This window comes from Lampetra fluviatilis, chromosome 31 (assembly GCF_964198595.1).
Source record: "Lampetra fluviatilis chromosome 31, kcLamFluv1.1, whole genome shotgun sequence".
NCBI classification, from domain to species: Eukaryota; Metazoa; Chordata; class Hyperoartia; order Petromyzontiformes; family Petromyzontidae; genus Lampetra; species Lampetra fluviatilis.
In genome coordinates, this window is record NC_136305.1 from 11,689,748 (window position 1) to 11,801,823 (window position 112,076).

Sequence of the window (112,076 nt, forward strand, 5' to 3'; positions counted from 1 at the left end):
ACACACACGACTAGAACACACGCTATGGTCACACACAGACACTCAGATTACACACACACACGACTAGGACACACACAAACACGACTAGAACACACACACAGTAGTATTACACACACACACACAGTAGTATTACACACACACACAGTACTATTACACACAGTACTATTACACACACACACAGTACTATTCCACACACACAGTACTAGAACACACACACACAGTACTATTATACACACAGTACTATTACACACACAGTACTATTACACACACAGTACTATTACACACACACAGTACTATTACACTCACACACGACTATTACACACACACACGACTATTACACACACAGTACTATTACACACACAGTACTATTACACACACACACAGTACTATTACACACACAGTACTATTACACACACACAGTACTATTACACACACACAGTATTATTACACACACACACGACTAGAACACACACACACAGTACTATTACACACACACAGTACTATTACACACACACAGTACTATTACACACACACAGTACTATTACACACACACAGTATTATTACAAACACACACACACACAGTACTATTACACACACACAGTACTATTACACACACACAGTACTATTACACACACACAGTACTATTACACACACAGTACTATTACACACACACACGACTAGAACACGCACACACAGTACTATTACACACACACAGTACTATTACACACACAGTACTATTACACACACAGTACTATTACACACACACAGTACTATTACACACAGTACTATTACACACACACAGTACTATTACACACACACACACGACTAGAACACACACACACAGTACTATTACACACACACAGTACTATTACACACACAGTACTATTACACACACAGTATCATTACAAACACACACACACAGTACTATTACACACACACAGTACTATTACACACACAGTACTATTACACACACACACAGTACTATTACACACACAGTACTATTACACACACAGTACTATTACACACACACAGTACTATTACACACACACACGACTAGAACACACACACACAGTACTATTACACACACACAGTACTATTACACACACACAGTACTATTACACACACACAGAACTATTACACACACAGCCGTGCCCCCACTGCCAGGCACTATGCGGCGCTGAGCAAAGTTCATCTGCACTAAACCGTGTTTATCTTTTGCAATTCCTCCACCCGCTCCACCCGCTGCACTCGTGTTTGCGACCCTCCCCACCCTCTCTGCCTGCCGCCACTGCGTGCGCCGTTACCGCTTCGCATCTCATTCAGCGCCCGTTACCTCCAGGGGGTTTATTTCGGGGGAGGTCCATTGATCTAAGCGGCGACCCCGCCAGCACGGCTGATAAGGTGGCAGGCAAGCCACACGGGAAGGGAGAGTTGACAGGTGCTGCGTAGCACGGCTGATGCGACGGTAGCCAGCACGGTACACGGGAAGGGAGGTTTGACAGGGGCTGCATAGCACAGCTGATGCCGTGCTACGCAGCGGTGAGAGGAACTCACACGTGGCACTGACTATCTCTATACAGTGGCAGCGAGGCCACGGGGCGACTGGGAACAGCTGGCGTGCAGGGCAGTGAGGAACCGCTCACTCTTGGCGCGGGAAAACCACAACCACATGCACCATGGAATCCAGGGGCGGGGTGGAGTACGTCCCATCTACGTGCACGGCAAATCCCAGAATCGCGACGAGCCAGGCAACAATCACTGGGGGTGAATTCACTGTTACGATGGAGAAACAACAACAACAACAACCACCGTTCACCACTAAGTTGTGGTGACGTCATCACGGCACATTGTGCCACGTAACGTGTCGAAGGCCCGCTGGCAGGAGGTTACGGAACAAACCCACAACACCTCTATTACGTATAAACCCACCGTAGCCTGGTCTCAGCTAGCAAGCGAGAATTTAATGATCGCTTGCAGCTGGGGTTGGCATCATCCCCCCCACCCATCTCCTGATGCCTTGGGGAAATAGATGAGTTGTAGGACTGCGGCTAATGCAGCTTGCAATGGCTGCTTTCGGTATGCTGCTCAAACCTCCCCAGATTCCCTGGCTGACGGAGGAGGTTCAGAAAAAGTGACAGGCCGAGTCCCACCATCTAGAGCGTCCCACGTTGGAAAATGAGGCTTACTGCAGCGTTTGCTGGGAAGTTCAGAGAGCCGTGCAGTACTGAAAGGCGGTCGAAGGTTGCTGCCTCGGTAGTCCGCGATCACAAAGTATTCTTAAATTTAATTTAAAAAAAAGTAACTTGCAGCATCACACCTATCACCATCCTGAGGTAAAATAATGGTGATCCGATCTCCGACCCCCAGCAACAGGTTTGCAGGATTGCTGAGCATTTCTGTGAGGTCTTGAAGGAGGGGGAAATCCCTCAGCCTGGAAAACATCATTAGGCAAGGTGGGGATAACCCTGCTGGGGCTGCAGTACCTCAAATATTGGAAGTAATAATAGGGTTTTTACCCTTTTTTCTGGCAACAAAACTGAAACCTTTTTACAAGGATTCATGTCTGCATTAACCACAATACTTGCAGTCAAAATGCAAACAAAAACACACTATGATAATATATACATTGTCCTTCAAACGGATTGGTCCACACCAAGGGACGGCTTTCTTTTGAGCCTCGACCCAATTGGTGCTCGACCAGAAGACGCCAAAAGGCGTGCAGCTCAAAGATAATGCACTATCAAAGTAATGAGGGCTCGGGGTGAGCATCTACATCATTAGACCTCCTTTGCCAGTTCCAAAATATAATAGGGGTTTTCCCCTTTTTTCTGGCCTTTTGGCATCCTCTGGTCGAGCACCAATTGGGTCAAGGCTCAAAAGAAAGCCGTCCCTTGGTGTGGACCAATCCGTTTCAAGGACAATGCATATATTATCATAGTGTGTTTTTTGTTTGCATTTTGACTGCAAGTATTTTGGTTAATGCAGACATGAATTCTTGTAAAAAGGTTTCAATTTTCGCTTCGAACGTCGCCTTGAGAGAACGTCCTGGCCGCGTGGCCCAGCAGGTGGAGGGAGTGCCTCCTGGTCGAAAGGTTATGAGTTCATATCCTGGTTCGTGGCTGACTCAGCCCATCGTCCCTTTGTGGTTTATAAAATGAGCACCGATTTGGGAGGATGTCAACAATGGTTGGCCTATGGGATGACTCGCCCTCGCCATGGCAATGTGAGGGCTTTATTTGAACTACAACCCCAGATCGCCACCTCGTCCAGATGCCTGCCCGGTAAGTGAAGATTTGTCCTATGGGCTTGTTCGCCCCAGATCGCCACCTCGTCCAGATGCCTGCCCGGTAAGTGAAGATTTGTCCTATGGGCTTGTTCGCCAGGTTGATAGGGGGTGTAGGAAGTGGGGGAGGCGGTGAGGGTTGCGGCGGGGAGAGAGCAGCCGGGCTCACGGAGCTTTGGGTGTAGTGCACGGGGACATCTCATCAAACACAAACATTCGTCGATCACAGTGGAGGGGGGTGGGGAACTACAAATATTTATTCAAGAATCCAATTGCCACAATATCAGGTGGTCGGATCGTTACAGGTCCGTTTGGCCGTTTTATTCAGTTCGCATCCCATACACAACTTTGATCGGCTCATTAAACACGTGCGTCTGTGATGACATAAAAACAGTGGTTTTGGTTTTAAACCAAGTGCAATAAAACCTGGCTTCCGTGTACGACAGGGGTGTCCAAACTTTTTGCAAAGAGGGCCAATTTGATAAAGTGAAGATGCCCGGGGGCTAATAGTTCCGTCTGACATTTTTTTAACCACAAAAGTTACATTAAAATACACACTGTTATAAAACTATTTTCATTGTCACAATTACAGTATCTATATTTTTCAAATGACAATGTAACCAAATATAAGCCACTCAGGCAGACGTGAAAAACTCTAAAAACACAATTCTGCCTTTCATTCAGTCAGATAACATTGAACAAACTGTATAGAATACCTTAAATTTCCATGAGTTAAATATCTTTGCCTTATGAACATTTTGAACAGGAGTTATAAGTAATGCAAAGTGGTCTGTTATCATTAAACTTTAAAACAAGTGAATTTTGCCCTTGACTTTTACAAGATCTTTCAGAAAGCAATAGTTTGTGTCACATCTACAGGTACATAACATCAACAATTATAACCTAATCTTATTAAAGAGTTTAATAAAAACAAGTGCCATAAGTCCAAGTGCATTAGTGTGCTTTGGGCTTTTCGCTGTTAATAGTGACAGATTTTACTGTTCAAAACACTACATTTCAGATTGATCAACTTGCTGACACTAATGAGAAGGGTGATACTGAGATCTAGATTTCAGTAAAGAGACCAGGTCTGGCTTGAGGGCAGTGGTTGAGATGCGTAAAATGTCACGCAAGTGGGAGTCACTCATCCTTGACCTCAATTGGTTTTTGTTTAAGTTCTTGACTGTGAATGTTTGCTCACACAAATATGTGGAGCCGAATAAGCTCAGCATTTTCTTAGCGAATGACCGCATTTCTGGAAAGCGGCTTTTGTCCAGCTGCCGGTAAAAGTCAACAAGAGAACACTGCTGGTGTTTTCCGCGGCACTCATCGTCACACTGCAGCTCAATGAGCTCCAGCTGCAGCTGTGGAGGAGCATCATCAGGGTCCACGGGAGAAGGGACAAGAGAAAAGCAACATGTCCTTTTCAATAGCTGCAAAGTCCCGAAAGCGTTTGTTAAATTCCACAGAAAGAGCTGTTGCATAACTCTTCATTTTCGCACCGATGTTGTCCTGTGGGAAACTGTCAATGACCTCTTTCAAAGCTGGGAAGTGCGCGGTGCAGGGCTCTGTTTGGGACAAGTGTCTTTGGAAAAGTTGCAGTTTGGTTCCAAAGGCCTTGATGTGAGCGTATAGCTGGCTCACCACTGCATCTTTTCCTTGAAGATTAACATTCAGCGCATTCAGATGCTTCGTTATGTCAACCAAAAAGCCAGATTTGCCAGCCATACAGGATCGGACAGTTCTTCCATTGGTTGTCCCTTCTCACTCAAAAAATTTCCAATTTCCTCTTTGAGAGAGAAAAATCGCTGCAGTGCGGACCCCTGTCTTAGCCACCTCACATCGTTGTGATATATTACGTCACCGTATTCAGCCTGGATGGCACACAAGAACTGCTGAAACTGTCGGTGGTATAGAGCTTTAGAGCGAATATAATTGATTGCCTTTGCCACTGGTTTCATAACATCGTCAAATTTGAGATGTTTGGCGCAGAGAGCCTGCTGGTGAATGATACAGTGAAGTTTAATAGCGTTACCTGCTTCTTCGCTGACTTTATTGCAGATCAGTGTGGACAATCCACTTCGCTCACCAGCCATGGCAGGCGCACCATCGGTAATGATCCCAGAAACTTTACTCCATGGTAGTTTCATATCATCAACAGCTTCACAAACAGAAACGAATAAATCTCTTCCTCTGGTTTGCCCTTTAAGCCTTTTGAGGTCAAGCAGCTCCTCTGTCACGTTCATGTTGTCATCAACTCCTCTTTAAAAAATAAGTAGTTGTGCAGTATCAGATGCATCGGTGCTTTCATCGCAGGCTAATGAGAAATAATCAAAAGCCACTCCCCTGTCCCCCAGTTGTCTCTGAATATCTGACGATATGTCCTCCACTCTCCGTGCCACAGTGTTGCGTGCCAGGCAAACATTCATAAATTCTTGCTTCTTCTCGGGGCAAATGTTCTCCACCATTTTCATGACACAGTCTTTGATAAACGCACCTTCAGTAAAATGTTTGCCATGTTTAGCTATTAACATGGCCACTTCATAGCTGGCTTTGGTGATGTTTTCCTTTGACTCACAGGCCTGCGTGAAGAATCGCTGTTGCGATGTCAGAGCAGCTTGGAGTTGCTTCACTTTTTCAGCGCGGTCACTCCCTGTTAGCTTGTCGTATGTTATAGCATGTTTAGTCTCGTAGTGTCTCTATATGTTGAAGTCCTTAAACAAGGCAACCGTCTCTTTACAAATTAGACAAACACAATTGTCTCGATTTTCAGTGAAGAAGTATTGTAATTCCCACCGCTCCTGAAAGTGGCGGCCTTCACTGTCAACTTTTCTCTTTTTTTTTGCAGTCGCCATGGCGGAAATGACTCGAAGGGTTCGCGGCCCGGATGCAGAGCCATATAGCATTAGACAGAGCTAGCGAGCCATAAATAACACATTATAAGACGGAAGCTGCGGGCCGTAGGAAATCTGACCGCGGGCCGTGATTGGCCCGCGGGCCGGACTTTCGACATGCCTGGTGTACGAGGAGCCCCGAGGTTGTGGCTGTGACCCACATCCACGGCCGTGCTGTGGACGATCCCTAATAGAGGTGAAATGTGGGGGCCGACGCCCACCTCGCAGCTCCCTGCGAGCGGGCGGGGCGCGACGTCCACCCCCTTGACTCCCCCTCCTCCTCGTTGGCCGCCTCTCGTCGGGCCCCCGCCGATCGGGTGATCGCCCCCCCCCCCCGCGCCAGCACCCTCTCTGAGGGACATCGCTAATTGGCTGGCTCACCACCGCCCGGGGTTATCTCCCACACGCCCACGTTCACCACCACAAAAAACGAACGCGGTGGAGTGCACGCGCGCTCCCCTGCAGGCGTGTGTTTTACACAAAGGCGCTAATCAAAAGAAATGGCGGCAGTATGAATTTGCGCGCACGCCTCGCCGTTAATGCTATTACCGCAGTGTAAACACGCTGTGCAAACGCCGACGAGCAGGTTTATCGCACCCTGCCCCCGCCCACTGCGGCACACTGCAGGCGCACGTTTTGCACACACGCGCGCTTAAACACGCGCTAGCGTCGGCGGCCGTGTATGTTTTAATACACGCGCGCCTCACACACGCGCTCAAATTACCAACACCGCGCCGACGCTGCAGCCCCGCGCTCGCTCTCTCCCGCACACCGTCTCCCCGCGCAGTCGCGCCACACTGAAGTCGCAGACACCACGCCGAGGTTCTACCCATACACACAGAAACACATTGCACCGATACTCTGAAATAAAGTTTATTAACGGTGCAAATACACACTACCTGGAGGTGGAATATTTCGCGAGGAGAGCCTAGCCTAACTCTGCCTATGAACCCAGTCACACAAACATCCTACCACGTACCTCGAAGCTGGACTTGCGGCGTCCCACGGACGCTGAGAGAGTCGTAGGGAGGAGGACGAGGGAAGACTTGACCTATCACTGTCTCGCAACAGCACTCGCTGGCATCACACGGGTGCTGGTGAGCCACTCGAAGAGGCAGGACCAGAGGCGCAGCTAGGGGGAGGCAGGGGGGTACATATGTCCCCGGGCGCCTAGGTAAAGGGGCGCCAAAATGAGGCTTACAACGTTACATTATAACTTATTGCGGCAGGCGCGGCAGCCTGAAACTACTGCACAATCTACACCTCAACCTAAAAGTTTATATATCCCGCCACACACAGCCTACATGTCATGTAATTACATTTTTGTACGCGCGCCTATTCAGAACTTACATGGAAGAACGTCCCAAACAACAGACAGGCGCAGTCTTTTAGCCTTAGTCACTGGCCTGTTTTTTGGTGGCAGAAACTACGACGGCCTATTTTTAGTTCTTATTACTGACACCACGCTCCAGGCGGCTGCAGCAGCAGGAGCAGCCCACGCACGGTCAATTACATCAGCATGCTTTAAACGCCGACTAGGGAACGGAGAGGAAGTGAATCGTTCGTGGCTATTATATTCACCAATCAATAAAGCTGCTTACTGTTTTTGTTGTCTATTATTTACATCATCGAGTTCAAATTCACGAGCTTCGTTTGAGTTAACAAACGGTTTCAACAAGTGGAGAAAGCCAGAAAAACTAAATTCTCATGAAAACAATCCTAGCCATCGCACAGCTTTTACTGCATGGAAGGAAGCTGAACAAAGGATAATTGATGGTACTGGAATTGACGCAGTGGTTCAAGCTCAGATTCATTTGGAAAAACAACGTTGGCGAGATATATTGCAAAGAATACTCACCTGTATTAAGTTTCTGGTTTCACAAAATTTGGCACTACGTGGCCATGAGGAAAATTTGAATGCGGATGAGGATAAAAATGTTGGAAAAATTATCGCGCTGATCAAACTCGTTGTGCAGTATGACCCATTGTTAGCAAAACACGTACAGCACGCAGGAGAAAATCCGGGATCAGTTTCTTATTTGTCACCGGAAATCCAGAATGAATTTATCCACATACTTGCGTCGACTATAAAGAACCAATTGTTGAGTGATATCAGGAAAAACAAGTACTACAGTATCTTACTTGACTCAACTCCTGATCTAGGACATCGGGAACAGCTTTCTCAGGTCATAAGATTTGTGGATGTGGATTTTCAAACTAAAAAAGTAACTATAAAATATTTTTTTTAGGTTATATCGATATACATGCAAAAGATGCAGCAAGCCTAGAAAGAGTCATCGTCGAAAGACTGAAATCTGACAACATACCTCTAGCCGACTGTCGGGCACAATGTTATGACATATTCTTAGGTTTTTTCGGTAAAGTCACGTAGGTAAAACATCAAAATTAATGAAAATAAAATAAAATAAAAACAAAAATCACGACGTTTCGGAGGCAACACAAGTCTCCGTCATCAGGTGGGACCGTCACAGCCGAATTAGCTGCATCAAGTGAGGCAATGATTCAAGAAGTAATCCTTTATAAGCAAGTTGAAGGGGGGAGGAGAGGGGGGGGGAGCTCATCAGAATGTGGTAGCCAATGAATGGAACGTATCGGGAGGGAGGGGGGCGGGGCTCAAAGACAGCACGGAGTGCTAAGTACAACGCATCGGGAGGGGGAGGGGGGGGGAACGGGGCCAAAACAATGGACGACGGCTTGGACGCGGTTGCTGCTGCACACGCCAACACAATGGACAGAGAGGGGGGAGGGGAGGTCTGATACACATGATAGACAAAATAACGAAAATGCCCATGTTTATACCAATGCTGGCTGAACAATGAAGAGAGCACTGCCAAAAAATAACTGGGGATGTTAACACTCGGTAAAGTAAAGTAAAATAGTGCCTGTCAGATAAGATGGTCCAAAAAAGTGTAATTAAGTCTTTTTTTTTGCGTGGTTGATAACATCTTTCCAATGATTACTAAGTTTGTACCCATCATCACGGTTGAAATTATGTCTGTGTTTGTATATTTGTATGGCTTCGTGTACAAACCTTTGATGGTAGCCGGGAGGTTTGCAGAGAACCTTGGTCTCGGAAAAGACAATTTCATGAGAGCCCACCGAGTGGTAGCAATGATCGGCAACGGCAGAAGAATCAGTTCTGCCGTGTTTCAGATCTGACTTGTGCTCGCGGACACGATCAGAAACATGACGTTTCGTTTCTCCATTGTAGCAATCACCACAAATGCAACTCAATTTGTAGACTCCAGGATACTGTAAGTCAGGAACGACATCCTTCACAGATGGAATCAGATCACGGATTTTATGCACTGTACTGAATCGGACTTGGATCTTATGTTTGTTTATAATTTTGGAGATCTTTTTGGTCACGCCTGCTATGTATGGTAACGTGATGGTTTTGGTCGGAGTTTCAAGTGGCTGTTTCTGTGTGGTGGGAGAGACAGCTTGGCGGATAGTACGGTCAGAGTATCCGTTCATCCTGAGGGCCCGATGTACATGTCTTAATTCACCGGTCAGGTGGTGTTTGTCAGAAATGCCATGGGCTCTGTGGTATAGCGTTTTGATGAGAGAATTCTTTTGAGATGGGTGGTGGTGGGAATCCGGTTTCAAGTAGGAGTCTGTGTGGGTGGCTTTCCTGTAGACAGAATGTCCCAAGGATCCGTCAGGCCTCCTCTCAAACAGAATATCCAAGAATGGTAGTTTACCGTCTTTCTCCACTTCCATGGTGAATCTGATGGATGGGTGTCTAGAATTGATGTGGTCCAAGAAGTGGTTCAATGCTGGGAGGCCATGTGGCCAGATGACGAAAGAGTCATCCACATACCTCTTCCACAGGGAAGGACGCAGGGTAGATGTCTGGATGGCGTCTGATTCAAACTTTTCCATGAACATGTTGGCTATAACTGGTGACAAAGGGGAGCCCATAGGGGTACCCTCATGTTGTTTGTAGAAGGTGCCATTCCAGGTAAAATAGGTGTTGGTGAGGCAATGCCTAACCAGCGCAGGTGCATCAGAATTCAATCCATGTTGGACTAAGTCCTCAATTATTGTTAGGGTGTCCGGTACTGGGACTTTGGTAAACAAAGATACTACATCAAAGCTGACGAGGATGTCATCAGGAGATAGTACTATGTCCTTAACCATATAGACTAATTGGGTTGAGTTGAGTACTGCCGAAGAGGTCTTGCCTGTGAAAGGGAGCAGAGTATCTGATAGAAAACGGGCTAGTTTGTACGTAGGAGAGTTTATCGTCGACACAATGGGTCGTAGCGGAGTGCCTTCCTTATGGATTTTGGGAAGACCATAGAGTCTGGGAGGTCTTGCCGCCGATGGTTTTAGAGAGGGACGTTTGCTTGGTTCGATTAGGGAAGTCGAACTCGTGATGATACTGTTGGTTTTCGTCGTTAGGCTTTTAGTGGGATCGTTTTTAATTTTGGAGTAACTCCCATCATTAAGAAGGTCCAGGATTTTGTTGTTGTATGAATCTTTATCCATGATGACCGTGGCATTGCCCTTGTCTGCCGAGAGGATGACTATATCATCTCTCTTTTTTAGGTCCGCGAGTTCAGAGCGTTCGTTTTTGCTGATGTTACTAGTGGGTTTCTTAGCATTCTTAAGAATAGTAGCTATTTCAGCTCTTGCTACATCCGCATGGATGTGTCCTATGCCTCTGAGGGCTACATCAATCTGATAAATCATATCCTCTACTGGTATATATTTAGGGGTGACGGCGAAATTTAGTCCTTTGGCCAGTACCGTTTTTAGAGTGTCAGAAATTGGGATGTTACTCTGATTAATCACGGTCTTGTTAACATCCAGCTTTGCGATGTGTGGCTCTGGTTTCTTCTTAGATAGGAGGTTGAATTTAGAAATCAGGTTAGCTTTGCATTTGGCTGACATTGAGTCAGCAGAAGCAGAAGTCATGTTATCAACGTGGTTCCAATCAGAAGGTGACATTTTTTGTGTTAACATTAAATGTGTTTGTAAGAGAGTCTTGTCTAAATTATCGAGTTCAGATCGGAGTAACCTTATTCTCTCCGAGATTAGTGATAGGCTAGCTTTAAATAAGATCTGTTTAGAGTTCGGTGAGGACACAGCAGCGGATGTGAGTGTGAAAGCGATGGGTATTACCTTGTTATCTCGGCATCTCTTGAGGAAGGCCAGCGTCTCGAGAAGCTGTGACTTCTTGTCTCGTTGTCTGTTAAAAACTCTAACAGATAGGTGGAATTTCTCCCCGTAGAGGGCATTAATTATGATTCCTTGCAGTCACGAAAGCTTCAAATCTAGAATTAATGCCCTCTACGGGGAGGAATTCCACCTATCTGTTAGAGTTTTTAACAGACAACGAGACAAGAAGTCACAGCTTCTCGAGACGCTGGCCTTCCTCAAGAGATGCCGAGATAACAAGGTAATACCCATCGCTTTCACACTCACATCCGCTGCTGTGTCCTCACCGAACTCTAAACAGATCTTATTTAAAGCTAGCCTATCACTAATCTCGGAGAGAATAAGGTTACTCCGATCTGAACTCGATAATTTAGACAAGACTCTCTTACAAACACATTTAATGTTAACACAAAAATGTCACTTTCTGATTGGAACCACGTTGATAACATGACTTCTGCTTCTGCTGACTCAATGTCAGCCAAATGCAAAGCTAACCTGATTTCTAAATTCAACCTCCTATCTAAGAAGAAACCAGAGCCACACATCGCAAAGCTGGATGTTAACAAGACCGTGATTAATCAGAGTAACATCCCAATTTCTGACACTCTAAAAACGGTACTGGCCAAAGGACTAAATTTCGCCGTCACCCCTAAATATATACCAGTAGAGGATATGATTTATCAGATTGATGTAGCCCTCAGAGGCATAGGACACATCCATGCGGATGTAGCAAGAGCTGAAATAGCTACTATTCTTAAGAATGCTAAGAAACCCACTAGTAACATCAGCAAAAACGAACGCTCTGAACTCGCGGACCTAAAAAAGAGAGATGATATAGTCATCCTCTCGGCAGACAAGGGCAATGCCACGGTCATCATGGATAAAGATTCATACAACAACAAAATCCTGGACCTTCTTAATGATGGGAGTTACTCCAAAATTAAAAACGATCCCACTAAAAGCCTAACGACGAAAACCAACAGTATCATCACGAGTTCGACTTCCCTAATCGAACCAAGCAAACGTCCCTCTCTAAAACCATCGGCGGCAAGACCTCCCAGACTCTATGGTCTTCCCAAAATCCATAAGGAAGGCACCCCGCTACGACCCATTGTGTCGACGATAAACTCTCCTACGTACAAACTAGCCCGTTTTCTATCAGATACTCTGCTCCCTTTCACAGGCAAGACCTCTTCGGCAGTACTCAACTCAACCCAATTAGTCTATATGGTTAAGGACATGGTACTATCTCCTGATGACATCCTCGTCAGCTTTGATGTAGTATCTTTGTTTACCAAAGTCCCAGTACCGGACACCCTAACAATAATTGAGGACTTAGTCCAACATGGATTGAATTCTGATGCACCTGCGCTGGTTAGGCATTGCCTCACCAACACCTATTTTACCTGGAATGGCACCTTCTACAAACAACATGAGGGTACCCCTATGGGCTCCCCTTTGTCACCAGTTATAGCCAACATGTTCATGGAAAAGTTTGAATCAGACGCCATCCAGACATCTACCCTGCGTCCTTCCCTGTGGAAGAGGTATGTGGATGACTCTTTTGTCATCTGGCCACATGGCCTCCCAGCATTGAACCACTTCTTGGACCACATCAATTCTAGACACCCATCCATCAGATTCACCATGGAAGTGGAGAAAGACGGTAAACTACCATTCTTGGATATTCTGTTTGAGAGGAGGCCTGACGGATCCTTGGGACATTCTGTCTACAGGAAAGCCACCCACACAGACTCCTACTTGAAACCGGATTCCCACCACCACCCATCTCAAAAGAATTCTCTCATCAAAACGCTATACCACAGAGCCCATGGCATTTCTGACAAACACCACCTGACCGGTGAATTAAGACATGTACATCGGGCCCTCAGGATGAACGGATACTCTGACCGTACTATCCGCCAAGCTGTCTCTCCCACCACACAGAAACAGCCACTTGAAACTCCGACCAAAACCATCACGTTACCATACATAGCAGGCGTGACCAAAAAGATCTCCAAAATTATAAACAAACATAAGATCCAAGTCCGATTCAGTACAGTGCATAAAATCCGTGATCTGATTCCATCTGTGAAGGATGTCGTTCCTGACTTACAGTATCCTGGAGTCTACAAATTGAGTTGCATTTGTGGTGATTGCTACATTGGAGAAACGAAACGTCATGTTTCTGATCGTGTCCGCGAGCACAAGTCAGATCTGAAACACGGCAGAACTGATTCTTCTGCCGTTGCCGATCATTGCTACAACTCGGTGGGCTCTCATGAAATTGTCTTTTCCGAGACCAAGGTTCTCTGCAAACCTCCCGGCTACCATCAAAGGTTTGTACACGAAGCCATACAAATATACAAACACAGACATAATTTCAACCGTGATGATGGGTACAAACTTAGTAATCATTGGAAAGATGTTATCAACCACGCAAAAAAAAAGACTTAATTACACTTTTTTGGACCATCTTATCTGACAGGCACTATTTTACTTTACTTTACCGAGTGTTAACATCCCCAGTTATTTTTTGGCAGTGCTCTCTTCATTGTTCAGCCAGCATTGGTATAAACATGGGCATTTTCGTTCTTTTGTCTATCATGTGTATCAGACCTCCCCTCCCCCTCTCTGTCCATTGTGTTGGCGTGTGCAGCAGCAACCGCGTCCAAGCCGTCGTCCATTGTTTTGGCCCCCCCCCCTCCCCCTCCCGATGCGTTGTACTTAGCACTCCGTGCTGTCTTTGAGCCCCGCCCCCCTCCCTCCCGATACGTTCCATTCATTGGCTACCACATTCTGATGAGCTCCCCCCCCCTCTCCTCCCCCCTTCAACTTGCTTATAAGGGATTACTTCTTGAGTCATTGCCTCACTGGATGCAGCTAATTCGGCTGTGACAGTCCCACCTGATGACGGAGACTTGTGTTGCCTCCGAAACGTCGTGATTTTTGTTTTTATTTTATTTTCATTAATTTTGCTGTTTTACCTACGTGACTTTACCGAAAAAAACCTAAGAATATGATTCCTTGCAGTCACGAAAGCTTCAAATCTAGAATGTTATGACAATGCTGCTGTGATGACTGGGCATATATCCGGCCTTCAACAACGAATATGTGACAAAAATCATAGAACATTGTTTGTCAACTGTGACAACCACAGCTTAAACTTAGCAGGAGTACACTCAGCTAGACAGGATCCACATTTCGTCACATTTTTTGGAACAGTTGAAAGTATATATTTGTTTTTCTCTCGTTCAACAATTCGTTGGGAAGAGTTAAAAAAAGCTGTGCCCATCACAGTAAAGCGGGAGTTTGAAACATGCTGGAGTGCACGATCAGAAGCTGTTGAAGCTATCTATGAAGGACTGGATGAACTAGTAGGGCTGCTAGACAAATTATCGGAGGACGTAACTATGACGCCTGAAACCAGAAGCGATGCAGAACAGTTACAGGCATGCGTATTAAATTTTAACTTCATAGTTTTATTACATTTCTAGAATGTCATTCTTGGAAAAATGTATCGTGTTCAGAAGCGCTTACAGGAATTTTTGGAAAACGGGGCATAGATACAACAGGATCCTACTATGAGCTTCAAGGAAGCAGCAACTGATCTTGAATCTTTGGAGCATGAATTTGTCAAGCTTCGTGATGATTTGAGCCAAGTTGCTGTAGAAAACGCCAAAACAAGATGCACAGCCTGGGGGATAGATGTGGACAGAAGAAGATGCCAGGAGAACTGGCAAGAGATGCAGGACTTTCAGCAGAAGAAGAAATTGTGTGCGTTATGAAGAGCGTACTTTATCGACTTCAACAGGAGATGTCAACACGGTTTTTACGACTAAAAGACCTGAACACAAAATATGGATTTCTGCTGGACGTCAAAATTCTTCTATCCGACACAGATGTCGATGCAATTCGCCGAAATTGCAGATTTTGGAAATTTCTATGACACCGACATCAATGGCCACGAACTTTTCACAGAAATTGGAGATTGCAAAATGCTGAAGGTCTACCAGAAACTCCTTTGGATCTTCTTAGTTTTATTGTGTTTTATGGAGACGACATATTTACGAATTTGCGAATTTCACTGCAAATTTGATTAACAATAGCAGTTTCAATTGCAAGCTGTGAGCGGTCGTTCAGCAAATTGTAACTTATTTTGTCGTATTTGCGTGCTTCAATGGGACAAGATCGTCTCAGCGATCTTGCACTTCTTAGCGTTGAAAGAGAAACATTGGAAAAAACAGATTTTGATTACGTGATTGCCCAGTTTGCGACAGTGAAATCAAGAAAAATTAATCTTTTGTAGACTATGTCAACCAGCCTACGACAGTGACTGAGTGAGCCATGTAATATAATTTCTATAAATTTGCTTCTTTAAATACAATGTTTCATTAAAATTTTAATTGTTATTCCTTATTCGATGTAGTAGGAAAATGTGATTAAACGGGGGGGGCGGGGGGGGGGGCGCCAATTTTATAGTTCGTCCCCGGGCGCAAAATATCCATCCTAGCTACGCCTCTGGGCAGGACGGCAAGGAGAGGGTCTTGACTGCCCGGAGGTTGAAGCCAAGAAAGCGAAATCGTCCCCTGGCTCTTTTTATGCTCTAAACTTCAAAGGCCCAGGGTGACGTTGTACTGCGCAGCCAATCGGGCGCTTACCTGTGCTGCCGCTCCTTTTTATTTCTTCTCCCATGGGGGAGTGCTGCGGCTCCGCCCACCCATCGTTCTCCCGTGACCAGTAGTTCTAGTCTACGGGTCTGCACTTTTTGCCTAATATTCCACTCTCAGCCTCTCCCAATGTCGTGAATAACTTATTGCGGTTGGCCCAGTGAACCTTTCCTTCTGCGCCCATACAATTTTAAGCTAATTTAGGGGCACCGCAAATGTAACCTGTCCTGTGAGGGTCGGCCAATCTCCTGGCACCGGGAAACCGTGGGACTCTCCCTGTAGGGGCCCTTTGGATTAAAGCCGATGTGCCAGGCAATCCCCTGCTGGGACCCGACGTGGGCGTGCTGCGTGTGAGTGTATGTTTAGTCCGGGGGCCGGGAGGGAATCGTTGCTCCGCGGTCGTGGCACCACAGAAACCCTCCGGTACAGCACCGCGTGACCACTGTCTCTGACCCAGGCTTCACGGAGACTTGGCGGATTCCGTGGTTCACAGGGCGCCACAGTGGCAAGATGTTAGCTACCTTGCTTAGCATACAGGAGGCCATGGGTTCGTATGTACATATGTTGAACTTCTTTCGCTCCGTACGTAGCCAACCGTTCTAATCGGAGGTTCGATTTTGACCTTGACGCCTGTATATTTGGAGTTTGCATGTTCTCCCCGTGGTCGCGTGGATTTTTTCTCCGTGTCCTCCAGTTTTTTCCTCCACATTTAGAATAAACATTCGTATTTGGTTGCTATAAATCTCCACATGATAAGCCACTTTGTTGAGCAATCATTTATGGCCAGGTCGCTTCTGAAAAAGAGCAATATAGCTTCGTGGGCCTTACCTGGAAAAAACATATTTTTTTTATAAATATAGTTTAAAGGGTCTCGCGCTGCTTGGCGGGCCACCTGGTTTTGTCAGTGTTATCTAAGCCCACGCTCACTCGCGTGCGAGTGATCCTCGCTGGAGACTCTCTGCCAGGCCCCATTACCTTTTAGGCATAGTGCAATACTCGGGACAAACATCCCAATGTGCAGGGCCATCTTGTGTAAAAGTCTTGAGACTCAGCGATGCCTCCTTGAAAAAAAAAATGTGATGTCAATTCAGAGTGTCTCTCCACTCAAGCAAGAATTATGGCAGAGCTGATGTATGTTGGAGAATCTGAGTCAACGGTGGACATTCCACATTCCAATGACGAGGGCCAGTTTATCTTTATGCTAACCACTATTTCTCCAAACAAAGTGGTACTCATGTTACCGACTCCATCGGGATGATGGGCTAAGAGTTCCCTTCAACCGAGATCAGAACGAGCAGGCTTGTGGTTGTGTTTTAGGGCTGCTGACCACAGGAACCTCGCCTGGCTAACCGCGTGCTCACAGGGGGTCCCCGCTGTCAGCAACTGTTCTCATTTACAGAGCTTTAATCCATCCACTGTTGGTTGTCGTTCATGGGGGTTGTTTGACAATAATTCTCCCACGCTGGTACATGCGGGAGGGTGTGAACGGGATTGGCCCAAGCCCAGTTCAGACATCACTTTTTCCAATTGTGTTTGCCGTGGCCAGTCACTGAGTTCGTAGCACAGTGCGCTAACCTTTGTCCCACCACTTTGACTAGAGGCTGCCCCGTGATGGCAAAATAATTCAGCACTGTAGTCCATCAGACTATCGCCCCCTGAGTCTATGCTAACCGGCAGCGTTGCTTAATCAGGGAAACTCTGGCCATCCGGTATCAACTCTCCCGGTCTCATCAGCACTTGTCTACCACGCTCATGATGCGCACATCTCCTTCATGAGTGGAACATTAAAGACAAAAGCCACAGTGGTATGAGTGTGGCCATGCAACCAAAACTATGGGCCATAAAGTAAACCACTGTAGCCTGTGCTTGTTCAGGACAGGAGGAATAGCGAAACTATGCGAACTCTCTCTGCGGAAGTCGTCTCATTGTGGCTTGCAGACCTCGACATTGGTATCTAGCTCCTGAACGAATTGCTGCCATCATGCGCAAGAATAGAATAGGTTACGAAAGTAACCGGGCACGGTAGCTGAGTGATACCGGTCCAGCGCCCAGCCCTGTCCTCACTGAGCCGTGGCCTATACTGGGGCTTTGCACAGCTGTTGAACAATGGTCGTGAAACCATCTCGCCCTAGACTCTCTCACAAGCCTCCACTGGCTTCTCCATCACCAGCAGGGTCAGCTGCGAGTTCGCCTGCTGCCCGTGCCACCACTGCACCTCTACTTGCGGTCGTCCACCATGTCACTCTTCGCTCCTGTCGTCCTGCACTACAGCTCACGATGTAACTCTCCTGCACAGCGGCAGAGCCACTCACAATCTTCCTCCCTCCTCCCCTCTACACCAAGGAACAGGACTAGAGTAACTACCGGGGGTTATTTATCTGCTGCAGCCCGTGCCTCCGTCTTGAACGCGAGCATCATCCAGGCTGCACATTCACAGCAGCAGCATTCAATCTACACCGACTTTGAAGAGACTCTTAAAGGTCCCAGCTTCTTCTCAAAGACCCCATCTCTTGCCTGGCTTTCGAGTGATACTCAGCCTTGCTCCACGCCTCAGACTCACGCATTACAAATCCCATCGCTGTTATTATTTTTTATTCTGGTTCATCCACATTCGCCCTCTATCAACCCCCTACCGTGAGGCTGCGGGCCCGACGCCAGCCCCCTCAGACACTGCCCACTGCAGGCCTCTGAGAGGCCTCTTCGCCACTGACCTGTCTGGCCAGGATGGTCCTTCCAAGCGCTTCAACACTCGCGTCACTCTCTTGCTCTCTCTGGATCACCGAGGCACTCCAAACCAGGGTTGCCAGATGATTACCAAGAACCGGTCACTGGTTCTTGTGGAATGTCAGTAACGAATTCACCGATGGGCGCTCGAGGACGTAACAAACGGCCCGGTGGCCCAAGTCAACGCCATGTGGTTCACGTGCCCTCGTCTCTCAGCTACAAGGCAAAGGCGCAGCCCGGCGCTCCACTAGAGGGAGACCTAGAGGGTACTTGGTCTCCTCTTCCACGACGACCAGACGTCTTTGAAGAGATGGGAGTACCCACACTTTACCCCACCACACGCGACGTCTGTGAATGACGTGGGATTCCTATCACCGCAACAGAATCACAGTGCAGGCTGGAGAGCCACGACCTTCAAACAACACACACAAAAAACCGCGCTCAAAGCACCCCACATTTGTACATTATGGAACAACCATCAGCAGTTTCTGAAGAACTGCATTGTGGTCACACTTATGTATAGTTTCCATTGGCAGACTTTGCAGCAGTGAACATGGGTGACTCCTCTGATGATGAGTCTTAATGCGGGTGAAACCGCTCCACAGTTGTTTATCACAGCATCACTGCATCTGCTGGTCAGTCGGTGGTCACATTTACTCAAATAGATTTTGCTGATGATTAAAGAGGGCACCATAGTGCCGTTTCTCAGGAAGTTCTGATGGCTTTTGCATTGTGCGCAAAGGCTTGAGTGCTTTTTTTAAACGTTTTGTTGTGTTGTCTGAAATGTGTCCGTATGTTCTCCTCCTGTTCTGCATGGATTTCCTCCCAGAGCTAAACCCACACCCAATGTTAACCGGTATTGGCTAAAACATCCCAATCTGAAAATTAATGACCTGCAAATTACTCATTTGCAATCACAGCAGCAGAAACAACTCTGCAGCACTCTCCTGAAAACGAGTCTGGAAATTCAGTGAAGATTTCCTGGGTAAACGGGCTTCACAACAACACCAACAACATTAATGAGCAGACCATTGGCAGGTATGGATCAATATTGTCCGCCAAACCAACATAGGCCAGGTATGCACCGTGAAACTGACGATGGTTGTTCAGCAGAACGTGGCCCATGGAACAAACGCCGTTGGGGTCGTCCAAAGTTCCCGGCAACTCGCTCAATTCACCGCGGGGGGCCCGCTCAGGGCATCGACGCCACTCAGTGAGCGTGGCTACACGGAGCTCTCGTCCAACGTGGCAACGCTCCCCACCAGCTGCACCGTGTGCTCCGCGGGCCCGGCCCCCGGTCGGTCGGGGCCCCCCACGGGAAGGGCCCCGGCCGGCGCCGCCCGCCCCTTCCCGCGGCCCCAGCGCGTCTTGGTGAAGATGCTGAGCCCGCGGCCAAACACTCCCCCTCCGGTGGCGTCCGTGGAGGAGTCGCTCTCCGTGATGCCGTGGCTGCTGTCTCCTCTCCTCTCCCTTCTCCCCGCCACCGCCACTGCCGCAGCTCCTGTCCCCGCCATTCTGCCACCAGCCCCGTTCTCCTCAGCGTTTTTTCTAAAGCGGCAGCACAGGCACTGCCAGAATGCGTGGCGGAACCGGGGGGAGCTTAGGCAGTAAAGCGCCGGGTTGACGGTGGAGCTGAGGAAGAAGAAGCAGTCGGTGATGCGGTGCGTGACCTGGAAGGCGCGGTAGTAGGCCACGGTCCACTCGCCGTGCGAGCGCACCACGCTCATGATGCGCGTCGCCTGGAAGGGCAGCCAGCACACGGCCAGCGCCAGCACCACGAGCTCTGCGGGCACACATGCACACACATGCACAGATGAAGCACGTCACTCGTCGGCATGTCACCCATCAGAGTGTTAGTCATCGGCAGGGTTCCAAAAGTCCAACCCCCCTGTTACTTGTGTTGGAACCTGGACAGGTTGAAGTACGGTGGGGTCTTTGACTCTACGGTAGCCGTAAAGGCCTGGCAGGAACCCTGATAACACCCAGCTGATGGGGCGCTGGCACAGGTCCCACAACGGCAGAACAGGCGCAAGTGGATACTTGTACCCTCAACGGCTGTGATGGCAGATTAGGGCTACAGCAGAGCACGGTTCCCAATCGTCTTGGTGTAGCTTGCCATTGGGCTACGGCCCTGCTCTGTCAAGATCGTGCGGTTGCTGGCGTGCAACGGCAACTCCACATTAAGAGAAAGCATGCACAGGCCCCTTCCATTGGCCGTTTTTCACCCAAGAACACAATAAGCCCTTTGGCGATCAACTAATGGCGACAGGAGCAGGGTTGTGATGTCTGGAGGCTCCCAGGCATGACTTGGCAATTATAAGACGGTCGTCTGACACTTGAATGAGGCAGGAGTGAAATCTGGCAGCTGTAACTGCGACTGAGCAGTCCTCTGGAGGGTCCATTCTGCTCACCCAATTCGGGGAGGGGACCAGAAAAAGCCATCCCCAAACATAGTCCGCCTCGCAAACCCTCCTTACAGATATCTGATGCCCGAAGTCCAACGAAAACTCCATGACTTAAAGAACAGATGGTGTGTTGAGAGAACACAGGAGATTCAGCATCTGGCAAATAACCAAGACAAGCGTGGATTCTTCAGTGCCATCAAAACCATCTATGGCCCCAAAGGACCAAAACTTCTGAGAGCCAGGGATAGAGGGGACCTCATTAAAGATAGAGAGGCCGTGAATGCCCACTGGAGGACACTCTGCAAAGTCATTCTCACCCAATATACTGACATCGATGAGAACGTCTTTGTATCCATCCCGCAGCCAACGATCGGACATAATCGTGGCTATATCCCCGCCCAGCAAGAGCTTTAAAAAGGCCATTCAACAACTTAAAAACAACTAGGCTCCTGGGGCAAATTAAATTCCTGCCTGAAATACTCAAATATGGCAGAGAAGAACTTTTGTCACGAATTCATGGCTGATAAACCTCGTTTGGGAAGAAGAGAGCCTGCCACGAGATCTCAGAGACGCATTGATAGTGACAATATTTAAGAAAGGTAACAAGTCTGATTGTGATGATTATAGAGGAATCTCGCTGCTATCTGCCACAGGAAAAGCAATCACAAGAACCCTCCTGAACTGCCTCCGCCCAGAACAAAAGTGCTCCTTCCAGAGTCACATTGTGGATTGAAGAGGCACAGGTGACATGATCTTCGCCGCACGACAAATAAAGGAAAAAGGCAGGGAACAATGCCAACCTCTGCTTATGGCATTCTTTGACCTCAACAAAGCCTTCGAGTCGGTCAAATCGAGAGGGGCTGTGGAACATTCTCCTTAAATTCGGCTGCCCACAAAAAGTGTAGACATCCATCGTCTACTCCACGATAACATTTGAGCTGTGGTCCTCTCCAACGGACCTACCCCAGACCCTTTCCCAGTTTGGACCGAGCTCAAGCAAGGCTGCGTCACTGCACCAACACTTTTTTCATTTTATATCACCGCGATGTTCCACCTCACTCCCAACAAGCTCCCTGTAGGTGTGGAGCTAATCTACAAAACAGACGGGAAACTGTGCAATCTACCGCCAACTCCAATATAGACCAAATACCATGTAAATCTCGGTCATTGAATTGCAGTATGCATATGACGCATGTGTCTGCGCACACTCAGGGCTTCAAACCATTGTAGATGTTTTAATGGAAGCATACAGGATAATGGAGCTCCGGACTAACATCCAGAAGACCAAAGTCCTTCAGCAACCAGTTTCTTCTGAACATCACCACCCCCTATCAATCAAGATCCATAATGAGGTCCTTGAAAATGTGGATCACTTTCCATGACTTGGAAGCCACCTGTCTGCGAGGGCAGACATTGATGATGAAATATACCATCATCTCCAAAGTGCTAGCGCAGCCTTTGGCTGCCTGAAGAAGCGAGTTTCCCAAGACCAAGACCTCAAGACCTATACCAACGCCATGTTATACAGGGCAACAGTGATCTGAAGTATGCTTCGGAGGCATGGACAACCTACAGCAAGCACCTCAAAGCACTGGAGAGGTACCACCATCGCTGCCTCTAAAAAAAGAATCCAAAATCGATGGCAGGACAAGACCGGGGAAACAATGTCAGCATCTTCCCCCAGGCCAACTTCCCTCGCATTGAGGTACTGATTACTCACAACCACCTCCGCTGGGTGGATCATGTCTTCCGCATGCCAAAGCAAGTCCTTTACTCTGAACTCCACCATGGTAAGAGATCCCCAGGAGGACAGAATAAAATGTGCAAGGACGTTCTTGAAGCATCATTTAAGAAATGTGACATTAACATCAACTCATGGGAGTCCCTAACTCAAGCTCGCACAAACTGGAGAAGCATTCGGGTTGGCATCATGCATCAAATGGGTGCAGTGAAAGGAGTGCGCTGTAGCTCAATACACCCATCCCATCCAGAACCTCCTGCCCCACCTGTGGCAGAGTTTGTGGATCTCACATTGGGTTTTATAATCATATACGAACACACAGAACCACTGTGAAAGGAAGTCATCCTTGATCCGAGGGACTGCCAAATAATAAAAGTTATCAGCACGTTACTCATCAGCACGTCCATCATCGGCACGTCCCTCATTGACAAGTCCATCATCGGTATATCACTCATGGGCACGTCACTTATTGTCACATTACTTGTCATTACGTCACTCATCATCATGTCACTCGGCAACATACTTGGGTGTTTACGTGGCCCAGTGGTATCGCGTTCGCCACTCGTTTTGCGGATCGAAACCGGCAGGCTGCCCTGGTTATTGCTGCGGGCATATTCACCTAAAGTACATGACACGCCAACTGCCTCGCAGTGGACGTTAAACAACCCCGTGACGTCACTCGAAACGGGTCGGCCATTACCGACGTCACAGTCCAAATTATTGAAATAAAAAAAATGACAAAAGACTCGACGGGGATTAAACATAGCAACAACTATCGCCGGCTGATGTTGCAGGCTGCTGGTGCAGGCTGCTAGTGGTGGTAGTGGTGGCGTTGTGTGTGGTGATCACTCTTCCCGTGTGTGACCTCTTCGCCCCCAACGGGGTCACTGCCTTGCCATTCACCCAGCGAGGGAGCGCGCGCCTGTTTGTGGCGGGACGGCACGCCCTGAGCACACACGCAACTGCGCTAGGCAGAGACTCATAAACACGCGGCCTGCTGAGTCATCCCGGTCCGTGCCGCCAGATCCCAAAAGCGTGCGGATCTCCCGTGTCCGGAGTCCCTCGTTTATACACAACTGCCGGTACTCTGGTTCGCGCCCGGACATTTGAGGGGAGAGCGCTTACACGGTGAACAGGTCGGCAAGCTACTTTTGCTGTCCCCTACAGAGGGTAGCCACCTGTCCCGGTTTGACAGCCCTGGATTCGACACACGTGTAGTAAACGTGTGCGGAGAAGCTGGCGCCCCTACCACTGACCCACCCACTCACCCACTTACCTGCTCACCCACTCACTCACCCACTCATTCATTCGCCAAACGACTAAGTAACTCACCCAAAACAAAGGCAAAGATCTCCTGGGTAGCATTCCACAGGCCGTTGGGGCAAGTGTTGTTAACGAGCACTGTTCTGCCTCACGGCAGGGGTTTTGCCTCACGGCAGATGGGGGGGGGCGTATGTACACAGGAATTTCCTGTTTTTGATGCTAATTTTGGTCACGTGACCAGGAAGTTGCGATTTAAGATTCCCGCTGAACCATGCGGGCGTCAGCCATTACACACATAATTCAAGATGGCGGCACACATCGCGTCCCAGTGAAGCCAGCCGCAATTGTCCATTGTGGGACTTTAAGAAGCATTGTCTGTAAGTTCGTTTATGTTCTTATAATATTGGCAATGCTGTTATAATGTTAGAATGACCGTTATAATGATGTAAATGCCTTTATAATGCTGTTAAATTGTTATGATAAATACGAGGTCTAGTTAACAACGAAGCCTGCTACTTTCCTGATTGTGAATGTTACTTGTAATTTAATAAGTCGAGTCAAACTTGTTCCCAAGTAACTATATTGCGATCCTGAGAGCAAGGATGACGAAATATCTCATCCACAATTTAGTGTTATGTGTTATACTGTACATTTGTGGTGCAGTGTGATGAATACACGATGTACCTTTACGTAACACAGCAGCTTATGCTCTTGTATAGTTATTCAGTGGTAATGTAGGGGCCTGGTCTATCAAGGATCTATTGTTCAGAAACATGTTATCTAAGACAATGTTATGATGCTGTGATGTTCATTCATTGTTTTGGTGTTTCCGGGTATTAACAGATGCTGTATCGGTGCTGTTTTCTTACCAGTTTTACCTCGTTAAACTCAATAAATGACTTCGATTTAAAGCTTTCGTGACTGCAGGGATTCATCTTCTTGGTTCTTTCGGTAAAGTCACGTAGAAGGGAAGTAATAAAATAATAAAAATATGTTTTATTTGTATTATTTTATTACTTCCCTTCTACGTGACTTTACCGAAAGAACCAAGAAGATCAATAAATGACGTTTGGAGTCGGACATTCATCCTGGCTCTGAGGGTTTATTGGACGCGAGGTTAACTACTCAGCTAGCGGTGCAACGCAACGCACAGCGAGGCCGAGACAAGCACCTATGGAAGCCGGAACGGTACTCGAGCGGGTGGGTGGCCAGCACCACGGCCATTCGCTTTTGTCTCCGCAATGGAGAGATGTCTGCACATCAGAACCAGTTCAAATATCCGCTACTGCCATTGGTCGCGAGTGGGAATTGAACTCGTGTCACCGGGTTTGTAACGCAGCGCGCTAACCACTACGCTGCCGCTCCCCACTACTACTCACCGACTACCCACTGACTCATCAGCACGTGACTCACACACTTGGGTTGCCACCTGCCCCGGTTTGGCCAGGACAATTCAGGGGAATTCGCATCACCAGTGCTGGTGGGCAGCCAAAATGTATTTGTCCTGAGACTGCTGTTCCTGTGTGGAACGAGTCCCGGTTGGTTCTACAGTGCACAAGGTAGCGTCCCTTCTACAGACACCACCCCAACGGCTCAGCTCAGATCAACTCAGCTACTCGCTGTCTGCCTCCCAACAGGCTTCCAAAACCGGAATGCTGTACTGCCTCCGACAAACGGCGCAGGCAGAGGTGGATCCAGAACCACGCACCCATCCGCCGCTGCCTGCACGCGGCGTGCGCGTCACGCTCCCATCCCTTCGCGATCCACCAACCCCTGGCATGAGCCGTGGATCTCTGCCGCCTCACCCAGCATGAGGACACTCTGTCGCTTGGCTGCGTCCAGCTTGCTCCTCGGCGCCTTCTTGGTGCCCGTCATCACCCTCCGGCTCTTTCTCTCATCCTTCCGATGCTCCTTCTCATCCTCCTCCTGCTCTCGCCCCAGCTGCTGGCGCTGCTCCTCATCCCCCTCATCCTCCTTCTCCTCCTTCTTTTTGCTGCTGCTGCTGCTGTCGCCCCCACCGCCCCCCTTCTCCCACTTGGCCGACACCTCCCCGGCGCCGAGCCCCTCGATGCGCACGACCATCTTGCGGCACATGTAGGCGACGGCGGCCAGCACGACGAGGAAGACGGCGAGGCAAGTGTACACGGTGGCGCGCATCATCGTCTCGCGCGCGCGCAAGCCCGTACACACCAGCGCCGTGCCGTTGTGCCGCGCCAAGACGGCGGAGCAGCCAGAGGCTCGGGCGCGGCTCCGCGCGGTCGCCCGCAGCGCCTCGTAGGCGTCCTCCAGTCCCATGGCGAAGAGCATCGGCAGCGCCGAGACGACGGCGAGCAGCCATACGGCGAGCAGCATCGCTTTGGTGCGCGAGCGCGTCATGGCGCGCGCGCGGAACGGGTGGCACACCGCCAGGTAGCGCTCGGCGCTGAACGCGGCGATGTTGAGCAGCGTGGCGTAGGTGCAGGCGTCCCACAGGAAGAAGTGCAGCTTACAGGCGGCCTCGCCCGCGCCCGCGGGGCGCCACACTACCGTGGCGAGCTCCACGGGCACCCCCACCGCCAGCACGAGGAGGTCCGACACGGCCAGGCTCACCATGTGGTAGCTCACGCGGCTCTGCAGCCCCGCGCGCCGCCGACGCCGCACCGTCACGAGCACCGTGACGGCATTGCCCACCACGCCCGTGACGAGCAGTGCGGAGTAGAGCAGCGTGAGGAGCACGCGCGCCCACGTGGGCACCTCGTGGAACCTGTGCAGGTCCACGCAGCCCTCCCGCTCCTCCTCCTCCTCCATCAAGGTGCCGACCATCGCCGGCGTGCGGGGAAGCCCGAGGGGACGCGGATCTCCCGCGGCACGGGGGAGTCACAACGCCTGGGTGAGACTCGCGGCGTCTCGCAAGTGGCTGCCCCGGGAGTTCGTCCGGCCACGTCGCGGACACCTCGCCTTATTCCGCTCTTTAAAAAAACACACAGTTACATTGAATATGGTCAATGGAATATCGGGTCTACATTAATCGCGTTATAATCTAGTAGTAGTGCCTCAAGCCATTAATCCCGACTCTAAGCCGGCCTGGTAGTGGCTTCGCGGAAAATAAAGTGATAAATGAATCCCACACCAGAAACATCATCACCACCAGCACCCCACTATCATCATCATCACTACCACCCACTACCATCATCATCACCACTACCATCATCACCACTACCACACCACTATCATCACCAGTACCACCCACTACCATCATCATCATCACCACTACCATCATCACTATCATCACAACAAACACCCCACTACCATCATCATCATGACCACTACCATCATCACCACTACCATCATCACTATCATCACCACTACCACCCACTACCATCATCATCATCACCACTACCATCATCATCATGACCACTACCATCATCACTATCATCATCATCACCACTACCACCATCATCATCATGACCATCATCACCATCACTACCACACCACCATCATCATGAGCACCTCCATCATCACCACCATCATCACTACCATCACCACCACTATTATCATGAGCACCACCATCATCGCCACCCCCATGATCATTACCACACCACCACCATCATTATCATCACCACATCACGACCATCATCAGACCCACCATCATCACCACCACCATCATCATGAACATCACTATCATCAGCACCACCATCATAACCATCATCACCACCATTAACACGACACCAAACTACCACCACATCACCACCACACCACCATCATCACCACCACCACCACCACCACCACCACACCACTATCATCATCACCACCACCACCATCATCACCACCACACCACTGTAATCATCATCATCACCACTATCATCATCACCACCAAACCACTACCATCATCATCACCACTATCATCATCACCACCAAACCACTACCATCATCATCACCATCATCACCACCACAGCACCACCACAGCACCACTACAGCACCACCACACCACTACTATCATCATAATCATCACTATCGTAATCACCACTATCATCATCGCCACTATTATCACCACCACCACACCAGCATCAGCATGACCATCACTACCACACCACCATCATCATGAGCACCTCCATCATCGCCACCCCCATGATCATCACCACCACCACACCACTATCATCATCATCATCACCACACCAACACATCACCACCACCACCACCACACCACGACCATCATTAGAACCACCATCACCACCACCACCATCATCATGAACATCACTATCATCAGCACAACCATCATAACCATCATCACCACCATCACCACACCACCAAACCACCACCACATCACCACACCACCAACATGATCATCACCATATCACCACCATCATTATCTCACGACCACGCCACCATTATCACCACCCCACCACCACCAGCGGGGAGCACAGGAGGTGCATCAGCCAGTCATATCAGTCGACCCATAGCACTCGGGTCCGTCTCGTGACTTTCTGCATCTAACCTGGCACATCAGTCAACCCAGAGTACCCGGGTCTGTCCCGTGACCTCCTGCACCTAGCCTGGTACATCAGTCAACCCATAGCACCTGGGTCTGTCCCGTGACCTCCTGCTAGCAGGGAAAGCGTTTGACACTTCACCTGATGGCCTCCAGTTGCACCTAGCCTGGCACAAGTGCAGTGTTGACGTCACTGATATTGTGGCGAATTGCGGCTTTTGCTGCAGTGTCCAGCTGCGTGCTATGAGCAGGTTCGTGTGTGCAGGTGTGAGCGTGTGTAGGCGTGTTTCGGTATGCAGGTCTGTCTGTATATGTGCGTAGGTGTTAAACGCGCATGTGTGGGGAGCGGTCGTGTCGTGGTTAGTGCGCTGTGTCTACGAACCCGGCCACGCGAGTTCGTTTCTCGTTTACGGTCACCAACCCCAGTGACAACTTTCTGAACCATGTCTGGGTCTCTCCTAGGTCTGCTCAGCCTCAAACAAGGACCTGGTGCGACGTGTAAAGATCACCAATTGGGAAACAAAGGCGGCCGGGCAGGCGGGGTGCCGGCCACCCCACCCCCTTGAGTGCCGTCTCGGCCTTCGTAGGTGCTACTCGCGAACAGCACTTGCCCCAACACTCTGTGCGAACTAGACGCGTGTACAGGTGTGCACAGCTGTGCACAGTTGTATACAGCTGTGTACAGCTGTGTACAGCTGTGTGCAAGTGTGTGCAAGTGTGTGCAGCTGCGTACAGCTGCGTACAGGTGTGTACAGGTGTACGCAGCTGTGTACAGGTGTGTACAGCTGTGTACAGCTGTGTACAGGTGTGTACAGGTGTGTACAGGTGTGTGCAGCTGCGTACAGCTGCGTACAGATGTGTACAGGTGTACGCAGCTGTGTACAGGTGTACAGGTGTGTACAGCTGTGTACAGGTGTGTACAGCTGTGTACAGGTGTACGCAGGTGTGCACAGGTGTGCACAGGTGTGTACAGGTGTACGCAGGTGTGTGCAGCTGTGTACAGGTGTGTACAGGTGTGCACTCTCACCTGGGGGAACTCGTTCGCGCCGCTCGTCCCGCGTCAACTTCACCTGAGAGCCGCGATCCCCGCTCCCTACAGGGGGTCCCTCTGGGGGTCCCGTGGAGTCTTGCGAAGCAGAGTGCAGAGCCCTACCCTCTCCCACCCGTCCTGGGCCCCTGGGTCTCCGTGGAGGAGTGGAGGATTCACAATTCCTCGGCTCCCTCACCCCCCCTATACACACCCCTTCCTGAGCCTCTCCTCGTCTCTCCACTCTCCCCCACACACCTGTTGCCTCTCTCTTCCTCCGTCTCCCTTCTCGGCTTTATTTTCTACACCTTTCCGCCTCCCACCACTGCGGTCCTGCATTACTCTCCCTTCACAACTCCTCCCCTCACTCTCCATTGACCCCACCTCTATCCATCTCCGCTATCTCTCTCCCCCTACATTCTAGACCTCCTTCTTCCTGTCCCCTGTCTACCTACCGGCTCTCTCCCGCCCCCTTCCCCTCACCTCCTCCCTCCCTCCCTTCCACTCTCCTTCTTGTCCCCTCCCTGGCCTCGCTCCCGCCCCTCTCCCTCCCCCTCCCTCTGCACCGTTCCCGGCACGTGAGGTCACCAGTCACACTGTGCCCTCTGCAGGCCGTGACCACGTTCTGTATCCCCATGTGAAAAAGCGGACTGTGGAAGATGACATTACAGAACTACTGCCAAGTTCCATTCAATTGTCCCTTCTCCACACAAGGGGTGGGTGGAGCACGCTCTCGCAGGCTCTACCTGCCACAAAGACTGTCGCCTGGCAATGAAGCCCGCCGAATGCTGATCCTCGGAGCTGGCATTTTGCCAAATAACGCGAAGACCAAACTGAAGTCCACGATTTTGCCAGCTGGTTTTGAATTCCTAGCAATGCTAGGTCCGTGCATCAGACACGGCCATTATGAACCTTAGATGTGTTTATGTAATAGAGAGGGAGAGCATGCCCATGCATAGGCGCAGGGGGGCGACAGCACGAGTGTCTGCTGCCCCAGACCATTGGGACCGCAGGGGATTGAGGAGGGCGGAATAATATTTTACTTTCAGGCGATGATGCGAGTGATGGGGATATCGATGGTGAATCTACCGCAGGCTGCTGTCCGGGAAACACAGCAGTGCCTTCCCTCTCGATGATAGCCTTGTGCCACACAGAGACAGCTACCACTGAGGGTGCCCCGAGGCTATACCACAGAGCAAGATTCATCGCCTACGACTGTGAATCTACTGGAGGTTGCTGTGTCTGGGCAACACAGCTACACGTCGTATCGGCGATAGCGCCAATACGACGTGTACTCAGGACAGTGTGAGTGGGTGAGCCAGTGGGTGAATTAATGAATCAAGAGTGGTGAGGGTGAGTGTATTGGTAATTTAGTGGGTGAGTGAATGCATGATTGATGAGGATAAGCAATGGATGGTTATGTGAGTTGTTGAGCGAATGATCAGGTGGTGGGTTGGTGAGTGTTTGAGCGACACGATACCCGTCTGTGAAACACTGCAGCGCCTTCCTTCGTGATGATGGGAACGATAGTGCCCATACCAAACGTACTTAACTTTCCCCATGAATTACCGATTGGGCAGTGGATAGGTTCAGGATTTGTCACTTGCGACATCAGGCCAGAGCAGACGTGTGATTGGGACCTCGCCAGAGCTGACTGATATCGGATGTGACAAGCGCCTTCACATGAATTACACGTGGCCTATTCATTTGAATTCATCGTCGGCAGAGCCGATGGGAATATTTGATTATTTACGGGGCTACTCTGGCGCGACTCCACTCCGTGCTAAGCTGCATCAGCAGCAGCTCGCGGGTAACAGAACCGAGACACGAGACGCGAACGCGTCATCTACAAACACATCCACACTTTAATAACGGCGACAACGACGACAAACAACAGCCACGACACCCGTGTTTATATAGTCGTGGCGACACGATCAGACACGCACACACTGCGACCACACAGACACGCGCACACACACCGCATGTGAACGGGGTTCCCTCTGCACCAGCACCACCGGGGCTCCTCGCGCGCATTCGGGGGAAATGTCGCACAGCAGCTACCGGACGGGGTGGGGGTCACGGCACGGGTTGCTACCTGTTCTACTCACTCACTCTCGCTCGCTCACTCAATCACTCACTCTCGCTCGCTCGCTCACTCACGGACTCGCTCACTCACGGACTAACTCACTCACTCTCGCTCACTCACTCGCTCACGGACTCACTCACTCTCCCTCGCTCATTCACTCACTCACGGACTCACTCACGCTCGCTCGCTCATTCACGGACTCACTCACTCACTCTCGCTCGCTCGCTCACTCACGGACTCACTCACTCTCGCTCGCTCACTCACTCACTCACGGACTCACTCACTCACTCTCGCTCGCTCACTCACTCATGGACTCACGCCGCCGCTCGGTCATTGCGCGTACCGGGGATGATCATCCGTGGGAGCGGGCGGCGCTGGAGCCACGCCGCGCCGCTCGGAAGACTCTGAGGTGGGGGGCTCGCCGCGGCCCACGCGGCCCCGCTGTGGGGGGAGCGCGTCCGCCAGGCCGCTGCGTGTATTGCGTCTTGCCTGCCCGACGTTCACATTCATCCCCTGGGACAATATAATCAATCTACATATCTCACGAAGCCACGTTCATTTACTTTCATGGAACGCTAGCAACGAAACATGCAGTCACCTTCACAGATACCCATCTGTCAACGCAGCGTTCATTCATTATTACTGAGCCATGTCCAGCGGTGGACATATAAATACAGAGGTCCCAGCATGACACCTGTTCGCCCTGCACAACCACGTTCACTGCCGTCTCCCTCTGCGCAGACACCGCGGCATGGGAGCAGGAAGCGCGTCTGATGTCGAGCAGTGCTGTCCGGCATTTCTCCCCAACGCTGACCATGTCGATAAAGGTGACATTCACGCTCCAATCGAGCCCTATCGTGCAGGTCCAGAGACATCAATCTCCATAAGTGGCATGTGTTTTTATGAAGAGCTAATCGATTAATTTGTCACGTGGCATTCACTCTCATAGCGACGTCTCTCTATTGAAGCGACTTTTGTTGAGTTTAATCGAGCTGAATTACACATACACCGACTCTATCTCCCATCGAGCCACAATGAAGCGACGATTCAAGCCCTAACGGGCTCAACGACTCCGGGTACCGAAGCTCGTTCCTCACCAAAGTGCACAAGATCAGTGACACGCGGCGAGCGTCTGAAAGTCGTGGGCCTCCCCTAGGTCAACTCGGCTTGAAATGGGTACCAGTTGTGGTGTGCGAATATCGCTGATTTGGGAAGACAAAAAGGGCGGCTAAGATGTGGCGCTGGCCACGGCATTCCCTCGTGTGCCGTGCCGGACTTCACAGACGCTCGCTAACGACACTTGCCCCAGCACTCTGTCAGGCCAAATTGGGGATGGTGTCTGTCCATGCGTGAGTGTGAGCAGGGAGTGGAACCCATTGATTTCCGGGTACGGTTCTCATCAACCCAACCCGTTGAACCGGTTACAGTTCATCGTCTTGGTTCTTTCGGTAAAGTCACGTAGAAGGGAAGTAATAAAATAATAAAAATAAAACATAATGAAACAATTCTCACGACGTTTCGGCCACAACGCAAGCAGCCGTCCTCAGGTGAAAACCAGGTCTGTCGAGGCGACAGCGTCTGAATGAAACAGCACACGTGCTTGGAGCATATATATAAGCCGGGTTGGAAGGGGGGAAAAGAGCGCCTTGACAAAAGAATATGCATATCAAGAGGCATTTAGCATATTTATGGGAAATGCAGGTATGTGATTAGTACTACTCATGCCCGTGCATTATGCAGGATTAGCAGCATCAAAGGGAAGGGATATGGGAATGCAGGTATGTGATTAGTACTACTTATGCTCGTGCATTATGCAGGATTAGCAACATTAAAGGGAGGGGATATGCGAAATACAGGTATGTGAATAGTACTACTTATGCCCGTGCATTATGCAGGATTAGCAGCATCAAAGAGAGGGGATAGGGGTAGCATTAATAAAGGGAAGACGTGTTAATACTATGTAGCTGCAGTAACTAAAACCACCACGTAAACAACTAAAGTATAAACTACATAGTATCATCAGTATACTAATGTATTGCTTACTGTTAGTAACTCAGCTTATTGTAGAGTATATTTAGTATACTGATGATACTATGTAGTTTATACTTTAGTTGTTTACGTGGTGGTTTTAGTTACTGCAGCTACATAGTATTAACACTCCTTCCCTTTATTAATGCTACCCCTATCCCCTCTCTTTGATGCTGCTAATCCTGCATAATGCACGGGCATAAGTAGTACTATTCACATACCTGCATTTCCCATATCCCCTCCCTTTGATGTTGCTAAGCCTGCATAATGCACGGGCATAAGTAAAGTAGTACTAATCACATACCTGCATTTCCCATATCCCTTCCCTTTGATGCTGCTAATCCTGCATAATGCACCGGCATGAGTAGTACAAATCACATACCTACATTTCCCATAAATATGCTAAATGCCTCTTGATATGCATATTCTTTTGTCAAGGCGCTCTTTTCCCCCCTTCCAACCCAGCTTATATATATGCTCCAAGCACGTGTGCTGTTTCATTCAGACGCTGTCGCCTCGACAAACCTGGTTTTCACCTGAGGACGGCTGCTTGCGTTGTGGCCGAAACGTCGTGAGAATTGTTTTATTATGTTTTATTTTTATTATTTTATTACTTCCCTTCTACGTGACTTTACCGAAAGAACCAAGAAGATGAATCCCTGCAGTCACGAAAGCTTTAAATCGAAACGGTTACAGTTCAATTGGGTCAAAGCGGTCTCAGACGGTTCGGTTTCTAGTTAACCAATTGCTAAAAACCGGTTAATGTGAATTCAAATTGCATCGCTCCCACGGTTAAAACGGATAACCGAAATATTCACATTTTTCATTTTGAAAGAAACATTATTTTATTTGGGTTTGCGTTTCAGCCGTAGGACACAAACGGTGAAGACCGTTTAGACTCTCTGGGTGTGAGACTGTCACGCTGCTGGGTGTGTGGTTGGGGAGGACTGCCGCTGTTCACTCACGACCACCGCGGGGTATACGCGAGTGGATGTTAACCACGGCACCTCACATTTAACGATCAAAGTTAGCACAGAACGAAAGTCAAAGTAAGAATGTGTGGGTAATGATAATTGAAAGGCCATGGGTCAGGGCAGCTCAATAATAACGAAAGGTCGCTGCTATATTCCTGTGCAGCCCGTGAGCTTGTAATCAGCAACACGCTGTGCTCTTATCGGCTCATCAACACAAAATCTCGGGTGCATACCAGGTCCAAGCAAGAACATCTGTTGCACTGTATCGTAGTAGAACAACAAATGTAAACCCATGTTTTTATTGTTAATTTGTACATGTTTGTGTTGTGTGCTGGTGTCTACGAGCACGTCTGTGTGCTCGAATGGGTGAACGTTTACGTTCATAAGAAAATCATCGGCATGTTCACTGCGCAACATCCCAGGGACAAGCCTTGGGTAAAGTACCACTCTACTTGGTGCTGATTCTACCACCCTCAGTATCTCCACCCTCAGCCTCCCAGGGGCAAACCGAGGCCAGTTTCTCACTGCTCTCGCCACTCTCCTTTGTGCTGATTTTACCACCCTCAGTCTCTCCAGCCTCAGCCTCCCAGGGGCAAACCGAGGCCAGTTTCTCACTGCTCTTGTCGCTCTCCTTGGTGCTGATTCTACCACCCTCAATCTCTCCACCCTCAGCCTCCCAGGGGCAAACCGAGGCCAGTTTCTCACTGCTCTCTCCACTCTTCTTGGTGCTGATTCTACCACTCCCAGTATCTCCACCCTCAGCCTCCCAGGGGCAAACCGAGGCCAGTTTCTCACTGCTCTCTCCACTCTTCTTGGTGCTGATTCTACCACTCCCAGTATCTCCACCCTCAGCCTCCCAGGGGCAAACCGAGGCCAGTTTCTCACTGCTCTCTCCACTCTTCTTGGTGCTGATTCTACCACTCCCAGTATCTCCACCCTCAGCCTCCCAAGGGCAAACCGAGGCTAGTTTCTCACTGCTCTGGCCACTCTCCTTTGTGCTGATTTTACCACCCTCAGTATCTCCACCCTCAGCCTCCCAGGGGCAAACCGAGGCCAGTTTCTCACTGCTCTCGCCACTCTCCTTTGTGCTGATTTTACCACCCTCAGTCTCTCCAGCCTCAGCCTCCCAGGGGCAAACCGAGGCCAGTTTCTCACTGCTCTCGTCACTCTCCTTTGTGCTGATTTTACCACCCTCAGTATCTCCACCCTCAGCCTCCCAGGGGCAAACCGAGGCTAGTTTCTCACTGCTCTTGCCACTCTCCTTTGTGCTGATTTTACCCCCCTCAGTATCTCCACCCTCAGCCTCCCAGGGGCAAACCGAGGCCAGTTTCTCACTGCTCTCTCCACTCTTCTTGGTGCTGATTCTACCACTCCCAGTATCTCCACCCTCAGCCTCCCAGGGGCAAACCGAGGCCAGTTTCTCACTGCTCTCTCCACTCTTCTTGGTGCTGATTCTACCACTCTCAGTCTCTCCACCCTCAGCCTCCCAAGGGCAAACCGAGGCTAGTTTCTCACTGCTCTGGCCACTCTTCTTGGTGCTGATTCTACCACTCTCAGTCTCTCCACCCTCAGCCTCCCAGGGGCAAACCGAGGCCAGTTTCTCACTGTTCTCGCCACTCTTCTTGGTGCTGATTCTACCACTCTCAGTCTCTCCACCCTCAGCCTCCCAGGGGCAAACCGAGGCCAGTTTCTCACTGCTCTTGCCACTCTCCTTTGTGCTGATTTTACCACCCTCAGTATCTCCACCCTCAGCCTCCCAGGGGCAAACCGAGGCCAGTTTCTCACTGCTCTCGCCACTCTCCTTTGTGCTGATTTTACCACCCTCAGTATCTGCACCCTCAGCCTCCCAATGGCAAACCGAGGCCAGTTTCTCACTGCTCTTGTCGCTCTCCTTGGTGCTGATTTTACCACCCTCAGTATCTCCACCCTCAGCCTCCCAATGGCAAACCGAGGCTAGTTTCTCATTGCTCTCGTCGCTCTCCTTGGTGCTGATTTTAAAACCCTCAGTCTCTCCACCCTCAGCCTCCCAGGGGCAAACCGATGCCAGTTTCTCACTGCTCTTGTCGCTCTCCTTGGCGCTGATTCTACCACTCTCAGTCTCTCCACCCTCAGTCTCCCAGGGGCAAACCGAGGCCAGTTTCTCACTGCTCTTGCCACTGCGCTTGCTGCTGATTGTTTTGCTAGATACATTCCCACTCTCAGTCTCCCAGGGGCAAACTGCACCTCGGTTCTCACTGGTCTTGCCACTGTCCTTAAGGGTGATTCTACCACCCTTCATCTTTCCACCATCAGCCTCCCAACGGCAAACTGAGGCCAGTTTCTCACTGTTCTTTCCACTGCCCTTCATGCTAGCTGTCATGCAATCCTGATCTGTGGTAGCTTCCCAGGGGCAAACGTTTGGCGGATTTCTGCTCATGATGCTACCCTGCTTAGTGGCTACTTTATTTCTGGCAGACTTCCCACTCACACTTTCCCAGGGACAAACGTTGGACAGTTTTTCTAGGTCCTCGGTACCAATTTTCCCACTCAAAGTGTCTCCATCACCCGTCTCCCAAGGGCAAACATAGGAGATGTGACTGCGCAAAGAGACCCTCTCTTTGGTGACTTTTCGACTGATGGAAGACTCAGTGGCTACGGTTTCCAATGGAAAAACTTCGGCTACGTGGCTCGCTGGCTGCAGGCCACTCCCAGGCAAATCTCCACTCTTTTTGTTGCTGTCCTTGGGGCTGACTGTGCCACCACCCTGAACGCTGGTGGCCTCCCAAGGGCACACCTCGGCCGCCTTTCTACTGGCCTTATCATCGCCTCCGCTTCCGGTTGCACCCTCGGCCTCCCCGTGGCCTCTCACAGCGGCGCTCCCCGTGGCCACTGCCGTGCACGCTCCCTCATCTTGCCACTTGGCAGACCCCATTCTTCCCCCCGCTCCCAGCTCTGCTCCATCTTCGGCTTTCGAGCCCTCATCCATTGGTAGCAGAAGCGGGGCCACCGGTGGTGCCGAAAGTTTTACGATCTCCGCGTGTAGAGAAGAACTGCGAACGGGGATGGCAGGCGGCCGGGACAGCGGCTTTTTATGCGCCACAATGAGGCAGGGGAGGTTTGGTAAGGCCTGAAGGGGTTCCCCGGTGGCGACAACGTGCCCAGGCTCCCCCTCGTCGGTCGCAGGGGGTCCGATCTCAGTGCTGTCCGTCTGGAAGAAGCTGTGCTGCTTGACGAGCCGAGCTGGCCCACCCTGCCTGCAGAAACATGCACGTGCCTGAATAGTGTGATTGGCTCACAAGTGACGACATAAAATTTACCCCCTCTATTTAAGATCAAAACAGGAGAATTTCTCCACATCTCTCGCTGTCGCCTGATGAGGCTGGTTGTAATAACCAGCTAAACGTCATACTCGAAATCTAAATGTTGTAGATTTACTCTCCAACACACCGGTGTGCTGAACTAGTAATGATTTGGCATGTTTAATTTACGTGCCAAACCATACTAATTGTCGGGTGGTGGTGGGTTTAATGACACATTTATATTTACACGATCTAACCAAAAACAACTCTATTATAGATTTAGTTCACGTATCTGTTAAAGTTCTTAAAGCACTCCGTGATAAGTCATCATGAAGAGTGAATGCGCGTGAACCGTGCGTTAGGCTTCAGTAGCACAAGGAGCCACCGCAGGACTGCTTGGCTGAAATGTGCTTCATTAGCTACCAACTTATCCAGCCGATCGTGTTTAAATAAAACACAAGGCGAGGCCCAATTTGCTCCTTTACACATTTTGGGACATTGACCGAATACGGCCCATGACGAGGCAATTGCCCGGGTGGAATGGGGCTTAAAAGAAGGTGGCAGTGCGACACCATGGACCAAATAGTAGTGGGTGCATTTACGCACAAAGCCAGGCCGACAATCTAGCTTTCGTGGTGGGATGGCCTCGTCAGCTGTTACCGTAAAGAACACATAACTGGCGAGAGAGTTGTAAAAACATAGTCTGCTCTGTATAGGCCTTCAAAGTCGGAGCAATGTCTAATAGATGGAGATCCCGTTGTCCATGGACCAATGGGTCCCAACATAGGACAAAACGTGTGATAATACAATCTGCGGTTATAACCTTCGGTTTAAAGAAGGCATGGTGGCAAAGGACCACTTTATGGGTTGAAAACCTGGAAGGGTTCATGACACCATAAAGCATACAGCGCATAAATATGCACTGCAGATGTGAGAGCTACAAGCAGAATAAGTTGCAATGTAAGGAAGGCAATAGCGATGGTATTGAACAGCTCAAAGAGGGAATCACGCAAGGCATGCAGCACCAATAAAATATCCCAGGGACAGCACCACCGATGCGCCGGTAGATGTTGACAAAAAAAGAGGTCTCAACTGAACCTCCGAATCGATGACTGAGCAGTCAGAATTGCGGTGTCAAAACCACAATGGAAGACGGTGATGGTGGCGAGACAGACTCTTGTGAAGAATGCAGTATGTCCCACCTGGAAATCCACAGCGGGTAGTTTAGCACAGCAGCCGGCGATGCCTGTCATGGTGGAATCTGGCAACGCTGGCAAAACCTCACAAAAGCCCTCCATAGACATGCTACGTGGAGGAACGACTAGCTATGAAGAGCACAGCTTACGCTGGGAGCGTGAGACTAACTCTCCAGACTGTGGGCTTGATAAGACCCAGCTCGGATGGCAGCAAGACAACTCTGTCCAGCAAGTCGCTGCGCTGTGGAAACGGCAGCGGAATTGGAGCACAGACAGAGACGGTGACACAAGACTTCCTGCGGAATGCGCTGCAGAACAAGCCTCACTGCTCACAGCTTTCTCCAAGCGCTGGAGTTTTCTGCCTCAGACGTTGACCAAATGCCTGTACCGTATGGCTGCCACAGATCCGTGAGCGGAGGCGTCGGAATAAACAAAGAACTCCGGCTCGACTTAGCCCAGGGGACACCCCCATCATAAAATGTACCGTCGCTTCCCACCACAGTAGCTGGAGCTTTGTGTCGAGAGTGAGATAGGTTTGATGACCCAGCCGTAGTCAACCAACACTGCTCACGTGCGACGAGTGGCCACAGAGCAGCCATCGGACGTCTCTGCCACCAGCAGCAGATCGACCAGGTAGGCAAAAGAGCAACCGTGTTCACGAACATCTTGGTGAAGACCTGAGGCAAGGACATGAGTCAAAATTAAATAACATTTTGAACCGGAAGTAATCATCCTCAAAAGCGAAGACTAGGAAACACCAATGTCAACTGAAGACTGGAACATGTCGGCAGGCATATTTTAGGTCAATCGAAGACGACCAATCTCATGGTTGGATCGCCGTCACCACCGACTGAACAAATTCCATCTTAAAATGTTATGTGACGATCTACTTGTTCAACGCCTTCATATTGAGAATGGGCCGGAAACCCACCATCTTTCTCGGGTACCACGAAGAGACGGCCGTAGAATCTGCATTGTCGCTGAAGCAGGCGGTGCCATGATGATGGAATGGATGTCGAGGAGGCGTCAAAGCTCGTCGACAAAAATAGTTGTCGAGCCGCTGACTGTAGAAACAGTGACGACTCGACAGCGTTGTTTGCCGGTGGACGCCGATGAAAACGCATGGCGCAGCCGTGGCGAAGAACTTGAAGGTAACTATGCATCGGCCCTCGATTAGGTACCACATTTACCAAAAGGAGGTCAGCCAGGTGCCCACAGGGCGACCCAGCGTGGGCGGCTCAGGCTCGGCATCACTTCGACTACCCTGCAGAATTGGGTGGAAATGAAGCTGTGAGGGGAGGAGCCGTTGCGCCTGTCCCAGCAGACTGGGGTCGTTGTCCATCACCCTTGTTGTTCTGTACCTTGGATCACCCCTGATGGGAAGGACCCGCTTGGAGATGACATTTTCCACAACCACTTCAGGCAGCTGTTTGATGGACTTGCACGAGGCGCAGCCGGCGCCATGCCACTAGGTTTGAATTTTCCAGGTCTTGATCAATGGACTTGATCACGTAGCGTGCTTCTGAACCGAAGAGTTCCATTCTTCCATGGGTTGAATGCCAATTGTCGCACGTGTGGCTAAGGGGACCCATCGCTTGTTGCCATTGCCATAAGGAGTCGACGACCCCACAGCGCTCACCGTAATTCCTCGCACAGACTGCCGCTGAATGCAGACTAAACTGGGCATGGTCGAAGCAGCTGAACAGTTGGAATCCCCTCCCTGGCAAGACCTGCAGTGCATGGAGCTACGACCGATGGAGGGGTGTTGCTGAGGTAAAGACCAAGGCAGTCAACGCCCCAAAGTCCATCCCATGGAAATTCCTTTAAATGTGTAGTGCCATAGGACGTCACTACTGTGTCGGCCGGTACGAGGGCTAGGGGCCCCAAGGGGGTGCCTGGGGGGTCACGTGGTGGAGGACCGAGACCTTCCCAGAGGTGGTGGAAGAGAGGCGTGGCCTTGGCGGAACCGGCCATGCCAGAGCGGTTATAAGCGGGGTGTGAATGCCGAGCGGGGCTGTTCAACCCCGAAGTGAAGACGACATCATCGGTCCTCAAGTCCCGGGTTGTCGTCTGTGACCAGCAGCCCGTTGCCCTTCTGGGTCACACTGTATAGTGTTCCAGGGTGTTAGTGAGTTGAGGGAGGTGGTCACCACCTTATGTACAGTGTTATAGTACTTACTGTTCTAATAAATAGTGTTGCCTCCAAGCTGTGTGTGCACCTAATTCGAACCCACTACATTTGGTGTCAAGAAGTTGCAGAAAAATAAATAATCCGAGGTGTTATCCGAGGGTAGTAAAATGAGCACACGAAGAAAACAACTCACCTGGACGCCTTCGTACGACGAGGACAGCGTGACGACCATCCTTCAGACAGCCCCGGGGATGGCAGCCCCGGTGACAGAGAGAGAGATGGCGCTGCACGTGGAGCGGCAGGACTGGCATCGCACCGCTGCTTCGCCGCCATCGGGAACGGAGCGCCGGAGCCGTGGGGAGAGGACGCCGTCGTCGCTGCGGGGGCTGGCGGGGGAAGCCCGGGCATGCGGGCCACGCGGTAGGGCCGCCATTTCGGCGGCTGGCCAGGACGCTGTTCCCGCCGACATCAACGCCTGCGGAGGGGAAGTTCCACACATTCGGGTGGCGCCCCCGTCTTCTGCTCGAGTGCGAGTGGCACCTGCGGTTCGCAAGAGGAGGCCGTGTTCACCATGCAAGATTCTTCGGGGCGTCCCAGTGTTCCACCTTGCCGCCCTCTGCTCTTCACAGCTTGCCAGGCGAGGCGTGACACGACACACACCGGCTCCTGTTAAACTTCATCCATTTTGTGTGCGCTGGGTTGGGGGGTCGTGTTATATATATTTTTTCCGGTTGCGGGGCGTCAATTTGCTTTCTATAAGTTGTGTCTGGCCACGGCGTTCATGTCGGGTGTCCGCGTGTAACATTGTTCATCTTGAGGGGCCAGTTAATGATTAATTCGGTTATGTGGGTGTACCGAGCTCCGTTAATATCTCGTGGGTTGCCATGTTAATGATCGCGTTGTGACATTTGTTTTGGTTGTTGTTACGGAGTTAAGCTTGTTGACGATGCTCTTAAAATTCGAATGCCCTGAGTCCCATGGTTAATGTTGAAGGGGATTTTGAAATGACAGGTTCGGTGTGTTTCAAACGCACTGGTTGGTTCCTGTCCGTTGTTGCACAGATGATTTATTTTGTGTAGGAATGCCCCTTGTGTTCTACATGGATCGGCGGTACCTTTCTGTTAATTGCCGCCAAATTGCGTTGCTCTATCAATTCGGTTGGTACAGCTTCATGCTGCAATGCGAGTCTCGGAGATGGGTGTACAGATACGGGATGTGAGGTGTATTGTTGTGACCATTGGGTATTCGGGATCGTCACAAATTGTGCGTACCTGTTCAGCATTGGATCAATTCAGTGGGGGATCCTAATTTAAATTGTATGTATTGTGATGGTGTGAAATTGTGATTGTGTGGGGGATGACTGCCTTGGTTTGTGGCTCTGCCGTCATTGGTTACAGAGCATTTAAATTGAGATGGTGACATGCTGCCAGCGATTTGGAATTGTGGTGCGGGCTGTCGAATATCTTGGGGCGCAGATCCTGACCAGGATGGCCCAGTGAGTGTTGCGTGTCTAACACGAGAGTTGTGGTCCCGTCATGCTATGGCTGACGGCTTGACCTGACAGCCCAGAGATTGAGACACTCCGTGGCGTGTCTAGCCTAGTGGGTTGTGCGCTCACATGGCTCTGAGAGTGTGATCCCGTCATGCTATGCTGACGGCTTGACCTGACAGCCCGGAGATCAAGACACTCCGAGGCGCATTGAAACAGTGGGCTTGAGATTCCTAGTGTTCAGGTGGAGTTGTCCCGTTACGTTGGGACTGTATCCCTCAGTTGTTAGGGTGCATGTTGTGCAGTGAGTGAGCGATAGGTCTTCTCAGCTCGGTCGGTACAGCTATATATTGCGATGCGAGTCTTGGAGAGAGACTGGGTTAAAATTCCCCCGATATGGCCAACGCGTGCGCGTCGGAAAGGCGGGGGGTGATACCGAGTGGCATGAGATGTCCGGGTTGGCCTTCAAGGGAGGGCTGCTAAGTTGTGCAAGCGCGGGAAACCGCGCGTGCGGCCGCCATTTTTGTGCGAGCGCGGGAAACCACCAAGATGCGGTTCGCGCGTGCGGCCGCCATTTTGTGAGTGCGGGAAACCACGGGGATGCAGTTCGCGCCTGCGGCCGCCATTTTATACGAGCGCGTGAGGCTGTGGAGATGCAGATCACGCGTGCAGGCGCCATTTAGGCCCATTTTTACGCCGGACTATTTTATTTAACTAAAATGCAGATCCTGGGGGCATCCCTGAAGCGCGACTTCTTCGCCTCAGGACATGGGTTGGCTTTGACACATGATGTCTTGACCCTCGATGTCGGAAGATGTCCGCATTGGGGTGTGTGAGTGTGTGAGCGCTAGGTGGTTCTTCTATCCTCGCTCTATCACCACCTAGTGGATGGAACCGTAGCTGGGGGTTGGGGATCCTTGCCATTCATATTGTGTGGGTGAAGGTGTACATATTGGGTTTCATCGCCGTGTTGGATGCACAACAAATGCGTCTGAATCTGTTTATTATTATCATTATTATTTTCTCTTCTCTCGCGCCGGCTGGAATCCCCTCATCCCCACTACCCAGGGGCCGGGTGACTGTCCTGTCTGATGCGCCGAGGCGAGTGTTCGTGGAGTGATGCCTCAGGAGGGTTTGTGTTCTCGTCACTGGAGGCAGTTTCTACCTGGCACCTTGGAGTCGCCGGTTGTGCTCACCGGCTGTGGACTGGGGGGGGAGTGAGTGGAGCATACGTCAGCTACTCCTGCTGCTCCTGTTCCTGACTCCTGGGGAGGGGCCGTGCCCTTTGGGCCGCTTCTGGTTCCCCAGGGCCTCCAGCGGGGTGGGGGGGGGGCGTGCGCGCCTCCCCTGGGGGATCCAGCCACATTGACTCGTGGAAGACTGGCTGCTCTACATGGCTCTCACACGCCTTGCTCATTGCTTATGCCGTCGTTACAACGGCCACACTCACATGTCGGTGCATGCGTGATTCTCACATGGGGCGGCTGTGCTGGGGAGTAAACGGGTTAGCCAGTTTTCATGTATATTTGTTGTTCTTAATTCCCCGTTTTCCATGCGTTTACTCTCCTTTTACCCTCGTCGATTCTGTGTATATTAGGTGATGTATTTATTATTGGTCGCTGGTTATTTATTGATGTTGCTGGTTCGGAGGTACACCGTTTCGATGTTTCACAGTTGTGTTACAGCCGGAACGGCTGTGTGTTTATACGGGGGGGGGGGGGGGGGTGGTGATGTTGTGACATACGACGTCACTGTGTTGGCCCGTACGAGGGCTGGGGGCCCCAAGGGGGTGGCTGGGGGGTCATGTGGTGGAGGACCGAGACCTTCCCAGAGGTGGGGAAAGGGAGGTGTGGCCTGGGAAGAGCCAGCCATGCCGGAGCGGTTATAAGTGGGGTGTGAACGCAGAGCGGGGCTGTTCAACCCCGAAGTGAAGACGACATCATCAGTCCTCAAGTCCCGGATCGTCGTCCGTGACCAGGCAGCCCGTTGCCTGCCTGGGTCACGCTGTGTAGTCTTCCAGGGTGTTAGTGAGTTGAGGAAGGTGGTCACCCCCTTATGTACAGTGTTATAGTACTTACTGTTCTAATAAACAGTGTTGCCTCCAAGCTGTGTGTGTGTGCACCTAATTCGAACCCACTACAAATGCACTCCACAAGACAGCACAGTAATCAGGGAAAGCCCCCAGCTGTGGCACTGACTGCAGTGCAGCGATCTTTTGACAAAATAATTAATTACAAATATTATGGCGGCAAAGCCACCAACAGTGACAAAATCGCAAATTATTGCCAAACAAGCGGATTCTCACTGAATTTAAAGATGTGTACTGAAGATCCTGGCAAACCGCAGGTGAAATTATTTTTATCGGAAGAATGTGATGATGTCGTGGATGATTGACGCCCATCTCATCATTAAAATTCATCATTTATTGTATGGGGGAGGACTGTGAAATTCCATCGAGAGTAGAGATAATTTAGTTTTTAACCATCACTCAAAAAAATGTATTCCAACCTATCCAAGCCCAAATCCTAACCTTGACAACATTAGTAATAATCATACGAACCATCTAAGCCCGAACCATGATCTTGATCAGTCACGATCAATCAATAGTAACAAAGCATGTGGCCACGCATCGTCATTACAGAACCTGACCCACGACTCACCTGTGAACTCCAGGTCTGCGTGGCCCCGAGACCTCCAGGAGCCTGTTTCCTTGATCCCCTTGTGGCCCCTGGGGCCCAGTCTCCTCGTGCTTGGACAAATCCTGTAGTGGAGAGGCCACTTCCTGCCCCTCGCCACCGAGCGCCAGAGGCTGCTGATCTTTGACAATGAGGCTGCCCACAATGGCTCCCTCTTTCGATGCTGGACTGTCCTCTTTGCCATCCCCTGCAGCAGCTGAATTGCCCTCCATCGCCTCCTCTGTGGACACCAGGTTGTTATCAATCGTCTCTCCTTTCATCTCCAGACTGCCCTCCGTGGCCTCCTCTTTCACCTCCAAGCTGCCCTTCCCACCACCCTCCCCTGGCTGTCCTGCCACTCGCAAGCCGCCGCCCAGCACCTCGCCGCCGTGGGTGGTCGTGGCTTGCGCTAGCGGTGGCCTGCTCTGATGCTGCCCTCTCCGTGAGGAGAGCTCCTCGTGGAGGCGGCGCAGCTCCTGCTTGGCACGCTCCATGTCGTGCCGCGCCCGACTGCGGCCCATGGCCGCCATCCCGGCTTGTGAGCCCGGGCTCTTCTTACGAGTGTGCCCCTCCTCCCGACCCCGTGCCCTCTCGGTCTTGCCCTTGGCGTCCGCCCTCGCCTCAGACTTTCCGGCCGCCTTCCCGTCCGTCCGCTCCACTGGGTTCCTTGATCGCCTCTCTGCCCTCTTCTGCTTCGCCTCGCCTTCTGGGGGGTCCCGCAGGGGCCTGCCGGACCCAGTGGGCTGCTCCCGGCCTCGTGAGCGACCTTGAGGGGTGTTGCACGTTTCTGTTGCAGCGGCCCCAACACCGTCGGGAATGACCCCAGGAGACTGTTTGCTGGGTCCTGCTAGGATGACCTCAGCCTGGTATTTAGCCTCCTCTGGCACGGGGTCAGAAATCCCAGCCCGTTCATCTCCAAAAGCTGCCTGATCCTCCCTAAGACCGGACTGATCCTGAGTAATATCCTGATTAATTCCAACCTGATTCTCCTGAACAGCAGCATGATCTTCACTCTTCCCCACCTGCTCGTTTTGAACGCGAGTCTCATCCTCCTCGTCTTTTGCCAGCTCCTCTATAGTGCCTGGCCTTACCTCTTCAGCACGCGCCACATTCTTGCCAACATTTGCCTTCTCTTTAATATCACTCACAGCGTCTTTAACATCATCCAGGCTCCTGCTTATCTTTTCACTGCTGGAGTCCACTCCGATTCCCTTGACCTTCACCTCCTCGGGGCGCATCTTCTGCTTCGTATTTTCCTCAGTGTCTTCTTCCCTTGCAGGGCCAGTCTCCTCATCCACAATTGCCCTCACCTCATCCCCCATCTCCTTGTCACAGCTCACCATGACTCGAAAGTCGTGTGCCTCCTCCTCTCCACCCCTTCCCACTTCATCTTTACCTCTCGCCTCAGCTGCTCCAGACTGCAGTCTCCCCACTCCACCATCCATCTCCTCTTTCAGCTCCGCATCTTTCATTTCAACATCATTCACCTCCCCCTTCAGTTCCAACTCCTGCAGCTCCACCTCTTCCACATTTTTCTTTAGCTTCAGATCTCTCTCCCTTTCCTTCAGCTCCACCACTTTCAACTCCATCTCCCTGCTCAATTCCATCTCCTTCATCTCAAGTGTCCTCCTGATCTTCTCCTCCATCTCCTTTCGCGGCTGCAGCTCAATCTCTTTCTTCAACTGCATCTCCCTCTCGGTCACCCTCTCTTCCAGCTCCACTTTCCTAGTCAGCTCCCCTTGCATCTTCTTTCTCTTCAGCTCCACCTCGATCTTCAACTTTTCGTTCACCTCTATCTCCCACTCCCTCATCATCACCACCTCGTCCTTAATTTCCCTCTCCTGCATCTCTATCCCCATCGACCGGTCTGCCCCACCGGGTTTCCATTTCCCTACAGATCTCCCAGCGCCCGGCACCACCTCCGTCTCCGTCCCCCCTCCCGGGGGCCCCAGGCGCCCTTCCGCCGCCGCCTCTTGCGCCCGTACCATCGTCCCCGTGGCCACCCTGGCCAGTGCCCCTGCCTGGCGGGGGCCCACCAGGCTCAGCGACTTGAGGAGAGGCAGTGGGGGGGTGCGTGAGGTCAAGGGGGGCCTGGCGGGGGCCATGGGTCCCGCGGAGCCACGCAGCGCGTGCGCGCTGGCTGAGCGGCACAGCACGGGGGGGGAGTCCGGTGGCTCGGCCTCCCCACTGCTTCTGCTGCCCGGTTGTTGCTGCTGCTGTTTTTGAGGCAATGCCTCGGGGCCGGGGGGCAGCGCCTTGGGGCCCAGGGGCAGCGCCTCGGGGCCTGGGGGCAGCGCCTCGGGGCCCAGGAGCCCCCCCTCGAGGCCCCGCTCCCCGCCCAGTGAGCTCACGCTGTTCTCGGAGTTCTCCAGCAGCTGGTCGTAGGCGCTCGTGGAGCGCGCCAGGGACAGCACCTCAAAATTAAAATCAGAAAATGTATTTATACTGGAGGAGGAATATGATGAGCCATGAAGCGGGTCAGAACGTTACAACAAAAAAACACAATTGGCATGCAAAATATAGGAAATGGAAACAAATCACTTTGAAAAATTATAAAACTTTTATTATTTTAATCCTACCAGGTAAAGTCTTCTGAGCTATTAGCTTCTTTTTCAGAAGCAACCTGGCCACAAATGATAGCTCAACGAAGTGGCATATCATGTGGACATGACTAGCACCAAATAATCGAAATAATCTATGCTGTGAAAGAAGTTCAACATATGTACATATGCACGTTTCTAAATGTGGAGGACACGGAGAAAAAAATCCACGCGACCACGGGGAGAACATGCAAACTCCAAACATACAAGCATCAGGGTCGAGATCAAACCCCCCCAGACCTCCTGCATACCAGGCAAGGAAGTGAACATCAGACCATCTTTTCGCCCGTTAAGTAAATAAATAAAGCATACGAGTACCTTCTGGCGGAACGTGGCCTCCCGCACGCGGCTCCACGCAGCTCCCACCTCGGGCCCCCCCCCGGCCTGCCGCCCCCCACCCGGCGCCCCGGGCCCCTCTCGGGGGCCCTCGGGGCCGCAGTCGGCAAAGCGGCGCATGAAGGAGCGCGCAAGCCCCCGGCGCGAGGGGGGGCGCCGCCTCGGGAGGTGCGGGTTTCCCAGGCTCATCCGCTCGCAGCGGTAGAGCTCCAGCTGCGTGTAGAGGCGCTTGAGCTCACTCTGCGGGGAGGAGAGCAGGGGGAGCGGGGAGAGTGGGAAGGAAGAGAGAGAGAGATAGAAGAGAGAAGAGAGGGGAGAGATGGAGGAGGGGAGAGAGAAGTGAAAGTGGAGGAAGGCATAGGGTGAGATGTATATAACTTTAAACTCTGTGGCAATGGCCAGAGATGATATCAATAAAAGCTCACTGCTGGGATTCATTCCTTCTTCGACAACACGAACAACCCACAGCCTCAACACCGACTCATGGCCTCAGCCTCCTCGGCCACCCCTCGCACCCCCTGCCCCGCCCGCTTTCCTGAGGGCGCCGCTCACCGTGAGCTCCTCGGCGTCCAGGTGGTCCCACCAGCCGAGCGAGGCAACGCTGCCATTGAGGCAGGACGAGGTGGAGCGCCCCAGGCCGTCCAGCTGGTCCTCGTACACCTCCCCGTCGCCCGCTTCGTTGCGCCGCGGTCCCTCGGCCCTGCACAGCTGCACGAGGGCCGCGAGACGCATTGCAGATCAACTCTCAACCACCATCGCTGCTGCACCGCTGCCGTGCACACGAGTTGCAATGCTGAAATAGTATTCCGATTGTTTAGCCAGTACTTGCCCCGAAAGTCTGTTAATGCCATACGGGGCATTGTTGTCTGAGTGTGTGTGAGCACCTTGGGCAACAGCAGCAGGGCCAGCGTGACGGTGACTGTGAGCTGCGAGTGGACGAAGAACATGATGAACGTCCAGTCGGGGTGCAGCGAGGCCGACAGCCAGAACCTGGTCACACACATAACGCATCAACACAGAGACCTTAACAGACGTTTGAGATGAGCGCTGTTTGCGAGTAGCACCTATTGAAGGCTGGCACAGCACACAAGTGGCTGGGTGGTCATCACCATGCCCTGCCACCTTGTCTCCCTAGTGGCGATGTTTGCACACCACACCCAGTACTCATTTGAGGCGAAGCACACACTGAGACGCACAAGCGTCTCTCGTGAGGACGATATTGAATCCACGGCACAGCGGGCAAGGGCCCGAGGCCGGAGCACCATCCCCGGTGTGCTACATCTCAATCCCTCTCGCACCTCTCCCGCCTCTTGCTCGACGTTTCTCATTTGCGAGTGAACCCTGTCTCGGCGTCTCTATCCGTGTTTCCTCTCCTACTATCCCACGCCGGGTTGAACGTTTCCCTGTCGGGGGTTTTCCGAAAATCTCCGCTCATTAAATATCTCTCAACTGCTGCGGTGATATTCTTTAGTTATGACTTGGCCTGAAATTATTTTATTAGATTTTTCATTGTTTTTTTGCTGCTGGAGGCAGAACGGGGCGAGAGACAGCAACCCTCCACCGATTTATGGATCCGCTTCGTTGATCGCCACGGGGACAGTGCGAGTGGCCAAACTCAGCGACGATGCTCGTGCCAGTGGCGTCAAGAACAAATGGAGAATCACACGGCAAGCTTCGCTCATGTGCATCACTGCCACCGTCTCATCGCTCTGCGGACACGAGGTGAGCAGGCGAGAGAGGCGAAAATACTGGCGGAGGAGCAGCTGGAATGATCACCACCATCGGTTGTAACGAGGTGTGAGGCTGGGTGATATTGCTTTTGTCATCGACGGTGATCTGTGTGTGTGTCGGCTTTCATAGATGCTAAGAGGACTTGACCCAAAAGTTTTTCCGGCTATACGGGGGAACTTTGTCTCCATGTTAAAAGACCTTCATGTTAATGATATAATTATCAAGGACCTTGGTGATGGTGGGCAGGCTGCGTGGCTAGGAGTCGCAGCCATTCCCTGTCTCCTTCGGGCTGGGAAAAGGATGTCCTCTGGCCCCTACATTACATAGCATATTTCTTTTACCAGATAGTTCGAAAGGCTTTCCATGGCTGTACCAAAGGGATTTCCATCTGGTACAAATACAATGGGAGGCTGATAGATGCTCAGGTGTGGTCAAAGGTTGGCTCCTCATTGGTCAACCAAATTATGTATGCTGATAATCAGGTAATTGCTGCTCACTCTGAGAAGGAGTTGGAGGCTGGGAATTTACCGTCAGCCCCACCAAAACTAAGCACCGACCTGGTTATTTTGTGTCATCAAAGGCCCCTTCCCTCAACTTCCGGTGAATGACGGGGATATTGTGGAGAGAGTTGAGAAATGTTCGTACTTATTGCAGTGTGCTTAGGACCAGCTCCGGTTTGGCAGCCAAATCAGTGTAGCAGCATTATCTTTTCATCAGATACATAATGCTGTGTGGAAGCTACCTGGCCTCTTGCTCCATACAAAGCTTCAGGTTTTGTTGGCCACAGTTATGCCCTCCCTTCTCTATGCTTCTGAAACGTGGAGCCCTCTAAACATTCAGGCTGGCATGCCTATAATATCCATCCTGGGTTTAACCAGACTGGATTATGTCAGGAGCTCCCAGATCCTTGAAAGTTGTGGACACAGTCCCGTCAATGAGCTCCTCTGGCAGGCGAAGCTGCGTTGGGTGGGTCATGTAGCCCACATACTCAGCCACCGCATGGCCGGATAGAGGAGGCAAACCGGGTGTGGCACATGCAAGAAAAAAGATGGAATGATGTCGTACAAGAAGGATTTGGAGCTGATTGAACTTGTCAATGACTGGTACCAGGAGTGTCAAGACCGGCCTCTGTCCAGGAAGTTTGTGAAGGACGCTGCTGGGGAATTGTAGGTATTCACCCTCCAGCAACAATGGAGGAGCGACACTCACAACAATTACGACAGTGCCTGGCGTATAAAATGCAGAAAGTTGGCATAGTGGGGAGCACATTTGGTGCATTCTACAGTCATTTTAGTCAGTCAACCTATGGCACCTGGGTCTGTTCAATGACCTCCTGCGAGCGGGGAGTCGACACTTCACGTTGCCTCAAAGTAATGCACCTGGCATGGCACAAGTGCTGTGGTGACGTCACCATCACTTAGTGGTGAACGGCGGTTGTTGATGCTGTCGTGTGTGAGGTCGACTCAGCCTCAAAGGAGCACCTGATGTGATGTGTAAACATCGTCACTAGGCAGACAAAGGAGGCCGGGCGTGTTGCTGGCCACCCACATCCTCATGTGCCGGGCTACTTGATAACAGCACTTGCCCAAAGTACAGTGAAGGCTATACCGGGGATCTTTGTCGTTTGAGTGAGTGTGAGTAAGTATGAGTGAGTGGAATGTGTGGATGTAGTGCGGTGAGGAGTGGGGTTGCATGCGCACCGCGTCACGTGGAAGGCGAGCGACACGAGCGCCTCGTTGCACAGCGCCAGCGCCAGGAAGCTCGGCTCGTGGAACGCAGAGGGGACGCGGCGCGCTGCGCGGCACAGGTGCAGGCTCCACACGGTCAGCAGCAGCTCGGCTAGTGTACACGTGCACACGCACGCACGCACGCGTGCACACACACGCGCACACACACGCATATGCATACACATGCACACACACACACACGAGCACACACACACATGCACACACACACAAATATAAATATCCCCCGTGTAGCCTTGAACAGGCTGTTGCGGGAAGTATTCTTCGCGAGTAACACCTATGAAGGCCGGCATAGCACCTATGAAGGCTGGCATGGCATAGCACCTATGAGGGAATGGTGTTGGCTAGTACCACGGTTTCCGATATTCGTCACCAACGTTGGCTCCGAGTGAGAATCGAACTCGAGCCGCGGGTTCCGAGCACAAGTGCGCATTTAAAGATCACTGGTGCACGTGTCCAGTGAATGTAGAACGCCCAAAGTGGGGCCAACATTCACTGGGTGCATCTGCCAGCATTGAGCACCACACAGCTATCCACACATTAACTGGGACACCAGTGATCTTTGTGACATCACCGCTGTTATTGATTAACTCGTGCCCATCTGAACAAGCACAAAGAGACTGGGTGAAAGTGGAGAGTAACTCGCTGTCACCAGAGGCGACCGCTGCGAAGCAGACGCGGAAGAGGCTGGAGCGTCTTTGGAAGGAAACTGGTTGCGAGACTGTCTTACTTACTTACAGAGCCGCCTGCAGATCTGACCACCGACTCATTATTAAGGTTCGCAGATCGTTCTATGCTCTGTGCGTCAGTACTTGCGACATTCTTTGCCAATAGATCAAAACAGCAGTTTCTAACTTGAAGGCAATACATTCTCCCGGTCTGCCATCTGAACTTGATCAACCTGGAACCAATGCAAAACTCGAATCAGACGTCGGTGGCAGAGGTGTTGATAATCATCAAACGGCTGCCAAATAAGACATCGCTGCTCGTATACATCCACACGCCAATTCCCAAATCATGCTCGGAAGTGCTCGGGCTGTTGATTGTCCACCTGGCAAATATTTCGTGAAGTGAGGGGGCTGTTTCCCAGACTGGTTCAAAATGGCGTAGGTAACACCGCTCCTGAAAAAGGTTGGCTTGAGCTACAGTGACCCCAAAAACTATAGGTCGATCTCAAACCTGAGTATGATTTCAAAGGTCATAGACCGCCTTTGTCTGAAGCAGTTATGTCCCTGTGTCACTGCGATGGGCAGATTCAACCCGTTGCAGTTGGCATATCGGAAGTTCCACAGCACTGAGACGGCTCTACTAAAAATCACTGATGACCTCTACAAGATCATGGATGACCGGTGGCCTGCAATGTTTGTTGGCCTCGATCTCTCAAGGTGCCTTCAACATCATTGACCACGAGATACTCATCAGGCGGAGAAGGTCAAGATTCGGTGTCTCGGACACAGCACTGGGGTGGATTGAGTCATGGTCGATCAGTTCGTCAAGCTGGGTAATGAACACTCATCGCCTATGCCATGCCCAGTTGACGAACCATAGGGGTCCATCCTTGGGCCCGTCCGATGTTCAACGTACGTCCATCCGATCGTTTATGTCATCTCATCGCCTGACATCAAGTTCAATCAATATGCTGTGAGTGGTACATGTGTGGTTTGCACAAAAGGAAATGCGGCTTAATCCAGGAAAATCAGAAGATCTGCTGGTTGGTACTCAGGCTCAGGTGAAAACATTTGTGGAAGAATCAGGTGTGGCAGTCGCAGACTCCAGGATACATTTTGCTACGCGGATCTAAAGAGCCTCGGCACCATACTCGACCAGAACATGTCGTTTGATCACCACGTGCAAAACCGAGCCAGGTCCTGAAATTTAAATATCAGGGCTCTACGACACATTCGACCATTATTGAGTTGTGACATAGCCAAAATGGTGGCATGTAGCATAGTATCGACAAGGTTCGATTATTGCAACTCACTACTCTACAGGAAGTCTGGCAAAAAACATTACCAAGTTGCAGCGTGTACAATATTTTTTGACACGTGTTGTTACGGGTACTGCAAGATACAGCCATGTACATCCAGTGCTCGCTGAGCTGCTTCTGGTTGCCGAACGAATACGTTATGTCACACTCATTACACACAAAGTGCTTGCCATAAAAGATCCACAATACCTTGCTGATCTCGTCAAGGGGCATAAACCATCATGCAAACTCTGGCCATCCTCACAGTGGCATTTAGCTAACCATCGAGCAAAGACGGTCACTGCATTGCGCACTTTCAGAAGCCCTTCTGTGGCCATTTGGAATGCTCTTCCTTCCAACATTTGGAAGCCAATGGAGCTATTCACTATTAAGTCTAAATTGAACATTCATTTCTCTAGAACTGCTTTTTCTGTTTAGTTAGATTTCCTTCCTCCGCACCTCCGATTAGCACGGTTGGCTACGTACGGTGCGAAATAAGTTAAACGTACATATTTGCGTACATACACAAAATGAGCTGCCCAGAGGAGTGAACGTAACCTCCTGTGAGCGACCACACGTAAGGAACCTGCAAAGCAAACCACGTGGTGATGCTGCTGCTGCGTTGGCAGTGATGCACAAGCACAGCCAACAACAATAATTCAACACAAAATAGGCGACGTTTCAGACAATGGCCCTACTTCATAGCACACGAGGCACCAGAGAGACAGCACGAGCCCCGTCGGGTGCCGTACACGCCGACTGGCACCTCCGATGTGCGCGCGTCCACCCGTTTCTCACCCAGGCCCAGCATGAGGTCCCAGCCATCCAGGAGGCACGTGAGGAAGGGGCCCCCGTTGGCCGTGTGTCCACGGCCGACAAGAGGCAGCTCGCGCGCCAGGTTCTCCCACGCGGCCAGCGTCCACGCGGCCAGGAACCACGCGGGCGGCAGCAGCAACGCGGCGAGGCGGCGCGCCACGCCGGCCCACGGGCACCCGGGTCGCGGGCGCTCCGACACGCGCTCCACAAACACCTCCAGCAGCCTGGCTCGTGGGGCGGGGCAAGTGGGGCAAATGGGGGGGGGGGGCGGCAGGGCCCGTGGGGGATACGCGGAGGAACACACGTGGGGTGAGGGGGGGCACAGGGGATACATAGGGGTGCACACGGAAGGACACAGAGGACAAATAAGGGACGCACGGGGGGTATACAGGGGGCACACGGCGGACACATAGGGACACACGGGGGGCACACGCGGGACACATGGGGGGGGGGGGGGGACTCGGGCAGACACGGTGGGCACACGGAGGTCTGAGTGCAGAGATGCGTGTGTCGGGCATGCAGAGCGTGTGATGCCCTCATCCAGCAGTGGGCTGACAGAGGGTGTACACGTGCATTGCGTCCGTACACGCGGCCGCGTGACTTGGTGCAACTCTCCCCGAGGAGCTTTACAGGCACGACCGCTGGGTCCTCAATGGCATGAGGGGAGGGAGGAAGAGTGGGCCAGGGGGAGTGGGTGGGGTGCCGGACCTGCACATCTTGAGCGCGATGGTGCCGTAGACAATGCAGAAGCCCAGCACTCGCACCCAGCGCAGCAAGATGCAGCGAAACGCGCTCGGCTCGAAGAACACGATGAACACCTGCGTGGGACCACACAGACAAAGGGCCCTCATGTAGCATTTAACAGACTGTTGGGTCAAATGCTGTTAGCGAGCGCCTATGAAGGCCGGCACGGCACAGGATGGGGTGATGTGGCCAACACCACATCTGAGTTGACTAAGGGGAAGGCCCAAAACAGGTTCGGATAATCGTCACTGGTGCAGGTCGTGAGCGAGATTGGAACTTGGGTCGCTGGGTTCATAGTGCAACGCGCTAACTGTTGCACTACTGCTCTCCACACACACACGCACACAAACGTGGCATGACCACCATGACCACGATCCACCGCTAATGGTACTGATGTCACGGTTCGTGAAGTGCCGTGGTCGGCTTGGGCCCTGCTGCCAGGGGTGGAACGAGGCCCCCTGTCCAATTCCGCCCTCCCTCTTCTTAGCTCGGCTCCTGGGCCCCTGTGGTCTTGGCGCAGTTGCACTGCCTGCACACCACTAGGCAGCTACGCCACCAGCCACGAGTGCATTCTACGCAAGGCTTGTGTCATTGAAAACTTTTGATACTCCTACTGATACTCCTGCTGTTATGGAGTGACTCATGCTGCCAGCTATGTCAGCAAAATTTGGTCGTAGATGTTATGTCAATCGTTTATTGTTAAATTTGAACCACAATTCCTATGATCACTGCTACATTTTTTTATAGCTTTATTTTGGTGATTTCGAAAACGTTTTGGTGTAGCCATGTTTGTTTGTTGTAGTACAGAGTTAGACTGATAACTTTAATCTAAGTTGTCTTATGGTTGTTATTGTTTCACTTGCATCCCACTGGGATTTTTGCACAACATTGATATACGGTGCTTTTTCTGGAAGATTTTGCTGTTTTTTCCAGGATTTTTCTTTTGCGCGTAGTCACATTAAGATGTTTCTTGTTCATGTGTTTGTTTGTTGCGGTTGCACCCGATTCAAGTGCCGCATGGCTCACAGGGCTATACCAAATAAATGAAACTGAAATGTTATCTGGATGCCACCGTGGACAGAGAAACACTCAGAGGGACCGACCCAGGCACTGTGGGTCGAGAGGTTTATAAATATATATCCAGTAGTCCCTCGGTTAACATTTTTTATCTATTCCACAAAAACAATGGTTAACCGAAATAACTTAATCGAATTCACTTATAAGTTGAAACAATAAACAAAACCACTGAATCTGCAAGAGAGCTGTTGTTTTCACTGCCACAACAGAAAACGTAATGTCAACAAAGCCAAGTCGAGGTCTAAACGCCCATAAATGGGTGTCGCTGATTGGCCGAGGGCGTGGCTCAGCCCTACTTATGAGCGCTCGGATTGGTCGAAATTGGAAACCGTATGCATAACGAAAACGTACCGTTCGTCAACATTTTTAAGTTAGTCAAAACCATGGGGTCCTATGGGAGGCTAAACGTTAACCGGAAAACCTTTCACCGATGTCACTGTTAACCGAGGGACTACTTTATACACTAAAGAATTTTGCCTGCAAAATCCTGTGAGATGGAACATCTCATTCGCGAGGGAGTCCAGGGAGAAGTTCTACTAGCGACTGGGAGGTCATGGGTCGTACAGGGCTGGGAAAACCCCACTGCTCACCAAATGACCATGCCATGCACTTTAAAATGTTCACCTGACCCTGGCTGGGGATGCCAATTAGACGCTCGTTAAGGCATTTAGCCAGGACCCCGCAAGAATAGCGTCAGTGACGTGAAAGTGAAATGCCAACGGTGGAATTCACGCACCCTGGATCACGGATCTCCCGTGTAAAATATCCAGGCAAACGGCTCAATGGGATCGTCTGCGTGTAATAAAGGACTCTCTCTCAGATGTCGATCTCCGTTGTCCTTTATTGGGTTCGTAGAATCTCGATACCACGGCGTCTCGCTCAGGCCCGCGTCCCGCTCGACGACCTCTCCACAGCCTCGGCTGCTCCGATATGTAGTCTCCCTGCTACTCCAATATGCAGTCTCCATGCTGCTCCGTTAGGCAATCCTTGCAGCCACACCGCTGCTCCGCTATCTAGCGTCACTGCTGCCCCGTACACAGCTAGCCTCTCACAGCCCCGTTAGCTCTCTCCGTCTGACACCGATGGCTGACGGTGTCGACGTCTCCCACCGCGTGGCGACCGCGCCACTCTCTCCGTCTTTCCCAACGTGGCCTCCTCGTGTTTCACTCCGTCTCAACTCCCCCTTCCCCTTCCAGTTCTCTCCCTAAATCCTCTCACCCACGTGACCCTAACTCCACCCACTCCCCACGTGACCCAGACTCCGCCCCCCCTCAATCCTTGCTCGCATTACATGCGTAACAAATCAAATAAATCTTGATTTAAAGCTTTCGTGACTGCTGGAATCCATACTCTTTGGTTCTTTCGGTAAATTCACGTAGGTAGAAAAAAAATAAAAAAATCACGACGTTTCGATCAAATAAACTCCTGAAACCGATTGCGTGTGCCTGCGACCGCATAACGCGGAGCGTGCATGGTCTCTGTCTCATCTCGGCAGCTAAGCAGGGGGTGAGCCTGGATAGCTGCTCAGATGGGCGACCACCACCGTGCATAACAGGTGCGATAGGCTGCTTCTGCTGCAGGGCTACGTGGCGGACAGCAGAAGGCAGCACAACTACACCTATTGCTGTACCATTCTCCTATGATTCAGGCCTTCACCAAACTTCCACCGTGCCTTCATGGCCACCGTCCAGCCCCTGCAGTTGCATGTCAAGACACGTGATCTCTGCGTGATTCACCAACCCCACCTCAAGTCACTGGGCTATAGTTTCTTGAGGTTCATAATGGCCGTGCTGCACACACAGTGGCGCGTGCCAGCAGTGCAGCACTGACTGTGGAGGTAGCGAGGGTTGGTGGATCACACACAGATTGGTGAAACTTCCTTCCGTCCCGTGGGTGTCAAGGCCCCGATCTCCTTCCTGGCTTGCGGCCAGGGTACGATGATGGCAGCACAGCAGGAGGGTTCACTTCCATCTGGGGTTTGAGTGTTTTTTCTGCAATATATTGCTGTCTTTTCTTGGATTTTCTGTTTGCACTCAGTCACATATTCACTTTAAGATGTTTTTTTGTTCATGTTTTTGTTTTTTGTTTGTTGCGGTTGCACCCGATTCAAGAGCCGAATGGCTCACAGGGCTATACCTAATACATGAACTTGAACTTGAGTGAGGGAAGGGGATGTTGGGAGAGTGTGATCCACTTACAGGGAAGTAGAGGAGGAAGGCCCCAAAGAGAATCACCTCGAGCAGCACGACGCCCGACGAGCGGATGCTCTGTGGGATCAGCACCATCATCTCAACACCATCATCATCAGCAACATTATCATCATCAGTAACATCACAATAAGCAACATCAGTAAGATCTTCAGCAATACCATCAGCTGCATCATCATCAGTAACATAATCAGGAACATCATCATCAGCAACATTAGTAACATTGGCATCAGTATATTCAGCATCACCGTGATTAGAAGCATCGCCGACCGCAGCATCATCAACACCATCATCAGAAACATCATTATGAGCAACACCATTACTGTGATTGCCATCATCACCAGGAACATCATCATCAAAAATATGATTGTGATCATCATCATCAGTCCTCATGTGATCCATATCAACATGACCACTATCACCGTGATCACTTCCACCATTCTTTGCCAGATGTGTTTGCGTAATGACTCTGGACTCGAACTTTAGAGGTTTCTTTTATTTCACTTAACGTAGCTTAGGACCACGTCGTCATGAGATAATGCCGACGTGGAGATCGTATGACCGAGCAGACCGCGATGACGTGAAGACAGCGACGACGTGAAGACAGCGACGACGTGAAGACAGCGACGATGGCCCGAGTCCCTCTCCACAGACCCCGAACATCCCTTCTTGCCTTGCTTTTATCCTTGTGGATTCTCCGGGGGAATTTCCCCAGCTGCCTCTTTTGGACACTCTGGGGAATTTCCCAACCAAGACCCTCCAGACTTGCTGGCACCTTGTCTTTGCATCCAGCCTCGCTGACACCCTGTCTTCACCTCGAGACTTACTGACGCAGTCTTTACCACACCCCCCCTACCCCCTATTAAAAAATTTAGCCGTCTTGGCTAGTAACCATTTTTAGTAGAACCGTGCGTTAGGGCAGAACTGCAGTAAGGAACGCGTGCGACGATCGCGAACTCAACAGGCTATTTTAAGGGGTGAGAAGTGTGACCCCACTCACCCAGTAACAACAACAATAACACATTTAACAACAAAACATCCGCACGTGGCTCAGGGGGGAATGTTGAATATCCCTGATTTGGTTTTGGGCTTACTAGCGCATCCTTACGCAGTTTCAGCGGGTTTTCGATGTCAGTCCCTTGTCTTTTGCAGAATCTTGTGCCATCCCCGGCGTCCCTTGACGAACTCGAGCGGGCTCCCGAGTATGGTCCCTTACATGTAACATATTCTTGGGACACCCCGGGCTTTAGAAGCGTTGAAACTGTCGGCAGCACAACAACTTTCCTTTGGTGTGCAGTTTCTGTAGCTGAGCGCCCCGGCACGTCGGACACACCAGACATTGGCCGTACAGGACATGGGGATGAGCTGTCTGGGTGTGGATGTACATAAGGTTTGAGATGTGACGGGTGGATAAACCAGTGGCAACGCCCTGTCTGTATTCATACACACTGCGACCGTTTCACCTCTATGACCTCCACTGGACCTTGCCATGGGCGGTGCAACTTAGGGGACGTACCCGGCGGTACCTGTGGGCAATGTAACCATGCCCTGTCCCCGTCCACCCACGGAAGCACGTATTCCCACTGCCCGGTGTTCTTTTCATTAGCGGGTTGCGCTCTGGCAATGTTTTCCCTGGCTGCCTTGCCGCCTCTGACACACGACTCAGCGTAACGTGCATTGGCCCAAAATTGATGTTTTTTATTCTTCTTTCCTGAGGCTGTACCCAATTGAGTTTCTATGGTTGGTTCATTCTCCCAGCCATACATAAGGAAAAAAGGGGAGAATCCCGTAGAGGCGTGAACTCCCGGAACATGCGAGTCCCAATCTGGTTGTGCCTCATTTACCACTTAGCAGAGCATAGATATTAGAGTTCTGTGCAAGCGTTCCACCATCCCATCCGTTTGAGGGTGGTATGGTGATGTTTTCATCTTTTTAGTGCCTAGTGCCTCACACACTTCGCGCAGCAGTTTGGATTAAAAATTCGCCCCTGGTAAGTGCGAAGCTGCTCAGGGGCACCCTTGTCCAAAGCGTAGCCATGGAGGAATGCCTCTGCGATGGATGCGGCTGTTTGGTCAGGCAGCAGCCAAGCCATAGGCCAGCGGGTAAAATATACTACTCTAACCAATAAAAACTTGTTTCCCTTTTGTGTACATGGAAATGGTCCCAGGATGTCTAGTGCCACCATTTCATTGATTCGGGACACAGTGATGGATTGTAACGGAGGCTGAGGTTTTTCAAGTTAACAGAGAGCTGTCTTCCATTTGGAGTTGCCCCCATTCCAGCAGCAAGTCGGCTCCAGGAGATCTACAGTGTCCCACACCCAACGCACATGCACACCGTTCTTCCGGCGGCAACTGAGATAATGCATCCGCGTTGCAGTGCCTCAAGCCCTTTGAATAGACCACGCGGTAGGAATACTCTTGCAGTATCTCTATCTAGCGTGAGATCTGACCCGAAGGCTGGTCCACTCGTAGGGAGTACTGCAGGGCTGCATGGTCATTAAGAATAACGAACTCCCTGCCATATTGGTACGGCCTATACTGTTGGGTGAAGTGGACCATGGCCAACAGTTCTCGGCGGGTGTCACAATATCGCTGTTCCGCTGGTGTGAGGACCCGACTTCCGTAAGCAATAACCCTCTCAACCCCGCCTTTAACTTGAGAGAGAACAGCCCCTATGCCTAGGTCACTGGCATCGGTGTCCAAGATAAATGGCAGGGAGAAATCTGGATATCGAGGGGGGTGCATTAGCGAGGCGACTTCGCAACTAAACAAACGCAGCCTCTTCCTCCCCCCATTGAAACCTATGGTTTTTGGCCATCAGGGCGTGTAAGGGTTTTGCAACTGTCGCGAACTGTGGAACAAACCGGCGGTAGTAGGAGGCAAATCCAACGAAACTGTGCACCTCCCCTACCATTTTAGGGGTTGGCCAGTCACGTACACATGCCGTTTTGTCTGGATCTGTCACTATGCCAGAAGCACTAACAATGTGGCCCAAATAACGTAATGAGGTTTGTAAAAGATGACATTTTGCAGGTTTCAATTTTAGATTAGCCAACCGTATTTTAAAGAATACCGCTCGCAACCGTTGCAAGTGCTCCTCGACCGTGCGACCAAATACAATCACATCCAAATAAATGAGGCACGAATCCCATTGCAGTCATTCTAGGACTAACTCTATGAGCCTCTGAAATGTGGCTGGTGCCTAATGTAATCCCATGGGAAGACAATTGAAATGGTCCAGCCCTTGAGGTGTTCTAAATGCAGTTTTTGGTTTTGATGATTCATCCAAGGGCAGCTGCCAGAACCCCGAAAGTAAATCCAATGTGGAAAAAAAACGGGCGCCCGATAATGCGTCAAGGGAGTCGTCCATCCATGGAAGCGGATACGCATCTGCCACTGAGACTTTGTTACATTTTCGGAAAATAACACAAAAATTTCAGGCTTCCGTCCTGCTTTTAACCAATACAACCGGTGCTCCACAGGGGCTTGTTGACCGTTAGATTATATTTGCCGCCAACATTTCCTCTACTGCCAGCTGTATATTTTCCTTTTCGGCAGGACTCAGCCGATATGGGTTCTGTGAAATGGGAGCAGCATCGCCCATATGAATGTGATGCTGTAGCAGTGAGGTATGACCAATGTAGAATTTTCTCTTGCTAAAAATGTCAGAAAATTGTTGTATCAACGACCGCAAATCGTTGTGTTGTGACCCGGATAGATTTTGGTTTTCCCCGTAAAATTATTTTGCCCATCTTTCATTAACCTCGGCCCTTTCATCCACAGTGCCTAAGATTTCTCCCCCAGCGGACTCAACAGCCTTGCAACATGCAGCCGTCGCTTAGACCAGCACCGTATCCGCCTGGACTACCGTGGGTCTCACTCCTACATTTAGGAACTGTAAAAATGGCTCCTGGTTCACCCGGAAAATCATCCGCGCACCCACCAGCGTGAGGCCGCGGGTTGCTGTGTTTGAAGGAGTAAGGAGGACTCCCGCCTCAGGGTCAGCCACTTTAAGGCGGTATCGTAGAGGGACTAACATATGCGTGCCTAGTGGAATCTCTATTGATTATTTTACCAAGGTCACAATGTAACCCTTCGCAACCTGACTTTTAGCTGGGGAGTTCAGAAAAAAGAATCGCTGTCCAGACGGAATTTCGATACATCCTAAATCTGTCAGAATTTTTAGGGGCACCCAAGAGACATGGTACTGCTAGTGCTTTGGAAATCAATACAGGTCCCATAATTTCCAATTCCCCAATCTTTACACGAGCTTCTACCTGGCCCACGATTCCCATGCTCCCTCCGTTAGCCCCAATACACCCATTTCTTACTGGCGTAACGCAAAGGCTCCCTGATGGCAACGTGTCAAAAATTAGTTGTGATGCTAGTGGCCGAGGCCCCCGTGTCTATTAACACACATACCTCCACCCCCTCGATGTAGCCAGCCACTGCCGGTGTGCCGGATGTGCCGGGTGACGCCGCCACAACCCGGAAAGCCAATTTCCTCCATTGAATGCTCGAATGTGGCCAGCCGCCTAGAGTGGGAACTTGCTGTACCTCGTCAATGGCTAAGGGATGAGGGATGTAAATGACGTTCGAACTCTGCAACGTAGATGCGTGAGGTGGTTCGGGCCGGGTGTCTGGTGTGTCACGACTTGCCTGCTTGGGCTGTGTAGCAGACGTCGGCAGAAGGTTGGATGTAGGTGACGCCGCAGTTGGTCGGGCGTCGCTCCGGCATCCTCGGGCGATGTGTCCAGGCTGACCACATCTGAAGCAGGTGATGGCAGGTCTCTGCTGCAGGGGGGGTCGCCTCCGTCCTAGGCCTCCAATCTCGAGGCCGCCGCGAGGTCTCCCCCTGCCACTGAACCCAGCCTTGTACTGCCGTAGTCCCTTCCCCCTCCAGCTACAGATCCTGCTGCGCCATCGTGTGGTTGCTCCTTGCCGATTGGGCGGTCGAGGCACCGCTCAACTGGGGCTCACCTGCCCAGGCTACTACCCGAGGCCGCTGGTTCATACTGTCATGAGCTTGCAGGCACCTGGCCACTCATAGGGACGTCTGCGCTTCTTCATCAACGACAGGCAGCACGATCTCTGTCTCCTACGCAAACACCAGCAATTTCTCCATCGTTAGTGAGTCCAGTGTGGCCAGATCCATACGCGGATAGGCCGCCTGCCCAAGCGCCATCAAAGTGCTGTGGTAAGCGAGGGGCGTTTCAGCCTCCCCCCGCCTCTGTTGCAGGAACTTTTGCCGCGTGTTGGATGGTGGCTCAAAGAAGGCCGCCATCTCCCTGTAGGCCCGTTGAATTGTGGCCCTCGACTCAACTGGAATGGCTTGGAATGCCACAAGAGCGTCGTCATCGAGGGCCATTGGCAGGACCCACAAAGCCTCCTCTTCCGTCAACCCTACGGACTGGTAGGCCGCCTCAAAATGGCGAGTCAAAGCAGCCCAGTCCCCGCCCGCAGTGACAAATTCCTTGACGGGGGGCAGCCGTCGCGGCCGATCTGACGCTCTCTCTTGCATCCACGGAGCCGGTTCGGTCACTCCCTGGGACGCCCATGCCATGGCGGCCGGTTGCCACGTCGCATCAGCTGCTGGAGTAATGGCGGCCGTTTGCCGCATTGCATCGGCTTCGGGAGTAATGGCGGCCAGTTGCTGTATCACGTTGGTCGCAAAAAAATGGCCGCTGGTTCCTGCATCGCGGCAGAAATGGCGACCGCTTCCTGTGTCGCATACGCCGTGGTCGCGGTGGCATTTGTGGTCGGTGATCGCAGTTGCTCTGCCGCAGCAAGCCTCATGGCTTGCGATCGCGTGGGCTCTTCAGTCGCGTCTCGTCCCGTGCTCTCCACGGCTCCCCTGGTCGCCGCCGTCGTGGCCAGCTGCAGTGAGAGCTGCACGATTGCTGTGAGGAGCAGGTCGAGCCATCCTGCAACCTCCTACCACCCCTCCGTGGCTTGCTGGCGTCCAGCTCCGTCTTCTCCCGCCAATCCCGAGCATTCCAGGGTTTCATTGACCGGGATCCCTGTTCCCGGGGCTTCTTGGAAGGTGGCTTCTTTAACTTCCTCTCCTTCGTCCGAAGTTGCACCCGGTGGGTTTTTTCTTCTGCCGTATCTTAACATTTAATTATTGCCACTCATGACACCAGTTGTAATGACTCCGGACTCGAACTTTGGAGGTTTCTTTTATTTCACGTACCGTAGCTTAGGACCACGTCGTCATGAGATAATGCCGACGTGGAGATCGTATGACCGAGCAAACTGCGATGACTTGAAGACAGTGATGACGTGAAGACAGCGACGATGTGAAGACAGTTATGATGTGAAGACAGCGACGATGGCCCGAGTCCCTCTCCACAGACCCCGAACATCCCTTCTTGCCTTGCTTTTATCCTCGTGGATTCTCTGGGGGAATTTCCCCAGCTGTCTTTTTTGGACACTCTGGGGAATTTCCCAACCAAGACCCTCCAGACTTGCTGGCACCTTGTCTTTGCATCCAGCCTCGCTGACACGCTGTCTTCACCTCGAGACTTACTGACACAGTCTTTATATTTGTATGACATCATCAATAGGCCAGGGCTCGGGATAGTTTTTTCTTGTTTTTGGAGTCTTTGACACTGCTCACAATCATTAAGGACCTTCATGATGATGGGCAGGCGCGGGTAAAGCTACGTGGCCGGCAGTCAGAGCCATTCTCTGACAGGGATATCTTCTGGCATCCACATTATTTAACATATTTCTCAACCATGTAGTTCGAGAAGCCTTCCATGGCTGTACCAGCGGAATTTCCATCTGATACAGATACAATGGGAAGCTGATCGATGCCTAGGTGCAGTCAAGGGCTGGCTGCCTATTGGTCAACCATGTAATTTATGCTGATGATCTGATTATTCTTTCTCACTCTGAGGAGTTAGATGCACTGCTGCTGAACGTGGATCATGCAACTAACAGGTGGGTCTTTACCATCAGCCCCACCAAAACTAAGCACCTGCCTGGATATGTTGTACCATCAGACACTTCCACCCCCTCAACTCCCCATGCGTGATGGGACAGTTGTGGAGAGAGTGGAGAAGCTTCCGTACCTGGGCAGTGTGCTTATGGCCAGCTCCGGTTTGGCAGCAGATGTCTCACTCCGAATCAGTTGAGCAGCATTTTCGTTTCATCAGCTGCATCATGCTTTGTGTAAGCTACCTGGTTTGTTACTCCACACGAAGCTTCGGGTCTTCTCGATCACAGTTATGCCCTCTGCAATCTATGCTTGGGAAACGTGGATGCCTATATTGGAACATCTGCGCCGGTTTGAGACATTCAGGCAAGCCTCCCTATCATCCATCCTGGGTTTAACCAGGCTGGATTGTGTGAGCTCACAAATTCTTGAAAGATCTGGAGTCCCATCGGGGAGCTCCTCCAACAGGCAAGACTATGTTGCCCAGCCACCACAAGCCGAAGCAGCTTCTGTTTGGCTGGTTAGAGGGAGCTAAATGGGCACAGCACGGGCTATAGAGGAGATGGGCTGATTTGGTACAGGAGGATGTGGAGCTGTTTGGACTTTCCGAAGACTGGTAACAGCGGTGTCAAGATCGGCCTGCATGTAGTGAGAGTGTACGTGCCTTGCGCTCCCGCAGGCTGTAGGTGAGCGGCATGGCTGCAAGCGCGAGCCCCATGGCTCCAAGCTGCACGAGGAGCAGCGCGAGGCGCAGGGGCCGCGCGGCGCGTGGGGTCACACAGCGGCCCGAGCGCGTTGCGCAGCATGATGGCCCACAGCGCAAACACGGGCCTCCTGCAGCAGACACACGGGAAAGGGACAGGAACACGGGGTGGGGGTAGGAGACACAAGTGGGGGTAGGAGACACGGGGTAGAGGAAGGAGAGACGGGGTAACCGCAGGAGACGCAGGGAGTGGAGAGCAGGAGATATGGTGAGTGTGGTGCGTCGTGAAGTGTCTGCTGCACTGCAATCACCCATCAACGAGTCAGCCCGGTCTGTGCACAGTACTTGTGACGTTCTTCATCAATAAAAATAGTGAACTCAAGATGGCAGTTTCTAACCTGAAGGCAATGCAATCTCTCGGCCTGCCATCTGAGTTTGATCAACCTGGACTTAATGCAAAACTCGAGACCCTGGCACCAACGTCAGTGACAGAGGTGTCGATGTTCATCGCACGGCTGCCAAATAAGGCATCGCCGCTTGATTACATCCACACGTCGATTCTCAAATCATGATCAGACGTACTTGCGCCGCTAATTGTCCACCTGGAAAATATTTCATTTAGCGAGGGGGCTGTTTCCCAGACCTGTTCAAAATGGCGCAGGTAACACCGCTCATGAAAAAAAATTGGCTTGAGCCAGTGACCCCACAAACTATCGCCCAATCTCAAACCTGAGTACGATTTTAAACGTCATTAAGTGCCTGTGTCTGAAGCGGTTACTTCCCCACGTCGCTGTGAAAGGCTGATTCAACCCGTTGCAATCGGCGTACCGGAACTTACACAACACTGAGACGAGTCTACTAATGATCACTGATGACCTCTACAAAATCATGGATGACCAGTGGGCCGCAGCGTTGGTTAGCCTTGATTTCTCAGGCGCCTTCAACACCAACGACTTTGACATACTCATCAGTTGGCTAAGGTCAAGGTTCGGTGTATCGGGCACAGCACAAGGGTGGATTGAATCATACCTATATGGTCGATCACAGTTCGTCAACCTGGGTGTCAAACATTCATCGCCTATGCTATGCCGAGTTGGCGTAGCGCAGGGTCCGTATCTCTGATCGCCAATGTCCTCTGATCACATGAAATCAAGTTCCATCAATATGCCGATGATAAACAATTATACTCCACAGTTAAATGATTTGGAGAGCCTTGGTAGTTTTCACGAAACGAGATGCTGCTTCATCCAGAAAGATCGGAGGTTCTGTTGGTTGGCACTGACAAAAAATAGTGAGATGATCAGGTATGGTGGTCGCAGACTCCAGAATTCAGTTTTCTGCTCATCTAAAGAGCCTCGGCACCATACTTGGCCAGGATATGCCGTATAATCATCACATGCAAAATATAGTCAGGTCCTCCATTTTTCATATCAGGTGTCTACGACTCATTCGACCACTCACTATTCAGTCATGATATAGCCAACACGCTGGCCTGTAGCATCGTATTGACAAGGCTCTACAGGACGTCTGCTAAAATATTACCAAGCTGTAGCATGTACAAAATTCTTTAGCACGTGTTGTGATGGGTACTACAAAATCCAACAATGTCCATCCAGTGCGTGTTGAGCAGCATTGGCTTCTGGTTGCCAAACGAATATATTATGAGCTTCAACTCATTACACACAAAGTGCTTGCCACAAAAGAAACCACAATACCTTGCTGATCTCGTCAAGGATCATAAACGATCATGCGAACTACGGACATCTTCGCAGCGTATTTTGCAAGGACGTCGGGCCCCGAGGGATCCAGGGTCGCACCACTGGCCCACTCAGATCTGGCCCTTACAAGGACGGCGGGTCAGGGGAGTTCCAGGGTCCTGGCTAGCTGGCTGCCCCGAGCCGTCCAGAGGTCCAGTTTTAATACAGCTCTGGAGGCGTGCCCGCCCCCGGCCACGCCTCCCTTCCAGAGAGTTCCAAGGGGGGTCCCGGGGGATCCCCGCACACCCCGCAGCCTTCCCTTGCCTCGGAGTTGGGGAATCTAGCAGCCCCTATCCCGATCCGAGGTATTGCCCCTGATGGTCCCCGTCTACAACTGCAGATAAGTAACGCGACCCATTTAGTATACAATGTAGAGGAGTAATATGGGGACATGACGTCATGTGCGCTGTCCAGTGCGATGACGTCATGGGACGTGATGTAATGCGCGCTGGGCGGGGCGATGACGTCATGTCTCCTCTAGGTACTTAAGGAGGACCCCGTGACGAAAGCGGGGTCACTGTGGGAGCCCGGGATAGAGAACGATCGAAGAGCCAGCCAGGGGTAGAGCTCAAGGAGTCTGGAGAGAAGCCGGCTGTAGTGATAGAAGGTGCTGCTCACCCTGGTCGGTCAGTGTTGGCTGAACCCCCGATCCGACTCGAGGGAGAGAGCCCTGGAGCTAGCCGAGCTTGGAACAGACAGAGTGCAGGGTCGTGTGAAGGACTCAGTATAGGACCCCTACCCCTGGGAAAGTTATCTAAACCCTTAATAAATAACCGGCGCAAGCCCTTACCTGAAGACCTGCCTCCGCGTCGTCATTTGCACCTCAACACATATATATATCCCTATTTACAGTGCTACATAAGGAAGCCACTGCAGCTATGCACTTTTAAATCTCGATTGAAAACTATTTCTTTAGAACTTCGTTTTTTGTTTAGTTTGTTGTCCTTCCCCCACACCTCCGATTATCAGGGTTGGCTACGTATGGTGCGAAATAATTTCAACATACATACGTTACAAGGATGGCCACAGCCCAAGGTCGTTGGTAGTGGCCACAGCTACAGGACACTGCAGTTACATAGAGAGCCATAGCGTTACATAGAGATGCATAGGTTGCATAGAGGTACATAGAGTTACATAGAGAAACATAGTTATAAAGATCTTCTTAGGTTTTTTCGGTAAAGTCACGTAGAAAGTAAAATAAAATAAAAACAAAAATCACGACGTTTCGGAGGCAACACAAGTCTCCGTCATCAGGTGGGACCGTCACAGCCAGATTAGCTGTATCAAGTGAGGTACTTAAGGAGGACCCCACTTGACTTGTGTTGCCTCCGAAACGTCGTGATTTTTGTTTTTATTTTATTTTACTTTCTACGTGACTTTACCGAAAAAACCTAAGAAGATGATTCCTTGCAGTCACGAAAGCTTCAAATCTAGAATTAGTTATAAAGAGTTGTACAATTACATGGAGATCTATAGTTATATAGAGTTGCATATAGATTCATAGAGTTACATAAGAGATGTATAGCGTTACATAAAGATATATCAAGATACATAGAGAGCCGTAGAATTACTCATACTCTCAGACCACAGCCTAAGTCGATTAATAGTCGTGGCAATTGCATTAGATCGCAGGGTGGAGGGAGTATGCAAACTATCACGAACAACAACATTATTTACACAACAAACAGTGCACGTGGGTTTGGTTGATCACGCAGTAGGAGTTGGTGGATGACGCGGTAGGTGTTGGTGGATCACGTGGGTGGGGTTGGTGGATCACGCGGAGCTGTCGTTCGTGCTGTGCTGCCTGTGGGGAGCGGCACTCACTGGCAGGGCCATCCCTGGCAGTGTGGTTGGGCCGGTAGAAGCCCGGGAGACACACGCACTCGTAGCCCTCCAGGCGGAACCCGAGGCCCTTCAAGGGGACACACTACAGGAGGGAGGAGAGTGGAGACAGGTACGGGGCATGGGGTCGGACAGAGAGCCGATGTGGTGTTACAGGGCTAAGGGGATAAGGGGTCTTCATCATTACAGTCACTGTCCCTGCTCCTGTAAACATGGGTGGCAGTGCAGTTGTGATACTCGTGCCTCACAGCAAGAAGGCCCTGAGTTTGATTACCGACTCTTTCGCATGTCTGTGCGGAGTGTGTACTGTATGTTCTCCCCCTGTTCTGTATGGGTTTCCTCCGGGTTCTCCGATGTCCTCCCATAGCCAAAAAACACAATGTCACCGGTAGTGGCTGAAACATCCCCAATACTGAACACTACCTGCAAATAACTGAAAGAGGGATCACATACAGCAGCAGGAACATTGCCCCTGTACAGCGAAAACTTGCCAGGACGCTCCTGAAAAAGATCCTTGAGACTCAGCAACGCTTTCCTGGGTGAACACAAGTCTACACACGTTTACAATAACAAAAACTTCCCTTTGCCAATAAGTGGCGGTGACGTCACAACGACACTTGTGCCATGCTAGGTTCGCTTTGAAGCCACGTGAAGTGTTGAAAGCTCGCTGCTGGCAGGTCACAGAACAGACCCAGGTGCCATTGGTTGTCTAAGTGAGATGACTGGCAAATGCACCAACTATGCTCCTCACTGTGCCATTATTCTGCGTTTTAGTTACTCGGCGCTCTGCTTGTTGTCATGAGCATCACTCCTCTGCCCTCTGTTGTTGCTGGAGGGTGGCTCTAGCGGTGTCCTTCACAAACATCCACAGAGGCTAATCTTAACACCGCTGGTACCAGTCATCGGCAAGTCCAATCAGCTCCACATACTTCTGTGCCACATCAGTCCATCTCTTCTCTAGCGTGTGCCATGTCCATTTAGCCCCATCTATCCAGCCAAACAGAAGCTGCTTGGGCATGATGTGGCTTGGCACGCAGGCTAAATGACCCAGCCAACAGAGTCTCACTTCTCAGAGGAGCTCACTGATGGGACTATGTCCAGATTCTTCAAGGATCTGTCAGCTCCTCACACAATCCAATCTGGTTAAACCCAGGATGGATCACAAATGTTTATTAAGAGGGCTCCACATTTCAGGGAGAGCATTTCACCGAGAAGACCCGAAGCTTTGCATGGAGCGACAGGCCATGGAGCTTCTACACAGCATTACGCACCTGATGAAAATATAATGCTGCGTGACGGATTCGAAGTGAGACCTTGACCGCACCCGGGCATCGATCAGCCTTCCATTGTATATATACCAGATGGAAATTCCACCGAGGATATCCATGGAAAGCTTCACGAACTAAGTGGTCAAATATGATTTTCAAACGTGTACCAGCCAGAGGAAATTCCTGTCACACCCCAAAATGAACAGAACCTGGCTCCAACACCTGGCCATGCGAATTTACCGGGGCTAGCCCACCATAAAAAAATATCCTTAATGGTTGTGGGCAGTCTGGGATTTCTAAAGTATAAAGAATAACCCAGATCCCTGGCCTATTGATGGTATTATAGGCCTTGACCAGGTCAATAAAGCAGAGAAGTAGAACCTGTTTAAATGCTATATACCACTACTGCAGCATAAGGAAAGAGAAAACGGCATCCATGCAGGACCACCCCAGTCTGGAACCACATTGGGGCTCTGCAAGCTTCTCCTTAGCACGTCTGGCAAGACGATGTTGAATACTTTTGCCAGGTCCTTTCCCGGCACACTGAGGAGGGAGATACCCCGGTAGTTGTTGCAATCAGTACGGTCCCCATTTTTTTAAATGGAGACCACCAGGGCATCCTTCCAATCCTGTGGAACCCGTCCGTCCTGTGGACCAGACAGTTGTAATTATGTCAAATCGGGCCATCTGCACACAAATGCCACCCTCCCTCAGCAGTTCGCTTGAGAGGTCATCTCTCACGGGTGCTTTACCTGGTTTCAAGATCCGGATCACCCTTCGCACTTCAACAGATGCCAAATCAGCCAACCACAAGGAGTGCCTGCTTCCTCTACTATTTTAGGCACAGAAACACCAGCAGTGTCAAACCTACCTTACGCTATGATGTTGTTTGAGCTGATGGGTTTCCCCTCCAACAAGACCTCAGAGAAATCCTCAGCAAACCTGCGAACCTGTTTTTGGGGGTCAGAGATCTGATCACCATTATTTCCCTTAAGGGTGGTGATAGGTGGCGCGTTGCAAGTTACTTCTTGATAGTGTTAGAAAGTGATTTGTTCTCGTGTGCTACTGAGGCAGTTCCCATTTCCTCAGCAACTCCAGACTGCCACTCATCCTTGCAGTGCCGCACGGCTCTCCCAAACTTCCGGGCGAATGATGCGGTAAGCCTTCTTGTTCTTTGAAGTGGGATGTTGTACACAGTGAGGGTTCGCTTGCCACTTACTTTCAACCAGCTGGAACACCTCCTCCATTAGCCAGGGTTTCTGGGGAGGTTTGGACTGCGTTCCCAATGCACCCATAGCAGCTGCATTAGTCGCTGTCTTGAAACTCACCCATTTCCCCTCAGTGTCATGAGGAGGGTGTGGGGGTAATGTCAATCCCAGTTGCAAGCAATGGCGAAATTTCCACTTGCAACCTTCATCACCTATAGAAGACCAGGCTATTGTGGGCTTTATCCTGGCCCTTGATGGATGATTGCCAACAAAGTGAAAGTATGGTCGGAATATCTTACAGATGACAAGCCGATGGCCAGTAGGAAGATCACCTCGACGGTAGGTCCTGGTGTCAAAAGACATGGGCCCGCATTCGCTGCTCCGTAACTTAAGTAGTCGTCTTTGGTGGGGGCGTAAGCCACCACCACCAGCATCCCTCTCCTCCCGTTGATGGGGAGGCGAGCTCACAGTAACTCAGCTTCCCACACCTCGCCTCTGCGCTCCCCCTTCGTTCTTTAGTCCACACAGGCATACACGCCGCCTACACACATCTCACTTATACACACCACACCTACACACCCCACACCTAAACACACCTCACACACACCTCACACACACCTCGCCTACACACACCACACGCAAGCCTAGCACACATCTCACCTACACACCCCACAAATACACACCCACACACACCACACAAAATAAAGACAAAGATCCCCCATACAGCCTTTAAAACACTGCTAGGGAAAGTGCTGTTAGCGAGCACCTATGAATGTCGGCACGGTACACGAAGGGGTGGGTGGTCAGCACCACGCCCGGTCGCCTTTGTCTCCCTAGTAGTAGCGATTTTACACACTGCACCAGGTAATCATTTGAGGCTGAGTAGACCTAGGGGAAGCCCAGGACCGGTTCAAATAATTTCCACTGGCGTTAGACATCAGGGGGAATCAAACTCGGATTCCCAGGTTTGTAGCGCAATGTAGTAACCACTACCCTACCACGCCCCCAACACCACACACACCACACATCCACGACACACACCTCTCCCCCAGTTTAGCCTCGGCTGATGTGCTGCGAACTGCCACCCCTATCACTCATCCACCCAGTGGCAGAGTCACTGCGCTCCAGCCCGGTGCGGGAGGTCACACACAGAACTGTGATGTGATGCGCATCACAACCATAACTCTGAACCAGACACCAATCGCCCAGCTCGCTGTTCTGGCACACATTCTGCCACCGAGTATCTGCCAATGGCAACCGCCTTGCCATCATCAACCAAGAGCTCAAACGATGTTCCTCACCACCTCCGACTCAAGTCCAGATCCCCCTTCTGGGTTTGTGTTGTCACCATTCTGTAATCTCACCCAGATCCGGAAGAATGCGGCCAACAGAGTTAATCAACGCGGACGTCCAGAATAAACACCTCATTCTAGACCCGGACATGATTGCACCTTTTGGCTTTGATATTCCTTCACCTGTTCCAATAAGACATCGGTAGAACCATCAACCTCATCATAATATCATTTAAGGGCCGATGTGCATAAATGGAAACTTAGAGACACAAACCACAACAGTACGACTGTGGCCATGCAACACGAACTATGGACCGCATCGTGAACTACTGTAGTCTGCGCTTCTTTAACAGAGGAGGAGGAACAGCACCACTACACAAGCTCTCTCCTAAAACCCTCACATCGTGGTCAGCAGAGCCTGACATTGGCGTTGAGCTCCTGAAGCACATTGCTGCCATACTTAACACAGAAATTCAGCCTTGGTCTATCAACACTCTACGGTCTCCTCTTACGAAGTTTAACTAATTTCATGCGTAACGTAAAGACAGCACTGGAGGAGCGGGGTTACACGGGTACAGCCACGGCACCTGAGGACAAGGGGCAGGTGGAAGCAGCTCAGCATAGCAGGGGCAGTCGAGAAGACGTGGGGGAGGGATGACGGCGTCCAACGACACGAGGAGGAGAGTCGGGGTCGACTAGCCAGAGGAGAAACTGGTGGCAGTTGGCATGGCAATAGGCCGCGAGTGACGGGATGGAGAGGGAGGCCCTGGATAGTCCAGGGGGTGTATGACCCAAGGGGCCAATGTGTATGAAGATATAGGGGACGGATAATGCGTGAAGACAAAAGGCAGAGGCTAGGGTAAGAGCATTAAAGCCGAAAGGACCAGAGGGGAGCGGTCCCAGGGGAGCAGTGTGAAGCGGAAGGGGCAGGGCCAGGGCAGTGAGGAGAAAGTGCCGGGTTGGAGGAGGTTGGCGTGACTGACGGTATGGGGAGTCGGAGAGGGAGGGAGAGAGCAGGAGATCAAGTAGCCGAGTGAGTGGGTGATTTTGGAGAGAGCGAGTGGTCTATGGGCCGCTTGGACAACGTGCAGAGTTCTGAGCAGTGTGGACAAGGGGCACGGGAGCCAATATACACTGGAATAGTTTGCTGACGTTATTGTTTGTGGAGTTCTGATGAACCCGCCCGAAGTACGTCGCAGTCATACTTCACTTCTACTTACACCGACCATCCAAACACAGACGCTAGTTCCCAGACCATCATCCCGAGTTAAACCCAGACCCAGACAAGTGCCCCACCGCCCACCCACCCCCATTTCCATGTCTCTGTGTTTCGTGCCCCTGCGTTTCGTGCCCCTGCGTCTCCGTGGCTCATGTCCCAGTGTCTTTTTGTCTCGTTTTCCCGTGTCCCCGTGTCTCCCTGTCCCTGTGTATTATGCCACCGTATCTCGTGTTCTTGTGGCTCATGTCCCCAGGTTTCCGTGCTTCCATGTGTCTATGTGTCTTATGTCCCCGTGTCCCCGTTTCTTATGAACCCAGACAACTGACACCCCCCCCCCCCACGCACCTGTGTGGAGTTGGCTGGGCAGGAGTGCGTCCCTGAGAACCACCCGCCGCGTGAGGCACACTGATCCACATCCACGGCCTGCAGGTCCAGGTCCAGGCGGATCCCACCCCTGGGAGCCAGATACATAGGACCCGAAGACGTGGTGACGTGGAGACATGGGGACACGGGGACATGGGGACACAAGATAAACCCAGGATGGCTCTTAGGCAGGCCAGCCTGAATGTTTCTAACTGGCGTAGATGTTCCATGGTGGGGGGTCCACGTTTCGCAAACATAAAGAAGGGAGGGCATGACTGTGGCTGAGAAGATTCGTTAGCTTCGTGTGGACAGACCAGGTCGCTTCCACACAGCTTCAGCCGATGAAAAGAAAATGCTGCTCGACTGATTCAGAGTTAGACCTCTGCTGCCCCACCAGTAGGGAGTTGTGGGGGTAGAGTGTCCGATAGTACAAATTACCCAGGCAGGTGCTTAGTTTTGGTGGGGCTGATGGTAAGGCTCCACCTCTTAGTAGTATGCACCAGGTTAAGCAGCATAGCCTCCAACTCCTTCTCTGAGTGAGCAACAATCACCAGATCATCAGCATATATAACATGGTCGACACAATAGGGAGCCATCCCTCGACTGTACCCAGGCATCAATAAGTCACCCAATGTATCTGTACCAGATGGATATTCCTCCGGTATAGCAATGGAAGGCTTCTCGAACTATGTGGTCAAAAATATGGTAAATAATGCAGGCGCCAGAGGACATCCCTGTCACACCCCAAGGTAAACAAGGAATTACTCTGACTCTCGGCCACGTAGCTTTACCCGGGCCTGCCCACCATCATGACGGTCCTTATTGATTGTGAGCAGAGAATCATGGATTCTGAAAGCAAGAAAAACAGCCCAGACCTATTGATGGTATCATAGGGCTTGACCAGGTCAATAAAGCGGAGATGTAGGTTCTGCTGGAATTCCCTACACCTCTGCTGCAGAAGGCGGACAGAGAATATGGCATCTGTGCAGGACCGCCCTGGCCTGAAACCACATTGGGGCTCCATAAGCCTCTCATCAGCGTGCGATGTTGAATAATCCTTGCCATGACCTTTCCCATCACACTGTCTGGACACAAAAGCCACCCTCCTTCATCAGTTCGCTTAGGATAACATATCTGCCCGGCGCTTTTCCTGGTCTCAGACTCTGGATCGCCTTCCGTACTTCCTCAACAGATGGCACCTCAGCCAGCCACTCGCAGGGGTTGGCTATTTCTAATATTTGAGGCAGTGCAGCCTCAGCAGGGTCGTCCCCACTTTGCCCAATTATGTTTTCTGTGCTGAGGGATTTCCCCTCCACCAGGACCTCACAAAAATTCTCAGCACAGAGACACACAGGCACACAGAGACACACAACAACAACCGCCATTCGCCACTAAGTGGCGGTGACGTCACCACGACGCTTGTGCCAGGCCAAGTGCATCTTGAGGCCACGTGAAGTGTCGAACGCCCGCTGGCAGGAGGTCACGGGGCAGACCCAGCAGGTGCCACGGGTCGACTGACCGAGATGACCGAGATGACTGGCTGATGCACCACCTGTTCCCCCTACTGTACCAACTTGCTGTGCTTAAGCTACCCGGCACTCCGCTCGTTGTTGTGAGCGTCGCTCCTCCGCCCTCCGTTGTTGTTGGAGGGCGACTGCCTCCAACTGCCCAGTAGCGTCCTTCACGAGCCTCCTCCACTGAGGCCGATCTTGACACTGCTGGTACCAGTCATCGGCAAGTCCACTCAGCTCCACGTCCTCCTGTACCACATCACTCCATCTCTTCTCTAGCCCGTGCCGCGCCCGTTTAGCCCCCTCGATCCGGCTGAACAAAAGCTGTTTAGGCATGCGGTGGCTGGGCATGCGGGCTACATGACCCAACCAACGCAGCCTTGCCTGCCGGAGGAGCTCACCGATGGGACTTTGCCCAGATCTTTCAAGGATTTGTGAGCTCCTCACACAATCCAGCCTGGTTAAACCCAGGATGGATCGTAGGCAGGCCAGCCTAAATGTTTCCAACCGGCGAAGATGCTCCATTAGGGGGGTCCACGTTTCGCAAGCGTAGAGAAGGGAGGGAATGACCGTGGCCGAAAAGACCTGAAGCTTCGTGCGGAGCGACAGACCAGGTAGCTTCCACACAGCGTTACGCAACCGATGAAAAGATATTGCCGCTCGACTGATTCGGAGTGAGAGAGACACACAGGCACACAGAGACACGCAGGCACACAGAGACACGTGCGAGACAAAGAACCCCATACACACTGTTGGAGCAAGTGCTGTTGGCGAGCAACTACGACGATTGGCGAGTTCCTACGGGCACATGAAGAGGCAAAGATCCCCAGTGAAACCTCCAGGGGCTGTTGGGGGAAAGTTGTGTTAGCAAGCACTCGAGGGAGTGTGTGCCGCGTGATCCTGTCTCTGTCATGGGTGGTGGTACTATCTTACGGGTAAACACGGAACATCGGTCCAAGGGTGCCAACCACATGCCAATGTTGGGCCAACGTTTCACGTTCACCGAGTGGATGTTTGGGGACTGCCATTGGTGATCCACCAATCATCATTACCCTGTTACGTCCACTGCTCTAGCGCTCCCAGTGTTGATCATGGCATCTTCTCTCTCTCTCTTCTCTGTTGTGTTTACTGACTTCTCAATGTTTTCCAAATAATCGTACAATGTTCTGTGCATTATTGCTTGCGTTTAGCATGTGTAACGTTTTCACCCCTCTCTCTCTCTTCCTTTTGGATGGACAAACGCAGAGAGGATGGAGGGGGGTAAAGACACAGAGATAAAGGATGAAGAGAGACACAACGAGTGAGGGATTGGAAAGAGCCAGACAGAGGATAGAGAGCGATAGAGACACGGAGAGGATGGAGAGAGACATAAAGAGATGGACACAGAGAGAGGATGAATGGGTTGGAAAGACTGAGTAAAGAGAGCGACACACAGACTGACAGTGACGGCTAGCGTGACTCTGTGGTTGAATGACATTGGTGGTGCGTCGCCCAATCGCCCTAATGAAGAAACCGCCCCTGGAGAGATAGATACGATGGAGAGAGAGAGAGACACAGAGATGATAATGGAGAGAAAGAAATGATGATGGAAGGACAGGGAGAGGATGGAGAGAGAGGAGATGGAGAGAGAAATACACACACACGCAGAGGGGATGGAGAGAGACAGACGCGGAATGGAGTTGGGACGCTGTGCACGTGCGCATAATGCACGGAGCTGAATTCGGCGCTGTGCATGATGCAGCTGATGATGCTATTGCTGATGTTGCTGATGATTATTATATTGCTGCCCGTTGTACTGCTGATGATAATACTGTTGCTGGTCTAGCTGCTGCTGCTGATTGCTGCTCATTGAGCTACTCATGATGATAATGCTGCGGTTACTGGCGGTGATGATGATGATGAATATGCTGCTGCTGTTGCCATGCTGCTGATGAAGTGCAGCGTGGATGGCGGGAATAATGATGATGAAGCGCACTGTGACGATGACGATGGAGCGCCCAGTGATGATGATGGACGATGCTGAATTTTGGCCGTGAGCGCGCGTTATTTTTGGAAACAATTCCTCATTAGAAAAGGGGAGGGGGTGAGAGGCGGGGTGGGGGGTTTTAGGATCAGCGCTCAGGGTGTGGAGGTTGGGGGATTAGAGTGTGATGGTGGGGTGAGAAGGGAGAGTGTGTGAGGGGAGGGTGTGAGGGGGTGAGGGGAGAGAGTGAGGGTGGGAGGGGAGGGGGTGAAGGGAGGGTGTGAGGGGAGAGTGTGAGGGTGTGAGTGGAGTGTGTGAGGGTGGGAGGGTGTGAGCGCAGGGTGTGAGGGGGTGAGGGGAGAGTGTGAGGGTGGGAGGGGAGGGTGTGAGGGTGTGAGTGGAGTGTGTGAGGGTGTGAGGGTGGGAGGGGAGAGTGTGAGGGTGTGAGTGGAGTGTGTGAGGGTGTGAGGGTGGGAGGGGAGGGTGTGAGGGTGTGAGTGGAGTGTGTGAGGGTGGGAGGGTGTGAGCGGAGTGTGTGAGGGTGTGAGGGGAGAGTGTGAGGGTGGGAGGGGAGGGTGTGAGAGGAGGGTGTGAGGGTGTGAGGGGAGGGTGTGAGGGTGTGAGTGGAGGGTGTGAGGGGGTGAGGGGAGAGTGTGAGGGGAGAGTGTGAGGGTGGGAAGGGAGGGTGTGAGGGGGTGAGGGGAGGGTGGGAGGGTGGGAGGGGAGGGTGTGAGGGTGTGAGTGGAGTGTGTGAGGGTGTGAGGGTGGGAGGGGAGAGTGTGAGGGTGTGAGTGGAGTGTGTGAGGGTGTGAGGGTGGGAGGGGAGGGTGTGAGGGTGTGAGTGGAGTGTGTGAGGGTGGGAGGGTGTGAGCGGAGTGTGTGAGGGTGTGAGGGGAGAGTGTGAGGGTGGGAGGGGAGGGTGTGAGAGGAGGGTGTGAGGGTGTGAGGGGAGGGTGTGAGGGTGTGAGTGGAGGGTGTGAGGGGGTGAGGGGAGAGTGTGAGGGGAGAGTGTGAGGGTGGGAAGGGAGGGTGTGAGGGGGTGAGGGGAGGGTGGGAGGGGAGGGTGTGAGGGTGTGAGTGGAGTGTGTGAGGGTGGGAGGGGAGGGTGTGAGGGTGTGAGTGGAGTGTGTGAGGGTGTGAGTGGAGTGTGTGAGGGTGGGAGGGGAGAGTGTGAGAGTGTGAGGGTGTGAGGGGGTGAGGGAAGGGCGTGAGGGGAGGGTGTGAGGGTGGGAGCGGAGTGTGTGAGGGTGGGAGGGGAGGGTGTGAGGGGGTGAGGGGAGAGTGTGAGGGTGGGAGGGGAGGGGAGGGTGGGAGGGGAGGGTGTGAGGGTGTGAGTGGAGTGTGTGAGGGTGGGAGGGTGTGAGCGCAGGGTGTGAGGGGTGAGGGCAGAGTGTGAGGGTGGGAGGGGAGAGTGTGAGGGTGTGAGGGTGTGAGGGGGTGAGGGGAGGGTGTGAGGGGAGGGTGTGAGGGTGGGAGCGGAGTGTGTGAGGGTGGGAGGGGAGGGTGTGAGGGGGTGAGGGGAGAGTGTGAGGGTGGGAGGGGAGGGTGGGAGGGGAGGGTGTGAGGGTGTGAGTGGAGTGTGTGAGGGTGGGAGGGTGTGAGCGCAGGGTGTGAGGGGTGAGGGGAGAGTGTGAGAGTGTGAGGGTGGGAGGGGAGAGTGTGAGGGTGTGAGGGTGTGAGGGGGTGAGGGGAGGGTGTGAGGGGAGGGTGTGAGGGTGGGAGCGGAGTGTGTGAGGGTGGGAGGGGAGGGTGTGAGGGGGTGAGGGGAGAGTGTGAGGGTGGGAGGAGAGGGTGGGAGGGGAGGGTGTGAGGGTGTGAGTGGAGTGTGTGAGGGTGGGAGGGTGTAAGCGCAGGGCGTGAGGGGGTGAGGGGAGAGTGTGAGGGTGGGAGGGGAGGGTGTGAGGGTGGGAGGGGAGGGTGTGAGGGGGTGAGGGGAGAGTGTGAGGGTGTGAGGGGAGAGTGTGAGGGTGTGAGGGGAGAGTGTGAGGGGAGGGTGTGAGGGGGTGAGGGGTGAGGGGAGGGTGTGAGGGTGTGAGTGGAGTGTGTGAGGGTGGGAGGGGAGGGTGTGAGGGTGGGAGGGGAGTGTGTGAGGGGAGAGTGTGAGGGTGTGAGGGGGTGAGGGGAGAGTGTGAGGGTGGGAGGGGAGGGTGGGAGGGTGTGAGGGGAGGGTGTGAGGGGTGTGAGGGGAGAGTGTGAGGGTGGGAGGGGAGGGTGGGAGGGTGTGAGGGGAGGGTGTGAGGGTGGGAGGGGAGAGTGTGAGGGTGGGACGGTGTGAGGGGAGAGTGTGAGGGTGGGAGGGGAGGGTGGGAGGGTGTGAGGGGAGAGTGTGAGGGTGTGAGGAGGTGAGGGGAGTGTGTGAGGGTGGGAGGGTGCGAGGGGAGGGTGTGAGGGTGGGAGCGGAGTGTGTGAGGGTGGGAGGGGAGAGTGTGAGGGTGGGAGGGTGGGAGGGTGCGAGGGGAGAGTGTGAGGGTGTGAGGGTGGGAGGGGAGGGTGTGAGGGGAGGGTGGGAGGTGGGAGGGTAGAGTGTGAGGGTGGGAGGGTGTGAGGGTGGGAGGGGCGGGTGTGAGTGTGTGAGGGGAGCGTGTGAGGGTGTGAGGCTGTGAGTAACGGTTTAAAGGGAGGGTGCGACGGAGGGGGCTATGCTGTGTGAGACGAGGGCTGTGTGAAGTGGTGTGTGAAGGTGATGCGGGTGATTCTGTCATCTGGCAATGTAGATGTCTCTCTCTGAATCTCACCGTGGCGCTGTCTCACCACGAATCAGATCTTTGGCTTTTTAACGTCCATTTCATAGCGAGCGTTTTGTAAATTTACCGTGGAACGCACTGGGCGGCCGTGACGGACATTCAACCGTGGGCTCCGGCTCAGCGGTGAGTGAGCGGAAAAGGTTTTCACGACCAGGATCATGATTCATAACAAGTTCAGAGTGGGTTAGATCATCGTCTTGATGCAATATCAATTATTTAACGATAACCCTCCACCACCCGACATAGGCGAATCAAGTTGTCACGTTATTTGTTTTTTTGTTTCAGCAAACCAAAGGAATGTTTAAACAACAAGCAAAATGTTGACTATTTAATGCTGGCCTTTTGAACATTCCTCATCATCCAGTTTCAACTGGGGGCTCTTTGCCCAACTTGAACACTTAATTTGCTTGGCTCAGTCGGGTGGTGGAGGGCTATAGTTAAGTAATTGACGTGATATCTACAGGACGATCGAACCCGCAAAAAATTAATCAGAATCAGAATATTTACTCATACCGGAGGGATCCGATGCGCTATACATCTCTTTTTCACAGATGTATTCTTTAAATGAATTACGAATCACTGGCCCATTCATCATCAAAATACTCATCATGAACATCACCATCAGCATCTCGTCGTCAGCATCATCATTACCAACCACGTGACCTGTAGTTGATCATGAGTCCGCGTGCCCCGCTCAGGGTCCCGCTCACCCACGCCTCACCTCCCCTCACCCCGTCTCACCTCCCCTCACCCCGTCTCACCTCCCCTCACCCCGCCTCACCTCCCCTCACCCACGCCTCACCTCCCTCACCCCGCCTCACCTCCCCTCACCCACGCCTCACCTCCCTCACCCCGCCTCACCTCCCCTCACCCACGCCTCACCTCCCTCACCTCGCCTCACCTCCCCTCACCCACGCCTCACCTCCCCTCACCCACGCCTCACCTCCCCTCACCCCGTTTCACCTCCCCTCACCGCGTCTCACCTCCCCTCACCCACGCCTCACATCCCCTCACTACGTTTCACCTCCCCTCACCGCGTCTCACCTCACATTTCTCACCTCGTCGTACCTCATCTTTGCGTAGTGCGTCACAACTGACCTCTTCTCTCCTGAAGTGTCGCCTCAAATCACTTCACCCCGACCTTCACCTCGTCTTATATCACCTGACCTTAATCTCACGCCCTTGACAGGGAGTCGAACCGATCGGTTGTCGTGGACGGTTCGGGTGAACTCAGGGGTCAGCAAACCAAAATACAAGAAGAGCCATTGTTTTAGAATTCGGTAAAAATGTAAACGCAATGCTTCACGAGCCGCGTGTGAATACGAGACTGTCCCGGATAGATACATAAATAACGCCCTCAATGCGACCGCGTGCGGCTCCCGCGCCGCAGGTAGCAGACCTCTGGCGACCTCCAAACACCAACACAAACCCGAAAGTTCGGTTACGGTTATTAATTGCCTGAAACCGGTTCAAGGTGCGTATCAGCTCAAAATAGACGAACAACACAATGACCTTGCGTGGCTTTCGGTTGGGTTGCGTGCGGCGGGGCCGTCCGAAGCCGCGGCCACTCACTTGAACTCGGGCGTGAGCTCGGGCGTGAGGCCGTAGAAGGCGGCGGTGACCGTGAGCAGCCACCCGGGCCGCAGGCGCCCCGCGTCGCACGCCAGGTACGGGGGCGACCAGCGCAGGTGTCCGCGCTCCGCCAGGAACGCGTGGCCCGTCTTCCAGCGCGGCGAGCGCAGCGACCTCACGTCGTTGGCGAGGGCGCGCATGCGGAGCGGGGGCGCCACGGGCAGCGGAGCCGCGCGCAGCTCGCGGAGCCACCTCCACTCCTCCTCCCCCTCCTCCACGGCTCCCCAGACCCGGGCCCCAGCAGCAGCGGCGGCGGCGCTTCCAGCAATTCCAGCAGCAGAATCATCATCAGCAGCAGCAGCAGCGCCACTACCGTCATCGGCACCGGCACCACCGCCATCAACGCCATCGCCCGCAGCGCCACCGCCCGCGAGATCCTCGAGAGCGATCGAGTGGCCGCTGCGCGACGCGCGCAGGTACAGGCTGGGCCCCCCGGGCGCGCCCGGGGGGCCCTCGCCCCCACCCGGCGCGGGCCCCCCCCGGGTGCAGCGCGAGGGCGGCGCGAAGTGCGCGCGCGTCCCCCGCGCGCAGCAGCAGCAGGGAGCGCGCGAGCGCGTGGTACCACTCGGCCTCGTCGCGCGCGCTCGACTCGCGCAGGTCGCTCGCCTGCAGCGCCAGGTTGAGGAGATTCACGGCGCCCAGCAGCGACCACGCGGGCCCGCGCAGCGCCTCGTACAGCCGCGACGCGGGGTCCCCCTCCCCGGGACCCCCCTCCCCGGGCCCCCACCCCTCTCCGGCGGTGGTGGGACCCCCTCTCGCTCCTCTCTCATGACCGTCCGCCTCGGCGGCGCCTCTCGTCTTGTTTTCCTTCATCTCCTTCTCCTCGCCGCCGCCGTCGCTGTCGACTCCCGACGCGGAGGGGGAGTCTCTCCACCACGGAAGGTCGCGCAGCTGGTAGGGCCCCGCGCAGGGAGGGGAGGGCATCACCGCGGAGAGGGCCGCGGGGTCGCCGCTGAGCAGGAACCTCCGCGCCAGAACTTCCACCGTGAGCGGCACGCGGCGGCGACTCGCGTTACAGCGCGGGTCCTCCTCCTCCCACGGCCGCTCCGCGCCGCCACCACCACCGCGTCCCGCGCTCGACGCCCGGCCGCCCGAGGTGATGCGGGCCGCCGGGTGTCGTCTCACGCCGGTGCCGGCGGTGCCGGGGCCCGCGGCGGGAGAGGCCCCGCGTGAGATCCGCGTCGCGCGACCCGCGCCGGGACCGGGCAGCAGCAGCGCACAGCAGAGCGTGGCGCAGAGACAGAGCGCGCAGAGACGCCAGCCTCCGGCAGCAGCCACCATCATCACCATCAGCGCGACGCGGCGCCACGGAGAGAGGGAACGAGGAGCGGTGGTGTCGAGGCGAGAAATGGGAGAGAGGGGCGGGAGGAGAGAGGGTGGTGTGGACGGAGAGAGGGGAGGAGAGCGGTAGGGAGAGGCGGCAGAGAGAGAGCGGATGAGAGTGAGATACCCTACTGTATTGAGAGAGAGTGCGAGAGGCCGAGGCAGGAGTAAGAAAAATTGGAGAAATGAGAGGGAGAATGGGAGGAGAGGGGGTGGGGGGAGACGTGGGTGGAGAGGGCAAGAGGAGATAGAGAGAGAGGAAGGGGTGCAGCGATGGAGTGAGAGGGAGGGGGTGGGATGCTGGAGTGAGCAGGGCTGCGCGTGCGTGTGGATGTGTGATTGCGTGTGGCTTCGTGAGTGAATGCGTGTGGGTTCGTGAGTAAATGTGTGCGTGTGGGTTCGTGAGTGAATGTGTGTGGGTTCGTGAGTGAATGTGTGTGGGTTCGTAAGTGAATGTATTTGTGTGGGTTCGTGAGTGAATGTGTGCGTGTGGCTTCGTGAGTGAATGTGTGTGGGTTCGTGAGTGAATGTGTGTGGGTTCGTGAGTGAATGTGTGTGGGTTCGTGAGTGAATGTATGCGTGTGGGTTCGTGAGTGAATGTGTGTGGCTTCGTGAGTGAATGTATTTGTGTGGGTTCGTGAGTGAATGTGTGTGGGTTCGTGAGTGAATGTATTTGTGTGGGTTCGTGAGTGAATGTATTTGTGTGGGTTCGTGAGTGAATGTATTTGTGTGGGTTCGTGAGTGAATGTGTGTGGGTTCGTGAGTGAATGTATTTGTGTGGGTTCGTGAGTGAATGTATTTGTGTGGGTTCGTGAGTGAATGTATTTGTGTGGGTTCGTGAGTGAATGTGTGTGTGTGGCTTCGTGAGTGAATGTGTGTGGGTTCGTGAGTGAATGTGTGCGTGTGGGTTCGTGAGTGAATGTGTGCGTGTGGATTCGTGAGTGAATGTGTGTGTGTGGGTTGGTGAGTGAATGTGTGCGTGTGGCTTCGTGAGTGAATGTATTTGTGGGTTCGTGTGAGCGCGTCTCTTGATGTGCGTGATAATGTGTGAGTGTGCGCGTGAGAGAGTCTGTGTGCGTGTGTAGTAAGTTCGAGGAAACGAGGTCGGAGTTGAGGCACACACTGTTTATTAACTCAGTGACAGGCACAATCGTTGAAGGGGTAACGGCCCCTTCACCCGTACTATGGGAAACCCACCCTAGTACTAAGCCCTCTGTCCTGTTCCCCAGTCCTCCTCTAGTGGGCTACGGGAGGCTGACTGATCTGGCCCTGGCAAGCACAGATCTCGGCACCAGCTAAGCCGGCCTTGCCCTGACAAGGGCAGAGGTCCGGGAGCTCTTGGTCCGCGCCGCTGGCTTACCCAGCTCGGCCCTGACAAGGGCAGCGAGACAGGGGAGTCCCAGGGCCTAATCTCCGAGTCTTCGATCTTCACTGGTCAGCTTCGTGTCGAACTGGCCTCGAGCTCTCTGGCTCCCCGCCTTTTATAGGGATCCCCTCAGAGGGCCGGGGGCGTGGGGGATAACGGATGTGGACGTCGGTGTGACCACCCGTGTGTGTGAGTGCAGACACCCCTGTGTTTCTCGTCCGCCGTTTCTCCGTAATAACCCCTACATCACCCCCCCCCCCCCCCCCCCCCTGTACAGCTCGCAGCCGTCCCGGCTGCAACAATCCCTCAACCCCCAAGAATAAAGATTAACCCCAGACAACACGCGTGTGCCTCGTAACCGTAACAATAACAAGAACAAGTGTAACAACAACAACAACCGATGGTCCCCTATACGTACCCACTTCCCCAAAATGCAACATATATACAGAACGTGGTACCCCATCCCCATGCACACAACATGAAAAAAACAGGTGAGTGAGCCCACCAGCAGCGGAACGCGCGCGGAAAGCACTTTACAATAACCGGCGCGTCCTGGCGCGTGTCCGTGCAGCGGGCCCGTCACAAAGGCCCGACCCGGTAGGGTCGGCGGCAGGTGGTGAATGTACAGGTGCGCGGCGCACCGGCATCCTGGACGAGCCAGCGTCGACCTCCTCGGAGGAGGCTGGCGGCAGAGAGGGCATCAGTCCTCGGACCCCTGAAGATGGAACAGTTAGCAGCGGATCAGAGGCAGACGGCGACCCCGCCCTCCCGGAGTCAGTGGACCCCCCACATGTTCGGCCATAGTCATGAGAGGAAGCATGTGGAGCAAAGAACAGCTTCAACCGTGAAGGGTGAACAAACCACCGACGTTTCCCCCATATAATGCGAACACATTGCGGCCGCATAACCTGCACAATTTCCACGGGGCCCCTCCACGGCCTCAACAACTTAGACGAGGTGGCCAATGGCACCTGGGGGCAGTGCAGCCACGCTCTGTCACCCGGGTGCCATTCGTGCGTGTGTGACCGGCGCGATCGCAACTTTTCATTTTGCTTCTGGCGCGAGGCAGAGTTTTGCATGGCCGCCTCCCGTGCCTCAGCCAACCGGAGGACGTTAAACTTAACATGGTCCGCCAACTTAGATTTAGCGTGCGGCGCGGTACACGTCAGCTGAGTCGCGACAGGCGGGTCAACTTCGCGGCCATACATTAAAAAAAACGGCGAGAATCCGGTCGCCGCGTGAGGAGCCATTCTGTATGCTGCTAAGACTCCAGGGATCTGAAGGTCCCAGTCGGTTTGGGACTCAGATACCTGGTGGGATAGCATGGACGTAAGAGTCCTATGCAGGCGTTCTACCATCCCATCCGTTTGTGGGTGGTAAGGCGAAGTACGAATTTTCTTCGTACCCAGAAGCTCACACACCTCGTGTAAAAGGGCACTAGTGAAATTCTTCCCCTGATTGGTTAACAACCGTTCCGGAGCGCCCTTGTCAAGGACATAGCAGTGAACAAAAGCCTCCGCAACGGCCGCTGCTGACTGGTTGGCGAGGGGCCAAGCCATAGGCCATCGCGTGAAATACTCGACGCCAACCAGCAGGTACTTATTACCCCTCGGTGTGGAGGGAAACGGCCCCAAAATATCGAGGGCGACAAGCTCATTAACCCGGGTGACCGAAATAGACTGGAGCGGTGGGCAGGCTCCCCTCGCCGGCGGTTTCCATTGAGCACACTGGGTACAAGATTGCAAGAGATCGTCCACATCTCTTGCCATGCCCGGCCAAAAGAAATTAAGCTGGAGCATGGCAAGGGTTTTGAGGGTGCCCAGGTGCAGGAGCCGCTCGTGAGCGGCCCATACAGCCCTACCCCTCAACGCGGAAGACACCACCAGCCTGTGGCGGCGGATCGTACCGTCCCAATGCATGAGGAGGCCCTGGCACAACCCCCATGAGTCAACGCCCGACTTTCCCTGAGCGGATCCTTCCACGCGACGCCGTAGCGCCAGGAGGGAAGCATCCTCCATTTGGAGGCGTCCCCACCCCACTTCTGACACCAGATGTAGTAAGTTCGAGGAAACGAGGTCGGAGTTGAGGCACACTCTGTTTATTAACTCAGTGACAGGCACAATCGTTGAAGGGGTAACGGCTCCTTCACCCGTACTATGGGAAACCCACCCTAGTACTAAGCCCTCTGTCCTGTGCCCCAGTCCTCATCTAGTGGGCTACGGGAGGCTGACTGATCTGGCCCTGGCAAGCACAGATCTCGGCACCAGCTAAGCCGGCCTTGCCCTGACAAGGGCAGAGGTCCGGGAGCTCTTGGTCCGCGCCGCTGGCTTACCCAGCTCGGCCCTGACAAGGGCAGCCAGACAGGGGAGTCCCAGGGCCTAATCTCCGAGTCTTCGATCTTCACTGGTCAGCTTCGTGTCGAACTGGCCTCGAGCTCTCTGGCTCCCCGCCTTTTATAGGGATCCCCTCAGAGGGCCGGGGGCGTGGGGGATAACGGATGCGGACGTCGGTGTGACCGCCCGTGTGTGTGAGTGCAGACACCCCTGTGTTTCTCGTCCGCCGTTTCTCCCGTAATAACCCCTACACGTGTATGATAAATGATGGGGATAGGGATGGCGCTGCAAGTAATTTCACGGCACTAATCCGCGCTTTGCGACTGAAGCAGTGGAGGCAGTTTTATCCCTTGCAGCAGCAGAAATCGGCGCTGCAGCAGCAATGCACCAATAACAACAATACGAAGACAACTTGTTACTCGCACTAATTGGCAAACGGACTTAAGGGGCGATATGTTAACTACCTCGCCTGATATGCAGGAGGTGGCTTCGATCGTGACCCTGACGCCTGCTGTGTTTTTGGAGTTTGCATTCTCTCTCCCCTTGGGTCGCTTGGATTTTTCTCCAGGTCTTTCCCCCCCCCTCCACATATAGAATCAACATCACGCCTTTAGAGTATTTGGATGCTATAAATTCCCACTTGACGATAAGCCACTCAGTTGAGCGATCATTTATGATAGCCAGGTCGCTCTGAGCTACATAGCTCAGTGGGGCCTTACCTGGTCAAATATAACCTAGTTGAGTTTAGGTTCGGACGCGACTCGGAGGCGCGGAGCGCCGATCAGTCACGCAAAGCCTCCGGCGGAACTGATGCGCCGTCGTCCCTCGGTACTTCCTGGAGTTGGAAGGTGACGATGACTCGATCTCGAAGAGGGATGGCATTCCAGGTGGCATGGGCGGCCTGGAGAACCCCGACGATCAGCGGTGACGGCCCGTGATTTGGAATCGAAGAGGAAGATCGAGGGACGTGTTGCTCAGGACGCAGCGGTGTTAGAGGGAGGGGAGGAAAGGTGAATAATACTACGACTGCCAGGCGTTGCCGGAAGACCCCCCGAGTGTCGAATATCGTGCATAGCCTCCCCATTGCCGGGCCTGATGTGCAGTCGACGTGGAGGATGAGCCCCCTACTTTCTCTCAACCAATTGGAACACCTCCATCAGCCAGGGTTTCTGGGCGGGACTCGTGGGGGGGGGGATCTAGATTGGGTACCCAGTGCATTCCTAAATTTCACCCATTTCCCCTGGCGAGGGGGTGGTGATGCCAATCCCAGCTACACACAAGCAGACAATGATCTCCACAAATACGTCTATCCACATGACGTTACACGTGTAATAAACGACTGGACCACGATGTCTGTCCCAGTGTCCTTTATTATTCGGTTCGTGCTGTACACCCACACGGCTGTCTTTATTCTGTAGCTTCTCCACGGTGCTGACTCCAATGTCGGCCCGATCCACAACAGCAGCTCCGCTGCTGTTTCTCTCACACAGCCCCCCTTGGCTGTACTCTCTGCTGCTCTTCTCCCTCCGCAGCTCTCACAGCTTCTTGCTCTCTCTCTCTCTCTCCGCAGCTCCTCCTGGCAGCCACACCGCTGCCTCTAACAAGCAGCCCTCCTGGCTGTCTCCTCCCCAGCTGCACACCACTCCGCAGCTTCCTCTTATCTTCGGGGTTGGCTCCCGATCGCCGTCGGCGCCCCCCCTCTCCACACTTGCCCGCGTGGCCTCACTCTTTTCCGCTCACACCCCGACTACCTTCCCCTTCCGGTTTACCCGCTTAAAGCCCCGAACCTTACCCCCACGTCACATGACTCCACCCCCCGTGACGTCACCTCCGGAAGGTCGCTTACGCCCGCATTACACCACCCTCCCCCGTAGAAAAATCCCAGCCGACCTCGGCTGACCAATAGCAAATCGTAATGCGGCGAACCGAGCTTCCCCCCCTAAAGGACACTAAGCATATAATGTAACAGCAAGAACAACAACAACGCAATCAACATCAACGATCGTACAAAAGCATGCAATAAATACAACTGTAAGAAAAAAATAACAAGACAGCAACAATCAACGAAACGTAAGCGATTTGGAACGTGTGCGGGTCGCCGGCCCGTCCCGGACGGTCGGCGGCCCACTCGCAGAACGGGAACGCGATGAAAGTCGAGGAACGACAGGGGGTAATCCCCCTGTCGCAGCTGGAAGTCCACCGCCGTCCCGTGTCTCTAAAGAGTTAGTCTTGGGCTTGTCCTGTGACCGTGCCCGCAGCTGGGTCGGAAGGGCTGCAGGGCTCGAAGGTCCCGCAGACCTGGCAGGCGTCCTCCGAGCAGGGCCCCTCGTCCCCCGCAATGTCACGGCCGGCCTGTCTGGAACAGGTACGACAGGCGCTCTAGCGAGATCAATGGACGCAGGCAGGGGAGAGTCAGCAGCAACAGACCCCGGCAAGGCAATATTGGGGGATGACGCATCATGTAAGGGAGCAACATATGGTTTCAAGCGCGACGTATGCACAACCCAGCGACGAGACCCAATCTGGACGCGTGCTGTCTGTGGGTTGGGAACCGCAATGAGGCGTACGGGACCATGCCAGGGTTTGTGCAATTTCGGCGAGGTCCCCGGACGTACCTGTGGACAATGAAGCCAGGCTAGGTCCCCAACCTTCCAAGGGCACTCCCCCTCAGACCGTCGCGCATATCGCTCGTTCCGGGCCTGGGCTTTGGCCGTAGCCACGCGGGCATTCTCCCGCGCCTCCGTGACTCGGCGAACCGTGTCCTGGATGTATTCAGGAAGTGGTTTCCGAGGTCCCTTCACCCCAGTTCCCAATTGCACATCCACCGGCGGCACGTTTTCCCGACCATACATAAGGTAAAACGGCGAATATCCTGTAGCCGCATGAGGCGTCATCCTGTACGCCGAAAGCACCCCGGGGATGTGCAGATCCCAATCTGATTGTTGTTCACTCACGGTATGGCAAAGCATGGCAGACAATGTCCTGTTCAGCCGTTCAACCATACCATCCGTCTGCGGATGGTATGGGGATGTCCGTACTTTCTTAGTCCCAAGGCCCGCGCACACTTCCGCCAATAATTTAGAAGAGAAATTCCTGCCCTGGTCCGTGAGGAGTCTCTCAGGCGCCCCCTTATCCATAATATACCCAAACAAAAAGGCGTCGGTAATGGCCGCGGCCGACTGATCGGGCAACGGCCAGGCCATCGGCCAACGGGAGAGGTACTCAACCCCTACCAGCAAATATTTATTACCCCTCGCCGATGGTGGAAAAGGTCCCAATATGTCCAGTGCCACCAATTCATTGACTCGAGACACCTGAATCGACTGGAGAGGCGGCACGTAAGGATGTTTCGGCGGCTTACGTTGTGCACACGCAGGGCACGCGCGCACGTGCCCTACGACATCTGTCGCCATGCCGTGCCAAAAATAATGACGTTGCAACGTCAACAAGGTCTTCTGCACCCCTAAATGTAAGAGAGTGTCACAATGGAGGGTTCTAATCAACTCGAACCGCAAGGACGTTGGTACCACCAGGCGCCAACGTTCCTGGAACCCCTCCCGCCACATAAGCAGACCATCTCGGAGAGCGGTTTGCGGCCCCACAGCCGTACTCGGACTCCCATTGTCCTTAGCAGACCGCTTCCGCAAGGACACCAATGACTCATCCATCATCTGTTCCCGGATCCAGACAGACCGCGGCAGATTCAAAACCCCGTCAGCCGGTCCCGGTTCCATCGGAGTGTCCGACTTCTCGACGGCCAGCGTGAGCGGCTGAGGGGGGTTTGGAATCGGCGAACACCTATGCGTCCCCGACTCACATTTACAAGGGCCGCGCCGCGGTAATCTGGAAAGTGCGTCAGCGTTCGCATGGCGCACACCCTTCCGATGTTGAATTTGGAAGGAAAATTCCTGTAGCGTGTCCAACCAACGTGCCAACTGTCCGGATGGCTGGTCAATTTTAAGGGCATATTGCAAGGCCGCATGATCCGTACGCACAATAAAAGAACGACCGTAGAGGTATGGTCGAAATTGCCGTAGGAAAAAAACAACCGCCAATAGTTCTCTGCGAGTGACACAGTAGCGGGTTTCCGCAGGAGACAAGACTCGGCTACCATACGCCACGACACGCTCTACACCCCCTTTAGACTGTGATAACACCGCCCCAATACCTGTGTCACTCGCGTCCGTATCAAGAATGAATGGGTGATCGAAATCGGGATAATCCAATGTTGGGGCCGTGGCCAATAGATCACGCACACTCCGAAAGGCCGCCTCCTCCGGCTGTCCCCAAACAAACTTCCGTCCTTTACCCGTAAGGAGATGCAAGGGCCTCGCAATCGTCGCAAAACCCGGCACGAATCTTCGGTAATACGAGGCAAATCCCAAAAACCGCCGAACATCCCCCACGGTGGCCGGAGTCGGCCAATCCCGGACGCACGCCGTCTTTTCCGGATCCGTGGACACTCCCTCAGCGCTCACAATGTGCCCCAAATAGCGGACGGACCGTTGCAGTAGGTGACATTTCTTTGGTTTGAATTTCAATTTGGCAGAACGCATCCTCGTAAACACTGTCTCCAGCCGCGTCAAATGTTCATCGAATGTGCGGCTGAAGACAATGATATCGTCCAAATATATAAGACATGTCTCCCACTGCAACCCCGTCAAAACGAGCTCCATCAATCTTTGAAATGTAGCAGGGGCCGCATTCAATCCCATCGGGAGACAGTTGAATTGAAATAACCCCTGAGGCGTACGGAATGCGGTTTTCTCCCGTGAGGACTCGTCAAGGGGAAGCTGCCAAAATCCCGAAGAGAGGTCCAGTGTGGAAAAGAACTTAGCCCCCGACAATGCGTCGAGGGAGTCATCCATACGCGGCAGAGGGTACGCATCTGCCACCGATATCTTATTCAATTTGCGGAAATCAACACAAAATCGCAATTTGCCATCCTTCTTCTTAACCAAGACGACTGGAGCGCCCCATGGGCTGTTAGATGGCGATATAATGTCCGCAGCCAACATGTCTTCCACTGCCCCCCGTACGTGTTCTCGCTCCGCAGGACTCATCCGATGCGAATTTAATCGAATAGGGGCAGCATCGCCCGTCTCAATGTGATGGTAAAGCAAGGAAGTGCGGCCCAAATCCAAATCATCGGAGCTGAACACATCGGAATATGTCAACAACAATTTACGCAGCGCACCACGTTGCTCCATGGACAGGGAAGAATTTTCGTCACATAATTGAGCAACCCAACGATCATCCGAACTCCTTGGCTCGGAAACCCCAGCAACAACTCCCCGGCTATGTGGACAATCATGGGTCGCAAACGCCGTAGTGGCATGTGCCACAACCGTACCGGCCGGGACACGGACGTTTTCTCCCCCCGCATTAAGCACCTGTAAAAACGGTAATTGATCCGGCCGGACGATGGTCTGTGCCCCCACTAACGCCAACCCGGTTGTTATCGTGGCGGACGGTGACAACAAGACCCCTACTGCTCCTAGCCGATCAGGCAGGGGCTTCCGATACCGCAAGGGTATAAGCATCTGTGTACCAGGTGGAATGTCCACAGATGCGACGGACAGCGCCTGCACTTGTACGGCCGAAGCAGGTCGCCCCCAGGGCGACGGCAGAAACGAGATTTGACGGCCCCCCGGCAGTTCAATACAATTCTCATTGATTTTGATCAAAATGGGCATCTTAGCCAAAAAATCGGTGCCTAACAAACAAGGAACCGCCAAAGATCTCGATATCAACACAACACCCGAGGCCGACACATCCCCAATAGATATCTTAGCATCCACCTGACCCACGATGCCCATGCTACCCCCGTTCGCAGCGACGCACGACCCATAAACCGGACGCACAGCCCCCGACGGAATGCCCAACAGATGGAAAATGACATCCGATATAATAGTCGCAGACGCCCCCGAGTCGACCAAAATGCGCACGTCCACACCTTGTATGGACCCCGGTACAGTGGACGAACCCGTAGCGGCCGCGACAACTCTCCGTGCCAATTTGCGCCACTGCGTAACTGAATGACAAGGCCCCGTCGATGGCCTTTCTTTAACAACAACAATAGGATCGCGCAACACAGGTGGTGGGTGAGGTGGAAAGCCTTGCCGAGTGTCTGGTGCGTGCCGACATGCCTGTTTCGGAGGATCTTTAGCCGACTTGACCGGTGCCGAGGCCTCCTGCTGCGGCGGAGCCGGGAAGCGGGCCCAGCAGTCTCTGGCGTAGTGGCCCCTACGCCCGCAGCGGAAACATTCGGCCTCGTTGCGCCGAAGCGCAGGCCTCGCCTCCTGACGGCCCCGTTCTGGTAGCACCGCGCGCGGTCTCGGCCCGCCGCGTCCCGTCCATGGAGCGGAGGCGGCCGTCAGTTGTTGAGGGCCCCGGTCATCCGGAACATAGACGGCCTGCGCAGGGTTCCACCCCAGCGCATCCCCTTCTTTGACGGGCCCCCCCGTCCACGCCGTCACTTGTTTCCAGCGACGGAGGTTGAATTGCGCATCGAGACACTTAGCAGCCATCCGGGAAGTTAGCTTCTCATGCCCACACACAGGCATGGGGATCCCTAGATCCCGAGACAGCTCCAACATCTTCCCTAATATGAGAGGCTCAAGCAGGTCCTGTGGCGTCTCAGGATAAGCTGCCATGGCCAGCTCCAGCACCGCACCCCTGAACGCCACGGGCGACTCCTCTGGTGCTCGTTGTCGTTGAGCGAATCGCCGATGCGCATCATCTGGTGGCTCATAAGCATCGGCCATTTCTTGAAAAACACCACGTAAAGTTGCCTTCTTATCGGTCGCTATGGAACGGAAGAATCGGACAGATTCGTCGTCCAGAAGAGTCGGCAACACCTCCAAAGCCTCCGCATCGGTCCATCTTGCTGTGCGTACCGCCGCCAAGAAGCGGCAGGCGAACGCGCTCCAGTCCCCACCGACGGAAAATTCTTTAACTGTTGTAAGGTGGCGACTCCGACTCCTCTTCCCGCCGTCTTCCAATGGTGGTGGTTGTGATGGCAAATTCAAAATGGCGTCGGCCCGCGGCGTGGCCAAGATGGCGGTTTGGCGCCACGGAGCGCGCAAAATGGCGGCCTCTTGCCGCGTGGGCAATGGCGGCGGCAGGACAGGCAACGTGGCGGCCCGCGGAGCACCACTTGCATCATCCATCGTCCCTGGCGCGACGAGATGGCATAGATGCGCCAGGACGTCCTGAAGTGCCTCCAGTTGTACCGCCATCGCTTGCCATCGTTGATCCGCGTCTGATGATGTCGACGGACCCGCCACCGCGCCAACATCCTCCACACCCGTTCCCGTGGTCGCCTCAGCCTGGCTCTCCTCCACCACCCCAACAGGATCCGTGGTTGGAGGGAGTTCGTCGTCGTCGGACGAAGAAGCCGATGCAGGCGCCGGATTAACTTTCTTCCTCACTTGTTTCGACATGCCGTTGCACTTCCGACACCAGTGTAATAAACGACTGGACCACGATGTCTGTCCCAGTGTCCTTTATTATTCGGTTCGTGCTGTACACCCACACGGCTGTCTTTACTCTGTAGCTTCTCCACGGTGCTGACTCCAATGTCGGCCCGATCCACAACAGCAGCTCCGCTGCTGTTTCTCTCACACAGCCCCCCTTGGCTGTACTCTCTGCTGCTCTTCTCCCTCCGCAGCTCTCACAGCTTCTTGCTCTCTCTCTCTCTCTCCGCAGCTCCTCCTGGCAGCCACACCGCTGCCTCTAACAAGCAGCCCTCCTGGCTGTCTCCTCCCCAGCTGCACACCACTCCGCAGCTTCCTCTTATCTTCGGGGTTGGCTCCCGATCGCCGTCGGCGCCCCCCCTCTCCACACTTGCCCGCGTGGCCTCACTCTTTTCCGCTCACACCCCGACTACCTTCCCCTTCCGGTTTACCCGCTTAAAGCCCCGAACCTTACCCCCACGTCACATGACTCCACCCCCCGTGACGTCACCTCCGGAAGGTCGCTTACGCCCGCATTACACACGTATTTCGATTTAAAGCTTTCGTGACTGCAGGGATTCATCTTCTTGGTTCTTTCGGTAAAGTCACGTAGAAGGGAAGTAATAAAATAATAAAAATAAAACATAATAAAATGAAATAATTCTCACGACGTTTCGGCTACAACGCAAGCAGCCGTCTTCAGGTGAAGAATGAGACACTACCAAGCTAGGAGCTTATATATGAACTGGGTTGTAGGTGGAAGAGCGCCTTAACAAAAAAGAATGTGCATATGAAGAGGAATTTAGCATATTCATGGAAAATGCGTAGGAGGTGGGCGGGTGGGGGTTTCAAAGGCATATTATGCCCATGCATTATGCAGGATCAGCAGCACCAAGAGGGGGTGCAGGGAGTAGCATTAACAAAGGAAAGGAATGTCATTGATATGCAGCTGCAGTTACTAAACAACCACGTAGAAAACTAAAGTATAAACTACATAAAAAACTAAAGTATAAACTGCATAGCACCATCAGTATACTTACTATACTCTACAATAAGCTGAGTTACTAACAGCAAGTAATACATTACAATTCTACGTCGTAAAAATTATATAATATGCTTCCATCTGAACTTTATTCTCTTACATCACATGAGCATATACCGTACTATATACTGCCATAGATAAACCCAACATTAAATTATATACTGTATTACTATAAACCACCTTATACATTTCAACATAACACTATGTATTATTCTACCCACCCTAATGTGTATCGAAATGGTTTATTACGTCCTTCCAATGATTGCTAAGCCAGAATCCATCTTCTCGGTTAAAATTGTCTCTGTGTTTGTATATGTGGATCGCCTCATGAACGAATCTCTCATGATAGCCAGATGGCTTGCAGAGAACCTCTGTCTTGGAGAAGTCAATGTCATGTGAGCCCACTGAGTTGCAACAGTGATCTGCCACGGCTGAGGTGTTTGTCCTACCGTGTTTCAGGTCAGCTTTATGTTCACGGATGCGGTCCGAGACATGTCGTTTGGTTTCCCCAATGTAACTGCTACCACAGAGGCAACTTAGTTTGTAGACACCAGGGTACTGTATGTCTGGAACCACATCTTTTACAGACGGTACCAGATCACGGATTTTATGTACTGTGTTGAATCGGACCTGGATCTTGTGTTTAATCAGGATTTTGGAGATCTTTTTTGTGACCCCAGCAATGTAGGGTAAGGTGATGGTCTTGAAAGGCTCCTCAACAGGATCCTTCTTGATGGTTGGAGTGATGGCTTTGCGGATTGTGTAGTCGGAGTAACCATTAGCCTTAAGAGCTTGGCGTACGTGTTTGAGTTCACTGGAAATGTGTTCATGGTCGGAGATGCATTGGGCTCTATGATATAGAGTCTTGATGAGAGAATTCTTCTGGGATGGATGGTGGTGGGAATCTGGTTTTAGATAAGCATCCGTATGGGTGGTTTTCCTGTAGACAGAGTGGCTCATTGAACCATCAGGTCTCCTTTTGATTAGGACATCCAAAAAGGGTAGCTTGCCATCATTTTCGACTTCCATGGTGAATCTGATGGCTGGGTGTATGGAATTGATGTTGTCGAGAAATTGGTCTAGAGCAGGCCGGCCATGTGGCCAGATGACAAAAGTGTCGTCTACGTACCTCTTCCATAAGGTCGGACGTAGAGTGGCAGTCTGGATGGCGTCCGTCTCAAATTTCTCCATGAAGATGTTGGCTACAACCGGAGATAGGGGGAGCCCATTGGGGTGCCCTCAATTTGCTTGTAGAAAGTTTCATTCCAAGTGAAGTATGTATTGGTTAAGCAGTGTCTCACCAGGGGGGGTACCCCAGCATTCAGTCCTTCATGAACCAAGTCTTCAATGATTGCGATGGTGTCAGGTACAGGAACCTTGGTGAATAAGGAAACCACATCAAAACTGACAAGCAGGTCGTCTGGGGACAGGGCAATCCCCTTGATTGTCGATACCAGGTCAGTAGAGTTTAGTACTGCAGAGGTGGTTTTTCCAGTGAAAGGCCGTAGAATTTCAGACAAAAAACGAGCCAATTTATAGGTGGGGGAGTTGATAGTAGAAACAATGGGACGAAGAGGTGTATCTTCTTTATGTATCTTATACGGCTTGCCAAAGATACATAAAGAAGATACACCTCTTCGTCCCATTGTTTCTACTATCAACTCCCCCACCTATAAATTGGCTCGTTTTTTGTCTGAAATTCTACGGCCTTTCACTGGAAAAACCACCTCTGCAGTACTAAACTCTACTGACCTGGTATCGACAATCAAGGGGATTGCACTGTCCCCAGACGACCTGCTTGTCAGTTTTGATGTGGTTTCCTTATTCACCAAGGTTCCTGTACCTGACACCATCGCAATCATTGAAGACTTGGTTCATCAAGGACTGAATGCTGGGGTACCCCCCCTGGTGAGACACTGCTTAACCAATGCATACTTCACTTGGAATGAAACTTTCTACAAGCAAATTGAGGGCACCCCAATGGGCTCCCCCCTATCTCCGGTTGTAGCCAACATCTTCATGGAGAAATTTGAGACGGACGCCATCCAGACTGCCACTCTACGTCCGACCTTATGGAAGAGGTACGTAGACGACACTTTTGTCATCTGGCCACATGGCCGGCCTGCTCTAGACCAATTTCTCGACCACATCAATTCCATACACCCAGCCATCAGATTCACCATGGAAGTCGAAAATGATGGCAAGCTACCCTTTTTGGATGTCCTAATCAAAAGGAGACCTGATGGTTCAATGAGCCACTCTGTCTACAGGAAAACCACCCATACGGATGCTTATCTAAAACCGGATTCCCACCACCATCCATCCCAGAAGAATTCTCTCATCAAGACTCTATATCATAGAGCCCAATGCATCTCCGACCATGAACACATTTCCAGTGAACTCAAACACGTACGCCAAGCTCTTAAGGCTAATGGTTACTCCGACTACACAATCCGCAAAGCCATCACTCCAACCATCAAGAAGGATCCTGTTGAGGAGCCTTTCAAGACCATCACCTTACCCTACATTGCTGGGGTCACAAAAAAGATCTCCAAAATCCTGATTAAACACAAGATCCAGGTCCGATTCAACACAGTACATATAATCCGTGATCTGGTACCGTCTGTAAAAGATGTGGTTCCAGACATACAGTACCCTGGTGTCTACAAACTAAGTTGCCTCTGTGGTAGCAGTTACATTGGGGAAACCAAACGACATGTCTCGGACCGCATCCGTGAACATAAAGCTGACCTGAAACACGGTAGGACAAACACCTCAGCCGTGGCAAATCACTGTTACAACTCAGTGGGCTCACATGACATTGACTTCTCCAAGACAGAGGTTCTCTGCAAGCCATCTGGCTATCATGAGAGATTCGTTCATGAGGCGATCCACATATACAAACACAGAGACAATTTTAACCGAGAAGATGGATTCTGGCTTAGCAATCATTGGAAGGACGTAATAAACCATTTCGATACACATTAGGGTGGGTAGAATAATACATAGTGTTATGTTGAAATGTATAAGGTGGTTTATAGTAATACAGTATATAATTTAATGTTGGGTTTATCTATGGCAGTATATAGTACGGTATATGCTCATGTGATGTAAGAGAATAAAGTTCAGATGGAAGCATATTATATAATTTTTACGACGTAGAATTGTAATGTATTACTTGCTGTTAGTAACTCAGCTTATTGTAGAGTATAGTAAGTATACTGATGGTGCTATGCAGTTTATACTTTAGTTTTTTATGTAGTTTATACTTTAGTTTTCTACGTGGTTGTTTAGTAACTGCAGCTGCATATCAATGACATTCCTTTCCTTTGTTAATGCTACTCCCTGCACCCCCCCTTGGTGCTGCTGATCCTGCATAATGCATGGGCATAATATGCCTTTGAAACCCCCACCCGCCCACCTCCTACGCATTTTCCATGAATATGCTAAATTCCTCTTCATATGCACATTCTTTTTTGTTAAGGCGCTCTTCCACCTACAACCCAGTTTATATATAAGCTCCTAGCTTGGTAGTGTCTCATTCTTCACCTGAAGACGGCTGCTTGCGTTGTAGCCGAAACGTCGTGAGAATTATTTCATTTTATTATGTTTTATTTTTATTATTTTATTACTTCCCTTCTACGTGACTTTACCGAAAGAACCAAGAAGATGAGTTACACGTATTCTTTACACATCCTATCAGCTATACGGCCTTCTGGGAGCACACCATTTCCCCAGAATTAGTTGAAGACTAACAAAGTCTAGACCGGTTTCGACCAGATATTTTTTTTCCAGAGTTTTCTGAACCCAAACGGGGTGTATATAAACACTCATCATTAAATGGACTGAAAGCACCTTAAAATAATTAAAACAATGCAGTACCCTCCCGTGTGGCTTCCTGGTTAAACATGTATATTCATATTATTATCATTATGTCAATTCTGAGTTTGTGGTGGGGTGTGTCGGAGAATGTGTGTATGAATTTGGCTGTGTGTAGGAGACTGTGCAGATATGAATGTGCCTGTGTGTAAGAGACTGTGTGGATATGAATGTGCCTGTGTGTAGGATACTGTGTGGATATGAATGTGGCTGTGTGTAGGAGACTGTGGATATGAATGTGGCTTTGTGTAGGATAGTGTGTAGATATGAATGTGGCTGTGTGTCGGAGACTGTGTGTGTGTGGCTGTGTGCATGAGATTATATATATGAATGTGGCTTTGTGTAGGAGACTGTATGAATGTGACTGTGTATATGACTTTGGCTCTGTGCAGGAGACTATGTGTGTCACCAGAGACCGTGCGCTTCAATGCACATATCGATAGGCGGCAAGAGCAGCGTCTTGTGGAGCGGTGGAGTGGGAGGGGAGTTGGAGGTAAGGGGGAGGAGGGTGAGGTGGGGGAGGTGGAAGTGAGGGGGGATTCTACTCTGCACAAGTAAATCAACACATACGTGAATAATGTGTGTGTAAAGCCTGAAAATGAGAAATATTTAAAAGGCGATATTTGGGGCAATGGCCGCTCTTCATAGCACACAATACATATGTAGTGCTGATAAATGGAGACACACACTACTGGTTTAACACGTAGGCTTTCGCGACCAATATTATGCATAATAACAATTAAGTGATGTTTAATCTATGAGATAATTACAATAACCATCCCTCCGCCACCTCTGATTTCTGCACATTATTGGGTATAGTGATTGGGTTGAGTTATTAAATAATACACATTACAACTAATTACTAATCTACAACTGATTACTAATTATAACAATTAACTGATTACTAATTTATTATATAATTACAATACCCCCCCTCTCCGCCTCTGATCTCTGCATATGATTGGGTTTATTGATGACGTCACCCTGCTGCTGTATTTAACACCGGGAGCAAGTGAGGGCGTCACAATTCTGGCAAATTGCCCGATTATGCTGGATGTACTTACAAGCGAAACGTCGTACTCAAAAATTGTAAATGTTGTGGGTTCACTCTTCAACACACTGGTGGGCTAAAGTAGTGAACTATTTGTCTTTTGTCAACGTGACACATGTTTTACTGATTGGCCGTGTCAGGTGGTGGAGGGTTACGACACATTTATAAATAACGCGAACACACTACGTGGTTGGAGGCAATCCGTTTATTAACACTTCCTTAAATCGGGACTTTTACGGAACTGGTTCTATGATCGGTGGTAACGGTCACTACGTAACCCCCTATACACGAGGCTATTGAAGATCCACGACCCGACGACGTGACCGGACCCACAGAACGTTACCCACTAAATCCCTTTTATCCTGTTCAGCGCTCTATCCCCCTAGTGGCGGATATACCGTCACTACACATACAAGTTATTGAAAGGCGGTGTTAATGACGAAGGTCGTATTCTTTGCATCATTTGTGCACGTGCACGTACTCACACCCTGCACGTGCACACCCCGTGCACGTGCACGCGGATTCAGCTGTGCCCGCGGACGGGAGATAGTGCGCAGTGCGCAGTTCCTTCTGCACGCCTCACTGCGCGTGAGCGGGAGTTAGAATCACGATCATTACCACTGCGCTTGTTTACCCAGAAGAGCCTCACCGAGTCTCAAAATTCTTACTCAGGCAGGTGCTGTCCAGTTTGTCGCAGTATGGGGCGAGTAGTTTTGAGGTTATTTTTAGCACTGGGGATGTGGTTTTGGGCCAATACCGGTTACATGTGTAGTGAGTCCACTGTGTCGCAGACGTACTCTTTGGAGGCAACACATTTATTAACACCAACACACGGGGTAACTGCCCCTTAACAGAATAACAACCTATGGTGGTGGACCGCCAGGCTAACTACACGAATTACTCCGTAACTGGCTACAACGGACCGGACCACAGCTTGGGTCCAGGTCCACGTGTTGGAGATTCTGTAGAACGTAGAATGTAGACAAAAGATTATTCAGGATGAACAACAGCAGCCGGTCCCTCTGGGGGACCCAGCTTATATCCTCTGTGGCTTGGCTGGCTCCGCCCTTGGCCACGACCACCTGCGAGAATCCTCGAGCAGGATCTCGACCCTGACACGTGACCACCTTTAGCCCCCACTTGGGGGCCCCTGTGTAGACTCAACCGGTCACATGTCCTCTGGGGTAGGCCTCGGCAAGGTAAGGTAATTTACCCTTTTTACAGCGTAAAAGGGTAAAGGGTAAAGATGTCGACATGCCAAGAGGTAAGGTAAAGGGTAGGGTGAAGGTAGCTCGGAAGAATTACCTGGTACGGTAAAGGTAGCGCGAAATATTACCCGGTAAATACGGTACCTTGTTTAACGCTAAAAGCTCTGTGGCGCAGTCCGTGGCTTCCATTTAATAAGTCATATTTAAAAAAACTTTTTTTAAAACACGCTTTTATGAATGTACTAGTAATGGCAGAACTCCACTACTCCAGAAAGTGGCCCCGAAGCTTGCCATAACGTAAGGGGCCGTGGCCAATTACAGCCAATGTCAGTTGACCGTGGACAATTAGACCCAAACCAAAACATAACATATAAAAAAGAATGTTTAAAAATATGTTTTTTTTAATGACAGAATATAGTATTGTCATCAGTATGACATAAGTATACCAAGTTTGCAGTCGATACCACAAAATTGAGTTACAAAATTTGAGGATACAACAACGACAACAACAAGCGTGTAAAATTGGAATAATCGAGAGTATTCTATATGAATCAAGCGCTCTACCTAGCATTTACCGTTATAAACCTTTTCCATGTGTAGTACTCCAGTAAATACCCTGTAATCGGGTGATTTGTATGGGGTAAGGGTAAAAGGTAGGGTAAAGGTAGGCTCGTTGCTTTTTACCTTACCTGCTAAAGGGTAAAAGGCAGGGTAGAGTGATTATATTGTGGTAAGGTAAAAGGTAGGGTAAAGGTAGGCTCGTTGTTTTTACCTTTTACCTTATCTGGCCGAGGCCTACTCTGGGGTAAACCAGAGTGCCACGGCCTTTAGTAACCCCATTCCCATGGCCGGCACTCCCACACCCTATCCTGTAGGGGTCTGCACTGCACGCCGAGCGTGGTGCCACTCAGCGCTATCGATCAGCGCTCACCGAGCCCCTCTAGGGCCGGTACTGCACTCACATGTAAGTGGTATCTGCGATGACGATACATCGCACGCCGTGCCTCTCTCGGGCCGGCATTACACAGTGACAGTGACAGATGTCACCCCCCCCCCCCTTGTAGCACTCAGCCGTCCTGGTTGTCAACTCCCCCTTTAAGAGCAGCGAGGTGAACAAAGTGAGCAAACCCCTATGTGTGCCTCAACAAATAAATACCCCAACCCACCTATACAATATATACACTATCTACACATGTACAGTAACGGACGGGGAAAAGGGGTGGAAGTACAGAACAACAAAGCAAGGGCAGAGAGAGAAAAAATAAAATGCAGTAAAAACGCGAACGCTCGGGACCCCCTCCATCACCACCGTGCCTCTCCAGGGCCGGCATTACACAGTGACATTCCGGCATGTCACGACACATGCGCGTGTGTTTAGCTTTGGAAGGAAGCTCACGCAGAAGAGGGGGGGGGAACATAAAAACGCCACACGCACTCACTCTAGCTCAGAATCACACACACACAGTCTGCAGAACTGGGGGAGTACATGCACCCTCCATATAGAAAGGCGATCGAGTCGGGAATCGAACCCAGGTGCTCGTTCGTTGTGAGGCACGTGTTTTACCACTGCGCCCATCTGCCGCCCTATGCCAGCCGAGGTGTGTAGCAAGAGCCGGGTATAGGTTGAGGAGGGCACAGCCGTGGTGTCCCTGGCACACGCGGGGGCCAGGGCTGCCTCTGTGGCCAACCCGGAAGAAAAAAACAAAGACACTGAACACTGTCGTCAATTACTCTGTGGCCTTCACAGGATGAGTATGTAATAGGCGACGTTTCGGGCAACGGCCCTTCTTAATGCTCAAACAGCTTCGCGCGTACATGCGTTCACACGTTAACATGCGTGTACATATACGTATATACTCTTACACATACTCCACCCTCAATTCCACACACTCCACGCTCAATTCCACACACTCCACAATCAATTCCACTGCCAAGCGATCGTGTGCAGGACAGAATAATTTATAATCGTAATTGTTTTACACTCGTCTCTTTCCCACCATTTACTAATTATAAAATATAATTATCCTTAACCGCTTTACGCGCAAGGTTTTTGCTACGATGCAAATTCCCCCCGCCCTATCACTCTTAATTGAAGTCGCAGTGGCTACTAATTGAGTGCGACCCAATGCAGGGAATTCTCCGACTCTCTCTCTCTCCCTGCAGCCTCCAGAGACCCTGCAGCCCGAATCCAGAGCAGTCTCGACTCGCAGCGGAGCCCCGAGCACACGAGGGCCCCGAGCACGTGCTTGGGACAAACACGTGGGGTCAGGGCACTGGGCACGGCACTAAAAGCCCGCAGGACACGTGGTGACCCGGGTGACAGAAAGACAGATTCACAATTTTACATGATCACAAAATTACACCCGCTCTCTAGCCCATACCACCGAACAACACACACCTCTTTGCACACGCTCACTCTCTGCACACTCCTCTCTACATCAGTTAAACAATGATTGTGTTTATACACGGGAGAAAGAATAAGAGTACCCGGAGAAAACTCACGGGTGTGTGATGCCACTGCCCCAGAGCCGATCGCCGGTGCCCCTACCTACGATCTCGCCGCCCCCGAGCAGCGAGGCCGACGCTGCTTCCCCCTCACCACCCCCCCACCTAAACACACACTCACGCATTCCCCCCACACATAGAGCGCGAGGGGAGATCCCTTGGATAATCTTCACGGTTTCCTGCAGCCAGGGAATTAGACGGTCCCCTCCGACGCTAACGCACACCGCGGCGTCATGACTCGAGTGGAAATTACATGGTCACGACGGGGCTGCCCAGCCACCGCGGTTAGGACACGCACCACACACACACGGATCGGCGGGGCAGATAGCAAGGCAGGCAGGGGTCCGCAATCCACAAACGGACGGCGGGAAAACGGGACCCCGCCCACTGTTCGACTAGACGACATAATACACAAGCGAACGGCGGGAAAACAGGGCCCCGCCCACTGATCAATGGGACGACGTAATCAGTCGCACTAACCAGACTCGAACCGCCCGAAACCAGCCAGGGGACAGGTGATTGGCCAGCGGAGCGGGACCCATTGGGAGGTGAGGAGGATAAAGAGAAGGGTGAGGGAAGCAGAGGGAAGGTCTTCTCCAGTCAGCTCCCGTGCCATCAACTCCGGCAACCAGCCACGCGAACGTCCGTGCGACGTGTCGACGTGCAGCAAGGACAAGTCGACAGGGGCGTTTAAACTGTGAGTAAAGAGAGAGAGAAAGAGAGTGGTGAGACTTAGTATAAAAACCAATGCAGTTTAGATCGCATCAAAACTAGATAAATCAGGCACAGACAGTCGGGAAATAGTATAAGCCTGCCTCGCCGATCCCTACTGACGCAACAGTGGTTCGCTAATACGCCAGAAATAAATCGTTAGGATCAATAACAGCCTGGTGTGGTCTTTGCGGGTGTGTGGGGAGAGCGTGCGAGCGGGTATCCGCTTGCTGTATCGCGTATGATTGGGACCCGCGAGTAAATATCAGCCTGGTGTGATTTCCGACGAGCGAGTGAACGCGTGGTGCTGGGTGTACATATGATCACAGCGTGTACGGTCGGCGCCCTGCGAGTGTGTGCTCTAACCCGCATCTGCGGGCTCCCACGTTGCGCGTGTAGGGGTGTTACGGAGGGGCTATTATAGAATGGGATCAGATGGGAAAGAAACACAGTGGGCGTGGCTATGTCGGTGCACGGGAAGGTGCTCCCAGCGACGTCCGCATCGGGCAGCCTGGGGGGCTGACTCGGAGCTGGGATCCCCCGGGGCCCCACCCCTCAGCGGGGGTTTTGGTATATAAGGGGATGAGCCGGAGGGCTCAGGGAGAGATGTTGAAGCTAACCAGTGAAGGCTGAAGATCGTCGTAGATAGAGCCCTGGACTCCCCTGGATCGCCGCCCTTATCAGGGCCGAACAGGATCGAGCCAGCGGCGTGGTCCCGAGAGCCAGAGCCGGTGCTCTTGTAAGAGCTGGTCTGGGACTCCGGGTACCGTGAGACCAACTTACCAGTGTCGGGCTAGCTAGCCTCCCCTAGCCCGTTAGTGGAGGACCCAGAGGTAGGCTAGGCGTAGCTAGAGAGTGTATCCCCAGTTAGACGGGTGAGGGGGCCGATACCCCCTCCAGTGTTGTATGTCAGTGTTGTGCTGTACCGAGGACGTAGCCCTGGACAAAGGCCTCCGCGATGGCTGCTGCCGACTGGTTGGCGAGGGGCCAGGCCATAGGCCATCACGTAAAATATTCTACCCCGGTCAATAGGTATCTATTTCCCCTAGGTGTAGCGGGGAATGGGCCCAGAATATCAAGCGCAACGAGCTTGTTAACCCGGGAAACTTTGATAGACTGCAATTGTGGGTTGGACCCCCTCGCTGGTGGCTTCCGTTGCGCGCACTGAGTACACGACCCTAAAAGATCATCCACGTCCCTTGCCATGCCCGGCCAAGAAAAATCCAGCTGGAGCATGGCAAGGGTTTTGTGAGTCCCCAGGTGAAGGAGTCGCTCGTGCGCAGCCCATACCACTCTACCCCTCAATGCGGAAGGCACCACCAGCCGGTGGCGGCGGGATCTCCCGTCCCAATGCATCAAAAGACCCTGAAATAACCCCCACGAGTCGACATTTTCCGCCCCCCAACCAACTCCCCCGATGCGACGGCGCAAAGCGAGGAGGGAGGTGTCCTCCATTTGGAGGCGCCCCCACTCCGCAACAGACAACCCCAGCAAAGAATCCCTCCCTTCTTGCTCAATAGGACCCACAATCGAAGGCGCATCAGCGGCGGCCGCAAGGACCGAATCAGAGATCACATTCGGAGGTCTGCAACGCCCCGAACCCAGGAGGCAAGCGCACTCGGAGGTGGGCGGCAAATGTGACAGAGCGTCTGCGTTCGTGTGGCGAACGCCCTTATGATATGTAGTCTCAAAATCGAAATCTTGGAGAATCTCCAACCATCGAGACAATTGTCCCGATGGCTGTTGAACCCGCAAGGCGTACTGCAGCGCCGCATGATCTGTGCGGACGGTGAAATGTTGACCGTACAGATATGGGCGATATTGCTGAATGAAGTAAACGATTGCCAATAGTTCCCGACGGGTAACACAGTACCTTTGTTCCGCCGGAGACAACACCCGATTGCCGTACGCTACCACATGCTCTACGCCCCCAACAACCTGCGAAAGCACGCCCCCAATGCCCGTGTTGCTTGTGTCTGTAATCGAGCAAGAAGGGTTTTGTGAAGTCAGGATAACGCAATGGCGGAGCCCCCACTAGGGCGTCCCGAAGGGAGCGAAAAGCAGCCTCCTCCTCCTGTCCCCAATGAAACTTGACCCCCTTTGATGTCAAAGCATGTAAGAGTTTCGCAATTGTAGCGAAATAAGCGACAAACCGTCGGTAATATGACGCAAATCCAATGAAACTCCTGACCTCCCCCACCGAGGTGGGAGTCGGCCAGGAGCTGACACATTGCGTTTTGGCGGGATCTGTGGCAATACCTGAGCATATGACAATGTGACCCAAATACCGCACCGATTCGCGGAGCAAATTACACTTCTGGGGCTTGAATTTCAAATTAGCAGCCTGCATTTTGAAAAAAACGGCACGCAACCTCTGGAGGTGTTCATCGAATGTTTTACTAAAGACGATGACATTGTCTAAGTAAATCAAACATGAATCCCATTGCAACCCAGCCAGGACCAATTCCATTAATCGCTGAAAAGTTGTCGGCGCTGAATGGAGCCCCATCGGCAAGCGGTTAAATTGGAAAAGGCCGTGCGGCGTACGGAAAGCAGTTTTAGGTTTAGATTCATCATCCAGAGGGAGCTGCCAGAACCCTGACAATAAATCCAATGTGGAGAAGAACCGCGCCCCCGCTAGGGTATCAAGCGATTCATCCATCCGAGGAAGCGGGTATGCGTCGGCTACAGAAATCTTGTTCAGCCGACGAAAATCGACACAAAACCGCAATGAGGCGTCGTGTATTTTAACTAAGACGATCGGTGCACCCCAAGGGCTGTTAAAAGGGGATATAATATCCGCAGCTAGCATGTCGTCCATGGCCGATTTGACATGATCCTTTTCGGCGGGACTCAACCGAAAAGGATTTTGGCGGATTGGCACGCTGTCACCCGTGTCAATATGGTGTCGCAGCAGTTTAGTACAACCAATATCGTATTTGTGTTGACTAAAAACGTTGGAAAACTTGCGCAGGAGGATTCGAAGCCTCTCACGCTGTGAGTCGGACAGGTCCGATGATCCCGCACAAAGCGCATCCAGCCACCCCTCATCACGGTCCGAATGCGGTCGCGACGGAGGAGCGGTGCTCACCTGACCAATGACCGGTTCCTCACAGGGTACCGGCGTCGCGTACGCAAGCATGGTCCCTTGAGGAACCACAGCCGTTCGCGATCGCACATTGAGGACCGCGATGAAGGGGTCCCTGTCCCCTTTCACAATGATCTGGGCCGCTATCAAATCAGGTCCGTTGACCCCGGCCCTAGATGGTCCCAACAGAACCCCCCGATCCCCAATCCCCTTAGCAAATGGTCGCCGCAGCCTAAGAGGCACGATCATCTGAGCTCCCGGCGGTACGCGTACCGTCCTCGCAACCAGCGCCTGTACCGTCGCAAATGCCGTACGGACAGTAGCGGGGGAGGACAAGAACATCATACGTCGGCCCGACGGGAGTTCGATGCAACTGTGATGCCGCCGCCACGAAGCCGCTCGGCGGGCGCCCTAGCTACAACCTCGCCACCACCAAGCGACGGAGCCAACCCCGCGTCCCCCTCACCCCACCTCACATGAACACACCCGCACGCATTTCCCCCCCCCCCCATAGAGCTTCGAGGGGAAGTCACCTGGTCGACCGGTTTTAATCCGAGAAACCCTTATCGGGATAACTTTCACGGTTTCCGGTGACCAGGGAATTGGACGGCCTCCGCCGATGCTACTTCGCGGCGCTGCGACCGGCATTAAGATTGCGGGGTCGCGGCGAGGGGCCATTCGGCCACCGCGAGTGAAATGCACCACACACACGCCACACACGCAGCGCATCTGACGGCGAGCCTTTGTGATGGACGCCGCCGCATAATGTGCATAACTAAGGCACCCTACATAAGAAAGCGATTGAACAGCACATGCCCCACACATGGCAGGAGGGGGAGCGAAAAGTACGAGGGAAGGGAGGGGGGGCCTGAGTCTGGGAATTAGGATAAAAGGGAGCGTAGCGAGGTAGAGGGATCTCACTTCGCTTCAAGAGGCCCGCGTGCAAGTCGGTTCCCAGCTCTGCCCTCCGGACGTCCGCGTGACATGTCCAGACGAGCATCGAGGAAAAGCCACAGGACGCCGAATACTTCGAACCGTGAGTAGCAAGGTGAAAGGGTATCGTAAGCCGATAAATAGGGAATAGGCCCAGGGGTAGCAGGATAGGCCAGCCTCGTCGATACGTACTGATTTAACAGCAAGTCCCAGGTAGCAGACAATAAATCATTAATAGCTGATCGTGGCCTCGTGTGATCTCGTTGAGAAGTGTGAACGCGTGTGGTGCGGCGTACACAGCGGCTCACCTCGTGGGAGCGCTGCGCAGAGCGGCGCGAGAGTGGGTGTCGCGTGTGGAGCTGCGTGTGTGCGCGTGCGAAATTATGTCTGTGTTTGTATACAAACTGAGTAATCATTTATACAAACACAGACATAATTTCAACCGTGATGATGGTTACAAACTCAGTAATCATTGGAAAGATGTGATTAATCATACAAAAAAGATTTAACTACACTTATTTGGACCATCTTATTTGACAGAAAACTATTGCAGGTTACTGATGGACAGCCAGTTGTTTCACCAGGTTTAGCTTTCTACCAGGTTTAGCCTTCTTTTTTCACACTTTTATTATGTAGGCTAGGCGTAGTCACAAACCGAACCTCTCCATAATAAAGGCTCAGTCTTTTGTTATGTAGTCTATTCATAGTCTCAAACCGCACCTTACCATAATAATAAAAAGTGGGCCATTCCTGGCCCTCCCCCCCCCCCCCCTCAACCATTATATATACGGAGTGGTATCTCCTGTAATCTCTCATTTACTTGATACAGCTGTCGGGCTGTGACGGTTCCACCTGAAGACGGAGGCTTGTGTTGCCTCCGAAACGTCGTGATTTTTTATTTTATTTTACTTTTAGTAATTTAGATTTTTTACCTACGTGACTTTACCAAAAACCCTAAGAATATGAATCCTTGCAGTCATGAAAACTTCAAACCAAGATACGAATCTGCATTTTGGCCAAGAAATCTGTCCCCAACAGGCACGGAACCGCCAGCGAAGAAGAGACCAATATCGGGCCGGATAGTTTGATGTCCCCAATACAAATTTGCGCGTGGATCTGTCCGATAATGCCCAGCGAGCCCCCGTTAACAGCATAGCATGGAACATCAACGGGGAGCAAAGGACGGCTTTGAACGGGGAGAATGTTATAAATTAAATCGGACACAATAGTTGCCGATGCTCCCGTATCAACTAAGACCCGCACCTCAACCTCATCCATATGCCCCACAACGACCGACGACCCCGACAACGTGGCAACAACGCGATGGGCCAACTCGGACCACTGGCCCGGTTGGAACGCCCTCCCCAGCGTGGCACGTTTCGGCGCGACGACAGGCAATGTTTGACCCCCATTCGTTGCAGTGCGTGAGTGTGTCACAGGTGTGTGCATAGGCCAAACATGTGGGGTGCCACGACTCGCCGGAGTTTGCTGGTGAGGCTTGGGTAGAGGCGCGACGTCCGGCCGAGGCGTCGCACCACGCTGTCGAGGAGCCCGGCATCCCGAAGCCACATGGCCCCGGAGGCCACAGTTGTAGCAGCGCGTGAGCGCCCCAAACGGCTTGGGCTGATCCTGGCGGCTCGGTCCGTCCCGAGCTGGTCGTCCCCCGGATCTCCACTCCATCAGGCGATCCACAGCGCAGACCTCTTCCGATGGGAGGGTGGTTGCAGCCACGGTATGCCTGGCCGCCGCCTTGCTGGCCTTGCGACGCTGGGACAGCAAGTTAGCGTGGATGTGCCACGCGGCCCGCAGGGAACACATCTCCGTGTCGTCTTGTGCCAAGACGACAATGTCCAAATCGTCCGCCAACAGCAGTATCTTCTCTGCCACCATGGCGTCCACCCCTTCCTCGTCCATCCAAGGGAAAGCCGCCTTCACCAGGGCCAGGAGAGCTGTGCGGTATGCCAGAGGCGATTCCTTGGCGCCCCGCTGGCGATC

At 52.2% G+C, this 112,076-nt stretch overlaps 2 protein-coding genes across 2 annotated transcripts; both read right to left on the bottom strand.

The window, feature by feature from the left end:
• Positions 1-19,981: 19,981 nt before the first annotated feature.
• LOC144943599 (G-protein coupled receptor 39-like) lies at positions 19,982-26,969 on the bottom strand. Its single transcript, XM_078871201.1, has 2 exons — positions 25,973-26,969; positions 19,982-20,541 (listed from the first exon to the last, which is right to left on the bottom strand). Exons 1-2 carry the CDS (start codon positions 26,967-26,969, stop codon positions 19,982-19,984), a joined length of 1,557 nt encoding a protein of 518 aa, XP_078727327.1.
• A 7,447-nt stretch (positions 26,970-34,416) lies between these two features.
• LOC144943556 (uncharacterized) lies at positions 34,417-83,524 on the bottom strand. The gene is made up of 13 exons (XM_078871138.1): positions 83,126-83,524; positions 75,318-75,426; positions 69,968-70,070; positions 66,348-66,517; positions 58,733-58,801; positions 55,422-55,531; positions 54,696-54,937; positions 51,887-52,025; positions 49,340-49,445; positions 49,008-49,163; positions 48,438-48,695; positions 45,505-47,933; positions 34,417-37,983 (listed from the first exon to the last, which is right to left on the bottom strand). The coding sequence occupies exons 1-13, from the start codon at positions 83,323-83,325 to the stop codon at positions 35,199-35,201; spliced, it is 6,876 nt and encodes a 2,291-aa protein (XP_078727264.1). The 5' UTR covers positions 83,326-83,524; the 3' UTR covers positions 34,417-35,198.
• Positions 83,525-112,076: the final 28,552 nt, after the last annotated feature.

Coding starts and splice junctions, on each gene's coding strand:
- LOC144943599 (XM_078871201.1), bottom strand. CDS start 26,969: ATGGTCGGCACCTTGATGGAGGAGGAGGAGGAGCGGGAGGGCTGCGTG. Junction 20,542..25,972: donor ACAGAGTGTCCTCATGCTGG/GTGAGGCGGCAG, acceptor GTGTGCCCGCAG/AGCTCGTGGTGCTGGCGCTG.
- LOC144943556 (XM_078871138.1), bottom strand. CDS start 83,325: ATGCGCGCCCTCGCCAACGACGTGAGGTCGCTGCGCTCGCCGCGCTGG. Junction 49,446..51,886: donor CTCGCCTTCCACGTGACGCG/GTGCGCATGCAA, acceptor GTGTGTGACCAG/GTTCTGGCTGTCGGCCTCGC. Junction 48,696..49,007: donor TGGACGCCGAGGAGCTCACG/GTGAGCGGCGCC, acceptor TCCTCCCCGCAG/AGTGAGCTCAAGCGCCTCTA.